The 144179-nt window shown below is 43.9% G+C and overlaps 1 pseudogene; it reads left to right on the forward strand.

Moving 5' to 3' along the window:
• The first annotated feature begins 31229 nt into the window (after positions 1 to 31229).
• On the forward strand, positions 31230 to 99063 carry LOC134575507 (S-adenosylmethionine synthase-like; annotated as a pseudogene).
• Positions 99064 to 144179: the final 45116 nt, after the last annotated feature.

Here is a 144179-nt window from a genome sequence, read left to right on the forward strand (position 1 = left end):
CTATAACCAGCTCAAGGGGAATAGACGTTCTGCAGTATAATCCCTGCTAGTAGGATATCACGGAATTCTGGTCCACTTTGGGTCTGGTGCTGTCCAATTCTCAGGAGAGGGGAGAGAAATATATAGACAAACGATAGTGCTCTCCGAAGATAAAATGTGGTATAGATGCAAAACAAAGTAAATATACTCACAGTATAAAGTGCAGATGACACTGCACTTGAGATATTGCGTGGGTGGTATAATCCCCACCTTAGGATGTATAAAATAGCCAGGAAAGGAAAAAATATAAAATAGAAGTGATAAAAATATATAATAAAAAATATGAATGGCACAAATATAAAGCCAAACGTAATTTATTATTAAAAGTATATAATAAAATCCATTAACGCGTTTCACCACTTGGGTTTTATCAAAATGGAATAACTTTAAAACCTGGCAAGAATAAAATATATATAGGTGCACTGTTACTTTAAAAACGGCGCCAAACATAACATCAATTAGCATAAGCCAATCACAGTTAGGCATAAGACATATGAGAAATAAAACTTAAAATACTGTTAAGAATAGGTATATTTTTAAGTGGAGTGAGGTCTAGCATGTGCCAGACATAATAGGTGAAAGGAAAATTAAAAACGAAGCTATATAGCTTGAGGAATCTTATGTTGTTTAAATATATTGGCGTGTCACGTGACCCGCATAGGATTATGGGGAATGTAGTGCGCGGGCCACGTGATCGCACTCATCCCCATCCAATGAGCGTCCTGGGAGGGCGGTGCTTGTGCGCGTCACATGGTCCGCGTCACACAAGAGCAGTGTGACAGCGGACTCCTGTGATCGGCGCACAGGAGTTTGGGAAATGTAGTTTAAAGACCCGAAATGGGTTATAAATAGAAATAGATCGCACCAACATATAAAGTATCAGGGAAAGGATTAGTGTGCATATTAGAAATGCTTAATAGCAATAGGTAGCCATATATACAGTAAAATAACATATAAAAAAATAACATATAAAACTTAGCTTGTTATTAGCAGGCACAAGCATTATATATAGTGGGAGTCATATTTATGTGGAATGTGTATCAACATGGCTAATATTCATCACATTTAGTGTAGGATAAATTAGCAGCATAATTTTTTTTTTAAATTTATAAGAAATAAAATAAGTATGAAATATCTTAAAGGGCAACACTTACTCTATAAAACCATATGTGAAAACATATATATATACAGACACATATAAGAATATCAAGATAAAAGAATATCAAGATAAAAATATATAAGGATAAGGATATCTGACTGGTAAGTGGTCATATTGGGGGTATCCTTGGACATAATGCCGTAGGTGACAACTATGTATAGGATAACTCCCAAATGACCACAATAAGAAAATAAAACCACATATAAAAAGTTATAAAAAATTAAATAAATCAAAGTCTGCATTTAAACCTTTGGGGGCTAGGGTCTGTAGATTAAATACCCATTCCATCTCGTTTCTGCCTAAGATATTTTTAAGATTTCCCCCTCTCCAGGGAACTTTGCATTTTTTTATACCTATGCAATTAAGGAATTTAGGGTCCCGATTGTGTTTTTCAAAATGTTTTGATACGGAATGGTTAGCATATCCATTTTTTATATTGCGACAGTGTTCTGCTAATCTTGTCTTCAGGCATCTAGTTGTCATACCAACGTATTGGAGGCCACATGGGCACTCCAATAGGTAAATGACATTAGTGGTATGACAAGTAATAAAATCTTTGATAGTATAACTCTTATTGGTTACATTTGATTTAAAACTAGTGATTTTTGACTGGGTAGTGGGATTAGTACTCTTACATACAACACAGCGTTTACACTTATAAAAACCTGTCATCCCGTTTAAAAAAGTAGATTGTGTTTCTTTTGTTTCTCTGGTATAGTTGTTAGTTAAAATAGATCTAAAATTTGGTGCACCTCTAAAAACAATTTTAGGTTGTGTTGGTAATATTTCTTTAAGAAGATCATCTTGTTTTAAAAGATGCCAGTGTTTTTTAATCGTTTTTTTAATAAAGCCACTTTTATTGTTGAAATTAAAAATTATGGGAAGAGTAGGGGCTTTAGAGGAATCTTTATCTTTGTAAGTTAAGAGATTTTCTCTAGGTTTACTTTTTACTGTTGTTATAATGTTCTCCAATTTTGTGGGTGAGTAGTTTTTCTCAATGAATTGATTTTTTAAAAGCAACGATTGTTCGTTAAAATCATTAATATGAGAGCAATTCCTTCGCATTCTTAAAAATTGACTTTTGGGGGCGCTCTCAAGCCATGGTTTATAGTGACAGCTAGACTGGTCGATTGCTGTGTTGGTGCATACTTTTTTAAAAAATGTTTTTGTATGTACAACCCCTTGTTTAATAAAAATACTTAGGTCTAAAAAATTAATTAAATCTCTACTATATTCGTGTGTTAGAACAATTCCTCTATTATTGGAGTTGAGGTGTGAAATAAAAGCATTGAGTGAGTCCTCTGAACCTCTCCATATAAAAAACAGGTCATCGATGTATCTAAAATAGGTGACCAGGTTCTGCTCCCACGCATGCTGCCCCCAAATGGCACTGGATTCCCAGTCAGCCATGAAGAGGTTGGCATAGCTGGGAGCGAACCTGGTCCCCATAGCTGTCCCCCTCTTTTGGAGGTAAAATGAGTTAAAAAACCAGAAATAATTATGTTTAAAATGATATCAATGCCTTCTATAATAAAATCAATCTGAGTGTCTGGAACTCTTTTTTCGTTAGAGAGCATAGATCTAACTGCATTGCAACCTAATTCATGCGGGATGATAGTGTATAGGGAGGTGACATCACATGTCACGAATATAAAATCTCGTTCCCAATAAAATCCATTTAAAAAGTTAAGTAATGTCATAGAATCCTTTAGATAAGACTTCATAAGTTTCACAGTTGGTTGGAGTAAAGTGTCGATGTACTGAGATAGGTTGCATAAGGGGGATCTTATCCCTGACACTATGGGTCTACCTGGGGGGTTTTGGGCATCTTTGTGTATCTTAGGCAGAAAGTAAATTACAGGAATTATGGGATTTTTGATGGATATATAGTCAAACTCTTTTTTGCTTAAAATGTTTTTATCTAGCCCCTTCTGTAAAAAAGTATTAAGTTTTTGTTGTATATATGGAGTTGGGTCTTCAGATAATTTCTTATATACATTAGTGTCATTTAGTTGCCTATAGGCTTCTTGTATATACATGGCACTTGATTGAATGACCAGACCCCCACCTTTATCTGCAGGTTTGATAACAATATCTAAATCTTCTTGTAGTTCTCTCATAGCTGTTATCTCTACTTTATTTAGATTTTGAGTGTCGTATTTGCTGTATTTGATTTTATCAAAATCTCTTAGTACGGATTTTTCAAACATTATGAGAGGAGCGGATTTAAAATTATAAGGATAAAAAGTAGATTGTGGTTTCAGATCTGTGGTGATAACGGAAGGTTGGTCTGTAGGTGGTATAGGGGAAGGGGAAGGAGGATTAGTGTTAGTGTTCAGTGAATTATAAAATCTTTTTAGTGTAGCTTTGCGTGTGAATTTGTTTACATCTAAAAATGCCTGAAATGGCTTGAATGAGTTAGTCGGGGCATATTTTAGCCCTTTGCTCAAAACAGAGATTTGTGCTGCACTTAGAGTTTTTTGTGATAGATTAAAAATACCAGTATCTGACTCTTTGGGGGTAGTTATTGTCTTTCTAGTCTCTCTAGTCTCTCTTTTTTGCTGTCTTCTACCACTTCGTTTGCCTCTGGGCTTAGGGGTCTTTTTTTGATCCTTGTAGGATACGGTGTGTTGCTGAAAGCGTGGGGATGTGTTTGAATCTCTAAAAAATGATCATCGTTTTCTATTTCGGAATCGATAGATAACAACTGATATCTATTGGTGTGTGTAATGGGAGTCTCTGAGTGATTTTTATAGTAGTGATTAAGTTTGTGGGTTTTGTGTGAGTGGTTATGGGCATCTGGGCTTCGTGCATTGTAGTAGTTGTGACGAGAGGCATAGTGAGTAGAAGTATTGTTGGTAACTCTACGTGGTTGGTAGGGTGCTGGTTGGTGATATGAGGATGCAGGTGCATAGCCAGAGTTGTAGTTTCTATAGTAAGGTCTTGGCTTGTTGGGAGAAAAATTAGTAGGTTTATGTGACACAGAGTAGTGGTTTTTAGGGGCATGTGGGGACATATGGCGTGTGTTCGATGTAGTTGGTCTTTTGTACTGGTGTGGTTCTATCCTCATAATTGAGGGTGGGTTATCTGACGTGTATCTTTTCTTTAGGTGATAAGTCCTAACTTGTCTGTTGGCATAATCTTGTTTGTCCCTTATGTATTTTTTTACTTTGATATGTTTTGTATCAATTTCTATTTTTTCAATTTTACTTTGGATTAAGACTGAGTTTTGTTGATATACATTGCTCTCTGTGAAGGGCAATAGTTTTTCTTTGAGGTCATTGATTTCCCTATCTAGGTTTGACAATTTTTTGCTTTTTTTCTTAATTAGAGTATCCATGAGGCCAAATGTACAAGTTTCCAATTTACTATTCCATTCCTCCATGAATTCTAGATCATCTTGATCTGAGGTAGGTAGTTTCATAAGTCTTAGGCCTCGGGGTGTGATATGTTCGTCAATATATTTTTTAAACGTAGCAATCTCCCATTTGAGTTTGATTTCTACTGTAAGGGCTCTTTCTAGTTTAATAAAAAGTTCTTGTTGAGAAAAGATAGGGGTCCTAACATAAATAGGACTAGTAGGTTGGGTGGAAAATACATTGTCTATATCAATAGTGTGGTTGGTCCTATAGTCAAAGATAGACATATTAAAAGCAGCTAAAAACCGGAGGGATATAAGCAAATACAAGACAAAAGTGGGGAGTAGGTTAGCGCTAATAATATATAAAAAAGGCAGCAACCTAACAGAGGGTCACCCTCTAACCCTCTGGGATAAGGATGTACAGGTAAAAGGAGGAAAAAGGCTGCGCCAAAAATGACCTAAAAATACAGTGAAATAAGTCCCATAAAAAGTAAAAAAGTAATAAAATAAAAAGTACTTTTAAAACAAATTGTCAATGTTGGTTGCACTGGTTGTACTGGTAGAGTGTTCTACTGGTAGAGTGTTCTCTCTTCTTGTGATGCTTTGGATCCTCCCGTGATATGTAAAATATAAAAGGGAAAAGGACCAATGGTGCAGGTTGTGGGGTACGTAGTAGATAAAAAATAAAATGTAGAGAACTCACATTTGCATGAGCTATAACCAGCTCAAGGGGAATAGACGTTCTGCAGTATAATCCCTGCTAGTAGGATATCACGGAATTCTGGTCCACTTTGGGTCTGGTGCTGTCCAATTTTTTAAAACAAATTGTCAATGTTTGTTGCACTGGTTGTACTGGTAGAGTGTTCTACTGGTAGAGTGTTCTCTCTTCTTGTGATGCTTTGGATCCTCCCGTGATATGTAAAATATAAAAGGGAAAAGGACCAATGGTGCAGGTTGTGGGGTACGTAGTAGATAAAAAATAAAATGTAGAGAACTCACATTTGCATGAGCTATAACCAGCTCAAGGGGAATAGACGTTCTGCAGTATAATCCCTGCTAGTAGGATATCACGGAATTCTGGTCCACTTTGGGTCTGGTGCTGTCCAATTCTCAGGAGAGGGGAGAGAAATATATAGACAAACGATAGTGCTCTCCGAAGATAAAATGTGGTATAGATGCAAAACAAAGTAAATATACTCACAGTATAAAGTGCAGATGACACTGCACTTGAGATATTGCGTGGGTGGTATAATCCCCACCTTAGGATGTATAAAATAGCCAGGAAAGGAAAAAATATAAAATAGAAGTGATAAAAATATATAATAAAAAATATGAATGGCACAAATATAAAGCCAAACGTAATTTATTATTAAAAGTATATAATAAAATCCATTAACGCGTTTCACCACTTGGGTTTTATCAAAATGGAATAACTTTAAAACCTGGCAAGAATAAAATATATATAGGTGCACTGTTACTTTAAAAACGGCGCCAAACATAACATCAATTAGCATAAGCCAATCACAGTTAGGCATAAGACATATGAGAAATAAAACTTAAAATACTGTTAAGAATAGGTATATTTTTAAGTGGAGTGAGGTCTAGCATGTGCCAGACATAATAGGTGAAAGGAAAATTAAAAACGAAGCTATATAGCTTGAGGAATCTTATGTTGTTTAAATATATTGGCGTGTCACGTGACCCGCATAGGATTATGGGGAATGTAGTGCGCGGGCCACGTGATCGCACTCATCCCCATCCAATGAGCGTCCTGGGAGGGCGGTGCTCGTGCGCGTCACATGGTCCGCGTCACACAAGAGCAGTGTGACAGCGGACTCCTGTGATCGGCGCACAGGAGTTTGGGAAATGTAGTTTAAAGACCCGAAATGGGTTATAAATAGAAATAGATCGCACCAACATATAAAGTATCAGGGAAAGGATTAGTGTGCATATTAGAAATGCTTAATAGCAATAGGTAGCCATATATACAGTAAAATAACATATAAAAAAATAACATATAAAACTTAGCTTGTTATTAGCAGGCACAAGCATTATATATAGTGGGAGTCATATTTATGTGGAATGTGTATCAACATGGCTAATATTCATCACATTTAGTGTAGGATAAATTAGCAGCATAATTTTTTTTTTTTAAATTTATAAGAAATAAAATAAGTATGAAATATCTTAAAGGGCAACACTTACTCTATAAAACCATATGTTTTCAGCGTGTGCCCTGCACAACCCTGCCAGCGTACTTTGACAATTGCCACTCATATCTGGTGTCTCTATAGCATGCTTTTACAAAGAAAAAAGGTTTCCAGTGTAAGCTAATAGCAGCCAGTCAGTGTCCTTCAAGCGGCTCTGTCAGGCCTTCCTTCAGCGTGTGCCCTGCACAACCCTGCCAGCATACTTTGACAATTGCCACTCATATCTGGTGTCTCTATAGCGTGCTTTTTCAAAGAAAAAAGGTTTCCAGTGTAAGCTAATAGCAGCCAGTCAGTGTCCTTCAAGCGGCTCTGTCAGGCCTTCCTTCAGCGTGTGCCCTGCACAACCCTGCCAGCGTACTTTGACAGTTGCCACTCATATCTGGTGTCTCTATAGCGTGCTTTTACAACCAAAATTTTGTTTCCACTGTAATAGAAGAGCAGTTGCCTGCCTGCCAGCTTCTGTGTGAGGTTCACAGTAGATACTGTGCCCTCTTGCCCAGTGCCACCACTCATATCTGTTTTTACAATAGCTTAAGCTTTAGATTTAAAAGAAATATATTTTTTTCACTGTAATAGAAGAGCAGTTAGTTGTCTGCAAGCGTCTGGGTGTCAGGCCTACTTCAGCATGTGCTCTGTAGACCTGTTCCAGCGTGCTTTGACAGTTGCCAATCATATTTGGTGTCTCTTTAGCGTGCTTTTACAAAGAAAAAAGGTTTCTAGTGTAAGCTAATAGCAGCCAGTCAGTGTCCTTCAAGCGGCTCTGTCAGTCCTTCCTTCAGCGTGTGCTCTCCAGAACTGTTCCAGTGCACATTGCCAATCATATCTGGTGTCTCTATAGCGTGATTTTAAAACCAAAATTTGTTTTTCACTGTTATAGATTGAATAGCAGTTACTTGTCTTCAAGCGGGTGTCTCAGGCCTACAGTGTGTGCTCTGCAGAACTGTTCCAGTGCACATTGCCACTCATATCTGGTGTCTCTATAGCGTGCTTTTAAAACCAAAATTTGTTTTTCACTGTTATAGATTGAATAGCAGTTACTTGTCTTCAAGCGGGTGTGTCAGGCCTACAGTGTGTGCTCTGCAGAACTGTTCCAGTGCACATTGCCAATCGTATCGGGTGTCTCTATAGCGTGCTTTTAAAACCAAAATTTGTTTTTCACTGTTATAGATTGAATAGCAGTTACTTGTCTTCAAGCGGGTGTGTCAGGCCTACAGTGTGTGCTCTGCAGAACTGTTCCAGTGCACATTGCCAATCATATCTGGTGTCTCTATAGCGTGCTTTTAAAACCAAATTTTTTTTTTCACTGTTATAGATTGAATAGCAGTTACTTTTCTTCAAGCGGGTGTCTCAGGCCTACAGTGTGTGCTCTGCAGAACTGTTCCAGTGCACATTGCCAATCATATCTGGTGTCTCTATAGCGTGCTTTTAAAACCAAAAATTTGTTTTCACTGTTATAGATTGAATAGCAGTTACTTGTCTTCAAGCGGGTGTGTCAGGTCTACAGTGTGTGCTCTGCAGAACTGTTCCAGTGCACATTGCCAATCATATCTGGTGTCTCTATAGCGTGCTTTTAAAACCAAAATTTGTTTTTCACTGTTATAGATTGAATAGCAGTTACTTTTCTTCAAGCGGGTGTCTCAGGCCTACAGTGTGTGCTCTGCAGAACTGTTCCAGTGCACATTGCCAATCATATCTGGTCTCACAGTAGCTTGCACTTATAGTACCACTAATCCCCCAAAAAATGACAGGCCACCCCGCAGGGGCCGTCGTGGTCATGGTGCTGTGATTCCCTTTTACCCTAGAATAATGCCCAGTTTTCAGAAGCCACGTACCCTGAACTTGAAAAGTTCTGAGGACATAGTTGACTGGCTAACACAGGACACCCAATCTTGTACAGCATCCGCTCGGAACCTTGACGCACCATCCTCCTCCAGCTTAGCTTCAGGCACCTCTCAAGATAGCACTCACCCGCCTGCCGCCACCACCAAAACTAGCACCACAGCCGCTTTACTTGGTATGTCAGAGGAGTTATTCACACACCCGTTTGAAGAAATGAGTGATGCGCAACCATTATTGCTAGAGGATGTAGATAACAGGGATATGTATCAGGCAGGCAGCATTAAACACATGGAGGTACGGTGTGATGATGATGATGTTGTACCCGCTGCTGCTTCCTTTTCTGAGTTGTCAGATAAAAGCGAAGCGGTTGATGATGACGATGCGTCCATGGATGTCACGTGGGTGCCCGCTCGGGAAGAAGAAGAACAGGGCGAAAGTTCAGATGGGGAGACAGAGAGGAGGAGGAGACGAGTTGGAAGCAGGGGGGGTCGTCGCAAGGAGCTAGTGGCACAGTCAGACAGCATGCATTGGCACCCGGGGTCAGCCCGACAGCACGCCAATCAACGCATGCTGTGTCCACCACCAGAATGCCGTCATTGCAGAGCTCAGCAGTGTGGCATTTTTTTTGTGTGTCAGCCTCGGACAAAAGCGATGCCATTTGCAACTTGTGCCAAAGGAAACTGAGTCGTGGGAGGTCCAACACCCACCTAGGTACAACTGCTTTGCGTAGGCACATGATCTCACATCACAAACGCCTATGGGATCAACACATGAGTACAAGCAGCACGCCTACTCTAAGCCGCCATCCTCCTCCTGGTCTAGCATCTTCAGCCACGTCAACCACTGCTGTCCTTCTTGCCCCCTCTCAACCATCCGCCACTCCGTCTCCCGCCTTGAGCAGTTCCCGCTCATCTGCCCACAGTCATGTGTCTGTCAAGGACATGTCTGAGCGTAAGAAGCCAATGTCACCAAGTCACCCCCTTGCCCAGCGTCTGACAGCTGGCTTGTCCGAACTATTAGCCCGCCAGCTTTTACCATACAATCTGGTTGAGTCTGAGGCGTTCAAAAATTTGTAGCTATTGGGACACCGCAGTGGAAGGTACCCGGCCGGAATTTCTTTTCACAAAAGGCAATCCCCAACTTGTACTCGATTGTGCAAAAGGAAGTCATGGCATGTCTGGCACACAGTATTGGGGCAAGGGTCCATCTGACCACTGATACCTGGTCTGCAAAGCATGGTCAGGGCAGGTATATCACCTACACTGCGCATTGGGTAAACCTGCTGACGGCTGACAAGCAAGGAATGCGTGGCATTGCAGAGGAGTTGGTGACACCGCCACAAATTGCAGGCAGTCCTGCTGCCACCTCCTCTACTCCTCCTACTCCATCCTCTTCCATAACCTCCTCGGCTGAGTCCTCTTGTGCTGCTGCGTCTTGCTCCACATCAACGGCACCCTCCCAGCTCCCCAGGTACTATTCCACATCCCGGATACGGCAGTGTCACGCCGTCTTGGGTTTGACTTGCTTGAAAGCAGAGAGTCACACCGGACAAGCACTCCTGAACGCACAGATGGAAGCCCTGAACGCACATTTGGAAAAGTGGCTGACTCCGCAGCAACTGGATATCGGCAAAGTGGTGTGTGACAACGGAAAGAATTTGATAGCGGCATTGAAGTTGGGCAAGTTGGCACATGTGCCGTGCATGGCACATGTGTGTAATCTGATCGTACAACGCTTTGTGCATAAGTACACAGGCTTACAGGACGTCCTGAAGCAGGCCAGGAAGGTGTGTGGCAATTTCAGGTGTTCCTACACGGCCATGGCTCACTTTGCCGATATCCAGCGGCGAAACAATATGCCAGTGAGGCGCTTGATTTGCGACAGCCCTACACGTTGGAATTCAACACTCCTAATGTTCGACCGTCTGCTCCAACAAGAAAAAGCTGTTAATGAATATTTGTATGACCGGGGTGCTAGGACAGCCTCTGGGGAGCTGGGAATTTTTTTGCCACGTTACTGGACGCTCATGCGCAATGCCTGTAGGCTCATGCGTCCTTTTGAGGAGGTGACAAACCTAGTCAGTCGCAACGAAGGCACCATCAGCGACATCATACCATTTGTTTTCTTCCTGGAGCGTGCCCTGCGAAGAGTGCTGGATCAGGCTGTAGATGAGCGTGAAGAGGAAGAGGAAGAGTTGTGGTCACCATCACCACCAGAAACAGCCTTATCAGCATCGCTTGCTGGACCTGCGGCAACGCTGGAAGAGGATTGTGAGGAAGAGGAGTCAGAGGAGGAATGTAGCTTTAAGGAGGAGGAGGAGGAGGAGCAAGACCAAACACAACAGGCATCCCAGGGTGCTCGTTGTCACCTATCTGGTACCCGTGGTGTTGTACGTGGCTGGGGGGAAGAACATACCTTCAATGACATCAGTGAGGAGGAGGAATGGGAAATGAGTAGCTCGGCATCCAACCTTTTGCAAATGGGGTCTTTCATGCTGTCCTGCCTGTTGAGGGACCCTCGTATAAAAAGGCTGAAGGAGAACGACCTGTACTGGGTGTCCACGCTACTAGACCCCCGGTATAAGCAGAAAGTGGCGGAAATTTTACCGAATTACAACAAGTCGGAAAGGATGCAGCATTTGCAAAATAAATTAAAAAGTATGCTTTACACAGCGTATAAGGGTGATGTCACAGCACAACGGGAATCTAACAGGGGGAGAGGTGGAAGTCATCCTCCTCCTCCTCCCACGACCACGCCGGCAAGGACAGGACGCTTTAAAGACGTGTTGTTGATGGAGGACATGCGGACCTTTTTAAGTCCTATGCATCGCCACAGCCCTTCGGGATCCACCCTCAGAGAGCGACTCGACCGACAGGTAGCAGACTACCTCGCCTTAACTGCAGATATCGACACTCTGAGGAGCGATGAACCCCTTGACTACTGGGTGTGCAGGCTTGACCTGTGGCCTGAGCTATCCCAATTTGCGATAGAACTTCTGGCCTGCCCCGCTTCAAGTGTCCTGTCAGAAAGGACCTTCAGTGCAGCAGGAGGTATTGTCACTGAGAAGAGAAGTCGCCTAGGTCAAAAAAGTCTAGATTACCTCACCTTTATTAAGATGAATGAGGGATGGATCCCGAAGGGACTGACACTGGGCGATACATTCGATTAAAAAAGGCCTGATGAGATGAGCTGCCTTGGGCTAAAAATGGTCCACACGCTGCTGTATTTTAGCTCTGAATTACGTTTGACTTGCGTGACTTATCCGCCACCAACTAGGGTTCAAGCCGCCATGTTTTAGGGCACTTTCTGCCTGTGAAACAAACATCAATTTTTCTGGCCGCTGCTACAGCAGCGGCTGCAACAATACCAAATTTTTCAGGCATGTGTACATGCCTAATTTTTAGGCCCACTGGTGCAGCACTGTGGCTTCAAAAACCAAACCAAAAAAAAATCCTCCAAGATGGCACCAATATACCAGTGGTCTAAGCATCTTCCCACCTTGGCCTAAAAAGGGGAGGTGATTCAACAATTAAAAATCTCTGCCATTTACACGTCCACTGATAGGAGACGCGGAAGGTATTAAACTGATATGAACAATACTAAACTCACCACTCCTATCTGGTGGCACATTAGCTTGCCCGTGCAGTGCCACAAATTTCAAGTAAGAGGACCGACCAAGCATCTTCTTCCATCTCCCTGTTACATAAATCAATGCCATATCCATAGAACTTGTAGAGAATATCCAGGATAGTTTTACAGGGCCAAATCATGTCGCCTGTTGAAAGAGGTGACCTTGCTCGGGTCCCAGGTGTGCGGTTCCTAAAATGGCTGCCATATACATGTCCTCTGATAGGAGACGCGGAAGGTATTAAACTGATATGAACATTTACTAAACTCACCACTCCGAGTGCTGTTATTTATTTAATTTTTTTGTGGTGAGGCTTTACAGGACAGAGTGCTTCTCCACGGGACATGTTAACTCACGGGCAGCTGGCTCATCAAGGAACCAGAGCAGCTTGAACGAGGTGAACTTGCTCAGGTCACAGGTGTGCGGTTCCTAAAATGGCTGCCATATACACGTCCACTGATAGGAGACGCGGAAGGTATTAAACTGATATGAACATTTACTAAACTCACCCTCCGAGTGCTGTTATTTATTTAATTTTTTTGTGGTGAGGCTTTACAGGACAGAGTGCTTCTCCACGGGACATGTTAACTCACGGCAGCTGGCTCATCAAGGAACCAGAGCAGCTTGAACGAGGTGACCTCGCTCGGGTCCCAGGTGTGCGGTTCCTAAAATGGCTGCCATATACACGTCCACTGATAGGAGACGCGGAAGGTATTAAACTGATATGAACAATACTCCACTCCTATCTGTAGGTCCGTCCCATTGTGATTTATGCCCCCCACCCACCGCGCAGGGATGGGGGCCGGGGGGGAGGAAAGTAGTCCCCCCCATTGTGATTTATGGCCCCCACCCACCGCGCAGGGGTGGGGGCCGAGGGGGGGAGGACAGTAGGTCCCCCCATTGTGATTTATGGCCCCCACCCACCGCGCAGTGGTTTTGGAGGACAGTAGCTCCCCCCAGTGTGCATCATGGGCTTTGAGGACAGGTGTCAATCCATACCTGCCAAGTGACCCTATGTAGGGGGAACAGTCCCTATTCTGCTCTGTGTCAGTGTGTATCATGGTCTCTGTGGACAGGGAACAGTCTCTATTCTGCTCTGTGTCAGTGTGTATCAGGGGCTTTGAGGACAGGTGTCAATCCATACCTGCCAAGTGACCCTATGTAGGGGTAACAGTCCCTATTCTGCTCTGTGTCAGTGTGTATCATGGTCTCTGTGGACGGGGAACAGTCTCTATTCTGCTCTGTGTCAGTGTGTTTCATGGTCTCTGTGGACGGGGAACAGTCTCTATTCTGCTCTGTGTTAGTGTGTATCATGGACTCTGTGGACAGGGAACAGTCTCTATTCTGCTCTGTGTCAGTGTGTATCAGGGGCTTTGAGGACAGGTGTCAATCCATACCTGCCAAGTGACCCTATGTAGGGAGAACAGTCCCTATTCTGCTCTGTGTCAGTGTGTATCATGGTCTCTGTGGACGGGGAACAGTCTCTATTCTGCTCTGTGTCAGTGTGTATCATGGTCTCTGTGGACAGGGAACAGTCTCTATTCTGCTCTGTGTCAGTGTGTGTGACAGACCCATCCGTCGGGACTAAAACTATTTGGGTTCGTCTGATTTGCCCAGTACTTATGGTCCCTGAGAGATTATGCGAAGGGTTGTGACTTTGTATAAAAGACATTTCAAGTACAGCGGAAACTAATGAAACGCCCAAGCTACCAAAGTCCTCGAGGTGGCCGACATCGGACAAAGGACCACGTGGCGGCGGCCATTTTAACTTCGAACCCGCCGACCCGTATTATCGACGATACTTCGACAGTTCAACGAAAGTCGAAGTACCGACCCACCTCGAACGGGACTTAGCCATTTTTAGGCCAGCAAGTGACCGACCGCACAGCCCGAATCCAGGGAACTATTTTGGGCAAGAAAAGATACCTGCGGTCGGTCATAAACGAACATTCGCGTAACTTTTTATTCACTGAAGGGATTGATGTGATTTTTGAGAATGGTTATGTTTTCAGTATGCTGAATCTGAATATGTGTCTCTTATGTGAACAGGATGGATGGATTTGAAGTTATGAAAGTTATATAAAAGTATATTTCAAACTGTATGTATAATAGGATTATGTGTCACACCAAGGGGAGGGAATGTGTGGGATGTAACATCGATGCCAGTGGTTATTTTATGCCTCCCCTTGGGTGTGGCCTGTGTGTGTGAAATGCAAATAAAAGGCAGGCTGGCTGATCCAGTCCTCAGTTCATGTTTTACCCTCATAATGGAGCTTGGTCTCGTTATTGGGGGAACCGGGAATACAAGTGACTAACAACTGTGTCTGGAGCTCGGAAGGTGGTACCGTAACAACTGGTGGCAAGCGACGGGATGATCTTCAACGCCCAAAGAAACCGCTACGACCAAGAATAAAATGGAACTACAATACCAAAACCTGAGAAGAGCTACCTTAAAAGACTTATTGGAACAAAGGGGCGGACAGGCCAGTAACCTCAAGAAGAGGGACATTATTGCTTTATTGCTGGAAATGGATGGAGTACCAGCGGCAGAGAGAGCCAATGGACCCAGCCCCGACGACAGAACCCCCGAGGAGGCAAGATTTGACCGGGCGGTAAGAATTCGGCTGGCCCATTATGGCCCCAACCCCTCCGTAGAGATCATCACCCAGGTTCAAGCCGCTGTGGAGGCCAGCCTGCTACGCCAAAACGGTACTGCAGCGGCCCCAGTCACAGCAAACCCGGGGGACAAACAGAAAGTGCCATTTGCGGCCTTCAAAGCCTTCAGTGAGACCGAAGGAGAGATTGACGGGTACCTTGCGGATTTTGAGCGGCAATGTGCCCTGCACAAGGTACCCCCGGCAGACTGGGTTGCTATACTGTCCGGCAAGTTATCCGGCCGGGCCAACGACGCTTTTCGGGCTATTCCGGATGAGGAGATCGGGGATTATGTTACCGTCAGGGAAGCTTTACTTGCCCGGTATGCCGTTACCCCCGAGGCATACCGGAGGAGGTTCCGGGACACTGCAAAGACCTCTGGGGACTCATACGTGGAATGGGCCTGCAAGGTACATCGCACAGCCGCCCACTGGATGGCAGGATGCCAGGCGGTGTCGGGAGAAGAGGTGCTGCAGATGTTTCTATTGGAACATTGTTTCGACAAATTGCCGACAGGGGTCAGAGAGTGGGTACGAGACCGTAAGCCTTCCACTCTACACGAGGCGGCTCGCTTGGCCGATGAGTACACTGACGCTCGCAGACTGGACAATTCCACCACCAAGGCCACAGCCCGAGCGGAATACCAACCAGCCGCTGCCACGTATCAGCCTCCCATAAACAGACCATCCGCACCCCCTCCAGCTGCCCAATACCAACGTCCACCCCGGTTTAACGCCCGAGAATACTCTGAACCCCTTCGGTGCTTCCTGTGCAATCAGCTAGGGCACCGGCGACAGGAGTGCCCGATGAACCGTGCCAACAGGAACCAGTCCTGGAGGAAACCCACGGGGGCCCCTTCCCCAGCACCTCTCCCAGCAGTCCACTGTGTAGAGGAAGAGGAATGCTGGGGCATATTACATGAGGCGGACCCTGTTCAGGCTGCCCACCAGGACAATCGACAACACCACAGACAGAGTGTAAAGGTCAACGGGAAGGAAGCCAGTGGGCTACGAGACACTGGTGCAACCCTGACTTTGCTCCAAAAGCACCTAGTGTCCGAAGCTCAACATACCGGGGATACCGTGGCAGTACGAGTAGCCGGGGGTGCAGTATTTCGTCTACCCGTGGCCCGGGTACATTTGGATTGGGGAGTGGGCGCTAGACACGTGAATGTGGGGGTCATTAAGGATTTACCCGCTGATGTTCTTCTTGGCAACGACTTGGCCCCCCTGGTTTCGGCCTTTGCTCCCATGGGCCCCGCTGCAGTGGACGCTGTTACGACCCGTGCCCAGACCCGTGCCACTGAGGCCGGCCCACCTGCTGTTGAGACCCAGGTAAGACTCTCTACCCCGACTTGTACCTTAGACCAGGCCCCGTTCGGCTGGGATACCCCAGAAATGTACGGGAAGGAAACTAGGGAGGACCCGACGTTAGCCAAGTACAGAGCCAGGGCCGACGCTGGGGAAGAAGGAGTAGGTGGAGAACACTACGAGTGGGTGGGGGATAGGCTGTACAGGATCCCGAAACCTTCCCCGAAACCGAATGCCCCTCCGCAGAAACGACAACTAGTAGTACCTGCAAAGTATCGGCAGGAGATTCTGCGGATTGGGCATGACGTGCCGTTAGCAGGTCATCTAGGTTCCCACCGCACAGCTCATAGAATCACCCAAAACTTTTTCTGGCCCAATTTTAACCGAGATGTGCGGATGTATTGTAGCACGTGCGACACTTGTCAACGGGTAGGTAAGCGGGGAGATCATCCAAAAGCTAGGCTACAGCCGATGCCTATCATTGGAGAGCCCTTTTCCCGCATAGCCGTTGACATTGTGGGTCCACTGGCCAGGGCTAGTCCATCCGGTAAGAAATATATTCTTACTGTGGTAGACTACGCCACCCGTTACCCAGAAGCAGTAGCGCTGTCTAATATAGAGGCAGAGACAGTTGCTGATGCCCTGGTTAAAGTCTTTACTAGGGTCGGGTTCCCTCAGGAGATCCTCTCTGATCAGGGAACCCAATTTACCGCTGTGCTCACCCAGCAGCTGTGGAAGGTGTGCGGCATCAACCCGCTACTTAGTTCACCCTATCATCCACAGACTAACGGTCTCTGCGAGCGATTTAATGGTACCCTCAAACAGATGCTGAGGACCTTTACTGACTCTTGCAGAGACTGGGAGCGATTCCTGCCTCATCTGCTATTTGCATACAGAGAGGTGCCCCAGGAATCAACTGGGTTCTCCCCCTTTGAGTTACTCTATGGGAGAAGGGTTCGTGGACCCCTAGATCTCATTAGAGGACACTGGGAGGGGGAGACGGAGCAAGAAGGGACCCCCATAGTGCCATATGTTCTGGAACTCCGGGACCGCATGGAGAAACTATCCCTGATGGTAAGGGAAAATCTCCGGGCGGCCCAGGGGAGGCAGAAGCGATGGTACGATCGGGGCGCCCGACAGCGGGTCTTCCAGGTTGGGCAGAAGGTCCTAGTGCTCAAACCTGTGAAGGCAAACAAGATGCAAGCATCTTGGCAGGGCCCGTACAAGGTGTTAGCTCAGGTATGCGATACTACCTATCTTATAGCCAGCTGTTCGGATGAAAGGGTACAACGATCCTTTCATGTGAACATGCTCAAGGAGTATCAGGAACGACCCGAGGATGTTGCAGCAGTTTGTGCCCCAGCTACTGACGACCCAGAGAACTTACCTTTACCTGACCTGTTAGAAAGGGATCCCCAGACCGACCTTACTAGCCTCGTACAGTTAGGTGACCGACTAAGCCCGGCCGAGAAAACCCAGGCCAGACAGCTTCTGTGGGAGAAGCAGGCGACGTTCTCCCAAGAACCCGGGTACACCAACCTAGCTATACACAAAGTCGAGACACCCGGACAGAACCCCCTACGACAACCCCCATACCGTATCCCGGAAGCAGTCCGAGAAGGAATGCGGAAGGAGATACAGGAGATGACCCGGCTGGGGGTTATTGAGCACTCAGATAGTCCGTGGGCGTCGCCCGTAGTCCTAGTACCCAAGAAGGATGGGACCACCCGGTTCTGTGTGGATTACAGGCGGCTCAACGAGCGGACTACCACTGACGCCTACCCGATGCCCCGGATAGACGAGTTACTAGACCGCATTGCCAGGGGGCGCTATCTGACCACCATTGACCTATGTAAAGGGTACTGGCAGATCCCCCTGGCCGAGGATGCTATCCCCAAGTCGGCCTTCGTCACCCCGTTTGGCCTATACCAGTTTAAGGTTATGCCATTCGGGATGAAGAATGCTCCGGCTACCTTCCAGCGTATGGTGGATAGGCTCCTCGATGGCTTCCAGGGATTTGCATGTGCCTACCTGGACGACATCGCGGTCTACAGTGAGTCTTGGGAAGACCACCTGGTACACGTAGGGGTAGTGCTGGACAAGATTCGGGCCGCCGGCCTGACTCTGAAACCAGACAAGTGCCATTTAGGCATGGCAGAAGTACAGTACTTGGGTCACCGGGTGGGTTGTGGGAGCCAGAGGCCCGAACCTGCTAAGGTGGAAGCGGTAGCTAACTGGCCCACACCTATCACCAAGACCCAAGTGCTTGCTTTCCTAGGGACAGCAGGGTATTATCGACGTTTTGTCCCCGACTATAGCACGATTGCCAAGCCCCTGACTGACCTGACTAAAAAGAACTTACCTAGGCAGGTCCTGTGGTCTCCAGCTTGTGAAGCCGCGTTTCGGGCCCTGAAGCAGGCTCTTGTGAATGCCCCTGTCCTGGCTGCCCCAGTCCCTAACAAACGTTTTCTTGTCCACACAGACGCTTCCATGTATGGACTGGGGGCTGTGCTGAGCCAGGTCGGGGAGGATGGAGGAGAGCACCCTGTCGCATATCTCAGCAGAAAGTTACTACCTCGAGAAGTGAGTTATGCGGCAGTAGAGAAAGAGTGTTTAGCCCTGGTCTGGGCACTGAAGAAACTGAGCCCTTACCTATACGGACAAGAATTTTCTCTCGTAACAGACCACAACCCCCTTGTCTGGCTTAACCGGGTCTCTGGGGACAATGGCAGACTGCTGAGGTGGAGTTTGGCATTGCAGCCTTACAATTTCACTATCAGTTACCGGCCCGGTAAGCAGAATGGGAATGCGGATGGGTTATCCCGGCAAACAGACGTCCCTATCCTCCCTAAGTCCGGTCATCCCCAAGTTGACCCGCCACAGGGTCAAGCCGGGTCTGCCGGAGTGTTCCACAAGGAGGGAGCCATGTGACAGACCCATCCGTCGGGACTAAAACTATTTGGGTTCGTCTGATTTGCCCAGTACTTATGGTCCCTGAGAGATTATGCGAAGGGTTGTGACTTTGTATAAAAGACATTTCAAGTACAGCGGAAACTAATGAAACGCCCAAGCTACCAAAGTCCTCGAGGTGGCCGACATCGGACAAAGGACCACGTGGCGGCGGCCATTTTAACTTCGAACCCGCCGACCCGTATTATCGACGATACTTCGACAGTTCAACGAAAGTCGAAGTACCGACCCACCTCGAACGGGACTTAGCCATTTTTAGGCCAGCAAGTGACCGACCGCACAGCCCGAATCCAGGGAACTATTTTGGGCAAGAAAAGATACCTGCGGTCGGTCATAAACGAACATTCGCGTAACTTTTTATTCACTGAAGGGATTGATGTGATTTTTGAGAATGGTTATGTTTTCAGTATGCTGAATCTGAATATGTGTCTCTTATGTGAACAGGATGGATGGATTTGAAGTTATGAAAGTTATATAAAAGTATATTTCAAACTGTATGTATAATAGGATTATGTGTCACACCAAGGGGAGGGAATGTGTGGGATGTAACATCGATGCCAGTGGTTATTTTATGCCTCCCCTTGGGTGTGGCCTGTGTGTGTGAAATGCAAATAAAAGGCAGGCTGGCTGATCCAGTCCTCAGTTCATGTTTTACCCTCATAATGGAGCTTGGTCTCGTTATTGGGGGAACCGGGAATACAAGTGACTAACAACTGTGTCTGGAGCTCGGAAGGTGGTACCGTAACAGTGTGTATCAGGGGCTTTGAGGACAGGTGTCAATCCATACCTGCCAAGTGACCCTATGTAGGGGGGACAGTCTCTATTCTGCTCTGTGTCAGTGTGTATCATGGTCTCTGTGGACAGGGAACAGTCTCTATTCTGCTCTGTGTCAGTGTGTATCAGGGGCTTTGAGGACAGGTGTCAATCCATACCTGCCAAGTGACCCTATGTAGGGGTAACAGTCCCTATTCTGCTCTGTGTCAGTGTGTATCATGGTCTCTGTGGACGGGGAACAGTCTCTATTCTGCTCTGTGTCAGTGTGTTTCATGGTCTCTGTGGACGGGGAACAGTCTCTATTCTGCTCTGTGTCAGTGTGTATCATGGACTCTGTGGACAGGGAACAGTCTCTATTCTGCTATGTGTCAGTGTGTATCAGGGGCTTTGAGGACAGGTGTCAATCCATACCTGCCAAGTGACCCTATGTAGGGAGAACAGTCCCTATTCTGCTCTGTGTCAGTGTGTATCATGGTCTCTGTGGACAGGGAACAGTCTCTATTCTGCTCTGTGTCAGTGTGTATCATGGTCTCTGTGGACAGGGAACAGTCTCTATTCTGCTCTGTGTCAGTGTGTATCAGGGGCTTTGAGGACAGGTGTCAATCCATACCTGCCAAGTGACCCTATGTAGGGGGGACAGTCTCTATTCTGCTCTGTGTCAGTGTGTATCATGGTCTCTGTGGACAGGGAACAGTCTCTATTCTGCTCTGTGTCAGTGTGTATCAGGGGCTTTGAGGACAGGTGTCAATCCATACCTGCCAAGTGACCCTATGTAGGGGTAACAGTCCCTATTCTGCTCTGTGTCAGTGTGTATCATGGTCTCTGTGGACGGGGAACAGTCTCTATTCTGCTCTGTGTCAGTGTGTTTCATGGTCTCTGTGGACGGGGAACAGTCTCTATTCTGCTCTGTGTCAGTGTGTATCATGGACTCTGTGGACAGGGAACAGTCTCTATTCTGCTCTGTGTCAGTGTGTATCAGGGGCTTTGAGGACAGGTGTCAATCCATTCCTGCCAAGTGACCCTATGTAGGGAGAACAGTCCCTATTCTGCTCTGTGTCAGTGTGTATCATGGTCTCTGTGGACGGGGAACAGTCTCTATTCTGCTCTGTGTCAGTGTGTATCATGGTCTCTGTGGACGGTGAACAGTCTCTATTCTGCTCTGTGTCAGTGTGTATCATGGTCTCTGTGGACGGGGAACAGTCTCTATTCTGCTCTGTGTCAGTGTGTATCATGGTCTCTCTGGACGGTGAACAGTCTCTATTCTGCTCTGTGTCAGTGTGTATCATGGTCTCTGTGGACAGGGAAAAGTCTCTATTCTGCTCTGTGTCAGTGTGTATCAGGGGCTTTGAGGACAGGTGTCAATCCATACCTGCCAAGTGACTCTATGTAGGGGGGACAGTCTCTATTCTGCTCTGTGTCAGTGTGTATCATGGTCTCTGTGGACGGGGAACAGTCTCTATTCTGCTCTGTGTCAGTGTGTATCATGGTCTCTGTGGACGGTGAACAGTCTCTATTCTGCTCTGTGTCAGTGTGTATCATGGTCTCTGTGGACAGGGAACAGTCTCTATTCTGCTCTGTCACTGTGTATCAGGGGCTTTGAGGACAGGTGTCAATCCATACCTGCCAAGTGACCCTATGTAGGGGGGACAGTCTCTATTCTGCTCTGTGTCAGTGTGTATCATGGTCTCTGTGGACGGGGAACAGTCTCTATTCTGCTCTGTGTCAGTGTGTATCATGGTCTCTGAGGACAGGTGTCAATCCATATCTGCCAAGTGACCCTATGTAGGGGGAACAGTCTCTATTCTGCTCTGTGTCAATGTTTATCAGGGGTTTTGAGGACAGGTGTCAATCCATATCTGCCAAGTGACCCTATGTAGGGGGAACAGTCTCTATTCCGCTCTGTGTCAGTGTGTATCAGGGATTTGACTATCTTTATTCAGATTCAAAAATTACAATTCCAGGAAAAAATTAACAAACATTTACAAGAACATGTTATGCACATCATAGAAACAACGTGAACCTCTTTAAAGCCACAAACTTAAGACAAAAAGTATGTACACACAATGTGTAAGGGTTTGAAAGAATATTCTGAATCCTTACATGTTTACTTTATCGTTTGTTTGATTTTTGTGAACCATATATAAACTACAAGCAGCGTGAAAACTATAAAAACTCAAGTGGCCATGCTGATCAAATTAAATAGTATACTTTACACAGCGTATAAGGGTGATGTCACAGCACAACGGGAATCTAACAGGGGAAGAGGTGAAAGTCATCCTCCCCCTCCCACGACCCTGCCATATCTGCCAAGTGACCCTATGTAGGGGTAACAGTCTCTATTCTGCTCTGTGTCAGTGTGTATCATGGTCTCTGAGGACGGGGAACAGTCTCTATTCTGCTCTGTGCCAGTGTGTATCAGGGGCTTTGAGGACAGGTGTCAATGTTAGGTGATTTCTGCCCTTTATGGATTAAAAGCAGACTCTGCATCAACTGTGTAATTTTCCATGGGAGTTTTGCCATGGATCCCCCTCTGGCATGCCACAGTCCAGGTGTTAGTCCCCTTGAAACAACTTTTCCATCACTTTTGTGGCCAGAAAGAGTCCCTGTTGGTTTTAAAATTCGCCTGCCCATTGAAGTCAATGGCGGTTCGTGCGGTTCGCCGGTTCGCGAACATTTGAGGAAGTTCGCGTTCGCCGTTCGCGAACCGAAAATTTCGGGTTCGCGACAACACTACATTTAAAACCCCAAAAACTTTTTTCACTGTTATAGATTGAAGAGCAGTTAGTTGTCTTCAAGCAGGTGCGTCAGGCCTACAGCGTCTACTCTGCCAACCTCTTCCAGTGCACATTGCCACTCTTATCTGGTGTCACAATAGCATGCATTTAAAAACACAAAAACTTTTTTGACTGTAATATAATAGCAGTCAGTGTCCTTCATAAGTGTGTGTCAGGCCTACAGCGTGTACTCTGCCAACCTCTGCCAGTGCACAGTGCCACTCTTATCTGGTGTCGCAGTAGATTGCATTTAAAAACCCCAAAACTTTTTTCACTGTTATAGATTGAATAGCAGTTAGTTGTCTTCAAGCGGTTGTGTCAGGCCTACAGCGTGTACTCTGCCTACCTCTGCCAGTGCACAGTGCCACTCTTATCTGGTGTCGCAATAGATTGCATTTAAAAACCAAAAAACTTTTTTCACTGTTATAGATTGAAGAGCAGTTAATTGTCTTCAAGCGGGTGCGTCAGGCCTACAGCGTCTACTCTGCCAACCTCTGCCAGTGCACATTGCCACTCTTATCTGGTGTCACAATAGCATGCATTTAAAAACCCCAAAACGTTTTTGACTGTAATATAATAGCAGTCAGTGTCCTTCATAAGTGTGTGTCAGGCCTACAGCGTCTATGCTGCCAACCTTTGCCAGTGCACATTGCCACTCATATCTGGTGTCACAATAGCGTGCATTTAAAAACCCAAAAACGTTTTTCATTGTTATAGATTAAATAGCAGTTAGTTGTCTTCAAGCGGGTGTGTCAGGCCTACAGCATCTACTCTGCCAACCACTGCCAGTGCACAGTGCTACTCATATCTGGTGTCACAATAGCGTGCATTTAAAAACCCAAAAACTTTTTTCACTGTGATAGATTGAATAGCAGTTAGTTGTCTTCAAGCGGGTGTGTCAGGCCTACAGCGTCTACTCTGCCAACCTCTGCCAGTGCACAGTGCCACTCATATCTGGTGTCACAATAGCGTGCATTTAAAAACCCAAAAACGTTTTTCACTGTTATAGATTGAATAGCAGTTAGTTGTCTTTAAGTGGGTGTCAGGCTTGCAGCATATACTGTGCCCAGTTGCACAGTGCCACCACTCACTCACTGGTTTCACAATAGCGTGCATTTAAAACCAAAAAACTTTTTTACTGTTATAGATTAAATAGCAGTTAGTTGTCTTCAAGCGGGTGTGTCAGGCCTACAGGGTCTACTCTGCCAACCTCTGCCAGTGCACAGTGTCACTCATATCTGGTGTCACAATAGCGTGCATTTAAAAACCCCAAAACTTTTTTCACTGTTATAGATTGAATAGCAGTTAGTTGTCTTTAAGTGGGTGTCAGGCCTACAGCGTGTACTCTGCCAACCTGTGCCAGTGCACATTGCCACTCATATCTGGTGTCACAATAGCGTGCAATTAAAACAAAAAACTTTTTTCACTGTTATAGATTGAATAGCAGTTAGTTGTCTTTAAGTGGGTGTCAGGCCTACAGCGTGTACTCTGCCAACCTGTGCCAGTGCACATTGCCACTCATATCTGGTGTCACAATAGCGTGCAATTAAAACCAAAAAAACGTTTTCACTGTTATAGATTGAATAGCAGTTAGTTGTCTCCAAGCGTCTGTGTGTCAGGCCTACAACGTGTACTCTGTCAACCTTTGCCAGTTCAAAGTGCCACTCATATCTGGTGTCACAATTGCGTGCATTTAAAACCAAAAAAACTTTTTTACTGTTATAGATTAAATAGCAGTTAGTTGTCTTCAAGCGGGTGTGTCAGGCCTACAGGGTCTACTCTGCCAACCTCTGCCAGTGCACAGTGCCACTCATATCTGGTGTCACAATAGCGTGCATTTAAAAACCCCAAAACTTTTTTCACTGTTATAGATTGAATAGCAGTTAGTTGTCTTTAAGTGGGTGTCAGGCCTACAGCGTGTACTCTGCCAACCTGTGCCAGTGCACATTGCCACTCATATCTGGTGTCACAATAGCGTGCAATTAAAACAAAAAACTTTTTTCACTGTTATAGATTGAATAGCAGTTAGTTGTCTTTAAGTGGGTGTCAGGCCTACAGCGTGTACTCTGCCAACCTGTGCCAGTGCACATTGCCACTCATATCTGGTGTCACAATAGCGTGCAATTAAAACCAAAAAAACGTTTTCACTGTTATAGATTGAATAGCAGTTAGTTGTCTCCAAGCGTCTGTGTGTCAGGCCTACAACGTGTACTCTGTCAACCTTTGCCAGTTCAAAGTGCCACTCATATCTGGTGTCACAATTGCGTGCATTTAAAACCAAAAAAACTTTTTTACTGTTATAGATTAAATAGCAGTTAGTCCTTCATAAGTATGTGTCAGGCCTACAGCGTGTACTCTGCCAACCTCTGCCAGTGCACATTGCCACTCATATCTGGTGTCACAATTGCGTGCATTTAAAACCAAAAAAACTTTTTTACTGTTATAGATTAAATAGCAGTTAGTTGTCTTCAAGCGGGTGTCAGGCCTGCAGCGTGTACTCTGCCAACCTCTGCCAGTGCACATTGCCACTCATATCTGGTGTCACAATTGCGTGCATTTAAAACCAAAAAAACTTTTTTACTGTTATAGATTAAATAGCAGTTAGTTGTCTTCAAGCGGGTGTGTCAGGCCTACAGGGTCTACTCTGCCAACCTCTGCCAGTGCACAGTGCCACTCATATCTGGTGTCACAATAGCGTGCATTTAAAAACCCCAAAACTTTTTTCACTGTTATAGATTGAATAGCAGTTAGTTGTCTTTAAGTGGGTGTCAGGCCTACAGCGTGTACTCTGCCAACCTGTGCCAGTGCACATTGCCACTCATATCTGGTGTCACAATAGCGTGCAATTAAAACAAAAAACTTTTTTCACTGTTATAGATTGAATAGCAGTTAGTTGTCTTTAAGTGGGTGTCAGGCCTACAGCGTGTACTCTGCCAACCTGTGCCAGTGCACATTGCCACTCATATCTGGTGTCACAATAGCGTGCAATTAAAACCAAAAAAACGTTTTCACTGTTATAGATTGAATAGCAGTTAGTTGTCTCCAAGCGTCTGTGTGTCAGGCCTACAACGTGTACTCTGTCAACCTTTGCCAGTTCAAAGTGCCACTCATATCTGGTGTCACAATTGCGTGCATTTAAAACCAAAAAAACTTTTTTACTGTTATAGATTAAATAGCAGTTAGTTGTCTTCAAGCGGGTGTGTCAGGCCTACAGGGTCTACTCTGCCAACCTCTGCCAGTGCACAGTGCCACTCATATCTGGTGTCACAATAGCGTGCATTTAAAAACCCCAAAACTTTTTTCACTGTTATAGATTGAATAGCAGTTAGTTGTCTTTAAGTGGGTGTCAGGCCTACAGCGTGTACTCTGCCAACCTGTGCCAGTGCACATTGCCACTCATATCTGGTGTCACAATAGCGTGCAATTAAAACAAAAAACTTTTTTCACTGTTATAGATTGAATAGCAGTTAGTTGTCTTTAAGTGGGTGTCAGGCCTACAGCGTGTACTCTGCCAACCTGTGCCAGTGCACATTGCCACTCATATCTGGTGTCACAATAGCGTGCAATTAAAACCAAAAAAACGTTTTCACTGTTATAGATTGAATAGCAGTTAGTTGTCTCCAAGCGTCTGTGTGTCAGGCCTACAACGTGTACTCTGTCAACCTTTGCCAGTTCAAAGTGCCACTCATATCTGGTGTCACAATTGCGTGCATTTAAAACCAAAAAAACTTTTTTACTGTTATAGATTAAATAGCAGTTAGTCCTTCATAAGTATGTGTCAGGCCTACAGCGTGTACTCTGCCAACCTCTGCCAGTGCACATTGCCACTCATATCTGGTGTCACAATTGCGTGCATTTAAAACCAAAAAAACTTTTTTACTGTTATAGATTAAATAGCAGTTAGTTGTCTTCAAGCGGGTGTCAGGCCTGCAGCGTGTACTCTGCCAACCTCTGCCAGTGCACATTGCCACTCATATCTGGTGTCACAATTGCGTGCATTTAAAACCAAAAAAACTTTTTTACTGTTATAGATTGAATAGCAGTTAGTTGTATTTAAGTGGGTGTCAGGCCTACATCGTGTACTCTGCCAACCTCTGCCAGTGCACATTGCCACTCATATCTGGTGTCACAATAGCATGCAATTAAAACCAAAAAACTTTTTCACTGTTATAGATTGAATAGCAGTTAGTTGTCTCCAAGCGTCTGTGTGTCAGGCCTACAACGTGTACTCTGTCAACCTTTGCCAGTTCAAAGTGCCACTCTTATCTGGTGTCACAGTAGCGTGCATTTAAAAACCAAAAAACTTTTTTCACTGTAATAGATTGAATAGCAGTTAGTTGTCTGCAAGTGTGTGTGTCAGGCTTGCAGCGTATACTGTGCCCACTTGCCCAGTGCCACCACTCACTCACTGGTTTCACAATAGCGTGCATTTAAAAACCCCAAAACTTTTTTCTCTGTTATAGATTGAATAGCAGTTAGTTGTCTCCAAGAGCGATCGCATGGCCCCCTATAGCTGGCTGTGGATCTGCCAGCAGGGTGACTGTCTGAGCTGTCAGACAGTCCCCCTGCTGGTGGGATATGTAAAAAAAAAATTATTAGACATGTTATCAAATAAAATAAATGTTTTAATATATATATATATATATATATATATATATATATATATATATATATATATATATAATACAATACCAAAGAATTTTGCACTCCAGCTATCCCTTGAAGTATTACCAGGTGCTCGACTGCACAATGTTTAGATGGATGAAAAAAGCCAGCACTCCGGGTCTTGTAAAAAAACTTCTCAGGTTTTATTCCAACAGTCAATTTCTATTGGAACTGAAACGTTGACTGTTGGAATAAAACCTGGCTTTTTTCATCCATTTATATATATAATATATATACATATTATATATATTTAACGTCATAAATAGTGTATTTTAATACTAATATAAGTACATATATTAGTATTAAAATACACTTAGAATGACGTTACATATATATAATATGTATATATATTATATATATATATATAATAGATATATACACATATATTATATATATATATATATATACGTATAATTACAATAATAAATAAATAAAATAATAAAATTACTAAATAAAATATTGAAACAAAATTTAATATAAATTATATATTCAGATGTCATTTCATTCTAACTGTATTTTGTTATTTATATATATATATATATATTGGTAACAAAATATATATAGAATGTCATTCTAAGTGTATCTATCTATATATAAAATACAAATAACCGCAAATGTATATATAGATATAGATAAATAAATATAATTACATAAAAGATTACATTAGTATACACGTAGAATTTAAATACCTATAAATGCATATATATTAAAATTCTACATGTATATTTAAGTAATCTTTTAACGTAATTATGTGATTTGATTACGGTAATTAAAATTTGATTGACATGCCTGACAACACAGGGAGAAAGTGCAGAGAATTTAATTCGCAAGCACTATATTTGACCCTGTAACTCTCCAAGACACCATAAAACCTGTACATAGGGGGTACTGTTTTACTCAGGAGACTTCACTGAACTGAATTTTTTGCATGTTCTTTACAAACGAACAGCACTTTTATGGACTATATTATTGTTGAAATATGTTTTACTGTTTTAAAACACTAATATTTGTGTTTAGTGAAGTCTCCCAAGAATAACAGTACCCCAATGTACAGGTTTTATGGTGTTTTGGAAAGTTAGAGAGTCACATATAAGGCTTGCATTTCATTTTTTTTTTACATTGAAATTTGCCAGATTGGTTATGTTGCATTTGAGAGCGTATGGTAGCCCAGGAATGAGAATTACCCCCATGATGGCATACCATTTGCAAAAGTAGACAACCCAAGGTATTGCAAATGGGGTATGTCCAGTCATTTTTAGTAGTCACTTAGTCACAAACACTGGCCAACTATTCGTTTTTTGCTTTTTTCACACAAAAACAAATATGAACGCTAACTTTGGCCAGTGTTTGTGACTAAGTGGCTACTAAAAAAGACTAAACATACCCCACTTTCAATACCTTGTGTAACAGATCCCTCCCAACCTCTGATGGATGTGAAACAAACAAGGGAATTGCAACTTACACATCCATTCGTTTCATTCCTCTGTTCGTCTGGTTCCGTGCGAATTTCGCGTGTAATACAGAGGTGGCCGCCATTTCGGGACTTTGCACGTGTTCGCGGCCATCTTGTGTGCGAACAGCGGTGTTTGCCTGTAACCGCATGGAACTGAAAACGGATACGCAAACAGGCGAACACCGCTGAGTCCTCCAGACCTCCATAAGTTCGTACGGAAACTACCGAACGTCCCCTCGTTCGGTAGTTATATGCAATCATCTATGGGGATTCCAGCGAACCCCGCGATTCGCATGGATGGCAAGAATATCATACCTTTTTACCGTGCGAACGGAGACCGACCGCAAGGCCAAAACTCATGGAACTAATTTCGGCTAGTTGGTCTGTGCGGTCGGTCAAAACTTTGGAACGTTGTATCTCCCGAACTATACATCCGAATGGGGTGATTTTTGGATATATTGTCCCCCTGAAGGAGAGCTATCCAGCACTACCGGATTTAAAGCTGTACCCCCTGTTTTTGGGGTACATCCAGAACTGGTGGAAAAATGTGGACATTTTAATTGGGTTATGTAGTTATCTGAGGGGAGGAGACGTGGGGGTGTTACCATCTGTATTATTGGTTGTTTTCATCCTCCCCCTGGGAGTGTTCTGTGTGTATCTATTTCTAATAAAAAGCAGGCTGGGTGTTCCAGTCCTCAGTTCATCTTGACCCTTCAAAACGTAGCCTCGTCTCGTTCTTGAAAGGGGATTATTTGGGAATATTATTCTGCTCCTGTTTACAGCTGAACCTGCTCCTCACTCTGGATATCGTGGATGGGATTACATCAGCCTACTTCTCCACAGCAGCTTGCAGGGAAAAAGGACGTCTTCAACGGCAGAAACCCTCTCTCTATCTGGGTAGCCGTTACACCTTGGGTTGTCTACCTTTTCAAATGGTATGCCATTATGGGGGTAATTCTCATTCCTGGGCTACCACACCGTCTCAAAGGTAACATTACTAATCTGGCAAATTTCAATTTGAAAATGGAACGTGCTATATTTGACCCTGTAATTTTCCAAAACACCATAAAACCTGTTAATGGGGGTACTGTTGTACTCGTGAGACATTGCTGATTACAAATATGTGCATTTTTTTTGCAGTATTATGACATTCACAGCTAAAATGTCCTGTCATGTCAAATTTTAAAAAAAAAATCTTATTTTCTCACATTTTTTTAAATTTTATTCATAATAAATTATGTTCCATTTATGAATAGTTAATGGTAAATGAAAGCCCTGTTTCTCCTGAACAAAATGATATATAATAAGTGTGGGTGCACTTAATGTGACAGCGGTGAATTACGGTTGAACAGACATATAGCGCAAATTCAAATAGGTAAATTATGATTTAACTAACGTATAGCTCAAATTCTAGGTTTTGTTTTGGTCAGAACTTGCAATTGCTGCTGCCCTTAAGGGATTAATACAAAATCTCTTTATCTTCATATTGTATTGCTGTACTAAAGTGGGGAAGTACAGGGCTCCACAAGATGTTTCCTGAGTGTGGCACACATTTCTTTAGTATTATAAAATCACATAGAAAATGCATACATGAGTTTTTTCATCTATTCCTGGTCTTAGAAGGTGGGTGGATGGAAAGTTAATCAGCTATTAATCACTTGTTACCATGTGCACCACTCTTTCTAGTTGTGTATGTAAATTGAAGTATGTTAGTAAAATGTTTTATTGCTCATGAATAAATCTCAATACTTTGCGAGCAGTGCAGTAGAGCAGTGGTTTTCAAACTTTTTGTAATCACAATTTTAACTGAAAAAAAAAGCACGATTGCATTCAATATATTGGAACTATAAATTAAGCATTTCTGGAATGAATCAAAACCCCTTTTAAACTCCACCTTCTTAACCCTGTATACTACACCTATGATCCAACGAGACAACATTCAATGTTTAACATCATAGCTCTTTAGGAATGTGATAAACAAAAACAACTTAAAACATTGTATTTACTTTTTATGTTTTGTATGACTTTTTGCGTCATAAATAAATCTAAGTAATACACTGTATCTTGGATGGACTTCTGACTTTGATCTGCTCTGCTGTCTGGAGTGAGCTCCTGATTCTAAGCTAGGGGCCAGAAACAATGTTTCCTGGACCAATATCACTTGTACATATATAGTATCTCTTAAAAAGAACAAATTATGGCTGTTACCCTCAAGTAGATTTGTTTAAGAATATATAGCTTGATTTACTGAATAAAGTAGCTGCTTAAAGAAGCTGTAGTCAATAGCAAAGGAAAAGTTCAGTTATATTGACCTTTAAGACTCGTAAGCTGAATTCTGAGTGTATGCCTTGCATAAGTCTTAAATTCTTTACACTTTCTCTCAGCTATAAATATGGCAAAGAAATGTAAAATCACCACATATTGTACTGTACTCCACTGTTTTACTGAACGTGTTAATTAATTGTGCTGGCACTCCTGACCTAGTAAGACTATATAACTGGTCGCACTATGCATAGTACATATACGAAATAAATGCTTTTTTTACACCTGTGAAACCCTAAAATAGTGGTCTGCAACCAGTATGCCTCAGCACTGCGCTAGGTATGCCATTGCATGGTTTCTGAGAGCAGTGCCAGATGTGCCACCGTCGCCACGTCACGACATGTTATTTGTTTAGCATTTGTTTAGTAGTCTCATGCTGCTCCATCATGGAGCTGCACACAAACTAAGTTGGGAGAGGAGCTCCACCATCTCCCCCTCAGCAAAAGAATTGCGGGTTTCGCATGACAGGCCGAATATCGATAGCCCTCACACTTTTGCTATTAGAGGTAAAACAGCAAGGAGTGGGACAAAAATATGTATGAATGTATATATGTGTGTCTGTGTTTGAGAGTGTGACTGTTTTTGTCCTTGAGTGTGAGTGTGTCTGTGAGTGTGTGTGCCCATGTAAGTGCAAATACCTTGCATTACATCACCACATTAGTTATTATTTTATAGTATAAATTGATAATATAAATAAAATGTATGCATCATTTATGTATGTATGCCTTGCGTGAGAAAAGGTGCCTTAAAGCAGCACTGCCACCCCTGAAATATGTGTATTTCATAAAGATAAAATCATTATTAAATACTCATATTGGCTGTGTTGGAATTTCAATGAAGTTCCAATCCAGTCAAGAGATATTTTGCAGGTTCCTCCATAGACCTCAATGCTGTACTTGTGTGCACGTGCAAGAGTCAGCAGTGACGTCTGCTCCTGGTGCTGAAGCAAAGAAAATGGCCGTGCCTACAAGGAACTGGTTCAGGTATGCAGAACTCTCATTTCCCTGCTTCCTGGCCATCGGAACCACAGTGGCAACGGCATCGCTGGGGGTCTTTGCAAATTCTGCAAAGTCCCCTGTGACAGTGCCGCTTTAGCACCATTTAGTAAAAATCAAATGGCGGCAGTTTCCATATTCTAGACACTTTTATTTTATAATTTTGAAACAAAGTTACTACAGAAAATGAAATAACATTTTTTGGAGTAACTTTGGTCCATTGCCAAATTGATCAGTTTTTGTTTTTTTTTTCTAAGTTTCAAGTATTTTAATGAATGTTATAAACTAATGTGATTTCATTTTAATTTAACTAGTAAATAAGATAATTTTATTTTCAGATTTTAACCTGTTTTATGCTTTTTGCATTTCAGATAAAATATGTGACCAGATCAGTGATGCAGTTCTTGATGCTCACATATTGCAGGACCCAGATGCTAAAGTTGCTTGTGGTAAGTAGCTTGCATACCACTACAGCTTGCGTACCACTACAGCTTGCCTATCACTACAGCTTGCGCACCACTACAGCTTGCATACCACTACAGCTTGCCTATCACTACAGCTTGCGCACCACTACAGCTTGCATACCACTACAGCTTGCCTACCACTACAGCTTGCGCACCACTACAGCTTGCATACCACTACAGCGTGCCTATCACTACAGCTTGCCTATCACTACGGCTTGCGCACCACTACAGCTTGCATACCACTACAGCTTGCCTATCACTACAGCTTGCCTATCACTACAGCTTGCGCACCACTACAGCTTGCATACCACTACAGCTTGTCTATCACTACAGCTTGCCTATCACTACAGCTTGCACACCACTACAGCTTGCATACCAGTGTTTTGTAGTGCTTGGAAAAAATTGAAATTAAAATATCATGTAAATAGTAGCCTACTTTATTTAGACAATTTACTATGTTTTTCGTTCTAGAGACTGTATGCAAAACTGGAATGGTTTTACTTTGCGGAGAAATCACTTCAAGGGCTGTTGTTGATTATCAAAAAGTAGTTTGAGATACTATTAAATATATTGGATATGATGATTCTGAAAAAGGTAAGTTTTATAGTTTTCAAAGTATTTCAGTTATATAAAATTTGACATCGAATTTACAAGCATCTGTGAAAGTGTTCAAAGGGCATGAAACATGCAAGCGTTTGCTATTTCATGTACTGCCCCTATATTTACCTTATACATCCTATTTTGTGGATTGAAATAAATGGGGGAGAGGTTACGTTTCTAGTTTACTGAGCCTTCTTTTTCTTTTGGACTTTGTCTTTTTCTTTGTGTGTGAGCCATCGATCGCAAGATTAACACATTCTAAACATGCTTAAATTTTGCATGCAGTGCTTATAGAATCTAGAGTGGACTTTACTAAAGTAAATAATTAGTCGTCGAGGAATAATTTCTTTGTATTAAAAGAATCACAGGCATTTGTATGGAATATCCTGTTTTTTTGGGGGGGGGCTTGGCTCAAAAAAACATACATGAGAATATATGCAAAGAAAAAAAACATCTGCATACTAGAAACTTAAACAGATTAAAATAATAACAGGTCATTGAAGTTTTATTAAATATTAAAGTTTCCCATAGCGGGAGACAAGAGTTAATGGGAAAACAGGTAATGAGAAAGAGCAAATGTGTTACTCAAATGTTCTCGATATGATAGTCATTAAGAGCCAGATATTGCTCACTGCAATTCTGGAGTGCTGATACCTAGATTTCAGTAAGGCTTTTGACACTGTTGCACATAGAAGGCACAGCAATAAACTGCAATCTTTAAGTTTGGATTCCAATATTATTGAATGGGTTAAGCAGTGGCTGAGTGACAGGCAACAGAGGGTTGTAGTCAATGGAGTATATTCGACGCAAGGTCTAGTTACCAGTGGGGTACATCAGGGATCTGTACGTAGACCCATTCTCTTTAATATTTTTATTAGTGATATTGCAGAAGGTCTTGATGGTAAGGTATGTCTTTTTGCTGATGATACACAGCTATGTAACAGGGTTGATGTTCCAGGGGGGATAAGCCAAATGGCAAATGATTTAGGTGAACTAGAAAAAAATGGTCAGAGCTGTGGCAACTGACATTTAATGAGGATAAGTGCAAGATAATGCATCTTGGATGTAAAAACCCAAGGGCAGAGTATAGGATACTCTATATTTGATACCCTACTAAACCCAACATCTGAGGAAAGGGATTTAGGAGTAATTATTTCAGACGACTTAAAGGTAGGCAGACAATGTAATAGAGCAGCAGGAAATGCTAGCAGAATGCTTGGTTGTATAGGGTGAGGTATTAGCAGTACAAAGAGGGAAGTGCTCATGCCATTGTGCAGAACACTGGTGAGACCTCACTTGGAGTATTGTACACAGTACTGGAAACCGTATCTTCAGAAGGATATTGATACTTTAGAGAGAGTTCAGAGAAGGGCTACTAAGCTGGTTCATGGATTGCAGGATAAAACTTACCAGGAAAGGTTAAAGGATCTTAACATGTATAGCTTGGAGGAAAGACGAGGCAGGGGGGATATGATAGAAACATTCAAATGCATTAAGGGAATCAACACAGTAAAGCAGGAGACTATATTTAAAAGAAGAAAAACTACCACAACAAGAGGACATAGTCTTAAATTAGAGGGGCAAAGGTTTAAAAATAATATCAGGAAGTATTACTTTACTGAGAGGGTAGTGGATACATGGAGTAGCCTTCCAGCTGAAGTGGTAGAGGTTAACACAGTAAAGGAATTTAAGCATGCGTGGGATAGGCATAAGGCTATCCTAGACGTAGGATAAGGCCAGGGACTAATTAAAAGTATTTCAAAATATTGGGCAGACTAGATGGGCTGAATGGTTCTTATCTGCTGTCACATTCTATGTTTCTATCAATTCTGTCAACAAAAAAAAAAAAACACCCACACACCCACACATATATATATATATATATATATATCAGAAGGGGAAAAAGCTGCACTTACGGTCTTCCATTAAAACTTCAATTTATTGGATATGTGGATATGCATTAAAAGATCGATGTTTCAGTCCCACATCTAGGACTTTCTTTCCTGAATGAATATATATAATCTCAAAGGGAAAGGTCTAACAGTTTGAAGTAGAGAAACAGCATTGCAAACTGTAGTGAAATCCCAGAATGACATGTAGTATTTTTACTCTGAAACACTGTGTTACTCATTTATATGTTTGTCTATATGTCAGGATATCAACCAGTGCATAATTGTGTAACCTTTTAAATGAATGAATTACATTCAAACAGATTTATTTCATAGATTCTAACCATGCATTTTTTACAATAGGTTTTGACTATAAGACATGCAATGTTCTTGTAGCTCTGGAACAGCAATCTCCTGATATAGCGCAAGGTGTTCATTTAGATCGTAAAGAAGAGGATATAGGCGCTGGGGATCAGGTATCTAATTATTCTTACTCTTAAAAGCTACATTAGCGCCTTCACTTCCAGAAGAGTGTATAAATGATTTTGCTTTCATGTACTTTGACAAAACACAATTTAGTCCATAAACCAGTCCATTAGCCTGTATGGGAACCAATTTCTCTGCCAGAACCACTGGTCACTCATTTTAAAGGTCACTAAGCACCACAATTACTTGAGATTTATGAAGTGGTTTTGGCGTATAGATCATGCCCATGCAGTCTCACTGTCTTTATGTGGGTTTGGTCACACCTCCCCTGCTTTTGACTCACACAGCATCTATGAAAAAATAAATGGTTTAATTTTCAATTAGATCTTACAGTGCTTGGTAATGAAGCGATTATTGGTCTATTTTAGGTCTATTGTTTAACACTTACCGTACTTTATTGAATATATTCCACTCATTCATTTTTTTTCCTTTTTCAGGGTTTGATGTTTGGTTATGCAACAGACGAGACAGAGGAGTGCATGCCTTTAACTATTGTGCTTGCTCACAAACTTATTGCAAAGTTAGCAGAGTTAAGGCGCAATGGGGAACTGCCATGGCTCCGACCAGACTCCAAAACTCAGGTAATCAATACAAAGAGGCATTTTCAATTTAAAAAAACTATTTAACTACAGTTTGATTTACCTCTCCCTTTATCAACACTACCCCTGGAACCTAGTCAGAGATTGATTTCCTAAACTGCTTCTACCTATTAAATAGATTATTACCTAATCTTTCAAAGATATTGTTAATGCTCTCTCTATCTATATCTATATACATTAAAGAGTCACTCCAAGCACCATAACAACGTTGTGCCAATTGAAACGTTTTGGTGTGTACTTTGCACACTATCTCTCTTCTCTGCCTGACTAATGGCTTTCAGTTGCAGGATAAGGAGATTTTTCATTTTAGTCTTTGCTATGCGTACAGCATGCTCATATTGCATGCACAATCCAGGCAGCCATCTCCCTTCTGCCTTAAAGATAGTTGAACCATGGCGACTCATTTTAAGATTATGTACTGGTAAAAGAATAGCTAATTGGAAGATTATATACAAACATTGATTTGTACTTGTACTCTCCATGGACTAAGCAAAATGCATTATAGTATTAACCCCATAAAACCGCAGGGCGTTCTATGCGTCCCTATTTTGATGGCTCTAAATGCAGCATGGCGGCATAGAACGCCCTGCGATCTTATGTACTTACCCGGTCGCCGGCGATCCCACGCTGGCGATCGCGGTATGGGGACTCACCTGGGAAGCCCAGGGAGTCCCCCTCCGTCCATGTCAGTGCCAGCAGGGGGACTGCCTGTAATGACAGGTACTCCCCCTGCTGCCTGAAAATAAAATAATAAATGTTAAATCAGTGTAAAAATAAATAATATATACTTAGATCATATATATATTTATTATTTATATGATGTAAATATATATACACACATATAGATTTACTAGCCTTAACAGAAAGCTGGCTCTCCCCCTCTGACACTGCCACCCCTGCATCTTTGCCCTTCGGTGGTCTCCAACTTACCCACAACCCAAGAAACTCTGAATGTAAAGGTGGTGGTGTTGGGTTTCTCCTCTCCTCTCACTGCTCCTTTAAACCTCTTCCCACCCCCCCTTCCCTCTCTTTCCCGTCATTTGAAATACATTCAATTCACCTTTTCAAACCCTTCTCTGCTAACATTGCTGTTATTTACCGTCCCCCTGGTTCCCCTCTTCTCTTCCTTGACCACTTTGCTGCCTGGCTACCCTATTTCCTCTCTTCTAACATTCCATCCCTAATTCTCAGGGACTTCAATATTCCTATAAACCCACCTTTGACCTCTGCAGCCACTAAACTACTTTCAATTACTTCCTCCCTCGGGCTATCGCAGTGGGCAAATTCTCTCACCCATGTAGCTGGCAATACCCTAGCCCTAATATTCACTTATGCATGTACAGTATCTAATATCTGCAACACTCCATATCCACTCTCTGATCACCACCTCTTATCATTTGCTCTCGCGTACCCCCTCTCCCAACAACCTCAGCCTAACCCCCCTTAACTCAGGAGGGACCTTAATTCTCTTGATCTCCAGCAGTTGTCAGCTGACATTGATTCACGACTGCTGTCCATCCCTTCCCTCTCCTGTCCTTCACTGGCCATCTCCACATATAATTCTACTCTTACATCTGCCTTGAACGCTGCAGCACCACTCCAAACAAGTACCTCGAGTACCTCGAGTACCCGCCTCCAACCATGGCATACTAAATCAACGCGCTACCTGCAAAGATGCTCTCGTTGTGCTGAACGCTCCTGGAGGAAGTCTCGCACCAAGTCAGACTTTCTCCATTATAGATTCATATTGTGTTCATACAGTGCAGCCCTTGCCCTTGCCAAACAGTCCTTTTTTCCTCTCTCATTAGTTCATGTTCCTGCAATCCCAGGCGTCTCTTTGACACCTTTAATTCTCTTCTTTGCCCTGCTGTGGCCACCCCCCAAACTAACCTTACTGCTGATAACTTGCATGTTACTTCACTGACAAGATTGAACAACTAAGGAAAGAATTCTCCCCTCCTTGCCTTTCTGTTTCTCAACCACACATAGATCATTTTTTTTCTTACCCTTCAGACATTCTCCCCAGCTACTGACCAAGAGGTGGCTGCTCTTCTTTGCTCCTCTCGCCCCACCACTTGCCCACTCGATCCTGTCCCATCTCACCTTATCAGATCTCTCTCCACTTGTCTCGTGCCTTCTTTAACACAAATCTTCAACTGCTCGCTGGCATCGTCCCTGCTGACCTTAAACATGCCACTGTAATACCTATATTAAAAAAAACATCCCTCGACCCATCCACCCCCTCTAACTACCGTCCCATACCCCTGCTCCCTTTTTCCTCAAAGCAGCTGGAAAAACTTAAATCTGGTCCCCTTCAATCTGGCTTCCACCCTCTCCACTCTACAGAGACTGCCCTTATCAAAGTTACTAACGCCCTAATCGCAGCTAAATCCAAAGGCCACTACTCCATACTAATTCTTCTTGACCTCTCAGCGGCCTTTGACACCGTTGATCATGCTCTCCTTCATCAAACTCTTCAATCGCTTGGTCTCTTTGACTCTGTCCTCTCGTGGCTTTCCTCTTATCTCTCCCAACGCTCATTCAGTGTCTCTTTTTCTAATGATACCTCCTCCCCTCGTCCTGTCTCGGTTGGAGTCCCCTAAGGCTCCGTCCTTGGTGCCCTTCTATTTTCTCTTTGTACTGCCTCTCTTGGCAAACGTATTACCTCTTTTGGATTCCACTACCACCTGTACGCCGATGACACCCAGCTATATTTCTCCTCCCCGGACCTCTCCCCTGCCGTCCTGCAACGTGTCACTGCTTGCCTTTCTTCCATCTCTGACTGGATGTCCTCCTGCTTTCTGAAACTCAATCTCTCAAAAACTGAGCTCCTTGTCTTTCCTCCTCCTAATACTGATCCTCCTCTTCCGCTCTCCCTTCAAGTTTGTGGTACCAACATCAGTCCATCCTTGCAAGCGCGCTGTCATGGCGTCATACTTGACTCTGGTCTCACCTTTGAGCCTCACATCCAGCATGTTGCCAAATCCTGTAGATTCCATCTTAAAAACATAGCCCGCATCCGCCCCTTTCTTGCACCAGATACTACCAAGGCGCTTGTCCATGCTCTAGTAATTTCCCGCATGGATTATTGTAACCCTCTCCTGATTGGTCTTCCCAATAGCCGTACTGCACCCCTACAGTCCGTAATGAACGCTGCTGCTAGATTGATTTTCCTCTCTAGTCGTTTCTCTCACACCTCACCCCTCTGCCAGTCCTTACATTGGCTTCCTGTATGCTATAGGAGTCAATTCAAGGTACTAACTCACACCTATAAAGCACTGAACATTTCTAGCCCCTCTTATATCTCCTCACAGATCCATAGGTATGTCCCTTCTCGGTCTCTCCGCTCTGCCCGTGACCACCTCCTGTCCGTTGTCCGCACCCATACGGCCAACTCGCGCTTGCAGGACTTCTCGCGGGCGGCTCCTTTCCTATGGAATAGCCTGTCTACCACCATCAGACTCTCACCTAGTTTTGCATCTTTTAAGAAGTGCCTTTAAACCCATCTCTTTCGGAAAGCTTATGGCCTCCAAGACTAACCCCTACCTCACATACCTGTCACTTGTCCTCTCCTAAAGGGCAGCCCACCTTATTTGATTGCAAATTCCTGTCCTAATGTGTTTTACACCCTACCTCCTATAGAATGTAAGCTCGATTGAGCAGGGTCCTCTTCAACCGATTGTTCCTGTAAGTTTATTTGTAATTGTCCTATTTATAGTTAAATCCCCTCTCATAATATTGTAAAGTGCTACGGAATCTGTTAGCGCTATATAAATGGCAATAATAATAATAATAATAATAATACACATAAATACACATACACTGTTTACGTGTATTTTAATATAAATATATATATATAAAATTATAAATATATATTAATAGCAAAATACACCTACAATTATATTGATTAAATATATATATAATTTTCATTATATATATATATATATTTATATATAATAAAAAATAAATAAATATGTAAATACGTTAAAAAATCAAATTTAAAAAATAATAAAAAATAAATAAATAAAAAATATATATACAAGTGTAATTTCGTTCTAACTGTATTTTAAAATGAATATATAGAAGGCTTGGCCTGTAATTGTGGGAGGCACTTAAGTTCCCTATTTAAACCCGGTGAGCCCCTGCTTACCTGTCTTCGACGATCTCGGAAGTGCTTCAGTGTACTTCCGGGTCACAGATCAGTGACGTCAGTTTTCCCGCCCGCCGGCAGCCCGGTTCAAACGCTCTGCGGCTGTATTTGTGAGTATAACGCTTTTGCCTTACACGGACGGCATCGAAAACGTAAGTTTAGCCCTGTCGCTCACGGGCTCGGCTTTTCTCCGCTCCTGCTTCTCTCGGTCAGTGTAACACGTTCTGTTACTCTTACACCTCGTAGTCTCGTTTAGCCGGACCGGGTTGCCATACGTTTTCGTTCAGATTGGTGCAATACCTTCATTCCGTTTCATTTTCGTGGATAGTGTTCACATTGTTAGCAATAATTTAAGAGTTACGTTTCTAAGTGGGGTTAAGACGGTTTTATTTGTTGTCTCGCCCAGTATTCTAAACTTCTGTCTTAAAGTGCTTTTATATGGTCCCCTTAAAGATATAAATAGAATAAATAGATTGAATAGGGGGAATATTATTTACATTGATTTAATGGCTGTTATGTCCTATTTTTCTGTTATAGTCCTTACTAGTACTGACACTTCTCGCAAGTGGCCCTTCGCGGGTATACGTGTTCGCAGCATTGTTATAGAGGTAGGCCTCTATGTCACCCAGTCATTGTGTGTATATTGTGAATAAATAGTACGTTTCATAAGTAGGTCACGTTTCTTTCCCTTTAGTTCCGTTGGTTCCCTTCCGGATAAATAGTCCTTTATTAGGTCAAGTAAAGTGTTCATTCCTCAGCAGGTATGTTAATTCTGTGTCCTGGGGGGGGTTTTGAGGACTAGTTGTAGTTCTCCCGCCAACGTAGGTATGTTCCCATAGGCCTCTTTGCCTATAAGTTAGTGGTCCCGCAAGGCATAAGGTCAGCCCTTACGTTCGGAGGTTCAGGCCAATCGTCCCAACGCTTAGCTATAGCCTTGCTTCAAAACTTAGTTAGGGCCTCACCCGTCACGGCCAAACGTTTTACTTTCTTTTACGTGTCACCGAGAGGCCAACACCCCGCCACCCACCTCAGTGGCACCAAGGCCCCACGAGCCAAATCATAGATAGTGCCTCTCATAGCCACTTGGCAAATAGTTAGGGCCTCATCTGCCACCAACGTAAGCTAGTTAATACAATTTCGCCTATGGGCACTAATCTAGTAAGCGGGGTCCCTCCAGCTATTCACATTTCAGTACTAACTCATCCTCTCTGCCCCCCTTAGAATGTCCAACGCTTCGGTACTAGAGGACAATCTGTCGGTTACCAGCACCCCTCTCAGGTCGGGCACGCAGAGAAGGCAACCAATCCCTCCAAGTCCAGCTTCCAGCTATCGCTCCTGGACTATCCCTAAGATTACCGCTGAACTCAAAAAGAGGAATATCCCTTATCCAGCTTCAGCCAGGAAAAATGAACTTTTTCGTTTGTTGAACTCTACTGAGGATAACGAAAGGCCTGGCCCCAGTTCGGAGGTTAACGTACTTAATAGCCTGGCTGAGTTACACGCCATGATGGCCTCCTTAGTGTCCTCAGTTGCCACTATTAATAATAGATTGGATAACCTGGAAGCCAATAATGTTCCTACAGTCCCCGAGCTTCCCGGGCCGGTTGCCCAACCCACGCCCGCCCCAAGAGGTAACGATAACCCTCTACAGGCGAAGAAAGCCACTAACGTTATCAATCCTATTCACCTAATACCGCAGACTCTGAGACGTGACATCATAGAAGGAAAGGATGTCAACTTGGCCTCACTACTGATAGCGGCTCAAGACGTGGTAGAGAACAGGGCGTACACGTTTGAGGATCTATCAGTAGTAATGAGGGCCAGAGATCCTAGGTTGAATAGGAAACTTAACATTCCCGAGTTTGTCTTGGCATTTGGTCTGTACAGAGACGTTATCTGTACAGCTTTTCCCCTCCGCAGAGAGGAGTTAGACGTATATCTACACAAGGTGATAGAGCTAGCTTATAAGTACGGGGGCTTTGCCTTTTACGACTATCACAAGTCGTTCTCCTCCAGGTCAGCTGCTTCATTGTCTCAGTATAATACAGTCACGGACTGGGGACAGCTAGACACGGAATTATTTCTTATGCATTTCGCAGGTCTCAAAACCCCTTCCTGTGCCATATGCTCGTCTGCAGCTCACTCGATTAATTTCTGTCCCGAAAATGTAGCTATCCCCTCTACCAGTAACGCCAACTCCGATTTTCAGTCCACCTCTAACCAGAAGGATATAAGAGACAAGTTAGGCAGGCCAATCGTGTTCTTGGGCAAAGCTCAGGTCTGCAATAATTTTAATGCTGGGGGTTGTAGTTATAGTGCTTGTAGACTGCTGCATGTGTGCTCGCTTTGTTTCAGGGCACATGCCAAGACAATGTGCCCTAACAAATTGTACCCTAAAAAGGCATCCACTCCAATAAACGTACCGGTTTTGCAACGTTACCTGTCTAATCATCCTTCTTTACATCTGGTGGAATTTCTCACGTCAGGGTTCACTCACGGGTTTCACACAGGCTTTGTCTCTCTCCCCTCAGGCACCTTGGAATGCCCCAACCTTCAGTCAGCTCTCACAGACCCCGACACCATACAACAACTCTTACAGAAGAAGTAGATAACGGCTTCATGCTAGGCCCTTTCACTACTCCTCCTTTCTCCTCATGGAGAACTAACCCTTTAGGTATCGCCACTGGGAAGTTTAACAACAAAAAGAGACTAATTATTGACTTTTCTGCACCACACGCCTCTCCCACACCTAGCCTGAATGCACTAATCCCGTCAGAAGATTTTTCTCTTCAGTACGCCAGAATTGATGATGCCATTCAAGCTATTATTAACTCCGGGAAGGCGGCCTGGTTAAGTAAGTCAGATATTACTAACGCCTTCAAGTTACTTCCCATTCATCAATCACTCTGGCATCTGCATGGAGTTAAGTGGCAAGACAACTACTATTTCGCTACCAGGCTTACTTTCGGCTCCAAAAGTAGCCCCAAGTTATTTGACCTGTTCGCCGAAACATTGACTTGGCTTCTCCTGAACTTCTGCAGATGTCCAGTTGTCATTCATTATTTAGACGACTTCCTCACTATCGAACCACACCACTGCACTCCACGCAGCCTGAATCACATGCTCACTCTCTTCAAAGATTTAGGTGTCCCCGTAGCCCAGGACAAAACTGAAGGTCCCAAAACTGAGATTACTTTCCTGGGGATTACACTCAATTCTGTCACCATGCACGCCAGCCTGCCCCAGGAGAAGGTAGACCGAATTCTGTCTTACATTAGCACCTGCATGTCACAAGGCACTTGCACCAGGAAACAGTTACAGTCACTTTTAGGTTCACTTAATTTCGCCATGAGAATAATTCCACAGGGTAGGTCTTTCATTTCCAGAATCCTTTCACTTTTGCACGGTCTCCCTGACGATGACTCCACTACACCCTTAGACGAGTCAGCTACAGCTGATCTAAGAATGTGGCAGCTGTTCCTTTCCTCGTGGAATGGCAGGTCGCTGTTTGTTCCCCCCGTTTCCGATGATTCCCCAGTACTCTGGACTGACGCTTCAGGTGCCATTGGTTATGCGGCCATATTTGGCGACGAATGGCTTTACGACTCCTGGCCGATCGAAACCACATCACTCGAGAGTTTCAGTACCACCTCCTCACTTTTCGAGATCTACCCTATCGTAGCAGCAGCATTCACGTGGGGGGTAGAGTGGAGGGGGCAGTCAGTCAGGTGTTTTTGTGATAACTTAGCTACCTGTAACATCATTAACAAGGGCCGCTCTCAGTCCCTCACGATCATGAACCTGGTCAGGAGACTCACTTGGCTAGCAGCTAATCTCCAGTTCTGCATTTCCTGTGTTCACGTCCCAGGTATACAAAATACTGCCGCTGATGCTCTGTCACGATTCAATTTGCAGGAGTTCTTCAGACTGCATCCAACGGCTACCCAGCGACCCAGGGTACCGCCAAAGTTCGAAGACCTGGTAATGCGTTAAGCTCTCTCTTACATCTAAGCGGCACGCTTGCTCAGGCGGGTTTATCCCTTAACACAAGGAAAGCTTATCACAGAGCATATGAACTGTTTATGTGTTTTGTTCGTAATTACTGTATAATAAATGTTTTTTCTGTTGAAACTATGGTTGCTTTCACAACTTTTTGCCACTTTTCTCTTAATCTAGCTTACAACACAATCAAACTCTACTTAACGGGAGTCCAACACTACATGTTAACCTCCTTTCCCAACAAGTCTCCTTTCCTAACTTCCTACCCTATTAAAAGTGTCCTCAAAGGCATTCATAATTTGTCAGTACACATACCCACTAAACGCCTTCCCATAGATAGTAAGCTATTTAAGAATATATCCGATATACTCGACACGTCCCCTTTCGAACATATCACAAACCTCGTTATCAAATCAGCGGCTTATTTAGCCTTTTATGGTTTCTTGAGACCCAGAGAGTTCACTGTAGAGAGAGCATCTGACTTCAGCTCGTGCCTCCAAAAGAAACACTTAGTTAAAAAACTAGACCACTACACGTTGTCCGTTACTCGTACCAAAACAAGCCAAACAGGCCCACCAGTGGAAATTAACTTTTATCCCACTTCGACCAAATGGTGTCCCGTCAGTGTTTTGGATAAACTAGTAGCATCCCAAGCTAATTCCGTTCCCGATTGCCCAATTCTAGCTATACTAGGGAAACCCCTAACCACTAAAATCTTCATGCTTTACATACGCACCCTTTTACTCCGGGTGGGACAAAACCCACGTTCATTTTCGGGCCATTCTTTTCGCATTGGAGCAGCCACAGCTGCCTCAAGTAATCATGTACCAACACACATAATTAAAAATATGGGGAGGTGGAAATCATCCGCATACAACAGATACATCCCCAATCCAGAGAAAGAGATAAGGCTGGCTTTCTGTGGTATGACTAAATGATGTATCGCTTAATAAACGCATTTTTGTCTTAATGGTTCTTATTTTTGCCCTCTTTTACAGGCCTAACCTTACGTCAGTTTCGGCACACCTCAACTGACTTGCTATTAAGGAACTACTTATTTTAACCATGTTTTCCTTACGTCCTCGGAATGTGCCGTACACAAATAGAAGGCTTGGCCTGTAATTGTGGGAGGCACTTAAGTTCCCTATTTAAACCCGGTGAGCCCCTGCTTACCTGTCTTCGACGATCTCGGAAGTGCCCCTCCCACCGCACCCTCAATTTTATCATTTTACCTAGGTGGGCCCTCTTTTACAGGCCTAACCTTACGTCAGTTTCGGCACACCTCAACTGACTTGCTATTAAGGAACTACTTATTTTAACCCTGTTTTCCTTACGTCCTCGGAATGTGCCGTACACAAATATATATATATATTGATATCAAAATACGTGTAGAACGAAATAATATATATATCTATATACAAAAGTTTATATGTATATATCACTTATATATAACTATATATAAATAAAAATAATTTTTTAAAATTATATACATATATATATATATATTTATATATATATATACACACGTATATATATACAGTGGCGTACACATGACCCATGGGGCCCCGGTGCGAAAATTGATCCGTGGGCCCCCCCCAACCGCCCGCGCTTACTCTGGCGGACCGGGGCCGCAACACATTGCGGCGGGCACCTGGTCGCAGGGGTTGCAGGGCTGCGAACCCTGCGACCGCGGTATGTACGCCAGTGCATACAGATGCACACACTTAAAGGACCACTACAGACACCCAGATCACATCAGCTCAATGAAGTGGTCTGGGTGTCAGGTCCCTCTGGTTTTAACCCTGCAGCTGAAAACATAGCAGTTTCAGAGAAACTGCTATGTTTCACTGAGGGTTAATCCAGCCTCTAGTGGCTGTCTCACTGACAGCCGCTAGAGGCGCTTCCGCGATTCTAAGACACTGAACGCCCATAGAAAAGCATTGAGTAATGCTTTCCTATGGGCGGTTTGAATGCGTGCGCGGCAAGAGCGCGGCCGCGCATGCGCATTCGGAGCTGAGAGGCGGAGGGTTCCCCTGCGCCAAGGGAGTCCGGCGCTGGAGAAAGGTAAGTGCTGAAGACACACACACACTCTCACGAACAGACGCATACACACTAGCTAACAGACACACACATTTACTGACAGAGACACACTCAGCGACAGACATACATACACACTCACTTACAAAACATACACTCTCACTGACAAACACACACTCACTAACAGACATCAAACAGACTCACTAACACACACACACAAACACACTCAGTAACAGACACACACAGTAACACAATCACTGACACTCACTAGCAGACACACACTCACTCACTGACACTAGCAGACACACACACACACTCTAACACACACACAAACACACACAGTAACAGACACACACAGTAACACACTCACTGACACTCACTAGCAGACACAAACACTAACACACACACTCACACTAACACACACTAACACACACACACACTCACACTAACGTTTTTTTGTATTTAATCCCCCCAGCCTCCTTACCTTTTGGAGTGCTGAGGGGATTCCCTGGGGTCCAGTGGTGCTGCTGGGCTCCTGGGGGTCCGGTCACCCGGCGGGCAGTCAGGCTGGCGGGCGCGCGAGGGAGCACTCTCCCCTGAGTGCTTCCTCTTCAGCTCCCTCGCGCGCCGCGTACTGATACCGGCGCCGGAAGATGACGTCATCTTCCGGCGCCGGCATCTCTACGCGGTGCGCGAGGGAGCTGAAGAGGAAGCACTCAGGGGAGAGTGCTCCCTCGCGCGCCCGCAGGACCGGCCAGCTGGGTGGCAGCAGGGCCAGCCTCGGGGGGGCCCGGAGGTGGCCGGCTCTAGGGCCCCCCAGGAGAAGAGGCTGGCCCAGTGGCTACATACCGGGTCGCAGCCGCGACCCCTGCGACCCTGGTATGTACGCCACTGTATATATATATATATATATAATAATTCTATGTATATATTTAAATAATTAGGTCATTTTATTAATTACACTTTGAAGGACCTGCCTGACAACCCAGACCGAAAGTTCAGGGAATTTAATTTGCTAGCACTATATTTAACCCTGTAACTTTCCAAGACACCATAAAACCTGTACATGGGGGGTACTGTTTTACTTGGAAGACTTCACTGAACACAAATATTAGTGTTTCAAAACAGTAAAATGTATTACAACGACGATATCGTCACTGACAGTGACATTTTTATGCTATGAATTACGGTTGGACAGACATATAGCGCAAATGCCAGGTTTTGTTTACGTTTTGTTTTGATCAAAACTTGTACATTTGGCTGCGGTCTTAAGGGGTTGAACACAATCAGTTGTAACTTGCAAGGAAATAAAAATGGAAAGATTCCTCACATTCCACTTCCAATCCTGCCAATCCTGGGAGATTGCAAAGAGGCAGATTGACAAGGTGTGCAGCACCGGGCTCCGCGCTCCTCATGTTAGGCCACGCCCCCTCTCATTAGTCCCCAGCACTCATGATCTGCTCCATGTGGCAGATTTGAAAGGAAAAGGTTACAAGCTGTTTTGGTACAACATGTCATCTTGTCCTCAAACTGCCTGTCAGCTTGTAACCTTTTCCTACCAGCTCTGTTACCCAGCGAATCGCGAGGACGAGGAGCATAGTGAGAGGGGGCAGGACCTAACATGAGCGGGCAGCACCGATTACTGCACACCTTGCAGATGTACCTCTTTGCACTCACCCAGGATGGTCCTTGCACTTACACAAAAAAAAACCCCATAATTTTAATAAAAAAGAGTTATTAATCAACGTGAGAATTGTTGGGAATTCAAAGTGAATTTAAAAATTAAGGCCAAAATACCTGGATTTTAACATTTCTCAACTATGCTTCCAATTAAACTACTTTGTTTTTAAATTTGAAATTCACTTTTAATTCCTGACCGTTCTCTCAAAGTAGAATAGCCCTGTCAGGTATTTCAACCAAAAATGTTTGCAGATATTATGGGGCAAATTGACTTATGCCTGTGGAAATATGATTATGCTCATGCTTCAGAAATAAACTATGGACAATTTAGTAGCACAACTTGTGGTTCAATAAAATGGCTATAAACATCTGACATAATTTGCAAGTAAGGTGGTGAGATCAAGAAAGACCTCAGTAGGCAGGTGCTAGTCCCGCATCTTGACATTGTCTGGGCTCAACAGGGGTTGCATTCAGTCTGACCTTATCTTCAGTAGTAGCTAAAGCAGAAATTCCTACTATCAATTTCATTCCAACAACTGACACTCTCAGTCAATTACATCCAGTCAAAGTAGAACTATTAAGTTCAATTTTATTGATGTATAAAGAGGAGACAGCTTTAACACCTACAGCATCAATGTATTTGTTATAGTGCTTGCTATAACACAAACAGGGCTGATTCTAGACTATTGTGCAGCCTTGGCAAGACCAACTACGTTGCCAATATTGCCAACATTGAGTGTCTTTCTCCACCCAGCCTCGTTGTGTGTCTCTTGCTTCCCCAACTACTTGGTATGTCTCTTTTTTTTACTACCACAGCCCCTCTGCGAGTCTCTTCCCCAGCATCTTTGTGTTTCTCTTTCTCCCCTCCAGCCCCTTTGTGTGTGTCCCCCTTTGAGTGTCTCTTCCTCTCCCTCAGCTCATTTGTGTATCTCTCCCCCGGGCCTTTGCTTGTATCTCCTCCCCGGCCCTCTTGCATGTCTCTTTTTTCCTTGTCTAGCCTGTATGTCATTGTCCACTTCCCCAGCCCCTCTGTGTAGGTCACTGTCCCCTTCCCCAGACTTTCAGTGTGTATCACTGTCCCCTTTCCTAGCCCCTCTGTGTGCTACTGTCCCCTTCCTCAGCCCCTCTGAGCGTTTCTGTGTCCCCTTTCACAGCCCCTCTGTCTGTGCATATAAATGTCTCCTATTCCAGCCCTTCTGTGTGTGTCATTGGTAATTGCCCCAATTTAACTGCTTTAGACCACATTTTAGAACAGAACAGTAAATCCCCCAGTTTTGTCCATAAGGAAAGCATGGGTAAATCTTTTCTTTGCCACTAGATGTCATGCTTTCCTAAATTTTGTCAATCTGTCACATATTTAATCTTTGCAAATACAATTTAATCAGAGAGTGTTTTAGCTGCTTTTTTTTTTAACACCAATAGGACTAGATTCCAAAAATTCAGACTCCATAGATGACAATGAGAGGCGTCTTACCTTCTAATGTGAGCAAAGCACAATGGCCTCCATTATATTTTTGCATAAGCTTTTCAAATAATTTAATATTTTTGGAATCGTGTTTTTTCCTCACTAGAATTAAAGACAACTAGCTACGTAAAGAGCGCATAAAACTATGCACATAAGATTTATGAAGCACTATTCTAGAACGACATTACTTAGAGCATTTAAAGCACCTAAACACTGCTAAAGAGAAGTTAGGGACAAGTGAAAAAAAGGGGAAAAAAAAGAAAGAGAGAGACTTTGATTACGTTTACAGATGGAGTGAAGGAAAAGAAAAATAGACCAGAATGTAGATTTTTTTAATGAAAAATATATATAGTTTTTATTTTTTGTTAGTTTTTTTGTTTGTTTTTACTCTCCCCTCCTAAATCCATTTAAAAATGTAAGAAAAAGGAAAAATAAAAATAAAAATTAAGTATTTTTAAATAAGGGCTCAAGCAATAAAATATAGTTCTGGTAGCATTGAATTAAGAGTAGAAGAGGAAGAAAAAGAAAGAGAAGAGAAAGACATATAAGGATAAAGATGGTCCAGGATTTTTCTTCTTTCTTCTTGTTTTTGTCTGCTCCCTGCCTTACATCCTGAAAGGTTGTTAGTGTAAACAAAGTAAGTACACAAGTTGGTAGAGGTGAGGACTCTTTTTAAAGTCTTCAGTATGAAATGTTTAGTCAACGCCTATGTATTATGTATTTGCTTTTTTACATCTTTTTTAATGTTGATTTAGTCATCGAGAGTTCCCCAGTATTCTCAATAGAAATAAGACTCAATAGATTTGTATGACTTAAAAATGGTTAGATTTGTTACAATTGACATACAGGGCCTTAATATACCACAAAACCAATGGGCATTTCAAGATTATTTGCTAAAGGAGAATATTCAATTGGCATTTGTCCAGGAGACTCACTGGTGCCAGGGCGATGAAAAAAGATGGAATAGCAAAAGATCACCATTGAAAGTTTGTGCACCAAGACAAAAGTGGGATAGCAATGCTTTTTTTCTAATACATTAAAAGTTAATATTAAATATAAATATACAAAGCGGGAAGGCAGATTTATTATCATGGTATGTACTATTAATGCCGAAACATTTACTTTAGTAAATCTTTATCTCCGAAATAAGAACCCTTTGAGTCTCCTGAGGAAAGTGCTTACCAGAGCAAATAAAGTAAAAACAGGTCTTTATCTAATATCTGGTGATTTTAATTGTACACAAGATCCCTATTTAGACAAACTAACAAGTAAAAACATTATATTAGACAAAGGTACTCAAAAAAAATGCTAGAATTATATGATATATGGAGAGTCATTAACCCTAAAAACAAAGAATATACATTTTGGTCTCAGGGGCCTTGTTTTCTATTCTGGCTGTTGCCGAGCTGTATGGGCAGTCTTCTTTCACTAAATTTGTGGGTAAGGCCTCTTGGGTGGTCTGGGCCCGTGCTGGTGGTGCAGTTTGGAGCATGAGGCCTATGTCACGCAGTGGCTGGGGCAGGGCTCGAGTCCTGCAGGAACGCATGGGAACGGCGTTCCTGCACTTTTTCCAAAGCAGGAACGCCGTTCCCGTTCCCAGTCCTGCAGGACCTGCCATGCTACCTGCACACAGGGACCATCACACGCTGTGTTCCCTCGCCAGCTCTAACTCTCGCGAGACCCGCGGCTGTCAGAGCGTTTCCACGGGTTACCATGGCAACGCTCCGCACAGGCGAGTCTCGCGAGAGTTAGAGACGGAGAGGGATCACAGCGTGTGATGGCCCCTGTGTGCAGCGGCTGGCTCCCTCCGGACCACCAGGCGATCTCCCCCCTCCCTGACAAGGTAAGAAGCAGGGAGGGGGGAATAAACTAAAAAAATACACACATAAAGTTTAAAAAAAAAAACTATCATCCCCCTATCATCCAGCACACACACACACACACACACACACATCATCCAGCACACACACACACACACACATATCATCCAGCACACACACACACACATATCATCCAGCACACACACACACACATCACACACACACACACACACACACACATCATCCAGCACACACACACACACACACATCATCCAGCACACACACATCACACACACACATCATCCAGCACACACACACACACACACACACATCATCCAACACACACACACACACACACACATCATCCAGCACACACACACACACATCATCATCCAGCACACACACACACATCATCCAGCACACACACACACACACACACACACACATCATCCAGCACACACACACACACACACACATCATCCAGCACACACACACACACATCATCCAGCACACACACACACACACATCATCATCCAGCACACACACACATCTTCCAGCACACACACACACATCATCCAGCACACACACACACACATCATCCAGCACACACACACACATCATCCAACACACACACACACACACACACCTATCATCCAGCACACACCCATCATCCAGCACACACACACACACACACACACACACATTATCCAGCACACACACACATCATCCAACACACACACACACATACACACCCATCATCCAGCACACATACATCATCCAGCACACACACACACACACACATCATCCAGCACACACACATCATCCAGCACACACACACACACACACACACACACACATCATCCAGCACACACACACACATAATCCAACACACACACACACACACACACACATCCTCCAACACACACACACACACATCATCCAGCACACACACACACATCATCCAGCACACACACACACACACACATCATCCAGCACACACACACAACATACATCATCCACACACATATAATCCAACACACACACACACCATCCAGCACACACACACACACACACACATCATCCAGCACACACACACACACACACACATCATCCAGCACACACACACACGTCATCCAGCACACACACACACATCATCCAACACACACACTGCATTCATTATACACACTCTGACTCACTACAAACACACTACATTCATTATACACACTCTGTACGTACTACAAACACACTATATTCACTATACACACTTTGCACTCACTGCAAACACACTACATTAATTATACACACTGCACTTACTACACACACTACATTCATTATACACATTCTGCACTCACTACAAACACACTGCACTCACTACAAATCCACTACATTCATTATACACACTCTGCACTCACTACAAACACACTACATTTATTATACACAATCTGCACGCACTACAAACACACTGCATTCATTATACACAATCTGCACTCACTACAAGCACACTGCATTCATTATACACACTGCACTCACTACAAACACACTGCATTCATTATACACACACTACACTCACTACAAACACACTACATTCATTATACACACTCTGCACTCACTACAAACACACTACATTTATTACACACAGCACTCACCACAAACACACTACATTTATTATTCATACTCTGCATTCACTACAAACACGCTACATTCATTATACACACCCTGCACTGCACTATATGCATAGGAGTGTAAAACATTTTTTTTAAAGGGGGAGGGGCAGGAATCTTGGGTGAGTTCCCACACTTTTTTCCCCAGGACTTGACCCCTGGGCTGGGGCATGTGTGGGGCCAGTGTTTGAGATCTCTGTCCCATCTCCTCGGGAGTGTAGAAGTCTGAGGTATCAACCTGTGTGCCGGTCATCAGCCACGTCGCTAGCTCTCCTGCGAGGTCTTGTGGTCGTGCGCCTATGTGGTAGGCCGCGGTGACTCTCTTGCGGTGTTTCGTGCCCGATTTTTGGAAGAAAGGCATCTGCGGGTTCGGCAGAATGCCCGGAGGTACGGTCTGTTACTTATTGCCACAGACGGGTTGGCTGATATCAGTTGTTTTCGGCTCTAGGCTGTCAGAGCCTTGGTGAGTGCGACCACTCCAGTGTGCGGCTAGGCTCCGCTCCTCATTTAACTAATACATTTAATAAGATTGTGGGGGGGGGGAAACTTCCCAGGAGAAATGTTAAAAGTGAATATTCTACCTGTATTAAAACCAGGGAAAGACCAAACAGATGTAAAAACAACTACCGTCCTATATCACTGATTAGTATGGACACCAAGCTGTTCTCCTCTATCATTGCAGACAGACTGACAGGGATATTGAACACTATCATTTATCCAGATCAAATAGGTTTTTATACCTTGCAGGTTAGCTGTATTTAAAGAAGATTGATTAATATAATAGATGTATCGGAAAAAAGTGGGGAACCAATGCTGATCCTGTCATTAGACGTTAAAACAGGATCAACTGGGTTTTCATGGAAGAACACTAGAGTCATTTGGATTAGATGGTTGGAATTTAGATGCAATCCTGAGCTGTATAAAAAAAAAAACAACAGCCAGGACAATCGGCCAAAATATATGTTCCATATGGTTTGCATTAAATAAAAGAACGCTGTCCCCTGTCACCCACACTGTATATTGTAACGATAGAAGTATTAGCTTTTAGACTTAGAAACAACGTGATGCTAAGGGGCCACATTTATTTATTTATTTATTTATAAAATATTTTACCAGGAAAGATACATTGAGATTTCTCTCGTTTTCAAGTATGTCCTGGGTCCACAAATCATTGCATTGTTACAGTTAGTGTACAATAAAATACAAATACAATATTAATATACAATATATACAAAATTTAACATAGAACAGGTAGGAAATATATAATCAACAATGACAGGTACATTCTGTTTTCAAGTATGTAGAGAGGGATCTCTTAAAGGACTTTAAGCTTAGGGAAGATTTTAATTTGTGCGGGAGGACGTTCCACAAATGCGGTGCTCTGTAGGAGAAGGAGGATCGGGCTGCTTTCTTTTTATATTGAGGTAGACTAAGTAAAGTGTTGGTACTGGATCGGAGGTTATAGGAAGTGGGAACAGCCGGGGAAAGCATTGCGTTCAGGTAGGGTGGGAGTTTCCCCGAAAAGCTCTTAAACACAAGGCTGGAAAGATGAAGGGTGCATCTGGATTCCATCGACAGCCAGTTTAGTTATTTTAGCATGTCACAATGGTGGGTCCTGTAATTACATTGTAGCACAAATCGGCAGAACGAGTTATACAATGTGTTGAGTTTATTAATGTGGGATTGCGATGCAGATGCATATACTACATCCCCATAATCAATGATTGGCATCAGCATTTGCTGTACAATCTTTTCCTTTACTGAAGGGCTTAGGCAGGATTTGTTTCTGTACAGGGCACCTCGTTTTGGATAAAGTTTAGATGCAAGCTTTTCTATGTGCAGGCCAAAAGATAGATTGGGGTCTAACATCATACCCAAGTATTTGAAAGAGTGGACTGCGGTCAGTGTGCCATTTGAAATTGTTTTGATGGATAGGTGGGAATTGTGTAATTTAGGTAATTTAGGTACTGTTCCAAAGATCATTGTGACAGTTTTGTCAGTGTTCAGGAAGAGTTTGTTTTTTGCAATCCACTTTTCTACCTCTGTAGCATCTCATCTAGAAACAAAACTTTTATTATACGCAGATGATACAATATTATATCTGTCAGATCCTTCTTCTTCACTACCAGCTGCTTTGAATGAAATAGACAGTTATAGTAAAATATCTAATTATAAATATAATAGATCAAAAACTATTTTTATAGTTATATTAATACCATTTAAAAAGACAGAGAACAGGTTCCAAACTAAGTTTGGTTAAAAACTTGAATAGAATAATGAAAATAAACTTTAGGGACTTGTTAATATAAACAAATACAAAATCTAAAGGAGTGGTGCCACCTTGAGGTGTCCTGGTGCGGCAGGGTAAACATCCAGAAATTGCATGTACTCCCTAAGTGGATATACATTGTCAGGATGTTACCACTGTCCGTCCCAAAACCTTGGCTGACTCTGGTTAATCTTCCTTTTCCAATTTTGTCTGGAAGGGAAAAAAACAAGGATTACAAACTATCTACTATCTAATAGTACCAGAAAGGGAGGACTAGGGTTTCCAGATATAGAAAAATACTACGAGGCTGGAGTCGTGTATCACATTATGAATATGCAACCCGATCTAATCAAAACAGAATCCTGGTATATTATAATAAACTAAATTAGTAATCTCAAAAATCCTTTAGATCCAAAGTAGCAGTTCAAAACATTTGTTTTCCCAGTGTGCAGGTTTAATTATTATTATTATTATTATTATTATTATTATTATTATTATGATATTTATAGAGCGCCGTCAAATTCTGCAGCACTTTACAATGGGTGGACGAACAGACATGTAGTTGTAACCAGACAACTTGGACACACAGGAACAGAGGGGTTGAGGGCCCTGCTCAATGAGCACAAAAGGTAAGGATAGTATTAGACTAGTGACAGTTGCAGAAGAGGAATCAGTTGGGAGCTATTAACAGTTTAATTGATACGCTTTTATGAAGAAGTGGGTTTTTAACGATTTTTTGAAGGAGTGGAGACTGGGTGAGCATCTAACGGAGGAGGGAAGAGAGTCCATAGGAACGGTGCAGCCCTCGAGAAATCTTGAAGGCGAGCATCAGAGGTGGGAGTACGGACAGAAGATAGACGTAAGTCTTCCGCAGATCGTAATGGCCTAGACGGGACATACTTGTGTACAAGGGAGGATAGATAGGTGGGAGCAGCATTATGTAGAGATTTAAAAGCAAGAACCAGAATTTAAAATCGAGCTCTATATTTTATAGGAAGCCAATGTAGGGACTGACAGAAGGGTGAGGCATGGGAGGTGCGGGCAGACAGAAAGATATACAGAGAAGAATAAAAAAAAAATATTAACCCTCCAGCAATTAAAACATGGAATAACGTTTTAAATACAGATATAACTGAAGAAGAATGGTTTTCTTCTAGCTACAAAATGAAAAAGCAAGTACATCTGCTTTCGCTCACTGAAACCCATTTTGAATTGATTTGATATAGATTCTTTTAAGCAAACAAATAAGTTTGAATGTCTATCTGTTCCTGTCCAAATTTGAGATGATTAAATTGCGTATACGCAGAAGTAAATTCACACTGACACACGGAGTTCAGGTTAAAAGAACTTCGAGAAAATTTAATGGCATCTGGTTAAAAAGCGGGCTCGCAGACCCTTATAAGAGCAATATTACATCATCATAGAATATCAAGATAACAACAAATAAACATCATTAATTGGGTTAGGTGTTAAGTGGCTATGTCAATACCCACCCATCAATATTATTAATTGGCTTAAGTACTAAGTGGCCGGCTAAATGTCCTCCCACCGAGAGGTGGCGTCATCTTGGACACGGGAGTGGACACGATGGCTCAGGCGCCATCTTGCTAGCACGAGGCTTTACTCGATGGGAGGGGGGCTTTAGGCGCCATTTTGAGTAGTTAGTAATGTTAGATTCGAGGTCAGGTTCAAGGCTTTTTAGTGAATGGACATTTCATTAGTTCAGTTCTCATGATCTAACTATGGCATACATTGTTACATATTACAGGAACTTGACAATTCCGGTGTTACTCATATCCTTCTAGAAAATACATTCTCTTTCTAATATTCTAAATGCTGTTAGGGAAATCTGTCATATAATGCAGTTAATGGAGTTAATGGGGAATTTTAATAAAGGTTTTAATAATTCTACAACAGTCCCCCCTATGAAATGTTAGGCACTAAAAAGATAAACTTTATTTGTTAATACCAGAAGACGTGTTAGCCCAAAGGCACAGAAACCCCATGACCGCTAGCTAGGTGTTATTGCAAAGTGCAATTCTGTCCCTTCCTGTCCCTAATAGGCTGCAGCTCATCCGTCAATACGGTCAGGAACTTTCTTCACTCCGCTGGTATCCCACAGTGGCTTGCCCACCACATCTCCGCACGGCAGTCTATCCATAAAGACGGACGCTGTCCCTAAGCTGGTTCCCTACCTAAAACTCTTGCACTTTATCAGTAAAAGGGATAGTTTGCAGCGGTATACAGGGTGAATTGAAATCTTGGAAATCTTGGTCATCAACTGTCAGATGTGCAAAAGTTGGTGCCGCTTGGTCTGCAGTCTTCTGTAGGAATTTTCTCAGACAGGGGAGGACAAAACAAACGAGAAGAGCGAGAATAAAAAGAAAAATTAGTAATTCCATACCAATATGAATTAAAGCTTTTTGCCACCGTGTCATCCAACCAAACCACCTTTCCCAGGGATCTTTCACCCCAGAATTCCTTTTTAACTCTTCAGAGAGCTTATTTAATTTCTCTATGGCCATGGTGACTTTACCATTAGGACCTGTGTTCTCTGGGATGTAGGTACAACAGGTCATGGTGTCGGGCAGTATTTTACATATGCCCCCCTTCTAAGCTAGGATCATATCTAGGGCCATTCTGTTCTGGAAGGACATTTGGGATGTGGCCTGCAATTGTTCGGCTAAACCCTGGAGGGCATCTCTGGTGTAGTTGACAAAGCATTGTTGGTTGTAATAAATGTAATTAATCCAATTTAAATTCTTGTTTGCAGTAACTATGGTAAAAAGTGATTCAAACCCCGCAGCAACTTCATCTCTTGCTTTAAATTCATTAGGTACCCCCCTAGGCACCCCAATGGCATCAATATAAATGTGGGGGTCAAAACTGCCTCTTACTGGGGCTTCACGCTTAACCTTGGCTGGTGTGTGTATGGACTCATGTATGTCAGGGTGTGTGTCAGAGATAATATGTATGGGCATGATGGCTTTAGCCAGAGTACACTCCCCCCACCATTCCTTGTCCATTCTGTAAATCCCCACACAACCAGTAAATATCTCCTAATGACCTAGTATGGAATTGTAATAGGTACATAGGGACAGTTCTATAGGGGGCACAATATCCTTCGGAAAAAGTTACCCATGAACTTACCAATTCCGTCATAATTGGCATAACAGGTGTAGTTTCCCTTATAGATCGTAACACCATCTGGGGGTTTGACATCCTTGATTAGGAGGGGGTATTCTACTGTCCATGCTTTGCAGAGGGACCTGTTATAATTGTAATGGTAGGCAAGAAGACTTAATATGCAATTTTCTATTTCTAATGGCAGAGTCAAGGGTACGGTGCCGAGGTGAGGCCGGGCACCACCACACACATAGCATGCGGTTCTGTTATGTTTGTTGGCATTATATTTCATCCATTCCAACCATAAATTAACATCATTAAAACCTGTTTCAGCGGCCATGGTATCTTCAAAGGTGGGATTAGCAATGGCCATCATGTCTTTAAAGGACTGGATGTGTGGTTTTAATGGGTTTGGGACCATGTGGGTAGCCCCTTGCCACTCTGGAGAGTGGCACATATCTTTTAGGTAGAAGTGCCCTAATTTGTTATAGGAACCTTTCTTCCAATACATTCCCATTACATACTGGTCAGCATCCATTGGGATGGGATGCTCTATGTTTAGAATTAATTTCATGGGTGTTCCTCCTCCAGGCTTCCTCAAAGTCATTCTTTGGAGGAGGGATCTACCATGGTCATCTACCTTAGATAAGGCACTTTTGGGTTTGTAACCCCAGGCAGGCCCAGCATTCCACCCTGCAGCCCCCCAATGGTTACAGTTATGCCCCCATTGTTTGTCAACTACACAAACATAGGGGTCTTTTACATGAGGTATATCTCTATAGATGGTTTGAATTTGTGACGTAGGGAATGGGCAGTCTACAATGTCACAATAGTCAAAAGTATATGTAGCCACATGGGTACATGAGGAATTGTACCAGAAGGTATACCCACTGGCATCTTTAGTAATGGCTACTTGTTGGGCCTTAATTAGGCTAATTAAGGTGTTAATGTACCAGGGGTACATGGTTGTGCGGTATCTGCTTCCTCTGGGGCAGGAGTCTTCTTGCAATGGGAAGCATGGATCCAATGTGGCTTGCCAGCCAACTTGACGGAGGTTGAAGTGATCAGGAGAACTTGTAATGGTCCGTCAAATCTTGGTTCCAGGGTGTGTTTCCGCACAAATCTCTTTACCAGAACCCAATCTCCGGGAAGCAGGCTGTGGGTACCCGTATCAAAATCGGGATCTGGAATTGAAGAGAAAACTTGGGCATGTATTTTGTTCAAAGCACTTGCAAGTTCAGTTACATAATCTACCAAAACATCAGTTTGAAGCTGAAGCTGTTGGGGGTAATAACAACCTAGTCTGGGTGCAGTCCCAAATAGAATCTCATATGGGGATAGTGAGTGCTTCCCTCTAGGTGTGTGTCTAACGCTGAATAAAGCTATTGACAAGCTTTCTGGCCAGGGCATCTTGGTTTCTTGTGACATCTTTAACATTCTAGCTTTTAGGGTACCATTCATGCGCTCCACTTTACCACTGCTTTGTGGGTGGTAAGGGGTGTGGAAAGCTAGGGTCACCCCCAGAGTGGTCCAAATTTCTTTAGTCACTGTTGCTGTAAAAGCTGGGCCCTGGTCACTCTCAATAACTTCTGGGAGTCCAAACCTACATATAATTTCTGTGAGCAGACGTCTTGCTGTTGTTTTGGCAGTGATATTGGTTACTGGGTAGGCTTCTGGCCAGCCTGAAAACATATCCACTATCACTAGTGCATATTCATGGGGACCACTCTTTGGCATTTGTATGTGGTCAATCTGAATTCTCTGGAATGTGTACATAGGCTTAGCCAGGTGTTTCAAGGGCACTTTGGTTGGTTTCCCTGGGTTGCATTTTGCGCAAATGACACAGGCCTTGCAAAAGTTGTTGACCAGTGTAGTAATTCCAGGTGCTTCATAATACTTCTGTATGAGGGCAGCCATTAGGTCTTTTGACAGATGTGCAGGTCCATGTGCCCATTGGACTACTGCTGGATATAAATTCTTAGGGAGGCAGAATCTAAGATTGTTGTTGTATACTCCATCTTTTAGGACTGCTCCTTTCTTCTTCCATTTCTGTATTTCCTCAGGGGCAATTGCAGCTTGCTGTTCCCGTAGGATTCTTAGGTCAGTAGGAAGAGTCTGCAAGGTAAAAATAGGAATTTCTTCGTGTCCGGACACTCTTTCATCCACTTCCTGCAATTCTCTTGCTGCTTGCTTAGCAGCCTGATCAGCTAAATGGTTGCCCTTTGCTTCATCTGTATCCAATTTCCCGTGTGCCTTCACTTTCAGAATGGCCACTTCTTCTGGGAGTAGGAGGGTATCCATTAGTTCCTTGATTGCAGAACTATGTTTGACTGGCGTACCGGCAGTGGTAAGAAATCCTCTTGTTTTCCAAATTAATCCGAAGTCATGTGCCACGCCCAATGCATATCTTGAATCAGTGTAGATGTTGGCGCGCTTTCCTTCAGAGATCTTGCACGCTGAAGTCAGGGCTTGCAATTCGGCTTCTTGTGCAGACATTGTTTCCTGTAGCTGTGATTCATTCATGGTGGCCCATAATTTTGCCATGGGCCCAAGATCATTCCATGATCTTGTCTTTAACTTGGTGACAGGGACATGTGGAATGGCAATGTCCCAATGACGATACAAATGTTTGAGTTCTGAAGGTAGATGAATCAAGACCATGCTGTTGCTGTTGTATAAATATGCCAGCTGTGAATAAAGCCAGTTAGTTGACTCCCAAACTGTGTTTCGTCCGGTTATTGGGAGGATTGGGGATATTGCCTTACTTTTCAGCGCTGACTGTGGATGTACCGGTTATACCAGCGGAGATCGTGGATTTTAATATTGCACTCCGCTACAACTACCATTTAGGGTATAAGTTACTTGTGCATTCTATACTCTAAAGTGCATTACTTTGCATTTTTCCACATTAAATTTCATCTGCCATTTGAGTGCCCAGTTGCCTAATCTATGTAAATCCCACTGCAGCAAAGCAATATCCTGATCACAGTGTATTAATTTGCAGAGTTGTGTGTCATCTGCAAACACTGAAACATGGTCTATTTCAAGATCATTTATAAATATGCTGAATAGAAGTGGTCCCGGAACAGAACCCTGAAGGACACCACTTACCACTTACATATAATGCAATTAGGTTAGTCCTCAGTGCTTTTTTCACTAAAGAGTTTATGACAGTGAATATGCTGTAAAGATGCCCTTATCTTATTGAAATTAATATGACAAACCTTGAAAGGAAATAATAAAAAAATGGCACCTCAGTGAAGCTCAACATTTATCATGTGAAAGTCCCCATGGTTTCTACAATATTATGCATTCATGGAGTAATTAAATGTATGAGCTACTAAAATTTACCTTTGCTCTATCTTCACTTTGCTATTTTTTCTTTTGAAAACCTGCAGTGGGCAGGTTATTATTTCAGCCTTCATTTTCACAAAAACTTGACAAAGTTATGTGGTGGGGGTCAGCCTGTACTCAGACATTGTAACTGAGAACAATGTAGTGATTTTAATATTAGTAGCACATATCGAGTTTTACAAAATAATTACAGCAGCATAGATCAGTTTACAAAACTGCCAGCAAAAATGCAAAAAAAAAAAAAAAATCACCACAAATGTTAGCATAAATTGGTGTAGCATATTACATATTTTATGTTTCTTTTCATATACATATTAAGGTATGATTTACTCATGGGTTAAAAAGAACAGATTATAGTTTGCTATTATGTACCATAAGGACTCTGAAATGTGCTGTATAGGGTGATTGGGGGTAGTGTCCTTATATGGGTAGTGTCCTTAAATGGCCAGAGTTTAATTTAAAAGTTATGACATCATTTTGCCTATTTAAGGACCACTCTCTCCTACTCTCTGCTCTTCTCTCCGGGGGTATCAATGACTTGCTGATACAAAGACGACTTACATCAAAGATCTCTCTCTCTCTGCAATGTCGTTAAGAAATACCACCTGTTAAGTATATTATTGTTTGCTTCTGGAGTAGAATAAATGCATATTTTTTTTATAAAGAACGTTGGATTACGTATTAGTACTTTTGGGTGATATAGATGTATATTAACCCATTAACCCAAGAAGATATATACATAAAAGACTTATCTCAATCACCCTGTAACACATAAATCAATATATTACAATTGTGAAACAAAATGGCAGCTCTGCAGGGCATTACATACAGCATATGAGATTCCCTGTACTGTCTTCTTTTACAAATGGTGGTCCTTTGTGGGGTTATTTGAACAGTCAAACTGCTACTTCAATGTCCTAAATTGAGACACAGGCCTATCATATCCATGTATCAAAATTTTGACCGTAAAAAAAATTTGAAACAATGATCTCTCTTACATGACTGTAGCTTCACAGGACTGTAGCAAATGTATTCATTTGGGGTATTGTACTAAACACAATTTGGGGTTTTGCACAGGAGTAGCATACATCAGGTTTACAAAATACACATTAAAAAAAACCTTTATATGTGTATATGTAAACAAACAAAAAAACATGAATTTTAATACAATATTTAATAGAGATTGGCAGTTAAATTTTGTTTCCTATCATTGCTATTAAATTCACAAGACAAGCATGCCACATTTTGAAAATGATATTTGATTCCTCGTACTTTGTGACCTGTATTAACAAAAAAAACAAAAAAACAACCAGAATTCTTCGACATATGATGTACTCTGTAAATCAGCTAGTTTTATTAAGCTGCACTAATGATGTACACATTATTATTATTAACACTGTGAATAAATGCATATTTCTTTTTTTTTTTTTTGCATTTTTGTGCTTGCTTAAAGGAATGCTCCTAGCACCATAACCACCATTAGCACACATCAGTTGTTATGGTATTTAAAGTATTCCTTTAGCAACATTTGCTGGTCAACTATTAAAGACATTTGCCAAATCCAGATAACATGTCCATTACAATGTGCCATACCTCTCTGTATACCATCTCACATTTTTATGACAGAAGTTAATTTAGATTTGTTTAAAAAAAACATAGAATTTGATGTAGCATAAAAACAGTGCTTTGTCTTTATGTCCATTCGATGGGTCAGTAAAGTACTAGTTTTTTTTTTTTTTTTAAACCTAAATATTTTTTAGTATATTTACTGTTTACATACTTTTTTTTTTTTTTTTTTTTAGCTCTTCTGTGTTTTCCGGTAGGAGGGAGGTTTGAAGTTGCGCAATTTTCACCCTACTGGTGTTTTACTTGGAAGTTGTTATCTTATTGACAACCACATTTCTCAATATTACTGGAATTTGATTCAAGTGTTTTCCTTGGTTTAGTTAATTTTTGAGTTGACAAAATGTTTTGTTATGCGATTATAAAGCACTCGTGCTTCAATAAAGGTGTTTCTCTACTTCAAATATTTATGTACTTACACATGACTTTAAACAAGTCTAAAACGTGTTTGGGGCAACCACATGACTCTGAGCAAAGTGCACCCTGCTTTCCCCCTCCCAATTTGTAGAGGGACCACTAAAACAATGAGTGGGATGTGCTAGGATGTTAGAAATCCACAAAATTTTGTGTCATGCAACTTTGTCCTATTTTTGCATTAATTATTCAAATCCGTGTTATAGTGACAAATACTGAGTCATAATTTCATATATACGTGATAAAATATTTGAATCTCTCTATTGAAATTAATACCGGGATTACTAACACTTTGCATCAAAACATTTGAAAAACATGGGTCTCTTAGATATATATTTTATTAAAGGGAAACTATAGAGCCAGGAAAACAATGTTGTCAGCCGGAAGTGGAGACCTAATGCCCACCAGGCCAAAAATTATACCCTGGAAGTCCTTCTAGTGGCTATCTGCTAGACAGCCAACAGAGGTGGAGTTAACCCACCACACTCATTTATTGCAGTTTCTTAAAAACTGCCATAATTACCTTTGTAAGGTTAAGGGACCTGGGACACTGCACCCAGACCACACCGATTAGCATAAGTGGTCTGTGAGCCTATATTGTCCCTTTAAGCTTATGCTGCATTGGTTTTTAAAAAGACTCAGCAAGTCCAGCAAGTGAATATTTTAATCAAGTCATATATTTCACAAAGGGGGAAAGAAAGCAATAACAAGCATGCTTTCCAAAGATATATACTATAGCAATGTTATCTAAATTTATCTAATTGCTATAACCATATCTGGAAATGTTTTATCTTGTTCTGTACTAGTGATAGAAAATGTCACAGAAAAGAAAGGTAATTCAGCTGGAAGTGGCTGGTTTAAACACTAATGCCCAGTGCAAGGTGATTTGTGATAGCGGACCATTGGAAGTCCAGAGCCTCCTGGATATGATTGGCAAATTCCTTGTCATGGTTATATCCATTAATGCCCTTACTAGTAAAGTGCAACTTATATGAATGCATCAGTTGATTGAAATATTAATTATATTATCAAATGTGAAAATGATGGCTTTCAATAAATGGTATATGGTATGTTAGAAGAAAATGCTAACACTTCTACTTCTAACACAGATAACTGTGAAGTACATCCAAAGGAACGGAGCAGTGATCCCCGTACGTGTGCACACCATTGTTATATCTGTGCAGCATGATGAGACGATCTCTCTGCCCGACATGCGGGAGGCATTAAAGGACAAAGTCATAAAGGCTGTAGTGCCATCTAAATATTTGGATGAGAAAACCATTTACCACTTGCAACCCAGTGGCCGATTTGTTATTGGAGGACCACAGGTATGTTTTATTTTTTTATTTTATTTCTATCACCACATTTTTTAAATTGTATTTCTATTTGTTGCAAATAACTGTTTGCAGTGCTGTTAGTATAAGAAACATTGGCATTGCTGAGATTGGGCATTGTTTTACTCACTGAATCGATTTAGGGGTATAATTGTGTGCTACACCTTTAAAGGGACACTCTAAGCACCAGAACCACTACAGTTTAATTCATTTAGTGGTTTTGGTGAAAAGAGCATATCCTTGCAGTCTGTTGTATTTTGTCCTTCCAGTCCTGCAATGTTTGTGGAACTGATGTTCAGCATCCTCATGCCCAATATGCAGAAGCTGAACACTCACCATAGAAATTCATTAGTATAGTGCATTTGTATAAGAAAATGTGGAGATTGCTGGGCATGCGGAGTGGGTTCCTAATGCTTTGCTTTGGAAAAGCATTGGATTGGCTGATGAGATTGTGGTGGAATCTCGGTAAAAATAAATTTAGTAGGCCGAGATTACCACGTGGCATGTGTACGTGCATATGCTGACGTATCGATCAGTTGGTTGCACGAGGCAAGATACGATCAGTAGTGTACGGAGCATGTGCGAGAATACAGGATGTAGTATTCCCCTCCTCCATTGTGCTGGACAAGCCATGCGGTCAAGCAGGAAGTTAATTCTTATTTGTATTGATTGGTCAAGAGAATGTGCGGGTGGAGCTTAATATGGGAGGAGTTATGTGCCTATATAAGGAGCCTGCACTATTGTCCGGGGCTCAGAACTTGTTGTATTTTGGTGACATTAGTCCCTCTGAGTCCCGATCGGTGAACCGAATAAAGAATCTCTTCCTTCCTGAAGAAACCTGTGTCCATCTCTCTGTGCTTGGCTTCCGTCAGTTTCTCCGGAATCATTTGGTGCATTGGCCGGGAAGCTCATCGTTCAACGGTAGCTGAGAAGCAGAGGCGTGAGACGGTCTATCTTTGCCCACGTTCTCTACGGCTGCACCCCTGAACTTCTGCGTGGACCTCCCTTCGTCTCGGCGCCACTGGTCTGTTGTCCAGGAGATCATCGGCCTCTACGTAAGAAGTGCTGGGGTGTCCCCGTCGATGAGTGTGAACTCAGGTTCAGGAACGAGGAGGTAAGACGACCGCTGTTTTAGACGGCGGACCCACTAGGGGTATACCGATTGTGCGGTAGGCCCATAAGGGGTTTAAATCTGTGTATGGAATCTGCCCCCTCTGTCGGAGGGAAGGAGCGAAGGCGCACCGCTCAATCGAACGCTCTTTAGTAAGATCGTTTGATTTGGTTTGGAGTCAGGCGGGGTTCTGTGTAAATAGCCCTAGCCGGACACCGGTGTCTTGTCTAGACTAGCGTTCTAGGGTGTACAATTTGTTCGCTAGGTCGGAGGGACCGGGAGACTAAGCAGACTCTGATGTACATTATCGTTTGCTAGATCTCAACCTATCTTGGCTAAGTGGGAAGGCGTGTAAATTTGGAACCCACTAGACTATTGATAGAGTAGAAAGACTAAAAGGGTTCTGTTGTAAATTCCGCCCTCTAGTTCGCTATATGTGGTGCTTGGGCAGTGTGGCTAACCAAAACGGATGTAGATAGTTTTAGGTAGTCCATCAAGGTACTGGCCAATAGTTTAGTTGGGATTGTATATGTGTTAAAGATTGTTAGTAAAGTGTATATCTTGTTAGATAGCGCGAGCTCAGCCGTCTAGCGAGAGTGTTAATAGTGTGTTGCTCTATTATAGTGCACGGTACCATAACCCTGTATATTTACTGACACTGTATATAAGTACTAATCATTGTCGTCTATTGCATGTTTAACACCATAACCACTAATAATTGTATTGTGACCTTAAATTGTGCTTTGACCTATGCTAACCGTACTGTAACCGCTGTTTGTAAAAGACGATGTTACTGGGGTGTGTTAAAGACGGGTAATTCATATATAGAGAATTATAGCATGGGTGACTGTATAGTTTTGCCAAAGGGCATAATATTGATTATTTAGTGACTGGTGTAACAGCTGTGCGTGTACGGGAATTCCCTGAGTGTTTATTGTGTTATTGTGTACGTTTCACTTGGTAACTGTACCACGTGGTGCTGTTGCCGGAAGAAACGGGTGTGACTGTTGAATAGAACGTGTGCATAGTATTCGTTGTCAACGACGCTCCATTGATAAGTATGGGCGCGTCAGAGTCGACGATTTTGGATCCCTTAGGTTGTATGGTAAAGAATTTTAAAAAGGGATTTACAACATGTGATTTGGGGGTTAAAATGTCTCCTGTACGTTTGGTCACTTTGTGCACTAGGGAGTGGCCTACTTTGGTTGCGGCATGGCTGCCACGTGGCAGTTTGGATCCAACTCTGGTACAGCGTGTACACGTGGCTGTATCAGGTAGGTCTGAACTTTACGGACAGTTTCCATATATTGATTGTTGGAGACAGGCCGTAAACGACTCGCCAAGATGGATTCGGATATGCCACGAGGAGCAATGTCGCCTCATGGTGGCCAGAACTTGTTTGTCCACTAGGACTACGGTTAGGCCCATTTTGGACATGCCCCCTGAGTCCGAGATCCCTATGCCGCCCCCTTACTTCCCTGTAGAAGGAAGTGATACAAGTACAGGAAGTTCTACACCCCTTCCCCCATTGTCCCCATCTGCTTCCGCTTCCTCCTCCAGTTCAGAATCCACCCCCCGCCGTACTAAACCTCCCCTTCCGGAACCAACCCCCGTTAGATCCCATTATCCTGATTTGGCGCCACTTCAAGTTTCCGGTCAGGCTTCTTCTAGCCCGGCCCGGAATATTCTATTCACCGACCTTCCCCAAAATCAAGCTTCTACATCCTCATGTCTTACTACCCCCCGACCGGAACCCATAACCGACACCCCTCCACGTAGCCCTATACTAACCCGACAACTGACCGGTACCCAACAACCCAAACATTATCAGATGCCTCTTCGTTTGAATCCTGGGTCAGCCTATCTCGATGCCGCAGGTCAAATGGTATATGCTGACCCAGTCTTCGTATATGTCCCGTTCACGACTACCGATCTCTTGAATTGGAAGGCCCACAATTCCTCGTACACTGAGAAACCACAAGCTATGACTGATCTGTTCACCTCGATAGTTCAGACACATAATCCGACATGGGCTGATTGCCAGCAGTTATTAATGACATTGTTCAATAATGAGGAAAGGACCAGGATTAACCAAGCGGCCATTAAAGCGCTAGAGGATGAAGCCCGTACTTTAAATCAAGCCAATCCAGCAGCATGGGCCGCAACACATTATCCTAATACCGATCCCGACTGGAATGTTAATGGCGCAGATATGGTTCAACTAAAAGCCTATAGAGACGCTATAATTGCTGGCATGAAAGCCGGAGGGAAGAAAGCCGAAGACAGTTGAGGTGATTCAGAAAAGTGATGAAGCACCCAGTGTCTTTTATGACCGATTATTGGAGGCATACCGCTTGTATACCCCCTTTAATCCGGAAGACGCTGATAATTCCCAAATGGTAAACTCTGCCTTTGTCAGCCAAGCTTACGGAGATATTAAGCGCAAGCTACAGAAGTTAGACGGGTTTGCAGGAATGTCCATCACCCAACTAATGGAGGTAGCAAATAAGGTGTACATGAATAGGGAGTCAGAAAGTAAGAAAGAGGAAGAGCGCAAGATGCGTAAAAAGGCTGATATGCTAGCGGTAGCGATCGCAGGCGTAGATAGACGGGGCCCAGATAGAGGCGATAGTAGGTGGAATAGGGAGCCCCTGAGTAGGAATCAGTGCGCGTATTGCAGGGAAGAAGGGCATTGGAGAAGCGAGTGTCCGCAAAGAGAGCAGTACGAGAGAGACCAACCCAGGGCAGGTTATGGAAACTTTAGAGGCAGAGCGAGAGGTAGAGGAGGCCCCGGAGGGAGCAATGGTAATAGAGGAAGTAATGGAAACAGAGGAAGTGTAAGAGAAGATAGGTACTATCCAGCAGCGCAAAGGTCCCGCGATAGAGAAGGTAGGGACTTCGTAGGATTGGCTTACACGGTCATGGAGGACTATTGATACCGACCGGGCTCCATCCCCCTTGGTCGAGCGGAGCCTATGGTCGATGTATCAATAGGGGGAAAAAGGAGTGCATTCATGATCGACACTGGTGCTGAACATTCGGTGGTGACTAACCTAGTTGCTCCTCCATCTGGAAGAACTATTACCGTAATAGGAGCAACTGGAAGAAGTGCTGCAAAACCGGTTCTTAAAAGTCGACTCTGTACATTGGGAGGCCACGTAGTAAAACATCAATTCCTTTACATGCCTGAATGTCCAGTCCAATTGTTGGGACGTGATTTGCTTTCCAAATTACAAGCGCAGATTACGTTCCTAAAAAACGGAACAACATCCTTAAAGTTTAATGGACCTTCAGGTATTATGACATTATCCGTACCAAAGGAAGAAGAGTGGCGACTTTATACAGCGTTGACTAGCCAAAACCCTAGGAGTGATGAATTCTTATTCAACATACCAGGAGTTTGGGCAGAGAACAACCCACCAGGACTGGCCCGCAATATTCCAGCTATTAAGATCGAACTAAAACTTGGGGTTTATCCAGTAAGCCTACGACAATATCACATCCCGCAGAAGGCTAAGAAGAACATTCAATCTTATCTGGATAAGTTCATACGGTATGGTATCCTAAAATTCTGTACTTCCCCCTGGAACACCCCATTGCTGCCGGTTCAAAAGCCCGGTACAGATGAGTATCGACCTGTGCAGGACTTGAGAGCAGTCAATGATGCGGTTGTTAGTATACATCCAGTTGTACCCAATCCGTATAACCTGCTTGCTTTAATTCCGGGTGGGGCAACCTATTTTACAGTTTTAGACCTCAAAGATGCCTTCTTTTGCCTCCGAATTGCCGCAGAAAGCCAATGTATCTTTGCTTTCCAATGGGAAAACGCTGTAACGGGCTTGAAACGCCAAATGACTTGGACAAGACTGCCTCAAGGGTTTAAAAATTCACCTACCCTGTTCGGTTCAGCCCTAAGTGAAGATCTACTGGATTTCGAGTCCATCCCAGGAGAGTGTGTATTATTACAATATGTAGACGACTTGTTGATAGCAGCAGTTACAAAGGAAATATGTCAGCAAGCAACACACGATCTACTCCACATTCTCTGGAAGGCAGGAAACAAGGTGTCTAGAAAGAAGGCTCAGTTGTGTTTGCCAACTGTCAAATATCTGGGATTCCATATCTCTGAAGGTCAAAGGATAATGGGGCCAGAGAGAAAAGAAGCTGTGTGCCAAATACCGATACCCAAGAATAGAAGACAAGTGCGAGAATTCTTGGGGGCAGCAGGCTTCTGTAGGATATGGATTCCCAGTTACGCGATATTGGCAAAACCTCTGTATGCAGCTATCAAAGGTACAGAGCACGACCCCTTCCTATGGACTCAAGAACAGCAAACGGCATTTGAAGATGTGAAGAAGGCTTTGATGAGTGCCCCAGCATTAGGTCTGCCTGATCACACACGACCATTCTACCTGTATGTACATGAGCAAAGAAGAATGGCTGTGGGAGTATTGACACAGTACTTAGGATCATGGCAAAGGCCTGTTGCCTATATGTCTAAGCAATTGGATGCAGTGGCCAGCGGACTTCCACCTTGTCTAAGAGCCGTAGCTGCAGCCGCCCTGCTGGTAGCTGAAGCCGATAAACTCACTCTGGGTCAAGAACTTTATCTACGAGTCCCACATGCGGTACAGACGTTGTTGGATTACAAAGGAAATCATTGGTTTAGTAACAGCCGTATGACCAAGTATCAAGCAATGTTATGTGAAAACCCAAGAGTGCATTTAGAGAATGTTAATACCTTAAATCCAGCTACCCTTTTTCCACAACCTACTGAAAGTCAACATGATTGTTTGGAAGTGATGGATGAAGTATTTTCAAGTAGACCAGATCTTCGTGATTTTCCCATCCAGAACCCCGACGTTCAATATTACACCGACGGCAGTAGTTATGTGAAAGAAGGGATCCGCTATGCAGGATATGCATTAACAACAATAGACAAGGTGATAGAAGCTCGGCCACTGGCAAAAGGAACATCAGCACAAAAGGCAGAATTGATAGCACTGACACGAGCGTTACAATTGGCTGAAGGTTTAAGAGTGAACATCTACACCAGTGGTAGTCAACCTTTTTCTAACTACCGCCCACTAATGCATCTTTTTGGTCGAAAAAATTTCCTTACCGCCCACCAGTTTTCGCGCAAGTGCGGAATATTTTTTTCGAAAGGAGGGTGTTTTAAAAAAAATAAATGTACGTACATTTATCTTTTTATTTGCAATTAATGCATGTTTATAATGTTTTTAACTTTATAAAAAGTTTAATGAGAAAACAATAAAGTAAATTGAAATTACCTTTACTAGTGATTAATGAGATCCTTGAGGTTGTAAGGAACAAACGAAGGTCTCCTCTTTCGGTGATATTCAGACGACTTCTCTGTTTGCGCATAATATGATTTCTCATCTGTGCGTCAGCTCCCCTCTTCTCCCTCCTCAATTCCCCTCCCCACCTTTTTTCCCCCTTTTTTTACCTTCCTTATAGCAATGCCCAGTAGGAAGGCTGAGCTAGGTATCCCACTATAACAGACTGGCACACATACATACAGACATACAGACACACAGACAGCATACAGACAGACAGGCACACACACACACACAAAGACATACATACAAAGACACATACAGACAGACACAAGAAACAGACACACATACATACACACATATATACAGACAGACACACACACGACACATACATACACACATATATACAGACAGACACACACACACGACACATACAAAGACATACATACAAAGACACACACACACAATACATACATACAAAGACACACACACACAAGACATACATACAAACACACACACACACACACGACATACATACAAACACACACACACACAAGACATACATACAAAGACACACACACACAAGACATACATACAAAGACACACACACACACAAAACATACATACAAAGACACACACACAACATACATACAAAGACAAGACACACATATATACAGACATACACACAGACACAAACAAGACATACATACAAAGACAAGACACATGTATACAGACATACACACACACAAGACACATACATAAGACACACACAGGACATACATACAAAGACAAGACACACATATATACAGACATACACACACACACACACAAGACACATACATAAGACACACATACAGACACACACACAAGACATACATACAAACACAAGACACATGTATACAGACATACACACAAGACACATACAAGACATACATACAAACACAAGACACATGTATACAGACATACACACAAGACACATACATAAGACACACACAAGACATACATACAAAGACAAGACACACATATATACAGACATACACACACACATAAGACACACACAAGACATACATACAAAGACAAGACACATGTATACAGACATACACACACAAGACACTTACATAAGACACACACAAGACATATATACAGACACACACAAGACATACATACAAAGACACATACACAAACAAACACACATTATATTTAAGTCACCCTCCTGTTTCCTACCTTTAAGGTGCAGGAGGGTGACTTTCCCTGGGGTCCAGTGGTGGCTCAGGTGCATGGGAGTCAGAGTTCCCACTCTGACTCCCTCCTCCTCCTTCCTCCCGCGCGGCTCTCTGTATGCTGGGAGGAGTGACCGGGGAATCACTTCCTCCCAGCAGATTTGATGTCATCACAGGGGGCCCGGTCGCGCTGTTAAAGCGCCCAGCGCTGACCGGGCCCCCTCACAATCCACATCCATCGGGTGGCCCTGACAGCATGGGCCACCCGATGGACCCCTCCATATGCGGCCCCGGCGGTTTGCCGCCGGGGCCGCAAGTGGTGATGGCGGTACCCAGTCACAGTGGTACCGCCGGCTCGCGCCCGCCCGCCTGCCCAATTTATAAAAAAAAAATTGAAAATCCCTACCGCCCACCTGGAATCCTGAAACACCCACTAGTGGGCGGTAGGGACCAGGTTGACGACCCATGATCTACACGGACCCCAAGTATGCGTTTTTAACCACTCATGCCCACGGAGCTTTGTATAAAGAAAGAGGACTATTGAATTCAGAGGGCAAAGAAATCAAGTACGCAGCTGAAATCCTAAAACTATTGGAAGCAGTATGGGAACCGAAAGAAGTCGGTATCATACATTGTCGAGCGCATCTGAGAGGAGATGGTGATGTAACCAAAGGAAATCGGATGGCAGATAATGCAGCTAAGCGTGCCGCTGAATCAGAAAGACAGGAATATGTGGGGCATATAGCTGCTCTTATACCAACTCCACTGTCTCAATGGACTCCAGTTTATACAGCTCAAGAAGAGGAGTGGTTAAAGACTGAACCTGGAAAGTATTTGGAGAACAAATGGTATCAGTTAGAAGATGGGAGAATAGTTATTCCAGCATCACTAGCAGTAGAAATTGTCCAAAACTATCACAACGGGACACATTCTGGGAGAGACAGTACAGAAGAGTCTCTCAGAAAACATTTCTACATACCAAGATTGTCCAACTTGACTCAAGCCATTGTACGAAGATGTGTAACGTGTGCTAAAAATAATGCAAGGCAAGGACCAGTAAAGCCACCAGGAGTTCAGTTTATGGGGGGACTCCCCATGTCCGATCTACAAATTGACTATACAGTAATGCCTAAATCTGGTGGACATCGCTACCTACTAGTAGTTGTGTGCACCTATTCAGGCTGGGTAGAAGCATGTCCTACTCATACAGAGAAAGCAGGAGAAGTTGTGAGGTTCCTGTTACGAGAAATAATACCCCGTTATGGACTACCCTGCTCTATAGGATCGGACAATGGTCCAGCTTTTGTTCATCAGTGCCTACAACAACTGACTCATATGCTTGGTAAAAAGTGGAGGCTTCATACGGCATATAGACCCCAGAGTTCTGGTAAAGTAGAGAGAATGAATAGAACTATTAAGAACCAGTTGGCAAAAATGTGTCAGGAAACCCAACTTAAGTGGAACGTTCTTTTGCCCATAGCTCTATTGCGAATCCGCAGTACACCTACCAGAAGGATGGGCCTCTCTCCTTTTGAAATCATGTATGGGCGACCACCTCCCGTACTTGGCAACTTAAGGGGGGATTTGAGTCAGTTGGGAGAAGGAATTACTCGGCAGCAGGTTGTAGAGTTGGGTAAGACTATGGAGGAGGTACAGAAATGGGTACAAGATAGATTACCTGTGAATATTTATCCCCCAGTTCATAGTTACCACCCAGGAGACCAAGTGTGGATTAAAGAGTGGAATAATGTACAGTTAGGGCCCAAGTGGAGAGGTCCTTATGTTGTTCTTTTGTCTACCCCTACAGCGATAAAAGTGGCCGAAGTGACTCCGTGGATACATCACTCCAGGGTTAAACCAGCAGCAGTCGATTCTTGGCAAGCTACAGCAGATCCAGAGAATCCCTGCAAGATCCGGTTAAAGCACACGACTCAGTCGGAGTGACGAGGAACTTTGTGGATTACAAATTTTATTGTTTCAGAGATTAGTAAGTGAGTGAGAAGGCCATAATAAAGCCTGTCCGCTCACCGAAGTGTAGTGTATAAGTCAGGAAAAGTCTCGAAGGGACCCCTGTGAAGACGAGCAGAACTCCATTCCCTGCAGCCCTTACATCCTGGAAGCTGAGGTGCCATCGCACGGACAAAGACTGAGGATGATGACGAAAGATGTGTTTCTGATAATGTTTTTATATGTGTATTTTTATATTCAGGAAGGTAGAGGTACCGACACTCCTAGCTGTGAGGTATGCATTAAGACTACAAGAACAGGTAACCATATTTCCCAGACCCTAATTTGGCATTCGCAATACAAGTGTAAAGGAGATGTATCAAGATGTAGATACTTAAATATAGAATATAGTGTGTGCCATTTAGGAGTAGGAGAACCTAAGTGCTTCAGTCCAGAGTATCAACCCCGTACAATTTGGTTGACTCTCAGAAATGGAGATCCTCAGGGGACCCTAATTAACAAAACAGTGTTAGAATCCGTACATTCTTTGGGTGTTCTGCTATTGGATGCGTGTAAGGCGATATCAAGTGGTAGAAAGCCGTGGAATGTATGTGGGGATCTTAGATGGGAGAGAACGTATGGGTCTAATGATAAATATATTTGTCCCAGCAGTAAAAATAAGTATGTGAGTCCTAGATGCCCAAATAGAGAATATAACTTTTGCCCATATTGGTCTTGTGTGGGGTGGGCAACTTGGGGACAGACAGCAGACAAGGATATGATTGTGACTAAGTTGCCTACCAATCCATACTGTAAGTCTATGGAATGCAATCCGGTCCATATTCTTATAAATAACCCTGACAAGTTCTTAGATAAATATGGTAATTTATTTGGGTTTCAAATACATGGGACGGGTTTAGACCCTGGGACAGTATTGTTTATAGGGATAGAGACTGATACGGTAACCTCCCAAACTCATCAGGTATACCATTCCTTCTATGAAGAAATGAGTATAGATAATAAGATCCCCCATAACGCTAAAAACCTGTTCATTGATTTAGCTGAAAGTATTGCCGGTAGTCTTAATGTTACCAACTGCTATGTGTGGAGGTACTAACATGGGAGACCAATGGCCTTGGGAAGCAAAGGAGGTAATGTCCGGTTCTGAGGGAGTTGAACAATTAATATCTTCACAAGCCGATTATCAGATGAGTGTTAGAGGTAAATCTGAGTGGAGATTAAAGACCTCCATCATAGGTTATGTTTGCATAGCAAGGAAAGGAATGATGTATAATACTTCTGTAGGAGAGTTAACTTGTCTAGGGCAAAAAGCTTATGATGATGATACAAAGAATACAACTTGGTGGTCGGCTTCAAATGTCTCAGAACCATCTAACCCGTTTGCAAGATATGCCAATTTAAAGGACGTATGGTTTGATTTATCCATCACATCTAGTTGGAGAGCCCCAGCAAATTTGTACTGGATCTGTGGTAAGAAAGCCTATTCGGAGTTGCCCCAGGACTGGGAAGGGGCATGTGTGTTGGGTATGCTCAAACCATCCTTCTTCTTGTTACCTATTGAAACAGGTGAGACTTTAGGTGTTAAAGTGTATGATGTGAATCATAGGAAGAAAAGGGGACCCATAGAGATAGGCGCCTGGGAAGATGATGAATGGCCTCCCCAGCGTATTATAGAGTATTACGGGCCAGCCACGTGGGCAGAGGATGGTACCTTTGGATATAGAACCCCAATTTATATGCTCAACCGTATTATAAGATTACAGGCGGTGGTTGAGATTATTACTAACGAGACCTCACAATCTTCTAGCGAAGCATAATACCAGGATGAGGACAGCAGTGTACCAAAATAGATTAGCCTTGGATTACCTATTGGCAGTAGAGGGAGGTGTATGTGGGAAGTTTAACCTGAGCAATTGCTGTCTTCAAATAGATGACTAGTGATGTACCGAACTGTCCGCCGGCGAACAGTTCCTGGCGAAATTAGCGTGTTCGCGTTCGCCACGGCGGGCGGACACATGCGCAGTTCGATCCGCCCCCTATTCGTCATCATTGGGCAAACTTTGACCCTGTGCCTCTCGGTCAGCAGACACATTACAGCCAATCAGCAGCACTCCCTCCCTTCCACACCCTCCAACCTCCCTCCCAGCATCCATTTTCGATTCATTCGGAAGATGCATGCTTAGTGAGAGGAGGGAAAGTTTAGCTGCTGCTGATTACATAGGGAAATTGATAGCTAGGCTAGGGTATTCAGTGTCCACTACAATCCTGAAGGACTCATCTGATCTCTGCTGTAAGGACAGCACCCCAAAAAGCCCTTTTTAGGGCTATAACATCAGGCTGCTTTTTTTTTTTTTCCCTGTGTAATGTAATTGCAGGTGCCTGCCTGCCAGCTTCTGTGTGAGGTTCACATTGGATACTGTGCCTATTTGCCCAGTGCCACCACTCATATCTGTTTTAACAATAGGTTAAGCTTTACATTTAAAATAATTAATTTTTTTTCACTGTAATAGAAGAGCAGTTGCCTGCCTGCCAGCTTCTGTGTGAGGTTCACATTGGATACTGTGCCTATTTGCCCAGTGCCACCACTCATATCTGTTTTAACAATAGGTTAAGCTTTACATTTAAAATAAATATTTTTTTTTTCACTGTAATAGAAGAGCAGTTGCCTGCCTGCCAGCTTCTGTGTGAGGTTCACATTGGATACTGTGCCTATTTGCCCAGTGCCACCACTCATATCTGTTTTAACAATAGGTTAAGCTTTACATTTAAAATAAATATTTTTTTTTCACTGTAATAGAAGAGCAGTTGCCTGCCTGCCAGCTTCTGTGTGAGGTTCACATTGGATACTGTGCCTATTTGCCCAGTGCCACCACTCATATCTGTTTTAACAATAGGTTAAGCTTTACATTTAAAATAAATATTTTTTTTTCACTGTAATAGAAGAGCAGTTAGTTGTCTGCAAGCGTCTGTGTTTCAGGCCTACTTCAGCGTGTGCTCTGCAGACCTGTGCCAGCGTGCTTTGACAGTTGCCAATCATATCTGGTGTCTCTATAGCGTGCTTTTACAACCAAAATTTTGTTTCCACTGTAATAGAAGAGCAGTTGCCTGCCTGCCAGCTTCTGTGTGAGGTTCACATTGGATACTGTGCCTATTTGCCCAGTGCCACCACTCATATCTGTTTTAACAATTGGTTAAGCTTTCGATTTAAAAGAAATAATTTTTTTTCACTGTAATAGAAGAGCAGTTAGTTGTCTGCAAGCGTCTGTATTTCAGGCCTACTTCAGCGTGTGCTCTGCAGACCTGTGCCAGCGTGCTTTGACAGTTGCCAATCATATCTGGTGTCTCTTTAGCGTGCTTTTACAACCAAAATTTTGTTTCCACTGTAATAGAAGAGCAGTTGCCTGCCTGCCAGCTTCTGTGTGAGGTTCACATTGGATACTGTGCCTATTTGCCCAGTGCCACCACTCATATCTGTTTTAACAATTGGTTAAGCTTTCGATTTAAAAGAAATATTTTTTTTTCACTGTAATAGAAGAGCAGTTAGTTGTCTGCAAGCGTCTGTGCTTCAGGCCTACTTCAGCGTGTGCTCTGCAGACCTGTGCCAGCGTGCTTTGACAGTTGCCAATCATATCTGGTGTCTCTTTAGCGTGCTTTTACAACCAAAATTTTGTTTACACTGTAATAGAAGAGCAGTTGCCTGCCTGCCAGCTTCTGTGTGAGGTTCACATTGGATACTGTGCCTATTTGCCCAGTGCCACCACTCATATCTGTTTTAACAATTGGTTAAGCTTTCGATTTAAAAGAAATAATTTTTTTTCACTGTAATAGAAGAGCAGTTAGTTGTCTGCAAGCGTCTGTGTTTCAGGCCTACTTGTCAGGATCGGGACAGGGATCCAACACGTAGCAAACAGCAACAGTAGCAAACAGTAGCCAGATACGTATACCGGACCTTAGAATGGCCGGACTAACGTAAGTAGTACAGTATAGAATGGTCAAAGACAAGCCGAGGTCGAGGGTAACAGAAGACAGGTAAGCGAGAGACAAGCCGAATCAAGGGTAACAGAGATAAGCAGAGTAAGGTAAACAAGCCGGGTCAAAACCAAAAGGGATAATAGAACACACAAGCACTGAGTGACTAGAACAAGCTAGAACCACGACAGGGCAATGAGCTAATGAACGAAGCTCTGTTAAATACCCTGTTCAGAGCAGTAACCACGCCTCCGAGGCGTCCTGATTTGTCCTGCAGCAATTGAGTGACAGGTCGTTCCGGAGGAGTTTCCTGATGACAACTTCCTGCCTAGATGCTGTAAAAGGCAGTCACTCCCTCGCGGCCGGCCTTGCATGACCGGATAGACCGTGGGGAAGGGAGCCATCAGGCCGTCTGGAGGGAGGAACAGCTAAGTCTCTACCTCTTTCAAAGGTAGAGACCGCAGGTACCCTGACAGTACCCCCCTTCTCAGATACGCCCACCCACCGGAATACACCAGGGCGAGAAGGGAATCGAGAGTGAAACGCCCTGCGGAGACGGGGAGCATGCACCTCCTCCTGAGGTACCCAACTTCTCTCCTCAGGACCATAACCCTTCCAATCGACCAGATATTGCAGTTTCCCCCGGGAGATTCGAGAATCAACGATGGAATTGACCTCATACTCCTCCTGACCCTCCACCTGAACTGAGCGGGGAGGGGCAATCGTGGAGGAGAACCTGTTACATATTAATGGTTTTAGCAAGGAAACATGAAATGAATTAGGAATGCGTAAGGCATTAGGCAACGCTAAACGATACGCAACTGGGTTAATTTGAGACAGTACCCTGTAAGGTCCAATATATCGAGGAGCAAACTTCATGGACGGCACTTTTAACCGAATGTTTCTAGTACTTAACCATACTCTATCGCCTGGAACAAACACCGGTGCTGCCCTTCTACGTTTGTCAGCGTGTTTTTTAACCAGCGTAGAATTGTGCAGAAGGATTTGTCGAGTTTGATCCCACAACTCTCTTAAATTGGCAACATGAACATCCACCGACGGTATCCCTTGAGAAGAAGACTCCGAAGGAAGGATGGAAGGATGAAAGCCATAATTCAAGAAAAAAGGGCTAGAATGCGTAGAATCACAAATGAGATTGTTATGTGCAAACTCCGCCCAAGGAATCAAACCGACCCAATCGTCCTGGTGTTCTGAAACGAAACAACGTAAATATTGTTCAACTTTTTGGTTAGTGCGTTCAGCAGCTCCATTGGACTGAGGATGATAGGCAGAGGAGAAATTCAATTTGATGCCTAGTTGGGAGCAGAATGATCTCCAAAAACGGGAAACAAATTGGGAGCCTCTGTCAGAGACAATTTGGGAAGGTATCCCATGCAAACGGAAAATCTCCCTGGCGAATATCTCCGCTAATTCGGGCGAAGATGGGAGTTTAGGTAAGGGAATGAAGTGAGCCATTTTAGTAAATCTGTCTACCACAGTGAGGATGACAGTCTGCTTTTTAGAGATAGGCAAATCAACAATGAAGTCCATTGCCAGACAGGACCAAGGCTTTTCAGGAACCTCTAAAGGGTGCAGAAATCCGCATGGAAGCGAATGGGGTAGCTTGGTCTTGGTACAAACTTCACATGCCCCGATGAATTCTTTAATATCCTTGCGTAAGTCAGGCCACCAAAAATCTTTAGAGACCAGCGCATAAGTCTTGCGGATGCCAGGATGCCCAGCCACCTTGCTGTTATGGAGACAGCATAGCACCTCCAGTTGGAGAGCGGCAGGAACGAAGTGTCGATCCCCAGGAGTCTGTTTGGGTGCCAAATGCTGAAACTTCATGATCTCAGAAAGCAATGGAGAGTGAATCCTGAGATTCGTGTTCGCGATGATATTCCCCTTAGGAACTATGGAGGACAGAAGTGGTTCAGTTATAGTGGATGGTTCATATTGACGAGACAAAGCATCGGCTTTAGAGTTCTTAGAACCAGGTCTATACGTAAGTACATAATTAAAGTGAGTGAGGAACAAAGCCCAGCGAGCCTGCCTGGCGGACAAGCGCTTAGCCTCCCCAATATAAGACAAGTTCTTATGATCCGTTAGGATAGTAACAGGGTGTAGTGTCCCTTCCAGTAAATGTCTCCACTCCTTTAAAGCCTTAATGACCGCTAACAGTTCCCTCTCCCCGATGTCATATCTGCTCTCAGGCCCAGAAAATTTTTTAGAGAAGAAACCACAAGGGTGTAACGGTTTATCCACCCCTAACCTTTGAGACAGAACAGCCCCAACTCCTGTCTCAGAAGCATCGACCTCGAGCAAGAAAGGCAGAGTCGTATCAGGATGAACTAGAATGGGAGCTGAGGCAAAAAGTTCCTTGAGAGTCTTAAAAGCACCAAGAGCTTCCTCAGACCAGAACTTAGTATCAGCCCCTTGTTTGGTCATATTGGTAATAGGCGCAATGATAGAGGAGTAACCCTTAATGAAGCGCCTATAGTAGTTGGAAAAACCCATAAACCTTTGGATAGCCTTGAGTCCTTTGGGCAAAGGCCAGTCTAAAATAGATTGGAGTTTACCAGGATCCATTTTAAAACCTTCCCCAGAAATCACGTACCCAAGAAAGTCTACCTGAGACTGATCAAAACTGCACTTCTCCAATTTGCAGTATAGACCATGTTGCAGAAGTTTGTGTAACACCTTTCTGACCTGTCTATGGTGAGTCTCAATCTCCTTAGAATGTATTAGTATGTCGTCCAGGTAAACAATAACACAATCATGCTGAAACTCCCTAAGTACCTCATTAATCAACTCTTGAAATACTGCAGGAGCATTGCATAGTCCAAATGGCATAACAGTGTATTCGTAATGGCCATACCGGGTATTGAATGCCGTCATCCACTCGTGACCTTGCTGGATTCTCACCAAATTGTAAGCCCCTCTGAGATCTAACTTGGTGAAGATTTTGGAGCCCTTAAGACGATCAAATAACTCGGTAATCAGTGGGATGGGATAGGCATTTCTGACAGTTATTTTATTCAAGCCTCGGTAATCGATACAAGGTCTCAGCGTGCCATCCTTCCTCTTAATGAAAAAGAACCCCACCCCGGCCGGAGAAGAAGACCTCCTGATGAATCCCTTTTCTAAATTCTCCTGAATATACTCCTCTAGAACCGAGTTTTCCTGAACAGACAAAGGATATACATGGCCCCTCAGAGGCATAGTCCCGGGTAGAAGCTTAATTTTACAGTCAAATGACCTGTGTGGCGGCAAAGAATCGGCATTCTTCTTGTCAAACACTGCCCTTAAGTCTAGGTAAAGGTCTGGTATTTGTCTTTCTGTGGACTGAGTAGGATTCTCCTGTATGTTAATATTAGCTAATGGAGAAACCTTGCACAAACACCGATCCTGGCAGCCCTGGCCCCACGAGAGTATCTCCCCTAACTCCCAATCAATAATAGGGTTATGTTCTTTCAACCATGGGTACCCCAGAACTATGGGAATGGAAGGAGACGAAATGAGCAGAAGAGATAAATTCTCCACGTGTAGGATACCAACATTTAACTCAATGGGTATGGTCTCACGAAAGATAACAGGGTCTAGTAGTGGTCTACCATCTATGGCCTCAACGGCCAAGGGTGTCTCTCTTAGCTGGGATGGGAAATTGTTTTTACTAGCAAAGGCTTGGTCGATAAAATTCTCAGCAGCACCGGAATCTATCAAAGCCATAGCCCTTACTACTTCCCTCCCGCAAGTTAAGGAAACTGGTAGCAGAAGCCTGTGATCTTTATAATTAGGAGTAGAGGACAAAATAGAAACACCCAAGGCCTGTCCTCTAGAGAGACTTAGGTGCGAGCGTTTCCCGGGCGGTTAGAACAGTTTGAGAGTAAATGACCCTTAGCTCCACAATACATACACAAACCCTCTCTTCTCCTGTACTGTCTTTCCTCCTCAGAGAGGGGGGTATACCCTATCTGCATAGGTTCAGGAAGCAAAGATACCGTGGAGTCAGGACTTGGAGAAGCGGGGGCTAACCTAAAAGAAGGTCTCCGGTTCCTCTCTCGAGTGTTCTGTCTCTCTCTTAAACGTTCATCTATACGAGAGACGAACGAAATTAAATCCTCTAAATTCTCAGGGAGTTCTCTGGTAGCAACCTCATCAAGGATTACTTCAGATAAGCCATTCAAAAATACATCCATATACGCCTGCTCATTCCACTTGACCTCTGACGCCAGAGACCTGAGCTCTAGTGCATAATCCACCAGTGTTCGGTTCTCCTGTTCCAGGCGCAACAGTAATCTGGCTGCATTAACCTTTCTACCTGGATGGTCAAATGTTCTTCTAAAAGCAGCTACAAAGGCGTTATAGTTATAAACTAATGGGTTATCGTTCTCCCATAATGGGTTGGCCCATCTCAGAGCTTTCTCAATAAGTAGGGTGATAATAAATCCTACCTTTGCCCTATCTGTAGGATAAGAGCGAGGTTGCAATTCAAAATGGATACTAATTTGGTTTAAGAATCCACGACACTTCTCAGGAGCCCCACCATAGCGTACTGGGGGGGTAATGCGAGAAGAAGCACCCACTGTGGCTACCTCTAGACCTGAACCGACAGGAGAAACAGGGGTATTACGTATCTCCTCTGGTGGGTTATTGGCACGAGATAATAGAGCCTGTAGCGCAAGCGCCATCTGATCCATTCTGTGATCCATGGCTTCAAACCTAGGATCAGGAGAAGCAAGCTGACTGTTTGTACTTGCAGGATCCATTGGCCCTGTCGTAATGTCAGGATCGGGACAGGGATCCAACACGCAGAGTACAAACAGTAGCCAGATACGTATACCGGACCTTAGAATGGCCGGACTAACGTAAGTAGTACAGTATAGAATGGTCAAAGACAAGCCGAGGTCGAGGGTAACAGAAGACAGGTAAGCGAGAGACAAGCCAAATCAAGGGTAACAGAGATAAGCAGAGTAAGGTAAACAAGCCGGGTCAAAACCAAAAGGGATAATAGAACACACAAGCACTGAGTGACTAGAACAAGCTAGAACCACGACAGGGCAATGAGCTAATGAACGAAGCTCTGTTAAATACCCTGTTCAGAGCAGTAACCACGCCTCCGAGGCGTCCTGATTGGTCCTGCAGCAATTGAGTGACAGGTCGTTCCGGAGGAGTTTCCTGATGACAACTTCCTGCCTAGATGCTGTAAAAGGCAGTCACTCCCTCGCGGCCGGCCTTGCATGACCGGATAGACCGTGGGGAAGGGAGCCATCAGGCCGTCTGGAGGGAGGAACAGCTAAGTCTCTACCTCTTTCGGAGGTAGAGACCGCAGGTACCCTGACACTACTTCAGCGTGTGCTCTGCAGACCTGTGCCAGCGTGCTTTGACAGTTGCCAATCATATCTGGTGTCTCTTTAGCGTGCTTTTACAACCAAAATTTTGTTTCCACTGTAATAGAAGAGCAGTTGCCTGCCTGCCAGCTTCTGTGTGAGGTTCACATTGGATACTGTGCCTATTTGCCCAGTGCCACCACTCATATCTGTTTTAACAATTGGTTAAGCTTTCGATTTAAAAGAAATAATTTTTTTTCACTGTAATAGAAGAGCAGTTAGTTGTCTGCAAGCGTCTGTGTTTCAGGCCTACTTCAGCGTGTGTTCTGCAGACCTGTGCCAGCGTGCTTTGACAGTTGCCAATCATATCTGGTGTCTCTTTAGCGTGCTTTTACAACCAAAATTTTGTTTCCACTGTAATAGAAGAGCAGTTGCCTGCCTGCCAGCTTCTGTGTGAGGTTCACATTGGATACTATGCCTATTTGCCCAGTGCCACCACTCATATCTGTTTTAACAATTGGTTAAGCTTTAGATTTAAAAGAAATAATTTTTTTTCACTGTAATAGAAGAGCAGTTAGTTGTCTGCAAGCGTCTGTGTTTCAGGCCTACTTCAGCGTGTGCTCTGCAGACCTGTGCCAGCGTGCTTTGACAGTTGCCAATCATATCTGGTGTCTCTATAGCGTGCTTTTACAACCAAAATTTTGTTTCCACTGTAATAGAAGAGCAGTTGCCTGCCTGCCAGCTTCTGTGTGAGGTTCACATTGGATACTGTGCCTATTTGCCCAGTGCCACCACTCATATCTGTTTTAACAATTGGTTAAGCTTTCGATTTAAAAGAAATAATTTTTTTTCACTGTAATAGAAGAGCAGTTAGTTGTTTGCAAGCGTCTGTGTTTCAGGCCTACTTCAGCGTGTGCTCTGCAGACCTGTGCCAGCGTGCTTTGACAGTTGCCAATCATATCTGGTGTCTCTTTAGCGTGCTTTTACAACCAAAATTTTGTTTCCACTGTAATAGAAGAGCAGTTGCCTGCCTGCCAGCTTCTGTGTGAGGTTCACATTGGATACTGTGCCTATTTGCCCAGTGCCACCACTCATATCTGTTTTAACAATTGATTAATCTTTAGATTTAAAAGAAATAATTTTTTTTCACTGTAATAGAAGAGCAGTTAGTTGTCTGCAAGCGTCTGTGTTTCAGGCCTACTTCAGCGTGTGCTCTGCAGACCTGTGCCAGCGTGCTTTGACAGTTGCCAATCATATCTGGTGTCTCTATAGCGTGCTTTTACAACCAAAATTTTGTTTCCACTGTAATAGAAGAGCAGTTGCCTGCCTGACAGCTTCTGTGTGAGGTTCACATTGGATACTGTGCCTATTTGCCCAATGCCACCACTCATATCTGTTTTAACAATTGGTTAAGCTTTCGATTTAAAAGAAATAATTTTTTTTCACTGTAATAGAAGAGCAGTTAGTTGTCTGCAAGCGTCTGTGTTTCAGGCCTACTTCAGCGAGTGCTCTGCAGACCTGTGCCAGCGTGCTTTGACAGTTGCCAATCATATCTGGTGTCTCTTTAGCGTGCTTTTACAACCAAAATTTTGTTTCCACTGTAATAGAAGAACAGTTGCCTGCCTGCCAGCTTCTGTGTGAGGTTCACATTGGATACTGTGCCTATTTGCCCAGTGCCACCACTCATATCTGTTTTAACAATTGGTTAAGCTTTCGATTTAAAAGAATGTTTTTTTTTTCACTGTAATAGAAGAGCAGTTAGTTGTCTGCAAGCGTCTGTGTTTCAGGCCTACTTCAGCGTTTGCTCTGCAGACCTGTGCCAGCGTGCTTTGACAGTTGCCAATCATATCTGGTGTCTCTTTAGCGTGCTTTTACAACCAAAATTTTGTTTCCACTGTAATAGAAGAGCAGTTGCCTGCCTGCCAGCTTCTGTGTGAGGTTCACATTGGATACTGTGCCTATTTGCCCAGTGCCACCACTCATATCTGTTTTAACAATTGGTTAAGCTTTAGATTTAAAAGAAATATTTTTTTTTCACTGTAATAGAAGATCAGTTAGTTGTCTGCAAGCATCTTGGTGTCAGGCCTACTTCAGCGTGTGCTCTGCAGACCTGTGCCAGCGTGCTTTGACAGTTGCCACTCATATCTTGTGTCTCTATAGCGTGCTTTTACAACCAAAATTTGTTTTTCACTGTTATAGATTGAATAGCAGTTACTTGTCTTGAAGCGGGTGTCTCAGGCCTACAGTGTGTGCTCTGAGGAACTGTTCCAGTGCACATTGCCAATCATATCTGGTCTCATAGTAGCTTGCACGCATAGTACCACAAATCCCCCCAAAAATGACAGGCAGAGGCAGGCCACCCCGCAGGGGCCGTCGTGGTCGTGGTGCTGTGATTCCCTTTTGCCCTAGAATAATGCCCAGTTTTCAGAAGCCACGTACCCTGAACTTGAAAAGTTCTGAGGACTTAGTTGACTGGCTAACACAGGACACCCAATCTTGTACAGCCTCCGCTCGGAACCTTGACGCACCATCCTCCTCCAGCTTAGCTTCAGGCACCTCTCAAGATAGCACTCACCCGCCTGCCGCCACCACCAAAACTAGCACCACAGCCGCTTTACTTGGTATGTCAGAGGAGTTATTCACACACCCGTTTGAAGAAATGAGTGATGCGCAACCATTATTGCTAGAGGATGTAGATAACAGGGATATGTCTCAGGCAGGCAGCATTAAACACATGGAGGTACGGTGTGATGATGATGATGTTGTACCCGCTGCTGCTTCCTTTTCTGAGTTGTCAGATACAAGCGAAGCGGTTGATGATGACGATGCGTCCATGGATGTCACGTGGGTGCCCGCTAGAAGAGAAGAAGAACAGGGCGAAAGTTCAGATGGGGAGACAGAGAGGAGGAGGAGGAGGAGACCAGTTGGAAGCAGGGGGGGGTCGTCTCAAGGAGCTAGTGGCACAGTCAGACAGCATGCATCGGCACCCGGGGTCAGCCCCACAGCACGCCAATCAACGCATGCTGTGTCCACCACCAGAATGCCGTCATTGCAGAGCTCAGCAGTGTGGCATTTTTTTTGTGTGTCTGCCTCTGACAACAGCAATGCCATTTGCAACCTGTGCCAAAGGAAACTGAGTCGTGGGAGGTCCAACACCCACCTAGGTACAACTGCTTTGCGTAGGCACATGATCTCACATCACAAACGCCTATGGGATCAACACATGAGTACAAGCAGCACGCCTACTCTAAGCCGCCATCCTCCTCCTGGTCCAGCATCTTCAGCCACGTCAACCACTGCTGTCCTTCTTGCCCCCTCTTAACCATCCGCCACTCCGTCTCCCGCCTTGAGCAGTTCCCGCTCATCTGCCCACAGGCATGTGTCTGTCAAGGACATGTTTGAGCGTAACCCCCTTGCCCAGCGTCTTACAGCTGGCTTGTCCGAACTATTAGCCCGCCAGCTTTTACCAAACAATCTGGTTGAGTCTGAGGCGTTCAAAAAATGTTTTAGCTATTGGGACACCGCAGTGGAAGGTACCCGGCCGGAATTTCTTTTCACAAAAGGCAATCCCCAACTTGTACTCGATTGTGCAAAAGGAAGTCATGGCATGTCTGGCACACAGTGTTGGGGCAAGGGTCCATCTGACCACTGATACCTGGTCTGCAAAGCATGGTCAGGGCAGGTATATCACCTACACTGCGCATTGGGTAAACCTGCTGACGGCTGACAAGCAAGGAATGCGTTGCATTGCAGAGGAGTTGGTGACACCGCCACGAATTGCAGGCAGTCCTGCTGCCACCTCCTCTACTCCTCCTACTCCATCCTCTTCCATAAACTCCTCGACTGAGTCCTCTTGTGCCGCTGCTTCTTGCTCCACATCAACGGCACCCCCCAGCTCCCAGGTACTATTCCACATCCCGGATACGGCAGTGTCATGCCGTCTTGGGTTTGACTTGCTTGAAAGCAGAGAGTCACACCGAACAAGCACTCCTGTCCGCCCTGAACGCACAGGTGGAAAAGTGGCTGACTCCGCAGCAACTGGATATCGGCAAAGTGGTGTGTGACAACGGAAAAAAATTGATAGCGGCATTGAAGTTGGGCAAGTTGACACATGTGCCGTGCATGGCACATGTGTGTAATCTGATCGTACAACGCTTTGTGCATAAGTACACAGGCTTACAGGACGTCCTGAAGCAGGCCAGGAAGGTGTGTGGCCATTTCAGGCGTTCCTACACGGCCATGGCTCACTTTGCCGATATCCAGCGGCTAAACAACATGCCAGTGAGGCGCTTGATTTGCGACAGCCCTACACGTTGGAATTCAACACTCCTAATGTTCGACCGCCTGCTCCAACAAGAAAAAGCTGTTAATGAATATTTGTATGACCGGGGTGCTAGGACAGCCTCTGGGGAGCTGGGAATTTTTTTGCCACGTTACTGGACGCTCATGCGCAATGCCTGTAGGCTCATGCGTCCTTTTGAGGAGGTGACAAACCTAGTCAGTCGCAACGAAGGCACCATCAGCGACATCATACCATTCATAGGCGTGCGCACGGGGTGTGCCGGGTGTGCCTGAGCACACCCTAATCACACCCCTGTGCTGCACTACCTCTGGGCAGACTAACATGTCGGGTCCTCGGTCTATGACCGAGGACCCGACACAGGAGGGGGCCCGGCGGCTTGCCCACAATGCCGCCGGGTGCGAGGCCCCTCCTGTCCGTCTGCCCTAATCCTCAGTCTGCAGCTCCGCCGGGAGTGAGCTGCAGACTGAGGTGTCTCGCGATCTCCAGCCTGTCAGAGCGTTGCCACGGCAACGCTCTGACTGGAGATCGCGAGACTCACCATGTGGTCTGCAGCTCACTCCCGGCGGAGCTGCAGACTGAAGAGAGAGGGCGCCCACTGGACCGCCAGGGCAGGTATTTAAACCCCCCTCTGCCCCCTGTCACTCACTGCCCCCCCCCTCACCCTGCCTCTGCTCCCATACCCCCCTAACCCCTGTCACTACCCCCCTAACCCCTGTCACTACCCCTCTAACCCCCTAACCCCTGTCACTACCCCTCTAACCCCTGCCACTACCCCTCTAACCCCTGCCACTACCCCTCTAACCCCTGTCACTACCCCTCTAACCCCTGTCACTACCCCCCTAACCCCTGTCACTACCCCCTAACCCCTGTCACTACCCCTCTAACCCCCTAACCCCTGTCACTACCCCTCTAACCCCCTAACCCCTGTCACTACCCCTCTAACCCCTGCCACTACCCCTCTAACCCCTGTCACTACCCCTCTAACCCCTGTCACTACCCCCCTAACCCCTGTCACTACCCCCCTAACCCCTGTCACTAGCCCTCTAACCCCTGTCACTACCCCTCTACCCCCTAACCCCTGTCACTACCCCCTAACCCCTGTCACTACCCCTCTGTCACTACCCCCCTAACCCCTGTCACTACCCCTCTACCCCCTGTCACTACTCCCATAACCCCTGTCACTACACCTCTACCCCCTAACCCGTCACTACCCCCTAACTCCTGTCACTACCCCCCTAACCCCTGTCACTACCCCTCTAACCCCCTAACCCCTGTCACTACCCCCCTAACCCCTGTCACTACCCCCCTAACCCCTGTCACTACCCCTATAACCCCTGTCACTACCCCCCTAACCCCTGTCACTACCCCCCTAACCCCTGTCACTAGCCCTATAACCCCTGTCACTACCCCTCTACCCTCTAACCCCTGTCACTACCCCTCTAACCCCTGTCACTACCCCCCTACCCCTGTCACTACCCCTCTACCACCCTAACCCCTGTCACTACCCCCATAAGCCCTGTCACTGCCCCTCTACCCCCCTAACCCCTGTCACTGCCTCTCCACCCCCCCAACCCCTGTCACTGCCCCTCTACCCCCTAACTCCTGTCACTACCCCCTCATCCCCTGTCACTAGCTCTCTACCCCCTAACCCCTGTCACTACCCCCTAACCCCTGTCACTACCCCCTAACCCCTGTCTCTAACCCCTGTCACTACCCCCCTAACCCCTGTCACTACCCCTCTACCCCCTGTCACTACCCCCATAACCCCTGTCACTACCCCTCTACACACCTAACTCCTGTCACTACCCCCTCATCCCCTGTCACTACCTCTCTACCCCAACCCCTGTCACTACCCCCCAAACCCCTGTCACTGCCCCTCTACCCCAACCCCTGTCACTACCCCTCTACCCCCCCAACCCCTGTCACTACCACTCTACCCCCCCTAACCCCTGTCACTGCCCCTTTGCCCCCTAACCCATGTCACTGCCTCTCCACCCCCCCTTAACTCCTGTTACTGCCCCTCCACTCACCCACCCCCTGTCACTACCCCTCTACCCTCCTAACCCCTGTCACTACCCCTCTAAACCCTGTCACTACCCCCTAACCCCTGTCACTGCCCCTCTACCCCCTCTAACCCATGTCACTGCCTCTCCACTCCCCCCCACCCCCTGTCACTGCCCCTCTACCCCCCTAACTCCTGTCACTACCCCCTAACCCCTGTCACTACCCCTCTAACCCCTGTCACTACCCCTCTACCCCCTAACCCCTGTCACTACCCCTCTACCCCCCTAACCCCTGTCACTAACCATCTACCCCCGCTACCGCCTGTCACTGCCCCTTCACCCCCCTACCTCCTGTCCCTCTACCCCCCAACCCCTGTCGCTGCCCCTCCTAACCCCTGTCGCCCACACAGTGCACCCCTCACAATCATACACATTGTACCCCACACACACTGAATCCCTCACAATTACACAAACTGTACCCCTTACAATTACATACACTGTACCCCTCGCAATCACACACACTGCACCCCTTACACGCTGCACCGCTCACAATCACACACACACTGCACCGCTCACAATCACACACACTGCACCTACGTATATTTGTATATATATATATATATATATATATGTATATATATGTGTGTGTGTGTGTATGTATGTATGTATATGTATGTGTATGTGTATATAAAAATACATATACACGCGGCGTGTGTGTTTGTGCTTTAGGGTGCACACCCTAATGCAACAGGCTGCGCACGCCTATGATACCATTTGTTTTCTTCCTGGAGCGTGCCCTGCGAAGAGTGCTGGATCAGGCTGTAGATGAGCATGAAGAGGAAGAGTTGTGGTCACCATCACCACCAGAAACAGCCTTATCAGCATCGCTTGCTGGACCTGCGGCAACGCTGGAAGAGGATTGTGAGGAAGAGGAGTCAGAGGAGGATTGTAGCTTTGAGGAGGAGGAGGAGGAGCAAGACCAAACACAACAGGCATCCCAGGGTGCTCGTTGTCACCTATCTGGTACCCGTGGTGTTGTACGTGGCTGGGGGGAAGAACATACCTTCAATGACATCAGTGAGGAGGAGGAACGGGAAATGAGTAGCTCGGCATCCAACCTTGTGCAAATGGGGTCTTTCATGCTGTCCTGCCTGTTGAGGGACCCTTGTATAAAAAGGCTGAAGGAGAACGACCTGTACTGGGTGTCCACGCTACTAGACCCCCGGTATAAGCAGAAAGTGGCGGAAATGTTACCAAATTACAAGTCGGAAAGGATGCAGCATTTGCAAAATAAATTAAAAAGTATGCTTTACACAGCGTATAAGGGTGATGTCACAGCACAACGGGAATCTAACAGGGGGAGAGGTGGAAGTCATCCTCCTCCTCCTCCTCCCACGACCACGCCGGCAAGGACAGGACGCTTTAAAGACGTGTTGTTGATGGAGGACATGCGGACCTTTTTAAGTCCTATGCATCGCCACAGCCCTTCGGGATCCACCCTCAGAGAGCGACTCGACCGACAGGTAGCAGACTACCTCGCCTTAACTGCAGATATCGACACTCTGAGGAGCGATGAACCCCTTGACTACTGGGTGTGCAGGCTTGACCTGTGGCCTGAGCTATCCCAATTTGCGATAGAACTTCTGGCCTGCCCCGCTTCAAGTGTCCTGTCAGAAAGGACCTTCAGTGCAGCAGGAGGTATTGTCACTGAGAAGAGAAGTCGCCTAGGTCAAAAAAGTCTAGATTACCTCACCTTTATTAAGATGAATGAGGGATGGATCCCGAAGGGACTGACACTGGGCGATACATTTGCTTAAAAAAGGCCTGATGAGATGAGCTGCCTTGGGCTAAAAATGGTTCACTGCTGTATTTTAGCTCTGAATGACGTTTGACTTGCGTGACTTATCCGCCACCAACTAGGGTTCAAGCCGCCATGTTTTAGGGCACTTTCTGCCTGTGAAACAAACATAAATTTTTCTGCCCGCTGCTACAGCAGCGGCTGCAACAATACCAAATTTTTCAGGCATGTGTACATGCCTAATTTTTAGCCCCACTGGTGCAAGTGAACTGATTACAATTACAGGGCCTCTAAAGAGTCCTGTATTGTTATTTGTCGTCACTACCTTCCCGCGTCGGGAAGATTTCTTGTACAGGGCGCCCAAAGGCCTAAGGCTGGCCCTGCGCATGGGTCAGTGGCTCTGCACCAGACTTCCCTCCAATTGATCAAAGTTAAAGGATTTCAAGTGGACTGATTACAATTACAGGGCCTCTAAAGAGTCCTGTATTGTTATTTGTCGTCACTACCTTCCTGCGTCGGGAAGATTTCTTGCACAGGGCGCCCAAAGGCCTAAGGCTGGCCCTGCGCATGGGTCAGTGGCTCTGCACCAGACTTCCCTCCAATTGATCAAAGTTAAAGGATTTCAAGTGGACTGATTACAATTACAGGGCCTCTAAAGAGTCCTGTATTGTTATTTGTCGTCACTACCTTCCCGCGTTGGGAAGATTTCTTGCACAGGGCGCCCAAAGGCCTAAGGCTGGCCCTGCGCATGGGTCAGTGGCTCTGCACCAGACTTCCCTCCAATTGATCAAAGTTAAAGGATTTCAAGTGGACTGATTACAATTACAGGGCCTCTAAAGAGTCCTGTATTGTTATTTGTCGTCACTACCTTCCCGCGTTGGGAAGATTTCTTGCACAGGGCGCCCAAAGGCCTAAGGCTGGCCCTGCGCATGGGTCAGTGGCTCTGCACCAGACTTCCCTCCAATTGATCAAAGTTAAAGGATTTCAAGTGGACTGATTACAATTACAGGGCCTCTAAAGAGTCCTGTATTGTTATTTGTCGTCACTACCTTCCCGCGTCGGGAAGATTTCTTGCACAGGGCGCCCAAAGGCCTAAGGCGGCCCTGCGCATGGGTCAGTGGCTCTGCACCAGACTTCCCTCCAATTGATCAAAGTTAAAGGATTTCAAGTGGACTGATTACAATTACAGGGCCTCTAAAGAGTCCTGTATTGTTATTTGTCGTCACTACCTTCCCGCGTCGGGAAGATTTCTTGCACAGGGCGCCCAAAGGCCTAAGGCTGGCCCTGCGCATGGGTCAGTGGCTCTGCACCAGACTTCCCTCCAATTGATCAAAGTTAAAGGATTTCAAGTGGACTGATTACAATTACAGGGCCTCTAAAGAGTCCTGTATTGTTATTTGTCGTCACTACCTTCCCGCGTCGGGAAGATTTCTTGCACAGGGCGCCCAAAGGCCTAAGGCTGGCCCTGCGCATGGGTCAGTGGCTCTGCACCAGACTTCCCTCCAATTGATCAAAGTTAAAGGATTTCAAGTGGACTGATTACAATTACAGGGCCTCTAAAGAGTCCTGTATTGTTATTTGTCGTCACTACCTTCCCGCGTCGGGAGTGGGTCATTTGCGCCCCTGCTGCCTTCCTTGCATGTGGTAGCTGTTTGTCAGGGATTTGTCAATCCATATCTGCCAAGTGACCCTATGTAGGGGTAACAGTCCCTATTCTGCTCTGTGTCAGTGTGTATCATGGTCTCTGTGGACAGGGAACAGTCTCTATTCTGCTCTGTGTCAGTGTGTATCAGGGGTTTTGAGGACAGGTGTCAATCCATATCTGCCAAGTGACCCTTTGTATATCTGCTGTCAGTACACAGGAAAAGTTTAAATATTTCTTGTTCTACGTTCTCTGCAACTCCACGCACCGACTCATCCAATACGTGAAGATCTGGGGTTTCTCTGACTCTCCTCAGTAGTGTATCAAACAGAGTCTGCACTGTGGTAACACGGACATCTTCAGGACATAACTCAACTATTTGCAGATAGGCAGTCTGCAGCTTCTCTTTTTCACCTGTTCTCTTCTTTCTCTTATGCGTATTCTTGTCTATATGCAGGTGGTCTCTTGCCTTTCTTTTAACCAATTCGTTCCTTCCATATGGTTTCAAAAGATCTCTGGCATCATTACTTTCAACGCAAATAACGTCATCATAGTTAGTCTCCTCATTATTCACCGGGAAGAGAGTGTTTGCACTGACTACCCACAGCATGCTCTTGCCATTGCCTACTCCACCTTCAACGACAGGGTGCAAGTCCCAAGGAGAAGGATCATTCACTTTATTATCTGTCTTTATTTCACAAGTAGTGCCTGGAACATCCTCATGGGTCACAAGATGTAAATCTGGACTAATGTCAACCCCAGGGTCTGGAAAATCTAAAGAGTCCTGTATTGTTATTTGTCGTCACTACCTTCCCGCGTCGGGAGTGGGTCATTTGCGCCCCTGCTGCCTTCCTTGCATGTGGTAGCTGTTTGTCAGGGATTTGTCAATCCATATCTGCCAAGTGACCCTATGTAGGGGGAACAGTCTCTATTCTGCTCTGTGTCAGTGTGTATCATGGATCATTAGGATAGGTGTCAATCCATATCTGCCAAGTGACCCTATGTAGGGGGAACAGTCTCTATTCTGCTCTGTGTCAGTGTGTATCAGGGGTTTTGAGGACAGGTGTCAATCCATATCTGCCAAGTGACCCTATGTAGGGGGAACAGTCTCTATTCTGCTCTGTGTCAGTGTGTATCAGGGATCATTAGGATAGGTGTCAATCCATATCTGCCAAGTGACCCTATGTAGGGGGAACAGTCTCTATTCTGCTCTGTGTCAGTGTGTATCAGGGATCATTAGGATAGGTGTCAATCCATATCTGCCAAGTGACCCTATGTAGGAGGAACAGTCCCTATTCTGCTCTGTGTCACTGTGTATCAGGGATCATTAGGATAGGTGTCAATCCATATCTGCCAAGTGACCCTATGTAGGGGGAACAGTCCCTATTCTGCTCTGTGTCAGTGTGTATCAGGGGTTTTGAGGACAGGTGTCAATCCATATCTGCCAAGTGACCCTATGTAGGGGGAACAGTCTCTATTCTGCTCTGTGTCAGTGTGTATCAGGGGTTTTGAGGACTGGTGTCAATCCATATCTGCCAAGTGACCCTATGTAGGGGGAACAGTCTCTATTCTGCTCTGTGTCAGTGTGTATCAGGGATCATTAGGATAGGTGTCAATCCATATCTGCCAAGTGACCCTATGTAGGGGGAACAGTCTCTATTCTGCTCTGTGTCAGTGTGTATCATGGTCTCTGTGGACGGTGAACAGTCTCTATTCTGCTCTGTGTCAGTGTGTATCATGGTCTCTGTGGACAGGGAACAGTCTCTATTCTGCTCTGTGTCAGTGTGTATCAGGGGTTTTGAGGACAGGTGTCAATCCATATCTGCCAAGTGACCCTATGTAGGGGGAACAGTCTCTATTCTGCTCTGTGTCAGTGTGTATCAGGGATCATTAGGATAGGTGTCAATCCATATCTGCCAAGTGACCCTATGTAGGGGGAACAGTCCCTATTCTGCTCTGTGTCAGTGTGTATCAGGGGTTTTGAGGACAGGTGTCAATCCATATCTGCCAAGTGACCCTATGTAGGGGGAACAGTCTCTATTCTGCTCTGTGTCAGTGTGTATCAGGGGTTTTGAGGACAGGTGTCAATCCATATCTGCCAAGTGACCCTATGTAGGGGGAACAGTCCCTATTCTGCTCTGTGTCAGTGTGTATCAGGGGTTTTGAAGACAGGTGTCAATCCATATCTGCCAAGTGACCCTATGTAGGGGGAACAGTCTCTATTCTGCTCTGTGTCAGTGTGTATCAGGGCTGGGCTTTGAGGACAGGTGTCAATGTTAGGTGATTTCTGCCCTTTATGGATTAAAAGCAGACTCTGCATCAACTGTGCAATTTTCCATGGGAGTTTTGCCATGGATCCCCCTCTGGCATGCCACAGTCCAGGTGTTAGTCCCCTTGAAACAACTTTTCCATCACTATTGTGGCCAGAACGAGTCCCTGTTGTTTTTAAAATTCGCCTGCCCATTGAAGTCAATGGCGGTTCGCGCGGTTCGCGCGGTTCGCCGGTTCGCGAACATTTGCGGAAGTTCGCGTTCGCCGTTCGCGAACCGAAAATTCCGGGTTCACGACAACACTATAGATGACGAAGGGCAAGCAACAGCTGAGCTTACTAACCATATGGTTAAACTGGCACATGTGCCTACTCAGGTATGGAAAGGGTACAATCCAAGTAGTTGGTTTGGTAGCTGGTATGAGCAGTTTGGAGGGCTTAAGGCATTGGTAGGTGGAGTCCTAGTGATTTTAATGTTGTGTCTACTCCTGCCATGTCTTATCCCCTTAGTAGTTAGGTCTGTCCAAAGCCTGATAGAAAATATAGCAGAGAGGAAGGCTGCTGCACAGATAATGGCAATTTATAAATATAAGGCTCTAGATCAGGGAGAACCAATGCAGGAAGATGAGTGTTGAAAGATTCACATCATAGACAAGTCTGGTCTGGTTCATGGTAACTTGCGGTGTATGCAAACCAAGGTTAAGTGATGCCTCAAGTAATTGTGAAATATCAAGAGGCATCAAAGGGGGGAATGTGGTGGAATCTCGGTAAAAATAAATTTAGTAGGCCGAGATTACCACGTGGCATGTGTACGTGCATATGCTGACGTATCGATCAGTTGGTTGCACGAGGCAAGATACGATCAGTAGTGTACGGAGCATGTGCGAGAATACAGGATGTAGTATTCCCCTCCTCCATTGTGCTGGACAAGCCATGCGGTCAAGCAGGAAGTTAATTCTTATTTGTATTGATTGGTCAAGAGAATGTGCGGGTGGAGCTTAATATGGGAGGAGTTATGTGCCTATATAAGGAGCCTGCACTATTGTCCGGGGCTCAGAACTTGTTGTATTTTGGTGACATTAGTCCCTCTGAGTCCCGATCGGTGAACCGAATAAAGAATCTCTTCCTTCCTGAAGAAACCTGTGTCCATCTCTCTGTGCTTGGCTTCCGTCAGTTTCTCCGGTATCAAGATCAGTATTACTGATGATCTCAGCTATGGGCACCGAGGCGTTCACTGTGAGGGATTTAATTTTTTATTTCTATATTACAATTGTAAATTTGGGCCCCTAAATCTAAGACATTAACATACATGTTAGCATTTCTAACAGTAGAGTTTCTCTTTAGATATAATTCTAGTATTCTCCCCTCTGCCAAAATGTTACTGTTTGCCACTTGATAGCTACTAATATTTGTGAACACAGCCTTCTTTCTGCATGGGCCTTTTTTAATGCAGTTCTGGCAAGAGATGGTTTCTGCTATAGCACAGGCAGTCATTCAACATTATCGTAGAGAAGTTCACAACGTACAGAAAAAGCTTTACCAGCGGCCCGTGCATTTCCAAACCTTGACTGTTGGTAAACAATATTTGGATTACGTACCAATTCAAGAAATATTGTAATGAGGGAGAGTGGACACTGGGATGGCATTGGGAAGGAAAATAATATAACATTGTGGGCATGGAAGAGAAACAACTTTAAGACAACAATATTTTCTGCAGTAAGGTAATCAGTAAAAACTAATCAAAAAATTAGTGGCCTTATTGGAATCCATGGTTGTATATCCAGTATGTTAAAAGTTCAGTGGTTACTAATGGCGATTTTTATGTTTACTTTGTATACACATATTTAAAGGAATACTCCAAGCAAAACAACCACTACATAATGCTGTAGTGGTTATGGTGCAAGTAGTACATGCTTTTGAAAGGTTTGACTTCTTACCTGGGGTCTGCTGGGAAACGTTGTCCACCTCCACAACCTCAGCCAGAGAGGCATTAGCTCAGCAGAGGTAACAGAGGCACCTGAGCGGGAGCTTCCAGTTCTCTGGCAGGAGTAGTGGAGGTCGACCGCACGTAAGATGTCAAATTATTCTAAAAATGCTTTAACTATTACTATGGGTAAGTGTTCCATTACAAGGACAGCCTAAGCATCAGAATTGTTTCATCATAATGAATGGGATCAATATTTATATACTACGGATGAAACATCAGACATATAGAAATGCCAAGATTTAATTCTATAACAAAGTAGTTAGCTGTATTGAAAAGGACACTCTCAACAGCAAAACACTTTCAACTTATTGAAGTTAATTTTGGTCCTGTTCCATTTTGTCTGGCAATGTTTACATTTGACTAAACTACTAGATAAGTTCAAGACTGACATCCTCATCCTCATTGAAGACCTTTGAGTTTCGAAAGGTCTTAACCTTCGTCATCACACACAAGATGATTCAATCAGATTCGGTGCTAATCTATGAGAAGCGTCAAATTGGTGAAGTCCAGCAGTTATGTTCCCAAAGCGCTATGAGAAGCAATGGATTTTGTTAAAAGTCATCATAAGTGATGACTTCACCGGAGGAGAAGCAATGCAGAGAAGAGACTGGCCCAGCGCTGGATTGCAGGTAAGTTTTATGATGTTATTTATTCACCTTTTTGCATGACATGAGGAGCTCAGTCATGTAAGCAACAAAAGGAACACTAGAACGTAAAAAATATATATATGTATTTTTAATATTAGAGTGTGCTATTTATGTTTTATTGAGTTATACTGCATTTTAAGAAAAAATTGAGTTTAAAAAAGATTTTTCTCTCTGTATGACAGGGTGATGCTGGTGTCACTGGGCGAAAAATTATTGTGGACACTTATGGTGGATGGGGTGCCCATGGGGGAGGTGCATTTTCAGGAAAAGACTACACTAAGGTGGATCGATCAGCTGCTTATGCTGCACGCTGGGTTGCAAAATCATTAGTGCACGCCAAGCTTTGTCATCGTGTCCTAGTTCAGGTAAGTTGTGGTTTTAGATCATCACTTTAATCACATTAATCCTCTTTAACACATTAAAAAAAAAAAAAATTAAAGAAATAGAGGTAGCTTGCCCCCCCCCCTCCCCTTACCTCCTTTAAAAGTATGAAAAACTCACCTTATTTACAGCGCCGTGTGGGTCTGCTGGCACTTGCCCCATCCCCTTGGTGACATTATCAGAATTGCCGATTTTTAGCCAGTCCAATGCTTTCCCATGGCTAAAATTGACAAGGGGGCGGGCCAAACACTGTTTTGGCCAGTCAGCATCTCCTCATAGAAATGCATCTCTATGAGGAAAATTCAGCGTCTCCATGCAGAGCAGCACTGAGCCAGGAAGCACCTCCAGTGGCCATCTAAGGAGTGGCCACTTGGAGGTGTCCCTAGGGGCAATGTAAACACTGCTTTGTACTCACCAGAACAACTACATTAAGTAGTTGTTCTGGTGACTATAGTGTCCCTTTAAATCATTATAGAATAGAGAATGAGCAACTGAAATAAAACTCATAGATGTGAATAAACCAAAGTACTTTTGTGAGAAACAAAGTAAAAATATATCTAAAGGAAGGGCCGTCGTTAAACGCAGGGCAAACGGGGCAGCTGCCCCGGGCCCTGTCCCTGCTGGGGGGCCCAAGGCAGCTGCCCCGTTTACCCTCTGCACGCAAACTATGGGGCCATCGGTTGGCCCATGCACTCAGGCGCTTTCACAGCGCGGCCGGGCCCTTGCTTTTCAGCAGCCGGCTGGGAGGAAGTGACAGCCACGCGTCACTTCCTCCCACAGAAACAGGAGCCGGGAGGAAGGAGGACCAGCTGTTCCGGAGGGGGCCAGGCCGGGAGAGAGTAAGAACTTAACTCCCAGCCACCCCAGTGAGCCCACTGGACCCCAGGGAAGCCACCCTCCAGGAAAAGGTAAGAAACTGGAGGGTGGTCTTCACCTTCGTCATCACACACAAGATGATTCAATCAGATTCGGTGCTAATCTATGAGAAGCGTCAAATTGGTGAAGTCCAGCAGTTATGTTCCCAAAGCGCTATGAGAAGCAATGGATTTTGTTAAAAGTCATCATAAGTGATGACTTCACCGGAGGAGAAGCAATGCAGAGAAGAGACTGGCCCAGCGCTGGATTGCAGGTAAGTTTTATGATGTTATTTATTCACCTTTTTGCATGACATGAGGAGCTCAGTCATGTAAGCAACAAAAGGAACACTAGAACGTAAAAAATATATATATGTATTTTTAATATTAGAGTGTGCTATTTATGTTTTATTGAGTTATACTGCATTTTAAGAAAAAATTGAGTTTAAAAAAGATTTTTCTCTCTGTATGACAGGGTGATGCTGGTGTCACTGGGCGAAAAATTATTGTGGACACTTATGGTGGATGGGGTGCCCATGGGGGAGGTGCATTTTCAGGAAAAGACTACACTAAGGTGGATCGATCAGCTGCTTATGCTGCACGTTGGGTTGCAAAATCATTAGTGCACGCCAAGCTTTGTCATCGTGTCCTAGTTCAGGTAAGTTGTGGTTTTAGATCATCACTTTAATCATATTAATCCTCTTTAACACATTAAAAAAAAAAAAAATTAAAGAAATAGAGGTAGCTTGCCCCCCCCCCCTCCCCTTACCTCCTTTAAAAGTATGAAAAACTCACCTTATTTACAGCGCCGTGTGGGTCTGCTGGCACTTGCCCCATCCCCTTGGTGACATTATCAGAATTGCCGATTTTTAGCCAGTCCAATGCTTTCCCATGGCTAAAATTGACAAGGGGGCGGGCCAAACACTGTTTTGGCCAGTCAGCATCTCCTCATAGAAATGCATCTCTATGAGGAAAATTCAGCGTCTCCATGCAGAGCAGCACTGAGCCAGGAAGCACCTCCAGTGGCCATCTAAGGAGTGGCCACTTGGAGGTGTCCCTAGGGGCAATGTAAACACTGCTTTGTACTCACCAGAACAACTACATTAAGTAGTTGTTCTGGTGACTATAGTGTCCCTTTAAATCATTATAGAATAGAGAATGAGCAACTGAAATAAAACTCATAGATGTGAATAAACCAAAGTACTTTTGTGAGAAACAAAGTAAAAATATATCTAAAGGAAGGGCCGTCGTTAAACGCAGGGCAAACGGGGCAGCTGCCCCGGGCCCTGTCCCTGCTGGGGGGCCCAAGGCAGCTGCCCCGTTTACCCTCTGCACGCAAACTATGGGGCCATCGGTTGGCCCATGCACTCAGGCGCTTTCACAGCGCGGCCGGGCCCTTGCTTTTCAGCAGCCGGCTGGGAGGAAGTGACAGCCACACGTCACTTCCTCCCACAGAAACAGGAGCCGGGAGGAAGGAGGACCAGCTGTTCCGGAGGGGGCCAGGCCGGGAGAGAGTAAGAACTTAACTCCCAGCCACCCCAGTGAGCCCACTGGACCCCAGGGAAGCCACCCTCCAGGAAAAGGTAAGAAACTGGAGGGTGGTTATCAAATTTTGCATGAGTGTCTGAGTGTCTGAGTGTATGTGTGTGTTAATATGTCTGTATGTGTGTATGTCTGTCAGTGATATGCATGTGTGTTTTAGTATGTATGTCTGTCTGTGTGTATGTGTGCCAGTATATCTGTCAGTGTGTGTGTGTGTATGTGTGTATGTCTGTCAGTGTATGTGTATTTCAGTATCTCTGTCTGTCTGTGTGTATGTGTGCCAGTATGTCTGTCAGTGTGTCAGTATGTCTGTGTGTCTGTGTGTGTGTCTGTCAGTGTCTGTGTGGTTCAGTATGTCTGTGTGTGTCAATATGTCTATGTGTGTATGTCTGTTAGTGTATGTGTGTTTCAGTATCTCTGTCTGTCTGTGTGTATGTGTGCCAGTATGTCTGTCAGTGTGTCAGTATGTCTGTGTGTGTGTGTGTCTGTCAGTGTCTGTGTGGTTCAGTATGTCTGTGTGTCTGTGTGTGTCAATATGTGTGTATGTGTGTCTGTGTGTATGTGTGTTTCAATATGTTTGTCTGTGTGTAAGTGTGTCAGTATGTCTGTCTGTGTGTCAGTATGTCTGTGTGTGTGTGTGAGTCTGTCAGTGTCTGTGTGGTTCAGTATGTATGTGTGTATGTGTGTTTCAGTATGGCTGTCTGTGTGTGTCAAAATGTCTGTATGTGTGTATGTATGTCATTGTCTGTGTGTATGTGTGTTTCAGTATGTCTGTGTGTCTGTGTATCTGTGTGCCAGTATGTCTGTCTGTGTGTAAGTCTGTCAGTGTCTGTGTGTATGTGTATGTGTGTTTCAGTATGTCTGTCCGTCTGTGTGTATGTGTGCCCATATGTCTGTCAGTGTGTCAGTATGTCTGTATGTTTGTCAGTATCTGTGTGTATGTGTGTTTCAGTATGTCTGTCCGTCTGTGTGTATGTGTGCCAGTATGTCTGTCAGTGTGTCAGTATGTTTGTCAGTATCTGTGTGTATGTGTGTTTCAGTATGTCTGTCTGTGTTTATGTGTGTTTCAGTATGGCTGTCTGTGTGTGTCTCTGTTTCAGCACGTCTGTCAGTATGTGTCTGTATCTGTATGCTGTCTGTTTGTGTTTATGTGTCAGTGTGTATATATGTGTGTGTATCTGTATATAGTCAGTGTGTGTCTGTATGTGTCAGTGTTTGTATCTGTAAATCTGCATGTGTGTCAGGTTGTGTATCTGTGTGTCTGTATGTGTGTCAGTGTATGTATCGGTGTATCTATATGTAGTCAGTGTGTGTACCTTTGTATCTGCATGTATGTCAGTGTTTGTATCTGTGTATCTGCATGTGTGTCAGGTTGTGTATCTGTGTGCGTCAGCGTGTGTGTCAGTGTATCTATATGTAGTCTGTTTGTATCTATATGTTCTTGTTGTGTGTATGTGTGTATGCATGTGTGTCAGGTAGTGTATTTGTGTGTCTTTTTGTGCGAATCTATATGTAGTCTGTGTATGTATCTTTGTATCTGCGTGTGTGTGTATCTGTATGCATTGTATATATGTGTGTATCTATATGCGTTCATTATGTGTATCTGTGTGCCATTGTTTTGTATCTGTTTGTGTATCTGCATGTGTGTCAGTGATAGTATCTGTGTGTCTGTGTATCTGTATGTGTGTCAGTATGTGTACCTGTATGTTCTCATTGTGTGTATCAATGTATCTATATGTAGTCAGTGTGTGTATCTTTGTTTCGGCATGTGTGTCAGTGTGTGTATCTGTACGTTCTCATTGTGTGTATCTTAAAGTGGTCAATGTGTATCTGTGTATTTGCATGTGTCAGTGTGTGTATCTGTGTATCATTGCTTGCATCTGTATGTGTGTCAGTGTGTTTCTGTATGTTCTCACTTTGTGTATCTATATGTAGTCAGTGTGTATCTGCATGTGTTAGTTTGTGTATATGTATGTATGTGTGTCAGTGTGTGTATCTGTGTATCTATATGTGTCAGTGTGTGTTATTGTTTGTATCTGTATGTCTGTTTATCTGCATGTGTGTTTCAGGTTGTGTGTCTGTATATCTGCATGTGTATCAGTGTGTGTGGCAGTGTATGTGTGTAGCGGAGGTACAATATTCTCCAGGTTATCTCCGCTTATAATCCACGGGAGACTCAGGAACAAGGCAACTGTAAATCCACAAGCAAGGTTTCCAGCAGGTAAAGTAATACAGCAATATCCCAGCCGCAATTCCAATAACTGGACGACACACAGTTTCAGGAGCAGAACTGACAATCTTTATTCCACAGTGCCTTATAAAGCATGCTCCCATGCAAGGGAGGAGTGTAACGGACCGTTTCAGCATAAAAGGGGAAAAATCCGTTTAGGCGATAATCCCCTTTTCTAAAGACAGGCACAGCTACTGCAGAACATCACACTCCCGATCTGGATACGAAATAACACTCCGAACTGGAACAGCTGAACAAGAAAAGCATACAATCGGCTTACACTCTTGGCAGTCAGCTTACAATCCAATCCCCCCCAAGAACGAGACGACACTTCATTTTGAGGGTTAAGCAGGAACTGTGGACTGGGACACCCAGTCTGGCTTTTATTACAAACAAGTACATACAGGACACTCCCAGGGGGAGGATGAAATTAACCAATCACATGGATGTACCTCCCACACATTTCCTCCCCTTAGATTAACACTTAACACAATTATACCGTACACCTTTTTCCCCAATTCCTGGATGTACCCCAAATACATAGGCTACACCTCCAAAACAGGTATCCCCTGATAGCCCTTATTCAGGGGGACAACATATGCAAGAATCAGCCCATTCGGATAAACGGTTCGGAAGTTATGGGACTTTAAAGTATTGACCGACCGCATGGGTAAAGTATCCGAAAACAGTTCCATGCATTTTGGCCCTGCGGTCGGTCACAAACAAGGGAATGAAAACAGGCGAATTGCCTGTGTTATAGAGCCTGGAGAGGGTTTGAATGAATTCCCTTGTTTATGGGGTTCTTTCTACCGAACGGCGGGTCATTCGGTAGTTTCCATACGAATTTCTGGAAGTATGGAGGTCTCAGCGGTGTTTGCCTAGTCAAGTGTCCGATTTTAGTTCCAGACACTCGACGGCAAAACACCGCTGTTCGGTAGTTTAAGATGTCCGCCGCCACGTGTTGGTTTCCTGAATGGCGGCCACCCAGAGGACACAGAACACATTACATGATTGCCAATTACCCGTTTGCAACATTGTTGCAAACGGTAATTGGAGGCACACTTAATCCTGGGTGGTCTGGTTGTTCGGTAGTTTCCTCAATACAATGAATGGAGTGATTCTACCGAACAATCAGATGAAGGCTGCATATATATATATAACCCAGGTTAACTGCATACATAAATACATATACAATATACAGGCAGTACAATAGGATATGCTTCACAGTCTTAAAGGGACAGTAGTCCCAAAATGTCCATTGCTGATTTTAAAGGGCCAGTAGCAGCAATATAAATTAGTACATGCCCAAATATAGTCTTTAAAGTGCAATATGTCCAGGGGCCATAGTCAGCGGGCAGGAGGCTAGCAGCCAGGCTTCTCCAGCCCACAGTGGCGAAGTTGGTTTCGCCACAAGGAGTTTTCAACAATTAGTACAGTATCCAATCTGGGATTAGTAACCTCCCACACATTTCCTCCCCTCAGCTTACATCATAATCCCCTTTACACTGTACTCAGATTCCCCCAGTTCCTGGATGTACCCCTAAACCTAGGGGTACCCCTTTAAATGGCACATCCCCTGATAGCCCTGATCTGGGTGAGTAACATATCTAAAAATCACCCAGATCGGACCAGGGGTTCGGGACTTTTATGGAGGTAATAAAAAGACCGACCGCGCTGGATGTAACAGCCGAATTGGGTTCCATGCGATGGGGCCCTGCGGTCGGTCACCGTATAAGGGAACACTTTACACGAATGGCTAAATGTACAGCGATTAGGTAGGGTTCACAGGAATCCCCTCGTTCGGTTGTTCCTGTCCACCGAACGAGGGGCCATTTGGTAGTTTGGAACCGTACGGACCGGGCTGGTGGAGGTCTCAGCGGTGTTCGCCTAGTCAAGTGTCCGATTTGGGTTCCAGACACTCAACGGCAAAACACCGCTGTTCGGGAGATTGTAAAATGGCCGCCACCACGTGTTTGTTTCCCGAATGGCGGCCACCCCGAGACAAAGGACCTACCGCATAGCTGGTTAATTACCCGCTTGCAACATTGTTGCCACGGGTAATTGAAGGCACACTTCACACAAGGGAGGTCTGGTTGTTCGGAAGTTTCATTCCCTTACTTTATTCGAATGATTCTACCGAACAATCAGAGGAATACACTTCTTTTAAAACACATAGAAACTGGCAATGTACACGAATACAGTTATTCACATGAAATTTGTAGGGCAGCCCAGGGTCATCCGCTACAATGTGTACATGTGCATACATCTCAGTATTCAAACACACTCCTGCATTGAAACATTAACACTACATACAAACACACCCCTGCATATGCATAAATACATGCTTGCATTCAAATGCCATGCCAGTGGGATGGGGGGCAGGGGGCCCAAGCAAATGCTTGTCCAGGGTCCAATCAATATTAAAGACGGCCCTGTGTAAAGGTGAAATCTGAGAGGGTAGTTCCTGTAACTACTTTTTAAAACATTTCGGATGCTGCTTCAATGTAAATAAGGTAGGTACTACATTGCAACCTATTGCAAGGGAACAAGCATGGTGAATTACGAGGAATCAATCAGTGTCATTCTATGCCAAAATAGCGAGTTAAAAACAGAGCTGACTTAAAATTCACTGGTTTATTACTGACAATTAATGGATTTGTAGATGTTCCTGATAGCTTTAAACAGTACTGCTAAATAAATTTAACAGTTTTGTGTATTGAAACGTAAATTCATAAATTTTGGCTAAATAGCTAAGCTAAAATGAGTTGGATACTTTTTCCAAAACAGCTATTTTGGCTTAAAGTAACACTTTTGTTGTTTTTGAGATGGTAGGCATCCTATCAATGGATGCCCAATGAGAAAAATAGCACATACTATTTTTCTCAGTAAACGCCAACTAACAGACTATAATTATTATATTGCAGCTTTCTGCAGTGTAAGCCCACCCCTTTAGCCACGACTCCTCTTTTCACAAAAAACATTTCTTATTAGATGTACTCTAGGCATGTTCTCAGCCAATGAGAGTTCAGTGCGAACTGAGTTGCTGACTTGAGACCTACCCACAGCCAGTCACTGTTCTTTGTGACTGCCTGTTTGTGAGTGGGGGTAGTCAAGGCAGCAATCCAGTTATGCTTTTGAAAGCATTCAACATGAGGCTATAACTTTTGCCTCACTCACTCACACACTCACTCACACACTCACTCACACACTCCCTCAAATAGATTTGATAAAGATTCTATGCTTCTCAATTCAAAGCATTGCTTACAGATTGTGATGACAGATGTGCTTGCAGAATGTGTTATTCTCTGAGACACAATGGACTGACTGGGAGATCATCCGTAGTTATCATCGCTAGTCATGATCTCCTACTGAGCAGAGTGGGGCTGCAGCAAATCTAGTGGAGGGTCTTAAAATCGATAATAACAATGGAACATGTGTTCGTTCCCAGAGTTTTCCTTTGAGCATATTTTCGGAACCTAACTTTATTGTTATGTCACAGTTAGGCAAAAATCTACACATTTCACTTTAGAATGATTTGTAAGTACTCGGGCTAGATAGTGTACCAAAAAAAATTACATGAAGAATGTTAACTGTGTAAAAAATTTAATATGAAATTCATGAAGGTATATATGACTTGTTTTGCAAGGTATCTTATGCTATCGGAGTGGCAGCTCCATTGTCCGTTTCCCTTTTTACGTATGGAACATCTGAAAAACTGAAAAGGAATTACTAGATATTGTGAATCACAATTTTGATCTACGACCTGGAGTCATTGTGAGGTAATTTTGATAAGTGATTAGGTACATTCCATAGTACATTGTATCCCTAGTTGCTATAATAGTCTGCAGAGATGATATACAGTTACATTTATAAACACTTACTTGTAAAATTGAAAATGGATGTACCAAAACAACTTTAGCGTAACAAAGCAGTTTGCTGTATAAATCAGGCTCCTGTAGTCTCACTGATCAATCATCTGCTATTTAGGAGTTGATTCATTTTGCTTATGCCACCTTAGCCACAGCTTTCCTGGCTGAGAATCATACAGCCTTCATGAATTATTTTTACAGCACAGTGTGTTTACTTTATAAATTTGTATCTCCTGCTTTGTTCATGGAACTTTAATCATACACAAGAGGCTTCTGAAGGCTGTAGTAGTCAATTAACATGGCCATAGATAATACATTCTTTCTTAGTTTGTTGCAAAATTGGAAGTGCTTCTGTTTTTTTTTGTCCTTCTTTTGGATCAACAGCAAAGTAGATGTGAGAAAGTCTGAACTTAAGGGACACATTTCTTTTTTCACCTATGTAACTATGATTTAACTCCTAAATGTCAGAGAATTAGGCAGAGATTTCAGGGACAGGTTCTACACAGCCAAAATGTTTCATTAAGCTAAAATAGTTTTTGTGCCTATAGTATCCCTTTTACTATTACTAAATAATATCCGAATTGTAAAAACAGATTTTTTTTAAAGCTTGTCCAAACATAATCTAAATTACTTAATTATTTTCCTCTCTCTTTCTCTGAGACTCTCCTAGCCCTCACAGCCATTACTTTATTCCCTTTCCCATAGTGGGCCATCCTTTATTTGTCCCTTCTCCACAGTGCATCCCCTGCTTTATTTGGTTTCCCTTCTTCTGTTTCCCCACCCTCTCCCTACAATATATTCCCATTCGTATTTGGTTGCTGCAGTTTCTCCAAAATTCTTTGTGTGTTTGCTTTCAAAACAGTGTCCTTTAACATAAACTTAGGCCCACATAAATGTACAGTAGGGTTGAACAGTAGTAGAGCTTTGTAACAACTACCCAAGAGCTGATGCTCCAGTAATTATTTATCCATGAACATACAGACTTTAATGGAAAGTCCTGCTTTTATTATTTAGCTTTCAAATGAAATATTGGTATTCATATAATCGTAATGAAAACATAATCCCACCAATATGTACAAAGCACTTGCCTAAAGTTAAGAAAACTGTTTCTTGTCCTACAATCTTACTTCTTTTTTTTATATCAATACAGGGACCTTGACTTGAAAAGGCCAATCTACCAAAACACTGCATGCTATGGCCACTTTGGAAGGGATGAATTCTCTTGGGAATTTCCAAAGGAGCTGATTTTTTAACAGTGGCAACACTGTCACAAGGGCATTGGTTACAATAAATATTTTCACTCAGAAATTCCTCAGTGAGTGGGATCATGAAGGGACTTTCAAAAGTGTGGTGGTTAGTAGCTCACAACATCGAAACGGAAATCTATTGAACCAGAGTTATAAATGTATATCCATGTCTTAATATATAGACTTCTGTGCTGGGAAATTGACACATGTTTTAATTGATGCTGATTTGAGAAGAGCAATATCACAGATGTTGCAACAGGACACAAAACAATACACTAAAGGAAACATATTTTAATTTCCTTTAGAATACATTATTGTAAAAGATACATTTTAAACACCATAACTACTATAGCTCATTTTAGTAGATTTGGTGCAAATAGTTGTTTAATGCCATCTTCCTGCTTAGTGCAAAACCATTTCCAAATACTATAACAAAAAACAAAACAACGGACTCTCCCCTTCTGCAGCTCTGAATTTCAGCATTTAGGAACTACATGCCCAAATTTGGATGTCAATGATAATCACTATTAACACTCTGAGCCTTGTAGTGCTGTTCACAGTTGGATATGTTGACAAGTTTGTACAGACCGCAACAACATTTCAAGACCAGAGATTCTGATAAAATGTTTATTGAGTATTTAATACAGAGAGAAAAACACTCAGAGGGGAGGTTTGTAAATGATGGTAAGGGGCAGTCCATTGCAGACAATTGTACAACATAAACCACAAGCATCGCCCAGGAAGGCTGGACCTTGTCATATCTCATGATTTTTAAAACACTTCCTAAATCAACTTATCATCTAAACATTTGCTGTTATTTTTCCCCATATTTGCACGCATCAGCAATATAAAATTAATTCCAGACAATTATATTTTCTGGACCATGGGTTGTCATCCATTGAGGACTAATCTTTCGTATACTATAATTGGGTTACTTCATATAAAAATAAATAAAGACATACACACACGTTTTTACCACATGCCCATTGCACCCCTCCTTCTTCTATCAACAACCCCTGTCGGTTCCTCTTTTCAGTTAAACACAATCATAAAGAAAACAAGAATATAGTAAATGTCCAGTATGATATCTTGTGATGGCAAAAGAGGTTCATTCCAAAAGACAAAATGTTAGTGTTATGTTCGGAAACAAAAATAGAATCGCTAAGGCAAAATGGAAAAACTTAGGCTGCAGAAATCATGCAAGTGTAGAACAGATGGTTAATGATAGAATACTTTTTTGCTGAAATCTGTTTATGCAGCATTTCATTATGAAATGCTGCACATACAAAGTTTAACCCCTTTGCTACCAGAGAAACCACTGTTTCTGGTTTGTCATCAGCCAGCCCAGACAAAGAGTTCTGGGCTAGCTAATGTAAATTCTGTGCATATTTCTATGCACAGAATGCCATTCAGTGGCTGAGACTGGTCAGCTGATGCTCTTAGTTAATGAATGAGCATCAGGATTAGCATCCGGTTTCTGCAGCTCTGCATAAGCCAGATGTCATAATTCTTCTGAAAAGGAGACCAAGCGCGGATCCAGATAGGAGGGTAAACCGTTGATGGCAAACTGTTTGCCCAATTCTGGAGAATGGCGCCATGGTACTCCTGGCATCATAACATCACTGTAGCGGTTATGATGGTCGGAGTAACACTTTACATGCCTTGGTGCATTATCTTAAATTGTGCAAAGCAATTCGGGAAATAGGAAACAAAGACTCTTTGCATCATATTAACAAAAACAAATTGTGATCATAGTGCACAGACTGCTGCGTTAATTTGGAAACTTTGTAGTGGAAAAACACTACATAGCTACACTTAATATCACGTTATGCTAGATTGTATTATATAGATTTCTGCATACTACAAGGTCCAATATGCTTACACAACGGAACGGAATTATTTTGTTGGGTTTTTTAGGTTTTTTTTTTTTTTTGCAGATTTCTCATCTGCAGTCAATCTGTGAAATAGTTTGGTAGATAATTTCTAATATCCTTGTATGTTAACCAATGAAATGCATATATTATATCGAGTATTGTTTAATTTAAAGAGCAAATCATGTATAACTGGAACAAGGAGCAACTCTGCTTACTAATACATGTGTGTATTCAAAGTGTTCTATAGCACATTCGTCATGCTTTAAAGTAAATAGGAACAAATTGCAACACTAGCACATGAACATAGGACAAAACATGTTGTCTATAGATTGTTGTTTGCGAATATCTAGAAGCATTAGGGCAACTGACAGTTTTTTTCATGTCATTTTTTATCCTTACTATATTACTGGGAAAGAAAAAAATGTAAGAAATGATATGATGACATCAAATACTGAAATATTTAAAGGAACACTCCAGGCAAAAAACAACTTAATCAAAATGAATGAGGTCCTTTAGAGGTAAACCATCCACGAGCAGTTTCACACCAAAGTCTTTTCAGTGCTGGAAAGCTCTGCTCCTCCAGCACTGATTGCTGCAAAGCTTGAAAATGAAATCTGGTGTGCCTGTTCTACACGGATTGCTGCGAGCATGGCGCCGCTGACTGGCTTAGAGCTGCCAACTGCTACACTTTTAATAATGATTTATGTATGGGTATGTGTAAATAAAAGTGCTTAGATCATATATGTATATATATATATATATATATATATATATATATATATATATATATATGATCTAAGTACTTTTATTTACTTTTTAAACTTTTATTTAAACAATAAAAGATAGTGTGCAGCACAAGTGTATAATACCACAGAATAAAATGTGATGCATGCACTGTGGTGGTATATATAACCAATAGATAACACACAAAATACCCAAGATATATAAACAGAATCAGATAATTAACCAGAGATCAACTGCTGGGGGTTCCAATAGTATAACCCTTTTCTGACAGTCTGTTTTTCGGGTGGTGGTGTGTTGTAGCAAGGAAAAATCCAAGAGATGTTCCTCTGTGTGAAGCTTGTTCCTCAAAATGAATAATGTAGAACAGGCACACCAGTTACAAAGGTAAGTATTTTCATTTATTCATAAAAAAGTTAAAAAGTTCTTACATGAGAGTTGTAATGATGCTGTTCATAGGTAAGTACCCAGTAGCACAACGCGTTTCGACGAACAAGGTCGTCTTCCTCAGACTGCACCTGCCCCCAGCAGTTGATCTCTGGTTAATAATATGATTCTGTTTATATATCTTGGGTATTTTGTCTGTTATCTATTGGTTATATATACCACCACAGTGCATGCATCACATTTTATTCTGTGGTATTAAACACTTGCGCTGCACACTATCTTTTATTGTTTGCATCCACTTTCCTGTGGGATTTTTTTGTGATTATTCCCACTTAGTGTGTCCTAGCAGCTTTATTCAGCGCCACGGTTTATACTGTTTCCTTTTTTATACTGTTTTCCCAAACTTTGTAAAACTTTTCTGCAGGCATTAGGGGGACTGCCTGAGAGCTCAAGCAGGCCCCCTACTGGCACTGCACAAGTCAGCTATTCCGGCCATGTGATCGCGAGGACCCCTCGATCACCTGGCACAGGAGGGCCTGATCAGACAGTGGGAGTCTGCCTAAGCTCCGCGGCAGACCCCAGGATCGCGATCGCCAGCGAGGCATCGCCAACGATCAGGTAAGTGGCGATTTACTATCGGGTTACTAACCAGGTACATCCAAGGTTATAAACGACCATTTTGTACCTGGTACATCCGAGGTCGGGAAGGGGTTAAAAGAACACTATAGCGTTAAGGAAGACAAATGTGTATTATTAATGCAATAGTGGACTTGTTGCCATTTAAGCCCCCAGCCTCCAACTGCATGGAATAGTAAAAAAAAGGTATTTTACTTACCTATGCTTCCTCGCAGTGCTGCTCTCTGCAGTGCTGTTCATCCTTTTTTTGGAGATCATGCAAACCAATTGTGCGGTAAAATGAAGTGCTGCGCCAATCAGATTTTTTTTAGACTATCTGATAGAAATAGCTTAGTTTTACGCGGCTACTTCTGTGGAAGCACCTCTAGTACCAGCAATGGCCACTATGGTAGACTGGAAGTGATCAGCTGACCTCATTATGAGAACAAATGATTGCAATTTTTCAGTTTTATATATATATATATATATATATATATATATATATATTAAACATTACTTTGCAGCTGCTCAGAGCAAATACTGCATACTTCCCTAAATATTTACATTTATAATAATCTAAACCCAGTTTCTCTTTGCTATTTGTTTTAGTGTGTGTGAACAATATTCTAATGTAATAATACACCGCCCAATAAAAACGTTACTTTCAAACACTGATCCCACATAATTCAAGACTCATAAGACTCCAAGCTTTTACAAGAAGATGGTAATATTGATGATCTTAAAGGAACACATGGGGCACCATAACCACTTCATCTCACATAAGTGGTTATGGTGCCTGGAGTCCCTTGGAGCCATCATATATTCAAGTGTTAAACCATTTTCAAACAGTTTAACACAAAAAGTAGTGTCTGCAGGTGCCAGTCTGCTGTCTATACCTCATGTATGGGCTAATTATGGAAGCATTCTCTCGATCTAGATAGGCATTGAGATGAAGTTGTTATGGTGTCCAGAGTGTTCCTTTAATATTTGACATAAAGGGTAAATGCAAATTACAAAAGAAACTATTTTAATCAGGCTCCTTTTTCTGGACCAATATCAGTTTCTAACCATGAACATTTTCTTTGATGTGACTGTAAATCTAATCCATATTTTGGAAGCCATTTGTAAAGAATCACAGTTGCAGAGATCAAAATGTTTTCCACTATAATAAAAACATTCAGACAGATGCTATTTACTGGAGAATGTGCTGTTTTTGATATTAGTGGTATAGCTTATTTGATGTTATTAAAGCAATTATTGTATTGATTTATCTATGTTTAATGTTTACAGAAATGCTGAACACTTCATTTTGTTTACCAGTATTTTCTAACTCACATTTGCTTTTAAATGGGACATAGAATGTGGCAATGAAACATCATGTGAACTTTTATTGAGATGCATCAATCATAATAAACATATTCTTTGTTTTCACCCTGTTTGTTGATTTATTTGCCTCCTCTTGGTATAAACCAGTGGTTCCCAAACTTTTTAGGTTCAAGGCACCCTTAATATTTTTATATTTTTCCAAAACACCCAAAGCCAAAATGTCTAGGTTGTATATCTGTACAGCGCTGCGGCATTTACTGGCACTATAGTGTAATGTACAGTGTTGGTGTTTGAAGAGGTGTGTTTGTATGTAATGTTTGCCTTTGATTGCAGGGGTGTGTTTGAATGTTATGTTCACTTTTAAATGTGGATGTACATTTGTGTGAAGTATTTGTGTTTGGGGTGTGTTTGTATATCCTTTTGGAGTTTGGATGCAGGATTGTGTTTGTATGTAATACTTGTGTTAGATTGCAGGAGTGTGCTTGTATGTTGTGCTGGTATATATGTTAATATCAAAATACACGTAGAATGATGTTGATTATATATATATATATATATATATATATATATGTATATATATATATATATATATATATATATATATATATATATATATATATAATTGTAGATTATACTAGCTTTAGTGTAACTATAATCTTAATTTTATTAATGACAGGAGGCGAATATTTGCTTAAGTCTCTCTTTACTAGAACTCCACAGCAGCACATTAACAGAGAGATAAACACCAAAGACAAAAACATAAGGTATCTATATAAGGCTCCTCCTAAGCCACCATTTCCTCTTTCACGCTGCGACAACGTAACGTACACAACAATGACAATAACTAAATAAAGAAAAATTCACAACATAACGATGAATGTCATCTGGAAAAACTTCGGATAATGGATGAACTTGATCTTTATCCCGCCAAACGGCCGATCCTATGAACTGAAGTCGAACCATTAAACTGAAACGAAATAAACAGAATCGAAAACACTGATTAGTGAACGAAATGTACTGATAAAACATAAATCCCACGATCCAGTACTGATAGAATAAAGACACAAAATCCATACTAATGACCGTCAATACAGTATAACATGCACTTCCCACAACATCACCCCAGACTAACCAACCTAGCCCAGATAATCAGACAAATCAACAGAAATACAATCAATGCAATCCATCCAAAACAAGGGGGGGGGGGGGGAGAAATCAAATTGGGTGGGAAATATTCGCCTCCTGTCATTAATAAAATTAAGATTATAGTTACACTAAAGCTAGTATAATCTACAATTTTATAGCATGACAGGAGGCTTCATATTTGCTGTTTTAACGCTCCGACAGCAAAGCAAAAGAAGCATGTTCCGACGGTCTAAAGTAAAATAGGCGAAAAAACTCTACACGGGACCCGTCCGCCGAACGCAGAATGTCCTGAAGGGAAGCGCTCGCCAAAAAAGCTCCGGAAGCTGCGGCGCCCCTAACCAAAAGCGCTCCGAAGGTCGCATCCACGCCCGCCAGAGCCAAAAGACATCTTATCCATCGCGCCAGTGCCTTCGCTACACGAAGCTTAGGCGAGTCCTAGAAGTAAGGGCATGATACAACCGTCGATTCCGACTTTGTACGTCTAAGCACCTTGACGGAGACCCCCTCTGGAGAAAAACGAGAAAGCGCCGACATCGAAGGCCCGGACATCCGAAACACGTCTGAACGAGACCAGACACAACAAGAGGGCAAATTTCGCTGAAAGCTGGCGAAGAGAAAGGTCCTGGTTATCAGGCCAATTCCGAAAGAACGCCAAAACCAAACGCACGTCCCAGAGGGAAGAATACTTGGGCGCCGGAGGGCGCACCAGTCTCATTCCACGCAGGAGCCTGCAGACTAGCGGATCCTGGCCGATGGGGAAAAACCCGAAGCGGGACATGTGCCGTCGAGATAGCTGATCTAACCACGATAACCGAGCGATATGACCAACCCAGGTCAAAGAGATGAGACAAGAAATTCAGCACGCTAGATACAGGACCTGTAAAGGGATCGGTATCCCGTTCCAAGCACCACCGACACCAGGAGCTCCATGTTGGGAGATAACACCTCCTCTAGTGCTCGAAACCGAGTGGTTGATGTATTGCACCGCCGAACCATTGTCCATCCGAAGGAGCACGCATCAGTCCGACAGATGCTTCGCCAGGCTCCGAATTGCCAACGAACCTGCAATCAACCCCAGGCAATTGATGCGGGATTCCGATCTATTGTCCGACCACGGGCCCCCGTGGACCTCGTCGTGCACGAGGCACCCCAGTCCCAAAGACTCGCATCCGATTCCTACACGAGATCCAGGGTCATCCCGAATATCGCCTTGCTGTTCCAGGTGGATATATGCAGGAGGCACCAGCTCAATCCGGCCTGCACGTCCGAGGCCAGGGAGATCTGGTCCTAAGAGGGTCTCTTGCATAGAGAGTGCGCCTTCAGCCGCTGCATGGCCCTGTAATGTAGTGGGCCCGGGTAGAACGCCTGTATCGAGGCCAAGAGGAGACCCACCACGCGAGCTAACCTCCGGAGGGGAGTTCGGTCTTGTCAAAAACACGTCTGATCTCCTTCCGAATGGCCGTTATCTTCGCCACAGGCAGGCGGAGAATGCAGTCTTGCGCAACGACTACGAAACCCAAGAATTCCCCCGTCTGTGCAGGCTCCAAGGCCGATTTCTTCAGAATGACCACGAACCCCAGGCATTCCAACGAGGAAAACGCAGAGCGCATCCGAAATCTGAGCCCAGTGGGGTCCTCGCAAAGATAAGCAAGTCGTCCATATAGACGATGCAGCGTACGGCCTCTTCTCTGAATTGGGTGACCACCGGTTTCAGGAGCTTGGTGAAGCACCAAGGGGCCGAGCTGAGGCCGAAGGGGAGGCATGGGAATTGGTACGGAGCTCGAACTTCCACCTCCAACAAGGGCTATTGGCCTCTTGTGATGACGGGGATCCTCGGGCGTCCAACCTGTGTAGGGGAAGAGTGGAAGTCTGTGACATAACTCCGCACTGACCCAAGGACCCATACGTCTGAAGGTAACCATGGGCGGAAGACCTTCCCGATCGAAGACTTCACTTTATCCCGGGAGGTAAACAGAATAACCTGTTTCTGCAGTTCCTCAACGAAAGGCTCCCTGAACAGCAGACCTTTAGCCAGGGGACCCACATCTTCGGCTCCCAAATCCGACAGCTTGTTGTCCATATGGAAGAGTGCCGTCTTCCTGGGTTCCGTGCAAAGGGCCACAGTGGCATTGCCCAGCAGGCAAATGGAACGAAGTGCCCAGTCCCTCATGGTGGCTGGGTCCAGAGCCCTACCTTCTGTGAAGGCCTCGTCTGTTAGGGCCAACATCCAGGGTAACCGCCACCCTGTCCGGCAGTACCGGTCTGGGGCATTGCGCCCGCAGCTTCTTGCAGGCCTCACTTCCAAGGGGTCTACGGACCCAGTAGCGCACGAATTGTGCCAAGTGGTCGGGCAGTGACTAGTCCGAGGACCTGGGGCATCGGATAGATTGAGGCTCTAACAGAGGTTCTCCAGTAGTGCCCAAAAGGGTATCGTCCCCCAACATTGTCGTGGGGGCCCTAGTCGGTGGCGCTTCTTCCTCTTCCCAGCGTCCCCCGGGACCCTCGCCAAGGTCCTCAACCCAAACATCTTCTCCATCTGAGGGAGGCTGGTCTGCCCGCCACACATCCAGCGCGGCCAAGGTGGGGGGGGTAAGGAGGCCTCCTCCCCTGCGCCCGATAGGCGGTGGTGCCTGGCCGGCGAGGTTATCAACCTCAAACCACGTCACTTCGCCGGAGTCTTGCCCGTCCGGGAGCGTGGTTCAGGGTCTTCACCCTTTCAATAGCGCGTTTGCGCACTTGCCTGCTCTCGCACCTGAGAGTCTGACTCATCCAGGTCTTCTGCCAACTGAGGGGTTCCACACACACCCCTGTCCGTATGTGGTTGAGGGAGGGCCCTAGCCAGGGCTATTTCAACAGATGCGGTCACAGCCGCATTAAGTAAAGCCTGCAAATTCTGCTCCTGTGCAGAGGCGTCCATAAAGTCTGAGTCTATGATACTTGATACCTACGAAGCTAGAAAACAGGTATCATTAGCAGGCAAAAGGGGCAGCACCCCTAGTGTTGGCAGAGGCAAGTAATAATGCATGCAGGCTCAACAAACCGTTATCCAGGGTATGGAGCCACCAGTCCAATAGCATGCATAGTATGGCACAGACAAAGCAGGCCAATCATGGGGCACAGACAAATCAGGCCAATCAAGGGGCACAGACAAAGCAGGCCAATCAAGGGGCAAAGACAAAGCAGGCCAATTATAAAGGCACAGACAAGGCAGGCCAGTATAAGGGTACGGGCGGTACCGACCCAGAGGTATAATGCAGGCGGAAACCTAGATCCTTTTAGATATGTAGTAGAATCTTGACTATTAGGGTGCAGGGTAGAGACGAAGCTGGGTCCTTATAGGCAAGGTTCTTCAAGATAGCGAAACACTTTAGTTTTTATATGGTTGTGCCTAATCCATTATGCCACAAAATACGAGTGCCATGCTCAACCACCCAGATGGGGCTTGAACCCACAATCCCTGGCTTTGGACGCCAGTGCTACCTCCATCAGGCAACTGAGGCTTGATTAGAGCAGTCCTAGTTCAATAAGTGGGTAAGGACACCAGGCAGGGACACCTGCAGGAGGCACGCAGTGCCATGTGGAAGTCAGGAAAACCAGAAAACCGTAAAACCATGTCCATAGAAAAACATGCAGGGCAAGCACACCTGCAAAGAATCGAAAACTAAAGTCTATTCTTAGTTACTTGGAGAGGTGAGGGGGATTGAATCTGCGACCCTCATATATGGGGCATATGCAAGGGCTCACAGAGCTGCCTCACATGGACAGAAAAGAAAGCTGTCACCAAAAAATACGCACCCCCAAACCACCCAGGAGATGGGGAAACACACCGGACCAGCTAGTCACTGTACCATTAATAAGGCAGTGACGCGCGCGGCAAACACAGTGGAGAGCCGCGCACCCGCTGCCCGACCACGCGGTCGCGGGGAGGGTGACCGGGAGCGGAGGCTCCCGCAGCAAATGAGTAGATCCCTGCTCCGTCCCCACTCTGACAAGTGTTAGCGAGTGAGTGGGGACGCGGGCAGGGTAAAGAACGAAACAGGGATTCCCGCTCGGCGGACGAAGCCGGTGGGCGGGAATCAAAGGCAACACACGAGGGACCGCAGGAGTCTTTCTCCCCGGTCCCGGCGGTTCGGCACGGGGAGCGGTCGGGAGACCGCTTCTCGGCGACCACCACGGCCAATAAGCCAGAGGAAACAGAACAAACAATAAAGCCAACAGGGTAAAACAAAACTCCCAAGGAGAAAACAGGCACAAAGAAATAAACACCTGGCAAACTACCAGTAATCTGTATAACTAAACACCTTGCAAACTACCAGTAATCTGTATAACTAAACACTGTCAGGATCGGGACAGGGATCCAACACGCAGAGTACAAAGAGTGGAAAGGTACGTATACCGGGCCTTAGAATGGCCGGACTAACGTACCGAGAGTAAAGAATAGTCAGAGACAAGCCGAGGTCGAGGGAACGAGAAGACAGATAAGCGAGAGACAAGCCGGGTCAAGGGATAACAGAGAAACAGGGTAGTACAACGAGCCGAGTCAAAACCAATAGAGCAAACTAGAATACCAGAGCACTGAGTGACTAGACAAGCTAGAACCACGACAGGGCAATGAGCTGAAGTAAGGAGTAAGCTTAAATACCCTGGCTCTGGATGGAAATCACGCCTCTGACAAGTACCGATTGGATATCGGACACTTGAGTGACAGATTGCTCGTGATAGCGTCATGACGTCACGTATTGAGCGTCCTGCTAGAAAAGGACGTGGATTCCTCGCGGCCGGTGTTTAAGTGACTGGATGAACCGCGAGGAACGGAGGAAACAGCTCGCCTGGACGGATACACCACCAAGTCTCTACCTCCCTTAGAGGTAGAGGCCTCAGGTACCCTGACAGTACCCCCCCTCTCAGATACGCCCACCGGGCGGAATGAACCGGGGCGAGATGGGAAGCGGAGGTGAAATGCTCTGCGAAGGCGAGAAGCATGGACGTCCTCCTGAGGTACCCAACTCCTCTCCTCAGGACCATATCCCCTCCAGTTGACCAGATATTGCAGTTTTCCCCTTGAAATTCTGGAGTCAATGATGGAGCTGACCTCGTACTCCTCCCGACCCTCCACCTGAACAGGACGAGGTGAGGAGACCTTAGAGGAGAATTTGTTGCAAATGAGGGGTTTCAACAAGGAGACATGAAAAGAGTTAGGAATGCGTAAGGCAGGTGGCAGAGCAAGGCGATACGCAACCGGATTGATACGAGTGAGAACCCTGTAAGGGCCTATGTAGCGAGGAGCAAATTTCATGGATGGAACTTTTAGGCGAATATTCTTAGTACTCAACCATACCCTATCCCCAGGAACAAAAACAGGAGCCGCTCTTCTATGTTTGTCAGCGTGTTTCTTGAACAGCGAGGAACTATGTAATAGAATTTGCCGAGTCTGATCCCATAATTTCTTCAGGTTGGCGACATGATCATCAACCGACGGTATCCCCTGAGAAGAGGAAACCGAAGGAAAAATCGAAGGATGAAAGCCATAGTTCATGAAGAAAGGGCTGGAGCGAGTTGAATCGCAAACAAGGTTATTGTGTGCGAACTCCGCCCAAGGAATCAGACCGACCCAATCGTCCTGGTGTTCGGAAACAAAGCAACGCAGATACTGTTCGATCTTTTGATTAGTACGTTCAGCAGCTCCGTTAGACTGAGGGTGATAGGCAGAGGAGAAGTTCAATTTGATGCCCATTTGAGAACAAAAGGATCTCCAGAAACGTGAGACAAATTGAGAACCTCTATCAGAAACAATCTCTGACGGAATCCCATGTAGGCGAAAAACTTCTCTCGCAAAAATCTCCGCCAATTCAGGAGAAGTCGGAAGTTTAGGTAATGGCACGAAATGGGCCATCTTAGTAAATCTATCCACCACCGTGAGAATAACAGTCTGTCTTTTGGAAGCAGGCAAATCAACGATAAAGTCTATGGACAAACAGGACCAAGGTTTCTCAGGAATGTCCAAGGGGTGTAACAGGCCACATGGGGATGCATGAGGTAGTTTAGTCTTGGCACAAGTCTCACAAGCTGCGACGAACTCCTCAATATCTTTTCGAAGTGAAGGCCACCAGAAATCTTTGGATATCAGAGAGTATGTCTTGCGAATACCAGGATGACCAGCTATTTTACTTTCATGAAAACATTGTAAGAGCTCCAGTTGAAGTTCAGGAGGAACAAAGTTTCTTCCCTCAGGAGTGTTTCCGGGAGCTAGATGTTGTGACTTCAAGATCTGGTCAAGTAGCGGAGAATGAATTTTGAGACTGGTATTAGCAATAATATTGCATTTGGGTACAATGGAAGACAAAAGTGGTTCAACTGAAGCAGAGGGTTCATATTGGCGAGATAGCGCATCGGCTTTAGAATTCTTTGACCCAGGTCTGTAAGTCAGAACGTAATTGAAATGGGTAAGAAACAACGACCAACGAGCCTGCCTGGAGGACAGACGCTTGGCCTCTCCGATATAGGACAAGTTTTTGTGGTCTGTCAGAATGGTAACAGGATGTAATGTACCTTCCAATAAATGTCTCCATTCTTTCAAAGCCTTGATAACTGCTAGTAATTCTCTGTCACCAATGTCATACCTGCTTTCAGTACCGGTCAATTTTTTAGAGAAAAATCCACATGGATGTAATGGTTTATCAACACCCAACCTTTGAGATAGAACAGCACCTAAACCAGTCTCTGATGCGTCTACCTCGAGCAAAAAAGGCAGAGAAGTGTCAGGGTGAACTAAAATTGGAGCGGAAGCGAAAAGCTCCTTGAGAGTCTTGAACGCAAGGAGAGCTTCAGTAGTCCAATTCTTAGTATCAGCCCCCTGTTTGGTCATGTTAGTGATAGGTGCAATAATGGAAGAATAGCCCTTAATAAAGCGCCTATAATAATTGGAAAAACCAATAAATCTCTGTATGGCTTTAAGACCTGTGGGTAAAGGCCACTCTAGAATGGATTGGAGTTTATCCGGATCCATCTTAAATCCCTCCCCAGAGATCACATAGCCGAGAAAGGTTACCTGGGTTTGATCAAAGCTACATTTCTCCAACTTGCAGTACAAGCCATGCTGGAGAAGCTTGTGCAAAACCCTCCTGACTTGCTTGTGATGAATCTCAATCTCACTAGAATGAATGAGTATATCATCCAGGTATACAATGACGCACTCTTGCTGAAATTCCCTAAGAACCTCGTTTATCAGATCTTGGAATACCGCTGGCGCATTGCATAACCCAAAAGGCATGACAGTATATTCATAGTGGCCATATCGAGTATTGAATGCCGTCATCCACTCATGTCCCTGCTGGATTCTCACCAAGTTATATGCCCCTCTGAGGTCTAACTTGGTGAAAATTGTAGAGCCCTTCAAACGATCGAAGAGTTCGGTGATCAAGGGAATCGGGTAGGCATTTTTAATGGTTATCTTATTCAAGCCTCGATAATCAATACAAGGTCTCAAAGAACCATCCTTCTTTTTAACAAAAAAAAATCCAGCCCCGGCAGGGGAGGAGGACCTCCTGATGAATCCCTTGTCTAAATTCTCGTGAATATATTCCTCTAGGACTGAGTTCTCCTTTATAGATAATGGGTATACATGACCTCTGGGAGGCATGGTACCAGGGAGTAGGTTAATTTTGCAATCAAAGGACCTGTGTGGGGGTAAGGTATCGGCTTTCTTTTTGTCAAATACTGCCTTTAAATCTAGATACTGAGGCGGAATTTGTGTCTCTGTAGGATTGTCAGAGGTATTCGATGTATTAGTTAATCCAAGAGGTAAGACCTTCCGCAAGCATTTTTCTTGACAATTCTCTCCCCACGAAACTATCTCCCCTGATTCCCAATTAATAATAGGGTTGTGTCTCCTCAGCCAGGAGTACCCCAGGACTATGGGAATAGATGGAGAAGAAATGAGCATTAAGGATATATCCTCTTTATGCAGGATGCCAACAGTCAAGTTAATCGGTATGGTCTCATGGAAAATAACAGGCTCAAGTAACGGTCTACCATCGATGGCCTCGACAGCCAGTGGTGTCTCTTTTAACTGGGATGGAATAGCATGCTTGGCAGCAAAACCCTGATCTATAAAGCTCTCAGCAGCTCCAGAATCGATTAGTGCCATAGTCTTAACTACTCCCTTCTCCCACTTTAAAGAAACGGGTAACACAAGCCTGAGCTCCTTGTAGTTGTGAATAGAGGACAAAGTAGAAACACCCAAGGCCTGTCCTCTAGAGGAACTTAGGTGCGAGCGTTTCCCGAACGATTGGGACAATTTAGGCGTAAATGACCCCTGACTCCACAATACATACATAAACCCTCCCTTCTCCTGTACTGTCTCTCCCTCTCAGTGAGATGAGTACTGCCTATCTGCATAGGTTCAGGACTACGTAAGTCTTCGAACTCAGAGATTTGAAAGGTAGGCGCTAGTTTAAAGGAGGGTCTACGGGTCCTATCTCGAGTGTTCTGCCTCTCTCTTAAGCGTTCATCAATACGAGATATAAAAGAAATTAAATCCTCCAAATTTTCAGGGAGTTCTCTAGTAGCGACCTCGTCAAGAATTACATCTGATAACCCATTCAGAAACACATCTATATAAGCCTGTTCGTTCCACTTAACTTCTGACGCCAAGGATCTGAACTCTAGTGCATAATCCACAAGTGTTCGATTGTCCTGTTTAAGGCGCAACATTAATCTAGCTGCATTGACCTTTCTGCCAGGAGGGTCAAAAGTTCTTCTAAACGCAGCTACAAAGGCATTATAATTATAGACTAGTGGATTATCATTCTCCCATAAAGGATTGGCCCATCTCAAAGCTTTTTCAATGAGTAGAGTAATAATAAATCCAACCTTTGCTCTATCTGTAGGATAAGAGCGGGGTTGTAATTCGAAATGGATGCTAATCTGGTTTAGAAAGCCACGACACTTCTCCGGTGACCCGCCATAACGTACTGGTGGGGTAATACGGGAAGAAGCACCTACAGTGGCTACCTCTAGACCTGAGACTGCAGGAGAGATAGAAGGAGTACGTGTCTCCTCAGGTGAATTACTAGCACGAGACAAAAGTGCCTGTAGTGCCAAAGCCATCTGATCCATCCTATGTTCCATGGCGTCAAACCTGGGATCCGAAGAACCAAGCTGACTGTTTGTACCTGCAGGATCCATTGGCCCTGTCGTAATGTCAGGATCGGGACAGGGATCCAACACGCAGAGTACAAAGAGTGGAAAGGTACGTATACCGGGCCTTAGAATGGCCGGACTAACGTACCGAGAGTAAAGAATAGTCAGAGACAAGCCGAGGTCGAGGGAACGAGAAGACAGATAAGCGAGAGACAAGCCGGGTCAAGGGATAACAGAGAAACAGGGTAGTACAACGAGCCGAGTCAAAACCAATAGAGCAAACTAGAATACCAGAGCACTGAGTGACTAGACAAGCTAGAACCACGACAGGGCAATGAGCTGAAGTAAGGAGTAAGCTTAAATACCCTGGCTCTGGATGGAAATCACGCCTCTGACAAGTACCGATTGGATATCGGACACTTGAGTGACAGATTGCTCGTGATAGCGTCATGACGTCACGTATTGAGCGTCCTGCTAGAAAAGGACGTGGATTCCTCGCGGCCGGTGTTTAAGTGACTGGATGAACCGCGAGGAACGGAGGAAACAGCTCGCCTGGACGGATACACCACCAAGTCTCTATCTCCCTTAGAGGTAGAGGCCTCAGGTACCCTGACAAACACCTGGCAAACTACCAGTAATCTGTATAACTAAACACCTGGCAAACTACCAGTAATCTGTATAACTAAACACCTGGCAAACTACCAGTAATCTGTATAACTAAACACCTGGCAAACTACCAGTAATCTGTATAACTAAACACATGGCAAACTACCAGTAATCTGTATAACTAAACACCTGGCAAACTACCAGTAATCTGTATAACTAAACACCTGGCAAACTACCAGTAATCTGTATAACTAAACACCTGGCAAACTACCAGTAATCTGTATAACTAAACACCTGGCAAACTACCAGTAATCTGTATAACTAAACACATGGCAAACTACCAGTAATCAGTATAACTAAACACATGGCAAACTACCAGTAATCTGTATAACTAAACACATGGCAAACTACCAGTAATCTGTATAACTAAACACATGGCAAACTACCAGTAATCTGTATAAATAAACACATGGCAAACTACCAGTAATCTGTATAACTAAACACATGGCAAACTACCAGTAATCTGTATAACTAAACACATGGCAAACTACCAGTAATCTGATAAATAAACACATGGCAAACTACCAGTAATCTGTATAACTAAACACATGGCAAACTACCAGTAATCTGTATAACTAAACACATGGCAAACTACCGGTAATCTGATAAATAAACACATGGTAAACTACCAGTAATCTGTATAAATAAAAACACATGGCAAACTACCAGTAATCTGTATAAATAAAAACACATGGCAAACTACCAGTAATCTGTATAAATAAAAAACACATGGCAAACTACCAGTAATCTGTATAAATAAAAACACATGGCAAACTACCAGTAATCTGTATAAATAAACACATGAAAAAAAAAACTATCAGTATTGTAAAGGAAACATTCCCCAAAGAAAATAAAAGAGCCAGAAAGGCACATAAATCTCACAACCAAGCATAGTTCATAACAATCATAAATAAATCACACTAAATCCCAAAGCCACCCACTAGAAGCAGGAGGCAGAGGTACTCTGACCTGTACTGATGCAGAGCAGCAAAGAAAGAGGAAATGGTGGCTTAGGAGGAGCCTTATATAGATACCTTATGTTTTTGTCTTTGGCGTTTATCTCTCTGTTAATGTGCTGCTGTGGAGTTCTAGTAAAGAGAGACTTAAGCAAATATGAAGCCTCCTGTCATGCTATAAAATTCTATATATATTTATATATAATAGGAAAAAAATTAAATTACGTTAAAAAAAATAAAAAAATATATATGTGTAATTTCATTTTAACTGTATTTTGATATTAATATATATATATTGATATCAAAATACACATAGAACAAAATAATATATATATATATATATACATAAGTATATACGTATATATCACTATATGAATACCTATATATAAATAAAAATTAAAAAAAAAATATATATATATATATATATAATAATTTTACATATTTTTTATGAAAAAACTGAAAAATGTAACATGTATATTTGACCCTGTAACTTCCCAAACACCATAAAACCTGTACACAGGAGTTACTGTTTTACACGTGAGACATCGCTGAATACAAATATGTGTATTTTATTGCAGTAAAATCAAACAGTATTATGACATTCACAGCTAAAATGTCACGTAGAACTAAAAATTTGTTTCTAAATCTTATTTTCTCCCATTTTTTTTATATTTTATTCATATTAAATTATGTTTCATATCTAAATATTTGATGTTAAATGAAAACCCTGTTTCCCCCTGAATAAATAAAGGGCAAATGCCAGGTTTTGTTTACGTTTTGTTTTAATTTGATGTAACATATACATATATAAATTTTCATTTATTACAAAAAAATGCAAAATAACGTGGAAAAAAACTAAAAAAATATTTTTTCCCCAAGTTTTGGCAATAATAAAGTGTGCATAATATGTCCCGCTTAGGAAAAGTAATTTAAAATCAATTCATTTATGTGTCTTGATTTACAAAGTACATAATGTGTAGGATTTCAGTTTATTTTGAAAGTTACAGGTCACAAACTACAAGGTCTAACTAAAATTTCAATGTGAAACAATTTTAGAAGTTGGTATGTTTGTCTTGGAAGTTAAATACCCATTACAGGAAACAAAATTGCCACACAAAAGTATATATTTATATAAAGTAGACATTACAGGCTATTTACCTAAGGTTAGTTTGACACTTTTTGCGTAGCCATTTCACCACCAATCTCTGCTAAATATTGGAGTAAAATTGTGTTTTTTTCTCTATTTTGGCATATACACATATAACAAGGTTTTTGTAATGTGTATTTTGTAAATCTGGCGTGTGCTATTCCTGTACAGAACCCCATATTGTGTTCAGCTACATCTGCTGAGTACAACGATACCCCCATTGTATACCTTTGTATACCTTTGCTGCTACCCCTATTGTATACCTTTGCCGCTATTCTGTAAAGCTACAATGCCATATAGGAGACCATGCTATTTCAGTTACTATAGTTGGAATTTTCATAGATGGTTATATGTCTGATTTTGTGGCATTATAGCCATTTGACTGTTCAAAAACCCCACAAAGGCCTTCCATTTGAGAAAGCATACACTCCAGGGTATGTTGTTAGGCATATATTATACCTTAACTTGCCACCATTTTTACATGTTGCATTTTCGCTGGGTATTTCTTACATTTGATACGTGCCACTGTCATAAATTCCTAAGTATGCTCAGTTACCTCTTCTGAGTAAAACAATAAGTCCAATGTATGACCATTTTGTGAAGTTACAGTGCTGTGAAAGAGACGTGACAAGTTCAGGTTTTTAAGTGTGAATTTACATGGAGAGTTTTAATGGGTCCGTATTCTATTTTTAAACATGTTAGCAGGCTGCTTTTTCCAACTACCCCAAAAAGGCGTGCTATTTCTTAAAGAAGACGCCCGAGGGCATTTCAAAAGGCAAATTTTGAACCTTAGCGTGGGATAATTTTTCCGTTAGCTTGTATCAAATGTAGTGGTAATAAGCATTTTTTCTGCCTTTTTGACACACAGTGAGTTTGTACTGTATATTTTGCAAACCTTATGTGTGCTACGGCTTTATAATACTTTATATGTTGCTCAGCTATGTTGTCTGAGTGCAGCAATACCCCCGTATGTACCTTTGCCAGGTATATGTGGACGTTGAAGGGGCACATTTCAGACACAGCCATTGCAGGATTTTTCAAACTTTGAATTTTTACACTGTGTTGTTACCCCACTTTGGAGTTTTTTAGCAGGCTATATATTCCAACTATCCCATAAAAGCATACTATTTCTTAAAGAAGACATCCCAGGGTATTTCAAAAGGCATATTTTTAACCTTAGTATGGGATTATTTTTCCGCTAGCTTGTACCAAGTGTAGTGGTAATAAGCATTTTTTCTGCTTTTTTGACACACACAGTGAGTTTGTACTGTATATTTTGCAAACCTTATGTGAGCTACAGCTATATAATACTTCCTATATTGCTTAGCTTTGTTGGTTGAGCACAGCAATACCCCCATATGTACCTTTGCCAGGTATATGCGGATATTGAAGGAGCACATTTGAGACACAGCCATTTAAGTTTTTTCAAACTTTACATTTTTACGCTATGTCCATACCCCACTTTGGAGGTTTTTTTGTAGGTTAATTATTCCAGCTACCCCATAAAGGCATACCATTTCTTAACGAAGACACCCTAGGGTATTTCAAAAGACGTGTTTTGAACCTTAGCGTGAAATATTTTTTTTCCGCTAGCTTATACCAAGTGTAGTTTTTTTATGCCTTTTTGAGATACTCAATGAGTTTGTAATATACCGTATATACTCGAGTATAAGCCGAGTTTTTCCAGCACATTTTTTGTGCTGAAAAACCCCAACTCGGCTTATACTCGAGTCAATAGTCTGTATTATGGCAATTTATATTGCCATAATACAGACTGGGGGCTGTGGGGGCTGTCAGGGAGCTGTAACTTACCTTTCCTGCAGCTCCTGTCAGCTCCCTTCTCCTCCGTGCCGTCCGTTCAGCACCTCGGTCAGCTCCCACTGTAAGTCTCGCGAGAACCGAGGCTCTCGCAAGACTTACAGTGGGAGCTGACAGAAGAGCTGAATGGACGGCGCGGAGGAGGAGAGAGCTGACAGGAGATGCAGGAAAGGTAAGTTATAGCTCCCTGGCAGCCCCCACAGCCCCCACTGAACTACTGTAACGGACCGTTTCACTTACAAGAGGATAAAACCCAGTTTAGGCGATATCCCCCTTTTCCATAGACCAGCAGCTACTGCAAGCACCAATCTCCCGGACTGCAAACTGTACAAATCTTCCAACTCCCGAACTGGAAACACATGAACCCTGGAATAGCTGAACAGGAAAAGCATATAATCCGCTTACACTCCTGGCAGTCAGCATACAATCCAATTCCCCCAAAAACGAGACGACACATCGGTTTGAGGGTCAAGCAGAATCTCAGGTCTGGAACACCCAGACTGCTTTTTATTACAGTTGTGCACATACAGGACACACCCAGGGGGAGGCATAAAACAACCAATCAAGTAACAGTACAACCCACACATCCCCTCCCCTCAGATAAGCTGTGCTTAAAGGGCCAGAATGAGTGACATGCACTCTGTTAGGACCGAATACGTTTTGTAAAAGGGCCCAATCTCCCAGGGCCATAGTCCAAAAGCAAGAGGCGGGCAAGCCGCCCCCTCCAAGGACACGTGGCGAGGTCGGTTTCGCCACAACTACCAATGGCACTGGACCACCAGGGAGTAAGAGCCTCACACTGCACTCATACATACACGCACTGCACTCATACATACATGCACTCATGCACGCACTGCACTCATAAACACTGCATTCATTATATACACACACTGTAAATAAATATTCAATTAATATATACACAAACACAATGCACTCATACACTGCACTCATATGCACACTGCATTCATACGCACACACTGCATTCATTATATACGCACACTGTAAATAAATATTCAATTAATATAATTTTTTTAGGATCTAATTTTATTTAGAAATTTACCAGTAGCTGCTGCATTTCCCACCCTAGTCTTATACTCGAGTCAATAAGTTTTCCCAGTTTTTTGGGGTAAAATTAGGGGCCTCGGCTTATATTCGGGTCGGCTTATACTCGAGTATATACACGGTATATTTTGCAAACCTTATATGTGCTACAGCAGTATAATACATCATATGTTGCTCCGCTATGTTATCTGAGTACAGCAATACCCCCATATGTACCTTTACCAGGAATTTGACAACGTTGAAGGGGCACATTTGAGACACAGCCATTTAAGTTAGAATTTTTACGCTGGGTCCATGCCCCACTTTGGAATTTTTTTAATAGGTTGTGTTTTCCAATTACTTCACATACTGTGATCTGTGTTTTGATCACGACAGGCAGTGATCAAAGGGCAGGGGAGGGGTTAAATTTTATTTGAAAGAGGTGAGGGGGGAGTGGGATTTTATTGCTAACACTTTTTTTTTTTTTTACAGGGAGAGACAGATCAGCACCAATCTTTCTCTCTGCAGTTCACAGCTCACACGGAGCTGCTGGGAAACAGATCGGGTTTTACTGCAGCACGTGTGATCGCTCTGACTCCCGGTCAGAGCAATCACATGGGCTGAATCAGTGAAACTGCCCATGGTAGTGTGCCTCCGATATGGAGACACACTACAGGAAGATTAGCCCCACGATTGCCGCGATTGTGGCAATCAGGGGTTAATTTTCATTTTGGACGGAAATTTTCCATCCAGCGTCCTTAACCCCTTAAGGACCAAATTTCTGTAATAAAAGGGAATCATGACATGTCACACATGTCATGTGTCCTTAAGGCGTTAAGGGAAGTGCTGCAATGACGGAAAATTTCCATCCAGCGTCCTTAAGGGGTTAAAGAGTGTAACGGATCGCCTGGCACCCCGACTTGGTACCTCCGTTAATGGATGCTCCTAGCGCTTCCTGAGGCCTCCAAGCACTCTAGCCGACACCACAATCACCGAATCAGAGAAGCATATGAATCCTCTCAAGCCTCTGAATGCTGTAGACAGTTGAATAGGAACCATACGAATAGGTTTGCACTCCTAGCAGTCAAACTGGAACAGCATGCAATAAATCCTTCCCCCAATAATGAGACGACACTTCACTTTGAGGGTAAAACAGGAACTGGCTCATCCAGCCTGGCTTTTATTTCCATCTCACACATACAGGCCACACCCAGGGGGAGGCATAAAATGACCAATAGTATCACGGGTGCAACCCACACATCCCCTCCCCTTAGTGTGACACATAATCCCATTATGCATACAGTTTAAAATATACTTTTTACACAACTTCTATAACTTCAAAACCATACATCACATTCACATAAAAATACATATCCACAATCAATCCATTTAGGGGAACAACATATTAAAAAATGGCATGAATCAGACCAGGGGTTCAAAAGTTAGTAATAGTATATTTTAAAACCCCTGTCAGCATGACTTTCCAGCTCAGACCGGTTACCTCCCACAATGCCTCACAATCCCTCCCCTCTGGCCTGGAGATAATTGGGGAAGGAATCTAATTATCTCCAAGGACTGAGGCAAAACTCCATTACCCACATGGCAGACAAAAAGACAGTAAAAGACATAAAATTACATACTGATACATTTAACACATAAAACACACATTTCTATATATCCCCAGTTTAACCGAACACATAAATACCTACATAATATTTAAGACAGTATTACTGTGATATGTTACAAAGTCTTAAAGGGACATTATTGACAAACGTCCCAATATGTCCACGGATGATTCTAAAAGGGCCAGCAGCAGCAATATAAACTAAAACATGCCTCAAAGTAGTTCTTAAAGGGTCAGTACATTATGGTAGCAGTCCATAAGCCCCAATTCAGTCCCTTAAAGGGCAATATCTACCAGGGACCATAATCACTGGGCAGGAGGCTAGCAACCAGGCTTCTCCAGTTCTCAGTGGCGAGGTTGGTTCTGCCACAAAGAGGTTAAAAGATTTCTTGAACCAAAAAACAAAAAAACAAAAAAAAAACTGGATTTGGTTAGTGTAACCTTTGCTGTGCTGGTTTGTCCTTAAGTTAAAATAAATACATAAATAAAAGCTTAAAAAAAACTTATTTCAGAACCCTGCATTTGTTCTCTATTAAGAGCTCTCCAATCTGATGTGCTTACACTTCTACAAGAACCTTACTGTTTCCTTCTACTTATATACACTATTCACAGTGTAACAATTAAGTGAACATAAGGATGTTAGAGCTATTAGTCTTAAGTTGCTGAAAAGTCATAATGTCTCAATCCAGGTTTTATTTACTACAGGGGTAGTCAACCTGGTCCCTACCACCCACTAGTGGGTGGTTTGGGATTTCAGGTGGGCGGTGGTGGGTTCTGCAGAAAACACACAGTGGCCAAGGCCAGCAGGAGCAAAGATTTGGTACTTAGTTCCAGCAGAGGGACGGAAGTGCATGGGGGGCTCTATGAACCTCCTGCGAGCAGACTGGTCGTCGTGTTGCCGCACAATACCATGGCAACGCTCTGATACATTGCTGTGCTCGCAGGTGGACAGGAGATTCAGCTTGCAGCTGGAGCGCTACAGGCTAAAGTGAACATGCCACCACTGGACCATCAGGGCTTGCAGCATTGTCCCCCCTCCTTGGTAAAAGGTAAGAAGAAGGGACGGGCAGACATTAATATAGATTTTCACATCTCACCCACCTACACACAGCATGCACCCTTCACACACAAACATACACACACACACTGCCCCCTTGATACCGGAGAAACTGACGGAAGCAAAGCACAGAGAGATGGACACAGGTTTCTTCAGGAAGGAAGAGATTCTTTATTGGATCACCGATCGGGACTCAGAGGGACTAACGTCACCAAAATACAGCAAGTTCTGAGCCCCGGACAATAGTGCAGGCTCCTTATATAGGCACATAACTCCTCCCATATTAAACTCCACCCGCACATTCTCTTGACCAATCAATACAAATAAGAATTAACTTCCTGCTTGACCGCATGGCCTGTCCAGCTCAATGGAGGAGAGGAATACTACATCCTGTATTCTCGCACATGCTCCGTACACTACTGATCGTATCTTGCCTCGTGCAACCAACTGATCGATACGTCAGCATATGCACGTACACATGCCACGTGGTAATCTCGGCCTACTAAATTTATTTTTACCGAGATTCCACCACATTCCCCCCTTTGATGCCTCTTGATATTTCACAATTACTTGAGGCATCACTTAACCTTAGTTTGCATACACCGCAAATTACCTTGAACCAGACCAGACTTATCTTATGATGTGAATCTTCAACACTCATCTTCCTGCATTGGTTCTCCCTGATCTAGAGCCTTATATTTATAAATTGCCATTATCTGTGCAGCAGCCTTCCTTTCTGCTATATTTTCTATCAGGCTTTGCACAGACCTAACTACTAAGGGTATAAGACACGGCAGGAGTAGACACAACATTAAAATCAGTAGGACTCCACCTACCACTGCCTTAAGCCCTCCAAACCACTCATACCAGCTACCAAACCAACTACTTGGATTATACCCTTTCCATACCTGAGTAGGCACATGTGCCAGTTTAACCATATGGCTAGTAAGCTCAGCTATTGCTTGCCCTTCGTCATCTATTTGAAGACAGCAATTGCTCAGGTTAAACTTCCCACATACACCTCCCTCTACTGCCAAAAGGTAATCCAAGGCTAATCTATTTTAGTAGACTGCTGTCCTCATCCTGGTATTATGCTTCGCTAGAAGATTGAGCGCTTGTGATGTCTCGTTAGTAATGATCTCAACCACCGCCTGTAATCGTATAATGCGGTTGAGCATATAAATAGGGGTTCTATAACCAAAGGTACCATCTTCTGCCCACGTGGCTGGCCCATAATAATCTATAATACGCTGGGGAGGCCATTCATTATCTTCCCAGGCGCCTATCTCTATGGGTCCCCTTTTCTTCCTATGATTCACATCATACACTTTAACACCTAAAGTCTCACCTGTTTCAATAGGTAACAAGAAGAAGGATGGTTTGAGCATACCCAACACACATGCCCCTTCCCAGTCCTGTGGCAACTCCGAATAGGCTTTCTTACCACAGATCCAGTACAAACTTGCTGGGGCTCTCCAGGTAGATGTGATAGATAGGTCAAACCACACATCCTTTAAATTGGCGTATCTAGCAAACGGGTTAGATGGTTCTGAGACATTTGAAGCCGACCACCAAGTTGTATTCTTTGTATCATCATCATAAGCTTTTTGCCCTAGACAAGTTAATTCTCCTACAGAAGTATTATACATCATTCCTTTCCTTGCTATGCAAACATAACCTATGATGGAGGTCTTTAATCTCCACTCAGATTTACCTCTAACACTCATATGATAATCGGCTTGTGTAGATATTAATTGGTCAACTGCCTCAGAACCGGACATTACCTCCTTTGCTTCCCAAGGCCATTGGTCTCCCATGTTAGTACCTCCACACACATAGCAGTTGGTAACATTAAGACTACCGGCAATACTTTCGGCTAAATCGATGAACAGGTTTTTAGCATTATGGGGGATCTTATTATCTATGCTCATCTCTTCATAGAAGGAATGGTATACTTGATGAGTTTGGGAGGTTACCGTATCAGTCTCTATCCCTATAAACAATACTGTCCCAGGATCTAAACCCGTCCCATATATTTGAAACCCAAATAAATTACCATACTTGTCTAAGAAATTGTCGGGGTTATTTATAAGTATATGGACTGGATTGCATTCCATAGACTTACAATATGGGCTGGTAGGCAACTTAGTCACAATCATGTCCTTGTCTACTGTCTGTCCCCAAGTTGCCCACCCCACACAAGACCAATATGGGCAAAAGTTATAATCTATATTTGGGCATCTAGGACTCACATATTTATTTTTACTACTGGGACAAATATATTTATCGTTAGACCCATACGTCCTCTCCCATCTAAGATCCCCACATACATTCCACGGCTTTCTACCACTTGATATCGCCTTACACGCATCAAATAGCAGAACACCCGAAGAATGTACGGATTCTAACACCGTCTTATTAATTAGGGTCCCCTGAGGATCTCCATTCCTGAGAGTCAACCAAATTGTACGAGGTTGATACTCTGGACTGAAGCACTTAGGTTCTCCTACTCCTAAATGGCACACACTATATTTTATATTTAGGTATCTACATCTTGATACATCTCCTTTACACTCGTATTGTGAATGCCAAATTAGGGTTTGGGAAATATGGTTACCTGTTCTTGTAGTCTTAATGCATACCTCACAGCTAGGAGTGTCGGTACCTCTACCTTCCTGAATATAAAAATACACATAAATAAACATTATTATAAGCACTTCTTTCGTCGTCATCCTCAGTCTTCGTCCGTGCGAAGGCACCTCAGCTTCCAGGATGTAAGGGCTGCAGGGAATGGAGTTCTGCTCGTCTTCACAGGGGTCCCTTCGAGACTTTCCTGGCTTATATACTATACGTCAGTGAGCGGACAGGCTTTATTATGGCCTCCTCACTCACGTACCAAGTCTCTGAAACAATCAAATTTTGTAATCCACAAAGTTCCTCGTCACTCCGACTGAATCGTGCGTTTTAACCGGATCTTGCAGGGATTCTCTGGATCTGCTGTAACTTGCCAAGAATCGACTGCTGCTGGTTTAACCCTGGAGTGATGTATCCACGGAGTCACTTCGGCTACTTTTATCGCTGTAGGGGTAGACAAAAGAACAACATAAGGACCTCTCCACTTGGGCCCTAACGGTACATTATTCCACTCTTTAATCCACACTTGGTCTCCTGGGTGGTAACTATGAACTGGGGGATAAATATTCACAGGTAATCTATCTTGTACCCATTTCTGTACCTCCTCCATAGTCTTACCCAACTCTACAACCTGCTGCCGAGTAATTCCTTCTCCCAACTGACTCAAATCCCCCCTTAAGTTGCCAAGTACGGGAGGTGGTCGCCCATACATGATTTCAAAAGGAGAGAGGCCCATCCTTCTGGTAGGTGTACTGCGGATTCGCAATAGAGCTATGGGCAAAAGAACGTTCCACTTAAGTTGGGTTTCCTGACACATTTTTGCCAACTGGTTCTTAATAGTTCTATTCATTCTCTCTACTTTACCAGAACTCTGGGGTCTATATGCCGTATGAAGCCTCCACTTTATACCAAGCATATTAGTCAGTTGTTGTAGGCACTGATGAACAAAAGCTGGACCATTGTCCGATCCTATAGAGCAGGGTAGTCCGTATCGGGGTATTATTTCTCGTAACAGGAATCTCACAACTTCTCCTGCTTTCTCTGTACGAGTAGGACATGCTTCTACCCAGCCTGAATAGGTGCACACAATTACCAACAGGTAACGATGTCCACCCGATTTAGGCATCACTGTATAGTCTATTCGTAAATCGGACATGGGGAGTCCCCCCATAAACTGGACTCCTGGTGGCTTTACTGGTCCTTGCCTTGCATTATTTTTAGCACACGTTACACATCTTCGTACAATGGCCTGAGTCAAATTTGGATAATCTTGGTATGTAGAAATGTTTTCTGAGAGATTCCTCTGTGCTTTCTCTCCCAGAATGTGTCCCGTTGTGGTAATTTTGGACAATTTCTACCGCTAGTGATGCTGGAATGACTATTCTTCCATCTTCTAACTGATACCATTTGTTCTCCAAATACTTTCCAGGTTCAGTCTTTAACCACTCCTCTTCTTGAGCTGTATAAACTGGAGTCCATTGAGACAGTGGAGTTGGTATAAGAGCAGCTATATGCCCCACATACTCCTGTCTTCCCGATTCAGCGGCACGCTTAGCTGCACTATCTGCCATCCGATTTCCTTTGGTCACATCACCATCTCCTCTCAGATGCGCTCGACAATGAATAATACCGACTTCTTTCGGCTCCCACACTGCTTCCAATAGTTGTAGGATTTCAGCTGCATACTTGATTTCTTTGCCTTCTGAATTCAATAGTCCTCTTTCTTTATACAAAGCTCTGTGGGCATGAGTGGTTAAAAACGCATACTTGGAGTCCGTATAGATGTTCACTCTTAAACCTTCAGCCAATTGTAACGCTCGTGTCAGTGCTATCAATTCTGCCTTTTGTGCTGATGTTCCTTTCGCCAGTGGCCGAGCTTCTATCACCTTGTCTATTGTTGTTACTGCATATCCTGCATAGCGGATCCCTTCTTTCACATAACTACTGCCGTCGGTGTAATATTGAACATCGGGGTTCTGGATGGGAAAATCACGAAGATCTGGTCTACTTGAAAATACTTCATCCATTACTTCCAAACAATCATGTTGACTTTCAGTAGGTTGTGGCAAAAGGGTAGCTGGATTTAAGGTGTTTACAGTCTCTAAATGCACTCTTGGGTTTTCACACAACATTGCTTGATACTTGGTCATACGGCTATTACTAAACCAATGATTTCCTTTGTAATCCAACAACGTCTGTACTGCATGTGGGACTCGTACATAAAGTTCTTGACCCAGAGTGAGTTTATCGGCTTCAGCTACTAGCAGGGCGGCTGCAGCTACGGCTCTTAGACAAGGTGGAAGTCCGCTGGCCACTGCATCCAGTTGCTTAGACATGTAGGCAACAGGTCTTTGCCATGATCCCAAGTACTGTGTCAATACTCCCACAGCCATTCTTCTTTGCTCATGTACATACAGGTAGAATGGTCGTGTGTGATCAGGTAGACCTAATGCTGGGGCACTCATCAAAGCCTTCTTCACATCTTCAAATGCCGTTTGCTGTTCTTGAGTCCATAAGAAGGGGTCGTGCTCTGTACCTTTGATAGCTGCATACAGAGGTTTTGCCAGTATCGCGTAGCTGGGAATCCATATCCTACAGAAGCCTGCTGCCCCCAAGAATTCTCGCACTTGTCTTCTATTCTTGGGTATCGGTATTTGGCACACAGCTTCTTTTCTCTCTGGCCCCATAATTCTTTGACCTTCAGAGATATGGAATCCCAGATATTTGACAGTTGGCAAACACAACTGAGCCTTCTTTCTAGACACCTTGTATCCTGCCTTCCAGAGAATGTGTAGTAGATCGTGCGTTGCTTGCTGACATATTTCCTTTGTAACTGCTGCTATCAACAAGTCATTTACATATTGTAACAATACACACTCTCCTGGGATGGACTCGAAATCCAATAAATCTTGACTTAGAGCTGAACCAAATAGGGTAAGTGAATTTTTAAACCCTTGGGGCAGTCTTGTCCAGGTCATTTGGCGTTTTGAGCCCGTTACAGCGTTTTCCCATTGGAAAGCGAAGATACATTGACTTTCTGCGGCAATTCGGAGGCAAAAGAAGGCATCTTTGAGGTCTAAGACTGTATGGATTGGGTACAACTGGATGTATACTAACAACCGCATCATTGACTGCTCTCAAGTCCTGCACAGGTCGATACTCATCTGTACCGGGCTTTTGAACAGGCAGCAATGGGGTGTTCCAGGGGGAAGTACAGAATTTTAGGATACCATACCGTATGAACTTATCCAGATAAGATTGGATGTTCTTCTTAGCCTTCTGCGGGATGTGATATTGTCTTAGGCTTACTGGATAAACCCCAAGTTTTAGTTCGATTTTAATAGGTGGAATATTGCGGGCCAGTCCTGGTGGGTTGTTCTCTGCCCAAACTCCTGGTATGTTGAATAAGGACTCATCACTCCTAGGGTTTTGGCTAGTCAACGCTGTATAAAGTTGTAACGGATCGCCTGGCACCCCGACTGGGTACCTCCGTTGAAAGATGCTCCTAGCGCTTCCAGAGGACTCCAAGCACTCCACCAGACACCATAAGCACCGCAGGCTGCAGCTATCTCCCTTCAGAACGAAGCAGGAACAAGCTCTTACAAGAGCTCAGTGATTATAGCAAGGGAATATGCCTAGCATAGCAATCCCTTGTAGCAGATTCCCCCAATAAGAGACAGGACTCAAGTTGAGGGTAAAAATAGAACTCTCTGGCTGCTAGCTTGCAGCCCTTTTTATTCACAATCCACAAAACCTAGTACTGCTCACAGGGTTTTGCAGAACAACCAATAAACACATTACAACACATACAATGCAAGTACAGCAGCCAATCAGACACAATGGGACAATAGAAACACACCCAGCATATTCCTCCCCTCTGCTTAGGAGATAATTGAGTCAATTACTGTATCTACTCAATTATCTCCAAGCTGAAAAGTTACACTTTTTATACATTTTTATAACTTTGTGAGTTAACATCGTACATACATAAAACTTATATTATTTTAACCAGTATAACTTGGGGACAAACATATCCAAAATTCACTTGAATAGGTTCAGGGGTTTAACGGTTAGGTCGAAGTCCTTTGTTTTCACTTGCAAGCATGGCTTTTCCTTGTCCCTGGGACAACACCCTGCTGGAGAACAATGGATCCGGGGGAGGGGAAGAGGAAGTGTCCAAAAAGTTTCAGTATGTCCATACACTGTTTTTAAAAGGCCAGCACAGTACAATAAAAGTCCATTCACTGTGCTTAAAGGGCCAGTAGCCGCACGATAAAACACAGTATGCCCAAATACCGTGCATAAAGGGCTAAATCGCCCAGGGACCGTAGTCACACGGTAAGAGGCGGGCAAGCAGCCCCCTCCAAAACACAGTGGCGAAGTGGCTTTCGCTACATATCTTCCCATTCGGGGGTAGACTAACCAGGTACCTGACCTTCTGCCGGTCAGTACCTAGATTAGTCGGGCAGCCCACCCATAAAACAAAATTAGCAGAGTAGCCCACCCACAAAACAAATTTAGCAGTGTAGCCCCCCCACAATAAAGAATTCACAGAATGGCCCACCCCCGGTACATAGTTCACAGAGGGTCTAACCCACAAAACAAATTTAGCAGTGTAGCCCCCCCACAATAAAGAATTCACAGAATAGCCCCCCAACAATAAGTCATACTGGCCTGTAGGTCCCAAGTTGTGGGGTGAAACTGTGGCACCCTCGGCCTTGCTGGGCAAATGGCTGTGAGTACTTGGGGGCCAGATGCCCGATGTGCTCTGCTCCGGGGTCAGAGCTGGGGTAGTCTCAGGGTAAGGAAAAAAGGAAGGACAGAGGCCAGCGGCGCTCTGCCCAGTTGCCAGCTCTTCCGCTGAGGCAGCCTGTAGAAAGTCAGGCTCAGGGGAAGGAAACAAGGGAGGACAGAGGCCAGCGGCGCTCTGCCCAGTTGCCAGCTCTTCTGCTGGGGGGTCAGGGAACAAAGGAGTTGACTGGGGAGGAGAAATATCACTTACCTCCCCCTGGTACTCCGGCTGCTGCTGGGGGGGGAGGTCGATGCTCTCCACTTTCTGTAACTCCAGCTCTAGTTGGGAATCTGGGCCGGTTGCCCAGCATCCCTGTAGGGCCGGTGGAGAGATCTCGGTCCCATCTCCACCTGCCTGCAGGGGGTCCTCCCAGGACCAGTCTATGAGGTCCTCTACCTCGGGTACCTCTGGTTGCTGTTGGGGAGGGAGACCGGTTGTCTCTTCCTCCAATAACACATTCTGCCGCTGGGGAGTGAGACCGACTGTCTCCCCTCCCTGTAAAACATACTGCCGCTGGGGATCTGGGCCGGGTGCCCAGCATCCCTGTAGGGCCGGTAGAGAGACCTCGGTCCCATCTCCACCGGCCACCTCGGTTTCTTCCTCGTCCCACTCTACCTGTGGCTGGAGTTTCTCCCAACGTGCCCACTGGCCTTCCCTCAACGCCCTGTGTTGTAGGTTCCGGGTCACCATGTCCCACACAAACCGCACGTATTTCTCCTCTGGATTGGGTCCGTAAAACTTCAGGCGCAACCCTACCATCGTGCCAAACTCTAGTACGGAGTAGCTATACGCCATGCTTGCTGTAGCCACTGCTGGTTCCATTATGTTGCTGAAGATAGGGACGCTGCACAACTCCACAAGTTACTGGTGTCTCTGAGCTGCTTCTCCTCGCACTAGGACGCCATCCCACCGCTTGCCACCAATGTAACGGATCTCCGTGTACTCCGACCGAGTACCCTCCGTTGATGGATGCTCCTAGCGCTTCCAGAGGACTCCAAGCACTCCACCAGACACCATAAGCACCGCAGGCTGCAGCTATCTCCCTTCAGAACGAAGCAGGAACAAGCTCTTACAAGAGCTCAGTGATTATAGCAAGGGAATATGCCTAGCATAGCAATCCCTTGTAGCAGATTCCCCCAATAAGAGACAGGACTCAAGTTGAGGGTAAAAATAGAACTCTCTGGCTGCTAGCTTGCAGCCCTTTTTATTCACAATCCACAAAACCTAGTACTGCTCACAGGGTTTTGCAGAACAACCAATAAACACATTACAACACATACAATGCAAGTACAGCAGCCAATCAGACACAATGGGACAATAGAAACACACCCAGCATATTCCTCCCCTCTGCTTAGGAGATAATTGAGTCAATTACTGTATCTACTCAATTATCTCCAAGCTGAAAAGTTACACTTTTTATACATTTTTATAACTTTGTGAGTTAACATCGTACATACATAAAACTTATATTATTTTAACCAGTATAACTTGGGGACAAACATATCCAAAATTCACTTGAATAGGTTCAGGGGTTTAACGGTTAGGTCGAAGTCCTTTGTTTTCACTTGCAAGCATGGCTTTTCCTTGTCCCTGGGACAACACCCTGCTGGAGAACAATGGATCCGGGGGAGGGGAAGAGGAAGTGTCCAAAAAGTTTCAGTATGTCCATACACTGTTTTTAAAAGGCCAGCACAGTACAATAAAAGTCCATTCACTGTGCTTAAAGGGCCAGTAGCCGCACGATAAAACACAGTATGCCCAAATACCGTGCATAAAGGGCTAAATCGCCCAGGGACCGTAGTCACACGGTAAGAGGCGGGCAAGCAGCCCCCTCCAAAACACAGTGGCGAAGTGGCTTTCGCTACAAAAGTCGCCACTCTTCTTCCTTTGGTACGGATAATGTCATAATACCTGAAGGTCCATTAAACTTTAAGGATGTTGTTCCATTTGGTAGGAACGTAATCTGCGCTTGTAACTTAGATAGCATATCACGTCCCAGCAATTGGACTGGACATTCAGGCATATAAAGGAATTGATGTTTTACTACGTGGCCTCCCAATGTACAGAGTCGACTTTTAAGAACCGGTTTTTCAGCACTTCTTCCAGTTGCTCCTATTACAGTAATAGTCCTTCCAGATGGAGGAGCAACTAGGTTAGTCACCACTGAATGTTCAGCACCAGTGTCGATCATGAACGCACTCCGTTTTCCCCCTATTGATACATCGACCATAGGCTCCGCTCGACCAAGGGGGATGGAGCCCGGTCGGTATCAATAGTCCTCCATGACCGTGTCAGCCAATCCTACAAAGTCCCTACCTTCTCTATCGCGGGACCTTTGCGCTGCTGGAAAATACCTATCTTCCCTAACACTTCCTCTGTTCCCATTGCTCCCTCTATTACCATTATTCCCTCCGGGGCCTCCTCTACCTCTCGCTCTGCCTCTAAAGTTTCCGTATCCTGCCCTGGGTTGGTCTCTCTCGTACTGCTCTCTTTGTGGACACTCATTCCTCCAATGCCCTTCTTCCTTGCAATACGCGCACTGATTCCTACTCAAGGGCTCCCTATTCCATCTTCCATCGCCTCTATCTGGGCCCCGTCTATCTACGCCTGCGATCGCTACCGCTAGCATATCTGCCTTTTTACGCATCTTGCGCTCTTCCTCTTTCTTACTTTCGGTTTCCCTATTCATATACACTTTATTCGCTACCTCCATTAGTTGGGTGATAGACATTCCTGCAAACCCTTCTAACTTCTGTAGCTTGCGCTTAATATCTCCGTAAGCTTGGCTGACAAAGGCGGAGTTCACCATTCGGGAATTATCTGCGTCTTCCGGATTAAAGGGGGTATACAAGCGGTATGCCTCCAATAATCGGTCATAAAAGACACTAGGCGCTTCATCACTTTTCTGAATCACCTCAACTGTCTTCGACATATTAATGGCTTTCTTCCCTCCGGCTTTCATGCCAGCAATTATAGCGTCTCTATAGGCTCTGAGTTGAACCATATCTGCGCCATTTACATTCCAGTCGGGATCGGTGTTAGGATAATGTGTTGCGGCCCATGCTGCTGGATTGGCTTGATTCAAAGCACGGGCTCTATCCTCTAGCGCTTTAATGGGCGCTTGATTAATCCTTGTCCTTTCCTCATTGTTAAACAAAGTCATTAATAACTGCTGGCAATCAGCCCATGTCGGGTTATGTGTCTGAACTATTGAGGTGAACAGATCAGTCATAGCTTGTGGTTTCTCAGTATACGAGGAATTGTGGGTCTTCCAATTCAAGAGATCGGTTGTCGTGAACGGGACATATACGAAGACTGGGTCAGCATGTGCCATTTGACCTGCGGCATCGATATAGGCTGACCCGGGATTCAGACGAAGAGGCATCTGATAATGTTTTAATTGTTGGGTACCGGTCAGTTGTCGGGTTAGTATGGGGCTACGTAGAGGGGCGTCAGTTAGAGGTTCCGGTCGGGGGGTAATAAGGCATGAGGATGTGGGAGCTTGGTTTTGGGAAAAATTAGTAAATAAAACACTTCGAGCCGAGCTAGAAGAAGCTTGACCGGAAGTCTGAAGTGGCGCCAAATCAGGATATTCAGATCTAATGGGGGTTGGTTCTGGTTCCGGAAGGGGAGATTTAGTACGAGAGGGGGTGGATTCTATACTGGAGGAGGAAGCGGAAGTGGATGGGGGCAATGGGGAAAGGGGTGCAGGACTTCCTGCATTCGCATCACTTCCTCTTAAAGGAAAGTAAGGGGGCGTCAAAGGGATCTCGGACTCAGGGGGCGTGTCCAAAATGGGCCTAACACCAGTCCTAGTGGACAAACAAGTCCTAGCCACCATGAGGCGACATTGCTCCTCGTGGCATGTCTGAATCCATTTTGGCGAGTCATTTACGGCCTGTCTCCAACAATCAATATAAGGAAACTGCCCGTAAAGTTCAGGCCTACCTGATACAGCCACGTGTAAGCGCTGTACCAGAGTTGGATCCAAACTGCCACGTGGCGGCCATGCCGCAACCAAAGTAGGCCACTCCCTAGTACACAAAGTGACCAAACGTACAGGAGACATTTTAACCCCAAAATCACATGTTTTGAATCCCTTTTTAAAATTCTTTACCATACAACCTAAGGGATCCGGAATCGTTGACTCCGACGCGCCCATACTTATCAATGGAACGTCGTTGACAACGAATACTATGCACACGTACTTTTCAACAGTCACACCCGTTTCCTCTGGCAACAGCACCACGTGGTACGGTTACCAAGTGAAACGTACACAATAACACAATAAACACTCAGGGAATTCCCGTACACGCACAGCTGTTACACCAGTCACTAAATAATCAATATTATGCCCTTTGGCGAAACTATACAGTCACCCACGCTATAATTCTCTATATATGAATTACCCGTCTATAACACA

The sequence above is a fragment of the Pelobates fuscus genome, chromosome 10 (genome assembly GCF_036172605.1).
Source record: "Pelobates fuscus isolate aPelFus1 chromosome 10, aPelFus1.pri, whole genome shotgun sequence".
In the NCBI taxonomy this organism is placed as follows: Eukaryota; Metazoa; Chordata; class Amphibia; order Anura; family Pelobatidae; genus Pelobates; species Pelobates fuscus.